The sequence below is a fragment of the Papio anubis genome, chromosome 3, assembly GCF_008728515.1.
Source record: "Papio anubis isolate 15944 chromosome 3, Panubis1.0, whole genome shotgun sequence".
Taxonomy (NCBI): Eukaryota; Metazoa; Chordata; class Mammalia; order Primates; family Cercopithecidae; genus Papio; species Papio anubis.
This window is the reverse complement of record NC_044978.1, coordinates 55,901,769-56,045,947: the sequence shown is the minus strand read 5'-3', so window position 1 is coordinate 56,045,947 and position 144,179 is coordinate 55,901,769. Positions and strand designations below refer to the sequence as shown.

Here is a 144,179-nt window from a genome sequence, read left to right as displayed (position 1 = left end):
GCTCATATCTTTTACTCTTTGTTTCGTAGTATTATTTGTTGTCTTATTTATTTATTTATTTATTTATTTATTTATTTATTGGAACAGGGTCTGGCTCTGTTGTGCAGGCAGCAGTGCAGTGGCACAACATGGCTCACCGCAGCCTCAACCTCCTGGGCTCAAGCAGTCCTTTGCCTCAGCCTCCTGAGTAGGTAGGACTACAGGTGGATGTCAACACAACTGGCTAATTTTTAAAATTTTTTGTAGGGATGAGTTTTGGCTATGCTACCCAGGCTGGTCTGAAACTCTTGAGCTCAAGGGATATTCCCACTTCAGCCTCCCAAAGTGATGGGATTATAGGAGTGAGTATAGACTATGTTTCCCCTTATTGTAGATTTCAAAAATACTTTGTATAGACACTCAAATATGTTATTGGAAAATATTTTTCCAAATCTTTAGCTTGCCCCTTTTATTTTGTTAGTTCTATCTTTCCCCAAACAAAAGGTTTTAAATTTGAAATTCAATTTATTATTTTAATAGACTATATTTTGGTACCATTTACAAATTTCTTATAACAAAATTTATTGGAGAATTTTTGGGAATGATTAGAAAAAATCCAAAGTCCAAAAGAAAGACACTGGTTAAAACGTAGTAGTTGCATATGGCAAGATTTTATGCAGCTATTTTAAACCACAATTTCAAAGAATACTAAAAACACAAAAATATTTATATATTAATTGAAATGTAGCAGAAGTCATCTAGTTGCACTTGTGGGTGTGTACATGTCTGTAGTATTTACATGTGAAAAAGTATTGAGAGAATAACAAATATTTTTTCTGAATTATCTTTTTTGTTTACCAAAAATATATTTGCTAAAATTAGTAAAAAATGATTACTTTTGCAGAAAATGAATATTTCATGAGTCCATATTTGTACTTCAAGAAATCAATACTTTAAATTTTACTTGAATATGGAATAAATCTTGTCATTACAATTATTTTAAACTTCATAATTTTTGACACTTTTGATAGCTCTCTGTAGGCTAAAAGTAAGTACATTAGAATCACTTAAAAATGTAGAACAGACATCATTACCCATTTTTGTATATTATTATTTCCAATATTCTTAGGTTTAATATAAGACAAGATTTTTAATTTTTACCTTGAAATATTTCCTGATCTTTTATATATAAATTTTCCTGTAAATATGTTTTACTATATATTGCAAAATACATAGTTGATGAAAACAAAATAATTGATATTTTTAAAACGTGGATGTCTAGTAAGCGAGGAATCATATCTCATTTTTACCTAATATGCATATTAGCAATACATTACATTTTACCTTGGCTCATTTGAGATTAGTTTTAAGACACAACAAAAAAATGCCCCAGGCAAGATGATAAGGAGATGGATAATGAAGTGATGTGTAACTAACAAATACATCTCTGTTTTTAAGCCTCTCATTTTTTGTGTGAAATGTGTATCACAATTAATTTGAAATAATTCTAACCTTCCCTAATGTTCTACATTGGTGGTAAGCAGTTGTTTGTGTCCAAATGCATCAATGCTCTGCTTATAACATATACATTTATTACATAAGTTTATATCACAACCTTTGCCCCAGGAAACTAGCATGTACCAATACCTCTTCATCTAAACTGTTGTTGCAGCCACACCAATTATGTAATTGTCATGGCAGCCACTAGAGGGAAGAGTGATAAAGTGCTACAGCTGAGATACCCAGAGACGTTTTATTCCAGATGAGGCCCTGGCACGCAGTGATTTCTATCTCAGTGTCCTATTCCCTTTAAACTATAAATAATCAATATCATTAGAATGAACCTCTTCTACACAATTAAGTATTCTTAAAATGCTTAATTTAATGTTTTACTTCAGTATCAACATATTAGAGCTCCTCTAACTGCAGTCTGAAAGCTAGATATTTAAATACTCTTATATATCCTCCCAAATTTTAGTGTCCAGAAAATTATCATCTATCCCTAGGTTTTAGACTTCCTTACTTGTCTGTACATCTGAAACATGCTTTTTTTTTTTTTTTTAAAAAAAATCTAATTTATGAAAAGAAAAATCCCATACTTAGATGCTTAAATTATATAATTGAGAAATACAGACACATAGAATCAACTAATTAACAATAATTTGTATTGATGTCAGTGCTGTAGATGATTTACACACATAACTTTATTTAAAACCTCACAAATTAGTTTTTATTTCCAGATTTAGATGAGAAAACGGAAGTGCACATCGTGCCTAAGCTTACACAGGAGTTGAAAATGTTAAGTGATAATGTCTGTCGTTAAAGATGGGCCATTTGGACTGAAATAAGGACCAGCAGAGTTGCATGCTTATGTAACACATTCTCATGAAAACTCTTCTAAGTGTATATATATTTAGTCAAGTTTTCAAAGTACATGATCTTTCTCATTAGAACATTTGCAATGTTCTTGAGCCTTCTATTACTAGGCTGGTAGAAGTCCTTTTTTAAATGACTATATGTTGAGTTTTAATACTCATAATTGGCTAGTAACATATAAAACATAAGCACTATCTAAAATATTGAGAAGCTGATTTCATATAGGTTTTTTTTTATTTCTATCATAATACTTTATCATAACGAGCCAGAGTAGGGGTATAACTGAAAAGATTAATAAAATCCAGAGATATTTTGTTTATTGTTTATTTAACTGAGGTTTGTAAGCTTGTAAGATATCAAGTATGCTCTTCTTTACTTTTTTTTTTTTTTTTTTTTTTTTTTTTTTTTGCTCTTTTTTTTTTTTTTTTTTTTTTTTTTTGAGACAGTTTTGCTCTTGTCGTCCAGCCTGGAGTGCAGTGGCGCGATCTTGGCTAATTGCAACCTCTGTCTCCCGGGTTCAAGCAACTCAGCCTCCCCAAGTAATTGGGATTACAGGCACCCACCACCACACCCAGCTAATTTTGTATTTTTATAGCAGAAACGGGATTTCACCATGTTGCCCAGGCTAGTCACGAACTCCTGACCTCAGGTGATCTACTTGCCTCGGGCTCCCAAAGTGCTGGGATTACAGGTGTGAGCCACAGCACCCAGCCACATGTCATTATTTTTCATAAGAAAATGGAAAGCACAACAAGAAAGAGATTAGAAGATGATTTGGGACAGCTGTTTACTTATGAAACAAAAGTCTGAATAAAGGAGGAGGTGATAAATCTGGATGAATTAGGATAGGACACTTGGACAACATTCGAGGTGAAGAGTGTTGAAGGTGTGCCAATGCTTGGGGATAGTAAGCAGCTTCTCCTCTCCTTCTCTGGATTTTGAAAAGGGGGAGATTCCGGGCAGGTCAAATTTTGTTAAGAAATGTTTCTCAGTTTAGAAGACCATGGAGAAGGTGACATTATTGGGTAATAAATCTGGTACTGGTGTTCAATTACGTATTGAACAAATATTTGCTAAGTACATGTCATGTGTATACACTGGTGAATTAAACATATATGCTTTCAAGAGGTCCATGAGACAATACAAGAAGTTCAGGAAGTACTCAATAATACAGAATGACTTAATTTTTACTCATTTGTTTTAAATTCAGATGTCATCCTAGCGTATGCTGTCATTCAAGATTTAGGCTGGTTCACCTAGGTCATGTGGGTAATCCAGGGTAAATATTCCGTAACTTCCTGAGGGATTTCATTCTCTGGGGTTCAAAGTCTCAGGGCTTGATGCACTCTTTTTCCCAAACATATCTCATTCACTTGTCTGTTAAATTTTCTTAGTACTGAATCAACCTAGACAAGGAACTCAACAGAATCCTCGATTTTTATTTTCTAAAATACTTACATAAGACATTTGTACTTCTGGAAAATTAACTGAACTGTTATGAAACTGGAGAGCATTTACCAAGTAGCAATGCAAAGTAAAAATAAAAAAGCATGTTTTCTTTCAAAGTCAGTTTCCTATCTTAACCAAATTTCCCTGCAGATTCTGACTCCTGTCTTATTGCTATGTAACATCATTCTCACTTCTCCAATTCCTCCTCTAACCTTATCCATTACATTCCCTTCCTTAGTCTCAAATCCTATTCATCTTTATGAATATCTTTGTTCCTACATTTCCAACAGGCAGAATATGCTGGAAAATGTGGTAAGGATAGGAAACTGACTTTACCTTCAACGGTACAGGGTGAGAGATGATGGTGGTAGTGACTTATAATTTATTTTATTTTATTTATTTTTTTGAGACGGAGTCTCGCTCTGTCATCCAGGCTGGAGTGCAGTGGCCCGATCTTGGCTCACTGCAAGCTCCGCATCCCTGGTTCACGCCATTCTCCTGCCTCAGTCTCCCAAGTAGCTAGGACTACAGGTGCCCACCACCCTGCCCAGCTACATTTTTTTATTTTTTATTTATTTTTATTTTTAGTAGAGACAGGGTTTCACCATGTTAGCCAAGATGGTCTCCATCTCCTGACTTTGTGATCCCCCTGCCTTGGCCTCCCAAGTTATAATTTTTTTGTCTCCCAGTTCTACATAACGACTCTGTTAGTCCTATAAATATAGCCAATGGAGATCTTTTCTTTCATTGAAACCATGACATATTTTCTGCAGTATCACTCTTGACATTTGATATTAGATATTTACAGGAAAGAGACACTATTTTTTATTTCTATCATCAGTTCGTATCTTCATCAGCGTTTGGCTAAGAAACAAATGGCACCTTCCCAAGGAGTTGATTGATCCAGAACTTTTCAATGCTTTCTGTTTTTCGTTGAGTGACAGTACAATTCTTAATAATGACCTGCAAGACCTGGGATGATCTTTCATGATTGAAGCTCTTAAACTCTAGTCTTGTAGTTTTGGGAAAGCACCAAGTTGTTTTGGTTTGGTTTGGTTTGTTCCCATCCTTCTGAATGTTCACAAATCCTGCTCTCTTTGTCTTAAATATTATCATCATGCTTTTTTCTTTTATTTTATTATTTTAAAAATAATTTTAAATGTAGAAAACACATATAACATAATATTTAGCATCTTAACCATTAAGTGTACCGTTCAGCAGTATTAACTCAGGTTGCTATGCAACAGATGTACAAAGCTTTTATATCCAGCAAAATTGAAACTCTATACCCATTAAACATCTCCTCATTTATCCCTCACCCAGCGCCTGGCAACCACTATTCTATTTTCTATTTTTGCAAGTTTGACTACTCTAGATACCTTGTGTAAATGGAATCAGACAGTATTTGTCTTTTTGTTACGGGCTTATTTCACTTAGCATAATGTCCTCAAGGCTCATACATGTTGTAACATGCCAGAATTTCTTTCTTTTAAAAATATTCCATTATATGTATATATTATATTTTGTTTATCCATTCATCCATCCATAGATAATTGGGTTGCTTTCCCCTTTTCACTGACTATCGTTAATGTACAAATATTTATTTGAGACCCTAGTTCAATTCTTTTGTTTGTTTGTTTTAGATGAAGTCTCGCTCTGTCACCAGGCTGGAGTAAAGTGGCACAGTCTTGGCTCACTGCAACCTCTACCTCCTGAGTGCAAGCAATTATTTTGCCTCCATTTCCCGAGTAGCTGGGACTACAGGGGGACGCCACCACGCCTGGCTAATAGTTTTTGTATTTTTAGTAGAGACGGGGTTTCACCATATTGGCCAGTATGGTCCCGATCTTTTGACCTCATGGTCCTCCCATCTTGGCCTCCCAAAGGCTGTTTCCCACTCTGCCCAATGGTGTCCATAAGGCTGGCTTGCTTGTTACATGCTTAACACTTAGAATCGGTGCTAAGTATGTAGGTTTTTTTTTTTTTTTTTAATGTATCTCTTGTTTGTTTTACCCTATAGATTATTAGCTCCATGAATATATAAAGGTGGGAACTATAATTATTTTTCCTTTTGCCACTCTGAGACATGGTAATTCTTTAAGGATTTACTGATGAATGCTACTTGTATACTGTTCATAGTATATACCCTTAGAAAACATCAACAGCAAAATTAAGAGTTGTGTTTTTTTTTTTTTTGGTAAACACGTACTACTGACTTAAGTATTTTATTGCAATGTTGTAATCTCTGTAATATTGAAAGTTATAGATCTAATCCCCACTTAATTGTTGAAACTAGGTTTTTAATTATCAAGTCACATGGGTAGTCAGTGGCAAAATCCATATTGAGAACAATGCCTAGTTGATCAAGGCGTTGAAACAAACGTAGTCCTCAAAGGGTAAAAATTTAACTTTAACTGTAATACTGCGTATTTCTTCTGTATCATACTGGAGAAATAATTTCCAAGCAAAGTAAGTTTTTACATGCTCTACAGGATCATTCTTTCTATAATAGCTTTTATTATATAAATTTATTTTTTTCCTCCATAGGCATTTTCATCACAGCATTGCAGTAAATAACTATTATAATATTAAGTGACCTGTGTGCGTATGTGTGTGTGTGTATGTATATATATGATACGTAATTTAAGATATAGAGATATAGATATGGATATAGAGATATAAACCTTATGCAAATTTAAATTGTGTTTAACTAGTCAATGAATCAGTGGACTTAGCTACTACAATGTTCGCTGAGCTGGTCAAGAAAAAAATCAGTATTAGACAATAAACATTTATACTTACTATTCTATTAAAAAGAGTGCTCATAGGAGCACCTGTAGAATAGAACTAATGATTTCACACATATTTTATGAGGAAAAAAATTTTTCTGTCTGATCATGCTAGTGAACTGACCAACATGAAAATTATTTAACAGAATGAGATACATTTACAATATAATTTATATCTGTTATATTTTATTTTATTGTATTTTATTCATTTTTATCTTTTTTTTTTTTTTTTGGAGGTGGAGTCTCACTCTGTCACCCAGGCCAGAGGGCAGTGGTGTGAGCTCGGCTCACTGCAACCTCTACCTTCTGGGTTCAAGCAATTCTCCTGCCTCAGCCCCTAAAGAGCTGGTATCATAGGCAAACACCACCATGCCCAGCTAAAAATCTCTTTTATTTTAATTAATTTTAAATAAAAAGACCTCAGGATCTCAAGATGTATACAGCATGAGTTCCTTCTTTTAAGCATGTAATTACAGGAGTATATAGTATGTGTGTGTGTGTATATATTTGTATATCACAATATTTCTGAGTAATAGCATATTGCCATTAAATATTATATATAAAAAACGTATGACTTATATTGACAAGATGTTTTTCTTTAACACAATTAGGAAATTTATATGAGGCTGCATAGGTCAAATTACACACATTTGAGTTTTTCATGAGAAAGCTTTTTATTTATGGCATGTATTTAAGTCATCAGAATCAGGGCTGACTATGTTCATATTTCTACCACATGTTATACCTGTATTTATTTAATATTTTTTGTCTGAGCATTTTTTACATGACTTTTTAACATGAAAATGAGGAGTATATACCTAAGAATAGGAAATGGCCCTCTGAGATCCCAAAATAGGATAGAGACCTGCAACAAAGCACTCAAACTATGTAACTCTCCAGAGATTTTACCATTTGAAAGCTGAGGTAATGACATGCAAATTTCACTGCCAGTGACAGTTTTCACTTGAGAATTAACGTATAAAAGTCAGCTATTTTGTTATATGAAAGAAATAAACTTCTACACCTACTACTATACCAACTTTCCATCACAGCGTTACCATTTCTGTTAATACTGAGTTTATATTGCATTTTACTAAGAAAGAAGTGTTTTTTAATGAAATGTTTATTGACATATAATAAGCATGCAGAAAATTGTATAAATCTTAAATACATTGAATCATTCTGATTTTTGGTATGTGGAACTGCATATATTTAAATATTTCATGCAGCTTGTAAAGTTGTCTAATTCTTTTATAATATGATAAACATGTCAGATAAACACTCTAAAATGGTATTGCATAACAAACTTATTGATCAGGACAGCCACATTAAACGTAACAAGAATACTTAATATTCTTATTTCAGTTACTATAAATAAGAAAACAGTATCTTTATAGATCAGAAGACAGCTTTTGCTTTGTGGTTAACAGAGTTATAATCTGCCAGTTTTAAGAATAAATAAAACCTCTTAAAATAGTAGAATTTTGATCATACGGAGGGGAACATCACACACTGGGGCCTGTCGGGGGTTGGGGGGCAAGGGGAGGGAGAGCATTAGAACAAATACCCAATGCATGAGGGGCTTAAAACCTAGATGACGGATTGATAGGTGCAGCAAACCACCATGGTGCATGTATACCTGTGTAACAACCCTGCACGTTCTGTACATGTATCCCAAAAGTATTTTTTAAAGTAGAATTTTGAAAAGATTTTTTAATGCTTTTCTTTACTTTGATATTGATAGAAATAATAATACTACTAGCAAGCATTTCTTTATGCTATTTTATACTCTGTTCATCATAGGGTTGCTATATTGCATATATTGTTAATATACGCAGAGGACATATATTAACTCATCAAGCAATATAGCAACCCTATGTTGTAGCTATTGACATTATCTTGGTCATAGTAGCTAATACATGGATAAATCTAACTCTAATATAATACTAAAAGTATTCTTTTTTACCTATATTATTATACCACCTGGGGCCTTAAAAAGCTCAGGTCTTACGTGTAGATTTACTGTTTGGTCCAGCAATCCCAATACTGCGTATCTACTCAAAGGAAAATAAGTCATTACATGAAAAAGTCGGATGTACATGCATGTTTATAGCAGCACAATTTGCAATTGCAAAGATATGGAACCATCGTAAGTGCCTATCCACCAATGAGTGGATAAATAAAATGTTATATATATATATATACACACACACACATATGTATATATGTATACCATGAATACTACTCAGCCATTAAAAGGAGCAAAATAATGTCTTTTGCAGCAACTTAAATGGAGCTGGAGGTATTAGTGAAGTAACTCAGGAATGGTAAATCAAATACTGTATATTCTCACTTGTAAGTGAGAGCTGAGCCAAGAGGACACAAAAACATACAGAGTGATATAATGGACTTTAGAGACCAGCGGTTGGGGGGAAGTTGGGAGGAGGGTGACGTATAAAAGTCCACATACTGGGTACAGTGTACACAACTCAGGTGATGAGTGCACTAAAATATCAGAATTCACTACCAAAGAACATATCCATGTAACCAAAAACCACCTGTACCCCAAAAACTATTGAAATAAAAACAAAGGTCAGTTCTTCCTGACAACTGTAATTTTTGATATTCTAATTAAAATCATAAAAGATACATCAAAACTTTTAGATGTACATCTAATATTTTGGCCATTTCATTTCATTCTTGTATGTATTTATACATACACACTGGCATACACACATATATAATTAAATAATTCTATACTTTAAGTCAAATATCACTTTAGAGATTTGCTAACCAGTCATTTCATTCTGTAGATTGTAACCTAAGGCCCATAATGGCATACATTTTTAGCTGACTTAGTGGCAGGGTCAGGAGTAGAACTGTTTTTCTCATATTAGTTACAGCACATTTTTGCATTATGGTGACCGTTAAATCATTGTAATTGTATTTATTTTTATGTGATATATAACAAAAGCAAAACTTTAGATCCACATTGTATTAGTCTGTTCTCACACTGCTAATAAAGACAGACCCGAGACAGAGTAATTTATAAAGAGAAAAGAGGTTTAATTGATTCACAGTTCCACATGGCTGGGGAGGCCTCACAATCATGGTGAAAGGTAAAAGGCACATCTTACATGGCAACAGGCAAGACAGAGAGTGAGAGCCAAGCAAAAGGGGAAACCCTTTATGAAAACATCAGCTCTTGTGAGACTTATTCACTACCACAAAAACAATATGGGTGAAACTGCCTCCATGGTTCAATTATCTCCAACTGGGTCCCTCCCATTACATGTGGGAATCACGGGAACTACAAATTCAAGATGAGATTTGGGTGGGGACACAACCAAACCATATCACACATGAAAAAGTTCTCTAATGAGTATGAAGAGCTGATGAAATATAATTTTATTACATATTAGTCTGTTTAAGTTACTCTAAAGGAATATATGAGACTGTGTCATTATAAAGAAAAGAGATTTAATTGACTCATGGTCCTGCAGGCTGCATAGGAAGCATGGTGCTGGCATCTGCCTCTGGTGAAGATATGGGAAGCACACAATTGTGGTGGAAGGCAAAGGAGGAGTGGGCATATGTCAGGAGGTGGGGAGCAAGGGAGCACAAGGGGAGATTCCACGCCCTTTTAAAGAACCAGATCTCACATTAACTCAGAATGAGAACTCACTCATCACCAATTAGATGGCACTAAGTCATTCACGAGAGATCCACCCCCATGATCCAAACACCTCCCACAAGATCCCACCTCCAACTGGGGATAACATTTCAACATGAGATTTGAAGGGACAAAGACCAAAAGTATATCAACTATTTTGGCAAAATATAGGGTCCTAAACACATTTAGGTGAATTTATGTATCATACAGTCAACCCCTGTACTGATATAACCATAATGAAGTGAGAATATTCTTGAGATTTTTAAGGTTATTTTTTAAAACCTTGTTTTTAATGACATCTATAGAAACTATAAACCTGGACTTAGTGATACCGATTTTTTTCTTTCTTCATTGTCAGAAGACTAGAAATGCTTTCCAGCTGAAATGGTATCTATGATTGTCAACCCTTCCTTTGCAAGGGTGAAAAAAATTAACCATGGATTTGTAACTGACCTATAACTTTTCCACATATCATAAGGCTAACTGGATGTTCATTATTTATCTCTGAAGTTATTTTCCAAAGAAGATTCCATTAAATGTTCCTTTAGCACATTATATTTGAGGTTTGGTTGGGGGAAACTTATTTCATAGTCATGTCCTATAAAAGGCTAAACTAACACAAAAATATACTTGGATTAAACTCTTATATCTCGTATAAGAAACACATCTTGGATTCATCAAATGAAGTAGCACATCCAAGGAAAGTTGAGTTTACTAGAATACTAAGATCAATGCTATTTTCACATACTGAGAAGTAAATATGCCTGCATTGTATACCTCAAGTGATAATTAATATCAGACAGATTAATTATTAGTATTAAGCTATAAGCAAAGTTTTAATTAGTGAGATCTCACAGAATTGCAAAATAACTACTTGTTAATTGGAATAAAGAAAAAATTATAGTCCATTAAAATATTTTAAATATAAAGCAGAAGTTTAATTGTGAACTTGATGTAAAATAGACCTTCACCTCTTTTGTTCACTACTCTATTGTAAACACTCAGAATGGGATTGGCAAAGAGTAGCTACTTGAATAATATTCATTGAATGAACGAATAAGATGAGTTTCTGTTGTATTACTATTTTTTAAAATTATACGTTAAGTTCTGTGGTACATGTGCACAACGTGCAGATTTGTTACATAGGTATACATGTGCTGTGTTGGTTTGCTGCATCCATTTACATTAGGTGTTTCTCCTCATATTATCCCTCCCTCAGCCCCCCACTCCCTGACAGGCCCTGGTGTGTGATGTTCCCCTCCTTTTGTCCATGTGTTCTCATTGTTCATGTCCCGCTTATGAGTGAGAACATGCAGTGTTTGATTTTCTCTTCTTGTATTACTTTGCTGAGAATGATGGTTTCCAGTTTCATCCATGTCCCTGCAAAGGACATGAACCATTCCTTTCTTATGGCTGAAAAGTATTCCATAGTGTATATGTGCCACATTTTCTTTATCCAGTCTATCATGGATGGGTATTTGGGTTGGTTCCAAGATTTTGCTATTGTGAACAGTGCTGCAATAAACGTACATGTGCATGTATCTTTATAGTAGAATGATTTATAATCTTTTGGGTATATACTCAGTAATAGGATTACTGGGTCAAATGGTATTTCTAGTTCTAGATCCTTGAGGAATCCCCACACTGTCTTCCACAATGGTTTTACTAATTTACATTCTCATCAACAGTGTAAAAGTGTTCCTGTTTCTCCACATCCTCTCCAGCATCTGTTGTTTCCTGACTTTTTTTTTTAAATTTTTTTTATTATACTTTAAGTTCTAGGGTACATGTGGATAATGTGCAGGTTTGTTACATATGTATACTTGTGCCATGTTGGCGTGCTGCACCCATCAACTCGTAAGCACCCATGTTTCCTGACTCTTTAATGATCGCCATTCTAACTGGTGTGAGATGGTATCTCATTGTGGTTTTGATTTGCATTTCTCTAATGACCAGTGAAGACGAGCATTTTTTTCTTAAGTTTGCTGGCCGCATAACTGTCTTCTTTGGGGAAGTGTCTGTTCATATCCTTTCCCCATTTTTTGATGGCGTTGTTTGTTTTATTCTTGTAAATTTGTTTACATTCTTTGTAGATTCTGGATATTAGCCCTTTGTCAGATGGATAGATTGCAAATTTTTCACCCAATCTGTTGCCTGTTTACTCTGCTGATAGTTTCTTTCTTTCTTTTTCTTTTTTTTTTTTTTTTTTTGAGACGGAGTCTGGCTCAGGCTGGAGTGCAGTGGCCGGATCTCAGCTCACTGTAAGCTCCGCCTCCCTGGTTTACGCCATTCTCCTGCCTCAGCCTCCCGAGTAGCTGGGACTACAGGCGCCGGCCACCTCGCCCGGCTAGTTTTTTGTATTTTTTAGTAGAGATGGGGTTCACCATGTTAGCCAGGATGGTCTCGATCTCCTGACCTCGTGATCCGCCCGTCTCGGCTTCCCAAAGTGCTGGGATTACAGGCTTGAGCCCTGATAGTTTCTTTTGCTGTGCAGAAGCTCTTAGGTTTAATTAGATCCCGTTTGTCTATTTTGGTTTTTGTTGCCTTTGCTTTTGGTATTTTAGTCATGAAGTATTTGCCCATGCCTATGTCCTGAATAATATTGCCTAGGTTTTCTTCTAGGGTTTTTATAGTTTTAGGTCTTACATTTAAGTCTTCAATCCATCTTGAGTTAATTTTTTAGAAGGTGTAAAGAAGGGATCCAGTTTCAGCTTTCTGAATATGGCTAGCCAGTTTTCCCCAAACCATTTATTAAATAGGGAATCCTTTCCCCATTGCCTGTTTTTGTCAGGTTTGTCAAAGATCAGATGGTTGTAGATGTGTGGTGCTATTTCTGAGGCCGCTGTTCTGTTCCATTCATCTATACATCTGTTTTGGTACCAGTAGCATGTTGGTATACTTGTAGTATACTTTGAAGTCAGGTAGCGTGATGCATCCAACTTTGTTCTTTTTGCTTGGGATTGTCTTGGCTATGCGGGTTCTATTTTTGGATCATCTGAAATTTAAAGTAGTTTTTTTTTTTTTTTTTTTTTTTCCAATTCTGTGAAAAACGTCAGTGGTAGATTTATGAGGATAGCATTGAATCTATACATTACTTTGAGCACCATGACCATTTTCACAATGTTGATTCTTGCTATTCATGAGCATGGAATGTTCTTCCATTTGTTTGTGTCCTCTTTTATTTCCTTGAACAGTGGTTTGTAGTTCTCCTTGAAGAGATACTTCACATACCTTGTAATTTGGATTTCTAGGTATTTTATTCTCTTTGTAGCAATTGTGAATGGGAGTTCACTCATGATTTGGCTCTCTGTGTTTGTTATTGCAGTATAGGAATGATTCTGATTTTTGCACATTGATTTTGTATCCTGAAGTTTGCTGAAGCTGCTTATCAGCTTAAGGAGATTTGGGGCTGAGACAGGCGTTTTCTTTTCTTTTTTTTTTTTTTTTTTTTTGAGACGGAGTGTCGCTCTGTCTCCCAGGCTGGAGTGCAGTGGCCGGATCTCAGCTCACTGCAAGCTCCGCCTCCCGGGTTCACGCCATTCTCCTGCCTCAGCCTCCCCAGTAGCTGGGACTACAGGCGCCGCCACCTCGCCCGGCTAATTTTTTGTATTTTTAGTAGAGATGGGGTTTCACCGTGTTCGCCAGGATGGTCTTGATCTCCTGACCTCGTGATCCGCCCGTCTCGGCCTCCCAAAGTGCTGGGATTACAGGCTTGAGCCACCGCGCCTGGCCGAGACAGGCGTTTTCTAAATATACAATCATGTTATCTGCAAACAGGGATAATTTGACTTCCTCTTTTCCTGATTGAATACGCTTTATTTCTTTCTTTTGCCTGATTGCCCTGGTCAGAAATTCCAATACTATACTGCATGGAAGTGGTGAGAGAGGGCATCCTTGTCTTGTGCTGATTTTCAAAGGCAATGCTTCCAATTTTTGCCCATTGAGTATGATATTGGCTGTGGGTTTGTCATAAATAGCTCATATTATTTTTAAATACATTTCATTAATACCTAGTTTATTGGGAGATTTTAGCGTAAAGGGCTGTTGAATTTTGTCGAAGGCCTGTTCTTCATCTATTGAGACAATCATGTGGTTTTTGCCATTGGTTCTGTTTATGTGATGCATTACATTTATTGATTTGCGTATGTTGAACCAGGCTTGCATCGCAGGGATGAAGCTGGCTTGATCATAGTGGAAAAGCTTTTTGATGTGCTGCTGGATTTGGTTTGCCAGTATTTTATTGAGGATTTTCCCATTGGTGTTCATCAGGGATATTGGCCTAAAATTCTCTTGTTTTGTTGTGTGTCTCTGCCAGGTTTTGGTATCAGAATGATGCTGGCCTCATTAAATGAGTTACGGAGGGTTTTCTCTTTTTCTGTTGATTGGAATAGTTTCAGAAGGAATGGTATGAGGTCTTCTTTATACCTCTGGTAGAATTTGGCTGTGAATCCTTCTGGTCCTGCACTTTTTTTGGTTGGTAGGCTATTAATTATTGCCTCAATTTCAGAACCTGTTATTGGCCTATTCAGAGATTCAACTTATTTCTAGTTTAGCCTTGGGTGGGTATATGTGTCCAGGAATTTATTTATTTCTTCTAGATTTTCTAGTTTATTTGCATAGAGGTGTTTGTAGTTTTCTCTGATGGTAGTTTGTATTTCTGTGGGATCAGTGGTTATATATCCTTTATATTTTTTTGCATCTATTTAATTCTCCCCTTTTTTCTTCTTTATTAGTCTGTCTAGCGGTCTCTTTATTTTGTTGATCTTTTCAAAAAAACAGCTCCTGGGTTCATTAATTTTTTGAAGGGTTTTTTTGTGTGTGTGTGTCTCTATCTCCTTCAGTTCTGCTCTAATCTTAGTTATTTCTTGTTTTCTGCTAGCTTTTGAATTTGTTTGCTCTTGCTTCTTTAGTTGTTTTAATTATGATGTTAGGGTGTAAATGTTAGATCTTTCCTGCTTTCTCTTGTGGGCATTTAGTGTTATAAATTTCCCTCTTAATACTGCTTTAGCTGTGTCCCAGAGATTCTGGTATGTTTTGTATTTGTTCTCATTGGTTTCAAAGAACATTTTTATTTCTGCCTTCATTTAGTTATATACCCAGTAGTCATTCAGGAGCAGGTTGTTCAGTTTCCATGCAGTTGTGCAGTTTTGAGTGAATTTCTTAATGCTGAGTTATAATTTGATTGGAATGTGGTCTGAGAGACAGTTTGTTGTGATTTCTGCTCTTTTACATTTGCTGAGGAGTATTTTACTTCCATTTATGTGGTCAATTTTATAATAAGTGTGATGCGGTGCTGAGAAGAATGTATATTCTGTTTATTTGGGGTGGAGGGTTCTGTAGATGTCTATTAGGTCTGCTTGGTGCAGAGCTGAGTTCAAGTCCTGGATATCCTTGGTAATTTTCTGTCTCATTGATCTGTCTAATATTGACAGTGGGGGTTAAAGTCTCCCACTATTATTGTGTGGGAGTCTAAGTCTCTCTGTAGGTCTCTAAGAACTTACTTTATAAATCTGGGTGCTCCTGTATTGGGTGCATATGTATTTAGGATAGTTAGCTCTTCTTGTTGCATTGATCCCTTTACCATTATGTAATGCCCTTCTTTGTCTGTTTTGATCTTTGTTGGTTTAAACTCTGTTTTACCAGAGACTAGGATTGCAACCCCTGCTTTTTTTTTTTCTTTCCATTTGGTTGGTAGATCTTCCTCCATCCCTTTCTTTTGACTTTATGTGTGTCTTCTCATGTGAGATGTGTCTCCTGAATACAGCACACTGATGGGGCTTGACTGTATCCAATTTGCCAGTCGGTTTCTTTTAATTGGGGCATTTAGCCCATTTACATTTAAGGTTCATATTTTTATGTGTGAATTTGATTGTATCATTATGATGCTAGCTGATTATTTTGCCCATTAGTTGATGCAGTTTCTTTGTAGTGTTGATGATCTTTACAATTTGGCATGTTTTTGCAGTGGCTGGTACTGGTTGTTCCTTTCTATGTTTAGTGCTTCCTTCAGGAGCTTTTGTAAGCCTGGCCTGGTGGTGACAAAATCTCTCAGCATTTGCTTGTCTGTAAAGGCTTTTATTTCCCCTTCACTTATGAAGCTTAATTGGGCTGGTGTGAATTTCTGGGTTGAAAATTCTTTTCTTTAAGAATGTTGAATATTGGCCGGGCGCGGTGGCTCAAGCCTGTAATCCCAGCACTTTGGGAGGCCGAGACGGGCGGATCACAAGGTCAGGAGATCGAGACCATCCTGGCTAACACGGCGAAACCCCGTCTCTACTAAAAACACAAAAAATTAGCCGGGCGAGGTGGCGGCGCCTGTGGTCCCAGCTACTCGGGAGGCTGAGGCAGGAGAATGGCGGGAACCCGGGAAGCGGAGCTTGCAGTGAGCTGAGATCTGGCCACTGCACTCCAGCCGGGGGGAAAGGGCGAGACTCCGTCTAAAAAAAAAAAAAAAAAAAAAAAAAAGAATGTTGAATATTGGTACCCATTCTCTTCTGGCTGGTAGGGTTTCTGCCGAGAGATTAATTGTTAGTCTGATGGGCTTCCCTTTTTGGATAACCCGACCTTTCTCTCTGGCTGCCCTCAACATTTTTTCCTTCATTTCAACCTTTGTGGAACTGACAATTATGTGTCTTGGGGTCGCTCTTCTTGAGGAATATCTTTGTGGTGTTCTCTGTATTTCCTGAATTTGAATGTTGGCCTGCCTTGCTAGGTTAGCGAATTTTTCCTGGATAATATCCTGGAGAGCGTTTTCCAACTTGGTTCCATTCTCCTCGTCACTTTCACTTACACCAATCAAACGTGGATTTGGTCTTTTCACATAGTCCCATATTTCTTGGAGGCTTTGTTTCTTTTCACTCTTTTTTCTCTGATCTTGTCTTCTTGCTTTATTTCATTAAGTTGATCTTCAGTCACTGATATCCTTTGTTCTGCATGATTGATTCAGCTATTGAAGCTTGTGTGTGCTTCATGAAGTTCTCGTGCTGTGTTTTTCAGTTCCCTCAGGTCATTTATGTTGTTTTTACACTGGTTATTCTAATTAGCTATTTGTCTAACCTTTTTTCAAGGTTTTTAGCTTCCTTGCGTTGGGTTAGAACATACTTCTTTAGCTTGGAGGACTTTGTTATTACCCACCTTCTGAAGCCTACTTCTGTCAATTTGTCAAACTCATTCTCCATCCAGTTTTGTTCCCTTGCTGGTGAGGAGTTGTGATCCTTTGGAGGAGAAGAGGCATTCCGGTTTTTGGAATTTTCAGCTTTTCTGTTCTGGTTTTTCCCCATCTTTGTGAATTTATCTACCTTTGGTCTTTGATGTTGGTGACCTACAGATGGCGTTCTGGTGTGGACGGGACGTCCTTTTTGTTGATATTGATGATATTCCTTTCTGTTTGTTAGTTTTTCTTCTAACAGGTCCCTTAGTTGCAGGTCTGTTGGAGTTTGCTGGAGGTCCACTCCAGACTTTGTTTGCCTAGGATCACCAGTGGAGGCTGCAGAACAGCAAATATTGCTGCTTGATCCTTCCTCTGGGAAGTCTCGTCCCAGATGGACATCTGCCAGATGCCAGCCAGAGCTCTCCTGTATGAGGTGTCTGTCGGCCCCTACTGGGAGGTGTCTCCCAGTCAGGCTACACGGGAGTCAGTGACCCACTTGAGGTGGTAGTCTGTTTGTTATCAGAGCTTGAACGCTGTGCTGGGTTAACCACTGCTCTCTTCAGAGCTGTCAGGCAGGGACATTTAATTCTGCCGAAGCTATGCCCACAGCTGCCCCTTTCCCCAGGTGGTCTGTCCCAGGGGGATGGGGGTTTTATCTATAAGTCCCTGACTGGGGCTGCTGCCTTTTTTTTTTCAGAGATGCCCTGCCCACACAGGTGGAATCTAGAGAGGCAGTCAGTCTGGCTGAGCTTCAGTGAGTTCTGCCCAGTTTGATCTTCCCCGCGGCTTTGTTTACACTGTGAGCATAAAACCACCTACTCAAGCCTCAGCAATGGTGGACACCCCTCCACCAGCCAAGTTCCAGTGTCCCAGGTCAATCTCAGACTGCTGCACTAGCAGCGAGAATTTCAAGCCAAGGGACCTTAGCTTGTTGGGATCCATGGGCATGGGACGCCCCAAGCCTGGCACCGGAGAGAATCTTCTGGTCTGCTGATTGTGAAGACTGTGGGAAAAGTGCAATATCTGGGCAGCAGTGTACCATTCCTCCTGGTCAGTCTCTCAGGACTTCCCTTGGCTAGGAACAGGAAATCCCCTGACCCCTTGCATTTCCTGGTTGAGGTGATGCCCTGCCCTGCTTTGGCTCTCCCTCTGTGGGCTGCACACTCTGTCCAACCAGTCTCATTGAGATGAACCATGTACATCAGTTGGAAATGCGGAAATCACTTTTCTTCTGCATCGATCCCACCAGGAGCTGCAAACCAGAGACATTCCTATTTGGCCATCTTGCCAGAAATCCCTGTATTACTATTTTTTTTTTAAGTAATGAATTCTGTGGAATATTTGACAATTTACCTAAGAGACATTTTTCTTAAAACTTTAAAACATAAAAATTTTGTTGTAAAAGTAATCCTATATATTAGAAAAAATAATGTATTAGTAAAATATTAGGAAATTAGATAAATATATTAATGTAACTAGGGCATAAAAAGACTTTCTAACAAAGGAAAAATATAATTTATCATAAATATGTAAACAGGTATAATCTTAAAAATAATAAAATAAAATGAGAAAATAAATAAAGAAAAACATAACTTTATGACATGTATTTTTTTAACTTTTAAGTTCAGGGTACAAATGCAGGGTTTATTACACAGGTAAATGTGTGTAATGGGGGTTTATTTTGCTGATTATTTCATTACTCAGATACTAAGCCTAGTGTTTTTTTTTAGTCTTTTTTTTTTCTGATCCTCTCCCTCTTCCCACCCTTCACCCTCTGAAAGACCCCAGTGTTTGTTGTTCCCTTCTATGTGTCCACATGTTCTCATCATTTGACTCCCTCTTGTGAGTGAGAACCTACCATATTTGGTTTTATATTCCTATGTTAGTTTGGTAAGAATAATTTCCTCCAGCTGCATCCATATCCTTGCAAAGGACATCATCTTGTTCTTTTTTATGGCTGTCTAGTGTTCCATGGTGTATATGTACCACATTTTCTTTATGCAGTCTACCATTGATGAACATTTAGGTTAATTTCGTGTCTATGCTATTGTGAATAGTGCTGTAATGAACATATGTGTGCATGTGTCTTTATAATATAATGATTTATACTCCTTTGGGTATATACCCAATTATGGGATTGCTGGGTCTGATAGTATTTCTGTCTTTAGGTCTTTGAGGAATCATCATACTGTCTTCCACAATGGCTGAACTAATACATATTCCCACCAAGAGTGCATAAGAGTTCCTTTTTCTCCACAACCTCACCAGCATTTATTATTTTTTGACTTTTTAATATTCATGATAGCCATTTTGAGTGTTGTTAGATAGTATCTCATTGTGGTTTTGATTTGTGTTTCTCTAATGATCAGCAATGTTGAGTTTTTCTCATATAATTGTTAGCTGCAAGTATTTCTTCTTTTGAGAAGTATTTGTTGATGTTCTTAGTCCACTTTTTTTTATGGAGTTGCTTGCTTTTTTCTTGTAAATTTAAGTTTCTTAAAGATGCTGAATATTAAACTTTTAATGGATACATATTTTACAAATATTTTCTCCCATTCTGTAGTTTGTCTGTTGATAGTTTCTTTTGCTGTACAGAAACTCTTTTAATTAGATCCATTGTCAATTTTTCCTTTTGTTGTAATTACTTTTGGTGTCTTTTTCATGAAAGCTTTGCTTGTGCCTATGTCCAGAATGATATTGCCTAGGTTGTCTTCCAGGATTTTTATAGTTTTTTATTTTACATTTAAGTCTTTATTTAATCTTGAGTTAATTTTTGTATACGGTGTAAGGAAGGGGTCCAGTTTCAATCTTCTGCATATGGCTGGCCAGTATTACCAGCACCATTTATTGAATAGGAAATCCTTTTCCCATTTCTTGTGCTTGTTATGTTTGTTGAAGATCAGGCAGTTGTAGGTGTGCAGACTTATTTCTGGGTTCTCCATTCTGTTTCATTGGTCCATGTGTCTGTTTTTGTACAAGTACCTTACTGTTTTGGCTACCATAGCCCTGTGGTATAATTTGAAGTTGGGTAGTGTGATGCCTCCAGCTTTGTTCTTTTTGCTTAGGATTGCCTTGGCTATTATGGTTCTTTTTTGGTTCCATATGAATTATAAAATAGTTTTCTCTAGCTCTGTGAATAATGCCAATTGTACTTTAATAGTAATAGCATTGAATCTATAAATTGTTTTGGACAGTATAGCCATTTTAAAGATATTGATTATTACTATCCATGAGCATGGAATGCTTTTCCATTTGTGTCATCTCTGATTCTTTTGAGCAGTGGTTTGTAGTTCTTGTATAAGTGTTTCACCTCCTTAGTTAGCTGTATTCCTAGGTATTTTATTATTTTCCTGGCAATTGTGAATGGGAGTACATTTCTGATTTAGTTCTTGGCTTGACTGTTGTTGGTTTATAAGAATGTTAGTGATTTTTGCACATTGGTTTTGTATCCTGAGACTTTGCTAAAGTTGTTTATCAGCTTAATAAGCTTTTGGGCTAAAACCTTGGGGTTTTCTAGATATAGAATCATGTCATCTGCAAACCAAGATAGTCTGACTTCCTTTCTTCCTATTTGAATGCCTTTATTTCTCTTGCCTCATTGCCCTGGCCAAAATTTCCAATACTATGTTGAATAGGAGTGGTGAGAGAAGGCATCCTTGTCTTGTGTCGGTGTTCAAGGGGAATGCTTCCAGCTTTTGTCTATTCAGTATAATGTTGACTGTGGGTTTGTCAGAGATGGTCCTTATTATTTTGAGGTATGTTCCTTTTTTGAGAGTTTTTAACTTGAAGGGATGTTGAATTTTATCAAAAGTCTTTTCTGCATCTATTTAGATAATCAGGTGGTTTTTGTCTTTAGTTCTGTTTATATTATGAATCATATTTATTGATTTGTGTATGTTGAACCTAACTTGCATCCCAGGGATGAAGCCTACTTGATCACGGTGGATAAGCTTTTTGATGTTCTGCTGGATTTGGTTTGATAGTATTTTGTTGAGGAATTTTGCATTCATGTTCATCAAGGATATTAACCTAATGTTTTCTTTTCTTCTTGTATCTCTGCCAGGTTTTGATATCAGAATTATGCTGTCCTCACAGAATGAGTTAGGGAGGAGTCTCTTCTCAACATTTTGAAATAGTTTCAGTAGGAATGGTACGAGCTTTTTTTTTGTACACCTGGTAGAATTCAGCTGTGAATCTATTTGGTACCATGTTTTTTGTTGTTGTTGCTGTTGTTTGCTTTTGTTTGTTTGTTTTGGTAGACTATTTATTACTGCCTTAATTTTAGAACTCATTATTGGTCTGTTTAGGAATTCAATTTCTTCCTGGTGCAGTCTTTGAAAAGTGTATGTGTCCAGGAATGTATCCATTTCTTCTAGTTTCTAGTTTGTATGCATGGTTGTGTTCATAATATACTCTGATGGTTTGTTTGTATTACTGAGGGCTCAATGGTAATATCTCTCTTGTCATTTCTGATTGTGTTTATTTGACTCTTCTCTCTTTTCATCTTTATTAGCCTAACTAGTGGTCCATCTCTTTTATTAATTTTATTAACAAACAGCTCCCGGATTCATTAATCTTTTGAATGAATTTTTATGTCTCTATCTCCTTCAGTTTAGCTCTAATTTTTGTTATTGTCTTCTGCTAGCTTTGGGATTTGTTTACTCTTGATCCTCCAGTTCTATAAGGTGTGATGTTCGGTTGTTAACTTGAGATATTTCTAGTTTTTTGATGTGCACATTTAGTGCTATAAATTTCCCTGTTAACACTGCCATAGCTGCGTTCCAGAGATTATGGTATGTTGTATTTTTGTTCTCATTATTTTCAAAGAACTTGATTTTTGCCTTAATTTCATTATTTACCTAAAAATCATTCTGTAGCAGGTTGTTTAATTTCCGTGTACTTGTATAGTTCTGTGTATATTTTTTAGTCTTATTTTTAATTCGGTTGTGCTGTGGTCTGATAAATTGTTTGCTATCATTCATGTTCTTTTGCATTTACTGAGAAGTCTTTTACTTCCAATTATTTGTTTGATTTTAGAGTAAGGGCCATGTGGCGATGAGAAAAGTGTATATTCTGTGGGCTTTGAGTCGAGAGTTCTGTAGATATCTATCAGATCCATTTGATTCAGAGCTGAGTTCATGTTCTGAATATCTTTGTTGATTTTCTGTCTCATTGATCAGTCTAATAGTTTTAGTAGAGTGTTAAAGTCTCCCACAATTAGTGTGTGGGAATTTAAATCTCTTTGAAGGTCTCTGAGATCTTGCTTTATAAATCTGGTTGCTCCTGTGTTGGATTCATGTATATTTAGATCTTATTGAATTGAACCCTTTATCTTGATATATAGTTAATACTAAAAAGTGCAAATAAGTCCTACATAAGTGAAATTATAGTACCTATAAGCTAACATACTAAACTATGGCTTTATTTTGATTAAAAAGCAATTGGTATTACTGTAATATATTCTTTGTACAAAACAATAACATTTTATTTGAATATTTTATATCTGCTTTTTAATTTGTTTTATTTCATTTATTTTTCTTATTCATTATGGGCAAGTATAAAACCAATAGGAATTATGAAAAAGAGAGTCCCAAAACATTTTTCAAAAACTGATTTATATGGACAAAGAAATATAAAATTGGGAAAAATAATAAAATAGCTTTGGAAATTAAAAAAAAATAAATTTGAAATGACGTGCAATTAAAGGAGTTACATTGGATAAATTGCAAAAGGGGGCAAATAAAGAGTGACATTGAGAGATGGTTTATACATTTTCTTCTTAAGAATCAAAGTAGAAAATAGCTAGGAGAAGTCCTAGAAGAAATCTACTTGCTCATGAAAAGTAATGGGGAAAATGAACTAGAGTCAAGAAAAGGCCTTTGGCAAGATAGGCCTTAGTTCGTCAGCTGCATGTTATTTTCCTAGCTAAGATCTGTAATAATTGGTATAAGCAGTGCCAGACATTACAAAAGAACTAAAGAGCAAGCCTGTATGGTATAACCACATTAGGAATATTTTAGACACTATCACTTTATCAGTTGTAATGAATATTGACTTTTCCAAATGCTTTATTCCTTACTTCTATATATTAAAAAAATATATATATATTTCATTGAGGTAAGAACACTTATCATGAATATACCCACCAGACAAATTTCTGTGTGCACAATACGGTATTGTTAACTATAGGAAAAATGGTGTACAGCATATCTCTAGAACATAGTCATCTTGCATAATTTAAAATTTATGCTCATATAATCGCAATTTCCCATTTCTGTCTTTCCCCCAGAATATTATCCCTGATAACTATCATTCCAATCTCTTATTCTATATGTTTGACTATTTTAGTTACCTCATATAAGAGTGATCATTCAGTATTTGTCCTGTGACTAATTTTGCTTAGCATGATGTCCTCACAGTTCATCAAGTTGTCACATATTGCAGAATTTCCTTGTTTTTAAAGACTGAATAATATTCCATTATATATATTATATATAAAGAAGCAAATAAAGAAGCAAATATATATATGTACACACAGACACACACACACACACACACACACACACACATTTTCTTTATCCATTAATCCTTCAGTTGACATTTACGTTGCTTTCGCGTTTTCCCTATTGTGAATTGTGCTGCAATGAGTATTGGGATACTAATATCTCTTTGAGATTCTTGTCTCAGTTGTTGTAGATAAATAACCAGAAGTGGGATTGCTGATTTATATGACAGTATTATTTAAATTTTTTTGAGAAACCTCCATACTGTTTTCCATAACAACGACACCATTTTTCATTCCCATCAACAGTGTACAAAAGTTTCAATTTCTCCAAATGCTCACCAAAACTTGTTTTATTTATTTAATTTTTTTGGTTAATTTTTATGACAGCCTTTCTAACAGATGTGAGGTGATATCACAGTATGGTTTTCATTTGCATTTCCCTGATGATTAGTGACATTTGGCATATCCTTTGTGGCCATTTGTATGTATTTGGATAAATAATTATTAAAATTTTTAGCATATTTTTAAATCAGATTTTTTTGGTATTTAATTACTTATATAGGTTGGAAACTAATCTCTTATCAGATATATGGTTTGCAAATATTTTTCCCATTCTTTAGGTTGTATTTTTACTCCTTTGAGTGTTTCCTCTGTGTGAAGAAACTTTTTAGTTTAATGTGATCCCACTTATTTATTTTTGCTTTTGCTGCCTGTACTTTTGTTGTCATACATAGAAAATTATTGCTTAGAACAATGTCATAAAGCATTTCCTGCTTATTTTCTACAAGGAGTTTTATATATTCAGGTTTTCATTTAAGTTTTCAATCCATTTTGAGTTGATTTTTGTGTACGGCCTAAGTTATCAGTTCAAATTTATTCTTTTACATGTGAAATTTCTGTTCTCCCAACATGACTTATTACAGATACTATATTTTCCCCATCATGTATTGTTAGTATCCTTTTCAAAGATTACCTGACTGTATATGTGTGGATTTACTTCCTAACTGTCTATTCTGACCCATTGATCTGTCTGTCCTTTTGCCCATTCCATACTGTTTTAATTACTATTGCTTTGTGATATATTACAAACTTTCAGGAATTGTGATTCCTCCATATTTATTCTTTCTTAAGATTGTTTTGGCTATTTAGGGTCTTCTGTGATTCCATATGAATTTTGGAATTTTTATATATATTTCTGTAAATAATGCCATTGAGATTTTAAATAGGAATCACACTGAATCTGTATATTGCTTTGGGTAGTATAGACATTTTAATAATGTTAATTCTCTCAATTAATGAACATAGAATATCTTTCCGTTTGTTTGTATCCTTAATTTCTTTCATTAATATTTTATAGTTTTCAGGGCACTGGCCTTAACTTAGTCCTTAGTTGGGTTTATTCCTAAGATTTTTTTACTTTTTAATACTATAATAAATGGGATTATTTTCCTTTTTGGAGAGTATATTGTTAGTGTATAAAAACATGACTGAGTTTTGTAAGGTGAATTTGTATCTTACCACTTAACTGAATTGCCAATTAGTTCTACCAGTTGTTTTTTGGTGTATGTGCATGAAGATTTTAGGGTTTTTACATACTAGATTGTGTCATCTGCAAACCGAGATATTTTTCTTTTTACTTTCCAATTTAGATGCTTTTAATTTTTTTCTGCTGCCTAATTGTTTTGCATAGATCTTCTAGTATTATGTTAAATAGTGTGCTGAAAGTAAACATCTTTGACTTGTTCCTGTTCTTAGAGAAAAAGTTTTGATAGGGTCACCATTAAGTGCGATGTTGGCTGTGGACTTGTCATGTATGGCTTGTATTATGTTCAGGTACACTTCTTCTATACCTAGTTTATTGAGAGTTATAATCACAAAAGAGTCTTATCACAAATTTTAGATCTTTTTTCTACATTTATTTAGATAACGGTGTCTTCATTATTTTAATATATTACATTAATTGATTTTCATATGTTGAACCAATCTTGCATCCCAGAGATAAACTGATCATAGTGTACTATTTTGTTAATATGATGTTAAATTTTTTGTGATATTTTATTGACGATTTTTGTATCTGTATTTTTTCAGGGCTTTTGCCCTATGGTTTTATTTTCATATGGTATCTTTGAGTTTAGTATCAAGGTAATTCTGTCCTTATAAAATGTGTTTGGAGTTATGCTCTCCTTTTCAATTCTTATGGATGACATTGAAAATTGGAATTAATTATTCTGTAAATGTTTGGTGGAATTCTTCAATGGAGCATTCCGGTCCTGGATTTTTCTATTGGAGGCTTTTTATTATTGAGTCAATTTCCTTACTAGTTATTATGATGTTCAGATTTTTTTTTCTTCATGATTCGGTGTCAGCAGAATTCATGTTTCTAGAAATTTATTTATTTCTCCTGTTATTCAGTTTGTTGGTTTATAGTTGTTCATTGTAATCTCTTATGATTTTTAATGTTTCTGTGGCAGCAGTGATGATGTCTACTCTTTCATTTTTAATTTTATTTATTTGAATCTTCTTTTTTTTTCCTTAGATAATCTAGCTAATTATTTCCCAATATTGTGAATCTTTTTTAAAAAAACAACTCTTAGTTTTGTTGATTTCTCTGTTTTTCTATTCTATATTTTATTTATTTCTGCTCTGATCTTTGTTATTTCCTTTCTTCACCTAACTTGAACTTAGTTTATTATTTTTGTTTTAGTTCCTTGAGGTTTAAAGGTAGGATTCTTACTTAAGCTATTTCTTGTTTTTTATATAAGTGTTTATCCCGGAAAACTTCCCTCTTAATACTGCCCTTGCTGCATTTCATTAGTTTGGTATGTTGTGTTTTCATTTTCATTTGTTTCAAGACATTTTCTGATTTCTCTTTTGATCTACTGGATGTTCAAAAGTTTTTGTTTAATTTCCTCATATTTGTAAACTTTGAAGTTTTCCCTGTAATATTTGTTTTTGATTTCATTCTATTGTGTTTTAAAAAGATACTTGGTATAATTTAAATCATCTTAAATTTACTATTTGTTGTGACCTAACATGTGATCTATCCTGGAAGTTATTTCATGTGTACTTGAAAATAACGTACATTCTACTGTTATTGAGAGGAATATTTCATTTACCTGTTAAGTCAGTTTTTTTCTTTCATGTTAGCCAAGTCTCCTGTTTTTTGTTGATTTTCTGTCTTTCCTCTGTCAACTACTGAGAGTGAGATTTTGAAGTCACTTCTTATTGTATTACTATTTCTCCCTTCAGTTCTATCAGTGTTTTCTTTATGTATTTAGGTACTCTAATGTTAGGTCCAATATATTTGTAATTATTATGCTGTCTTCTTGAATTTAGTCTTTCATTATTATAGAATTTCCTTCTTTATATCTTGTCACAATTTTAGACTTAAAGCCTATCTGATCTGATATAAGTACGGTCATTCTTGTTTTCTTTTGGTTACCGTTCACATATGTATCCTTTCTATCATTTAATTTTTAGTCTATATGTTGCATTAAATCTAAAGTTCAATTAATTCAGCCACTTCATTTTTTTATTAGGGAGTTAAATCAGTTTACATTTAAAGTAATTATCAATATGGTTGGATTTACTATTATTATTTTGTTAATTGTTTACTTTGTCCTGTCGCTCATTTGCTCCTTCATTCCTCTTTTGTTGATTTTTTAGCATTTATATGCTTTGAACATTATATCTGTATTTGTCTATATATTTACTTTTTATCAATGGGTTTTAAACTTTCTTCAACTATTGTTTGCTCTTTAGTATACTTTCTTTTCAACTTGAAGAACTACTTTTAATATTTGAGGGTATAGTATTCTTGATAGACAGGGTTTTTCTTTTTTCTTTCAGTGCTTTGAATATATCATCTTGTTTCTTTATGGCCTACATGGTTTCTGCAGAAAAGTCCACTGAGAGTATTATGAGAATGCTCTGTTATGTGACAAGTTGCCTTTCAGTTGTTGCTTTCAAAACTTTTTGCCTTTCACTTTTGACAATTTGATTTCATGTTTCTCATTTTGAACTCTTTTACATTCCTTATTAGGGGTCTTTCAGGCTTGCTAAATTTAAATATCTATTCTGTTCTCCCAAATGTGGTACATTTTCAGATATTATTTATTAGAATATTCCTTCTGGTTCTTTCTCTTTAGTTTATACTTTTGGAACAGGCATAATGCACACATTGATCCACTTGATCATGTCCCATAAGTACTTTAGACTTTCTTCACTTCTTCTTATTTCTGCTTCTCTACATGAATAATGTTCAGTGACCTGTCATCAAGTTTGCTGATTCTTTCTTTTGCTTTCTTAATATAGTCTGTTGTTGAATCTTTCTAGTTAAATTTTCAGTTATTGTATTCTTCAGCTCTGTGTTCTCTCTGTTTAGTACTTTCATAAAGTTTTCCATCTCTTTTTTAAAATCCTCACTTTTTTTATTCATTGATCTACTGAACTTAGTGAGCATCTTTTAGTGGTTTGAATTCTTGCTCAGGTATATTATTTATCTCCATTTCATTCAGGACAGTTTTTAGATAGTTGTCTTGTTCCTTTATTTGGAAAATATTTTCCTGGTATTTTTTTTTCATTTTTTTGAACTTCCTGTGTTGCTGTTTGTACATTAGACAAAATATAATCTCTTCTATGCATTACAGATTGTACTTGTATTGGTAAAGACGTCACCAGTCACCCTGGCTAGAGATTCTGAAAGTTTCTCAAACTTTTGCTAGTGTTACCAACTTTCTTTGCTTTTAGTGGCCCACAGGCATCTAGAGTTGTCCTGAGTCTCAACAGTGCTCAGAGACAAGCAAGACTGAAATCAATTCCTCAGGCAGCCTCCAGAAAATCTGGGTTATTAGATTTGTGGTGAACCTTATTTTCTTCCCAGGTAGGCACTGAGATCTGGGGTTTTTCATTTTTCTGATGTATGCTGAACCTGGGGGAGTGGCCATGGTGACTGCCAGCCCCAAACCACCATCTCTGTTCTCACTGGCCCTGAGTTCCTAGAGTATGTAGTGTGTGTGTACTGTCAGTCCTAGATAGAAACCAGTTCTCTGAGTAGCCCCTGGAATATTTGGGGTGTTGAACTTTCTTCGTACCTCTTTCTTTCTCCCAAAAGCAGTTGAGAGGTGACAGGATTTGTCTCTGTTTTATGGAACTGTGTTAATGGTAGAGATTATGGCAAGAAAGTAATATGAATTTTCCTACCAGCTTCAATGTGGCTGGTTTCACAGTCATCCAGGGTACAGGAGCCTCTTAACTAGTTTCTAGATTTCTTAAAAAAGAAATATGTCCATGTATGATTGTGCAATTTGTATGTAGAGGGAAGGAGGGTCCAGGTATTCCTATTCTGACCTGCTGCTGATGGCATTCCTTTTTGCACACATTTTTTACAACTTGAATAATATTTGTAAAATAAAAGAACATTCTTTAAACAGTTACATTCCTATTTTAAAACAATAAACAATCTGGTGTTTATTGAATTTTAAGTTTTATTTAAATTTTATCAAAATACATTTAGATTAAAATTAAAATTGCACTACAATGCTTATAGGAGGAAACTATATTCTCTGCTCTGCCTCTTATTTCCTGAAGTTAACTACTTTTAATTTGTTCAGCTTTTTCTTATAATACTTTTTTTTTCCTCAGTACTTATTTATTGCATTTCCTTCCCTGAATTGTTAATTTACTTGTTGGTCTTCCTGGAATTAAAGCCACCTTGCTCTCACATTTGTTTAATTTCCTGTATGTATGTAATCAGTTCAGCCTCAAACACTCTGATGGACTATGAAGAACTTCACTTAACAGTCAAATGGATGAGATAATTTATTTGATCAGATTTTTTTTCTTGCATGTAAGTGGTGTGCTGAAGCTGGCTTTAACTATAGGGAGCTGATTGTGTGTATTTCTTCCAAAATCAGCAGTTCTATATGTTTTCTTCCCTGCTGGAAATATTTACAGCATAGAAATTAGAAAATGTTCCAAAATGAGTCATTCATTTTAGGGATTTCCCCCCCTGGATTGTAAGTTAATAAGCATTCACCAGTCCACGACTAAATATAACTTTCCTGGAACTCACCATCTTCCTGGTCAAGTATGACTTATTGCACCTGCTACAGAAATGTCATCTTAACATTATTGCCACCCTCATTCCAGCAAATAGTTTTACCTCTCACTTCTGTGATTGAATTTCTGCTTTCTGACCTCATATCTTCCTGTTTTTCTTAGTTTAATCTCTTTTTTTGCTCAAAATTATCTTACAGTTGTTTCACAAGAAAGCATAAAAATAGATAAATGTTATAAAAGCATGTATTTCACAAAATTTCATTTTTTAGCTTCTAAAATTACTTTTTTCAAACAGAAGGCTATTTCAGAAATTATTTTTCAGCAAACGAATGAGGAAACTTCACTATCTCTGTTGTTTCAGTTGTAAGAAAGATAATTGTTACCTTATTTTCCTGGATGATTTATTCTCTTTTTCATTACATGTTTAGCAAATTTAGTTGTTTTTTAAGATAGTACCTTTTTTTCTTATGTTTACCTTAAATAATAAAAAAAGTTTCATTACATATTCTCATTCTGCATATACTTTCAGTAACACTTGACATTCACCAAATAAAGTATGTGATGCTAAACTCAAAGACATAGTGATTTTTTTTTTTACAGATCTGCTCTTAAGTTCCTTTAAATTAAGTGTCATATCTAGTGTTTCTTCATGAAATAAAATATTGTGTCTACCATTATATTTTTGACATTAAGTATTTAATAGTACTTGAAAAATTAAAATTTCAAACAGTAATCTATGAAAAGAGTAGTGATGTTAATAGTAATTGGCAGAGATTTCGAATTTTAACCCATTTAATCATATTGTACCCTATACATCTTCATCAGAAATGTACTTAATAAATATTATTGTTCATTATCATATTCCTTCTCTGACTTATATGTTATTACCTAGTAAAAAGTAGGAGTGTTAATTTTCTAAATAACAACAGGAAAGCTAAGTGCCTCATAATGAGTTACAGAAATATAATACCTATAGTTAATATTTTCTAGTTCCTGAACTGTAGAACTTATTCCCACTGCCAACCTCAACCCAGGACCTGTCCCCTATTTAGCCATCAGAAAAATGTTAGCCAAGCAGATATTCATCCCAGTTAAATTTGATTATTTTTCACTAAGGAAATGAATTGTCTCAAGAAAACACTTCTTTTAAAAGTGGACTTTGGGGCATAATAATGATACAGTGGGCTTTGGGGACTCAGGGGAAAGGGTAGGAGGGGGGTGAGGGATAAAAGATTACACATTGTGTATAGTGTACACTGCTCGAGTGATGGGTGCACCAAAATGTCAGAAACCACCACTAAAGAACTTATTCATGTAACCAAACACCACCTATTCCCCAAAAAACTATTGAAATTTTGAAAAAGTATCTTTTGGGAGACTCCAAATGTAATTTCACTTTATGCTTGATCTTCTTTTTTAGAATGCATTGTGTTCTGTCAAAATTTAGACATTGAAGCCCTCATTTCTAATGTGGCTGTTTTTGAAATGGGGCCTCTAAAGAAGTAATTAAGGTTCAATGACATCACAGTGGTGAAGCTCTGATCCAATAGGATTAGTTTTCTTATAAAGACATAAGAGCACTCTCTCTCTCTCCCACTGTACATACCAAGAAAAGGCTGTTTGAGGCATAGTGAGAAGGTGGCTGCCTGCCTGCATGCCAGGAAGAGAGCTCTCACTGGAAACCTTGATCTTGGACGTGTGGTTTTCAGAACTGTGAGGAAATACATTTCTGTTGTTGAAGCCTATCAGTCTGTTTTTTGTTATGGCAGCCCAAGCTGACTAATGCAGTCTCTAACTGTGTATCTCTCATTGGGAATCTCTGTTACATGGAAGAACTTCCAACTGCTTTTAAGGTGTCATTCTTAAATGCAAATAGTAAATAAATATTCCACAGACATGTGAAAGGATCTGCTAAATGGAACTGAAGAAAGCTATGAAAGAGATTTTAAAGAAAGAGAGCAATATAAGGGAGACAACAAAAACAATATTACAATTAAACAATAATTATTATTTTCAGAGTGATTTAAAAAGAGAGAAGGTACAATCCATGCTACAGAAAAGGAACATTAAATGAATACAAGAAATAATTTGGAAATTAAAAATGTAATAAAATTGATTTTAAAATAGAAATATTAAAAAATAAAATTTAGCAAATACCAAAAAGGAAAATAAGTAATAATTAAAAAGTAGAAAGTATAAGAATGTTTTTAAATAATCATCTAACAAAATTGTAAAAGAAGAATTAGGAGGAAAAAGATGAGGAGTAGAACCTAACACCATGTATTTTGGGATTTATGCCTCATGTATAAGCATAAATTATCAATGAGTAGAGCAAAAAAAGTCAAGAATATTGATAATACCCCAAGTTGATATCTATAGAGAAAATTAAAATAATTGCAAAGGTATATGGTTTTACCTTATTATTGTACACAAATTCATGGGTTTTGTTTGTTTGCTTTCTACTGAGAACATCAATTTCCTGACAAATATTTTTCTGTTCTCAGCAGTTAGATGTTCTGCCTTGATCAACATTGTGAGGTGAATACTATTTATCAAAAATTGGTTTTCTGAGGTGATACTCAGGTAAAATTTTATTTCATTTTGAAGTGAATTTAATTAATTTTTTTTATCAAACTGACAGCAATAATACCAAAGCAATAATAGAAGAGAGATTGAAACTCAATTTAGCATATTTTAGGGACAGTTAATTTAGGTTAACTTAAATACTAGAAACTTTAGGCAGTAGAACAAACAAAGCAAATAGATTCAAAACAAATAAAAACATAAGCTAAATTAGAAAACCCAATTTCAAAGACTTAGATGTAATTAAATAAAAACAAGACTGGACCTGGCGGCTCATTCCTATAATCCCAGCATTTTGGGAAGCTGACGTGGGTGGATAGTTTGAGTCCAGGAGTTCAAGACCAGCCTGGGCAACATGGCAAAACCCTCTCTCTACAAAGAAAATATACAAAAATTATTAATAGCTGGGTGTGGTGATGTGTACCTGTAGTCCCAGCCACCCGGGAGGCTAAGATGGGAGGGCTGCTTGAGCCTGGGAGGCCAAGATCACACCGCTGCACTCCAGACTGAGTGACAGAGTGAAATCTAACCTCAAATAATAATAATAATAATAATTATTATTATTATTAAATAAAAATATTAAGTTGCACAGAAAAGGAAAACTGCTTTATACCAAAAAAAGGACATTTCTGACCTAATATTTCTTTAATTATCTATTTGGAAAGACTTTTTTTTAATAAAACATATGACTCAAAGATGATTTTTGAATGTTGTTTTCAACACTATACACACTTGCACATTTTGAAAAAATGTGCATACCTCCAAAAACTTGCTCTTTTATTTACTTTGTTCTTGTCTAACATCTTTTATTCTCAAAATAAAGAGAATGATTAGCTCTCCTTTCTTCAAACCTTAATTGATTTTCCCCTTTGGGAAAAAAAAAATCTTTTACTGTGCATGTTTTACCTTCACCTATATGCTAAAATGTTTCAAATTTGTTACTGTATGGCATACTGTAGGCAATTTTAACACAATGCTATTTCTGTAATCTAAGCATATCTGAATATAGAAAAGATAATGTGTTGTGCTTTGACGTTATAATAGCTATGTCACTAGGTGAGGGGAATTTTTCTACATTATTATTATCTTATGAAACCACCATGGTATATACAGTGCATTCTTGACTGAAGTGTTGTTATGTGGTGCGTGACTGTACTTAAACATGTACCTTCCAAGTTTCTTCTGCCTAGTGTAGTATACTTTTTCTTCATATAGAAACCTTACCAATTATTCAAGAGCCTATATAATTCTTATTTTCCATTCAGACTTTACTGCTATTCAATCCCACATTGATCTCCACATTTACTGAAATTGGTAGCTCATTGAATATGTTTGTCCTATGATCCTTGTTATGTACCTAACTAGAGGACTTTTGTCTTATAATGTGTTTTTATATTTTTCCTTATGTTTAAGTATGCTATTACCTCACCAAAGCAAGACTGTGCCATCTATTTTGTTTACATATTCAAGAGCATTCTAAATTTTATATTCAGTATGTATGTGATGAAATGAGTGATGGAAGGAAGGCAAGGAAGAAAGGAAGGACTGGATAAGACTTTCTTAGACTTTAAAAAAATAATTAGTTGATATTCTGCCAGTCATTGAAAGTCATTTAACTATGATTTTATGCAATATAGTAAAGTTGATGCAATAGCAACAATTTAAGTATTTTTCCCAAAAAATAAAAAAGTAATATTAGAAAATATTGGTGGTCACTGTGTGTAATAAATCACTGACACTTTTTCCTGGTAAATTATTTTATGTGTTTGTAGAACATGGCATATAAAAATGTTTTAAAAGGAAATAACTCATCTCAGGTCCTTGCAATGCTATTATATCCGTCTACAGTTTTGAATATATCAAAATGTATTGTCAAATACTTTATAGTACTCATAGCTCTTGTCAAATAAATTGATTGTTTTGGTCTCTTCAAATAGTCCCCACCATGGTTAATCAGCAGCAATTTGAAAACAATATCCTCAGTTAGAATAAAGTTATTGTTTATGCCATTATTTTTCAAATGATAAATTTTATTTTGTCATTTAAAAATGACCTGATGAAAATAGCTTTGCAGTAAAGACTTTCTTTGACATAGACTGATGTTATTGTGTCTTATATTGAATCAGTTTATTCATTTGAGTCTATGTTCCTTTTAATTCTTGATATTTAGAAAAATGTAGTTCACTATACCAATCATTCCTGATATATTGCATCTGTTATCAGGTAGTTCTTCTAGCATAAGCACAGTCCCAGATTACTTTTGCTGGTTCACTACCCAAAGAGATAATAAAATCTTTGTATATAAATTCAATAAAATGTACACATTCCTAGTCATAGATATTTATGATATTTGCTATTACATCATGTGACAAAAAATAAGCAGATATATTTATAACCAGTTTCTGCCCAATTTTAATTTGATTACTAATAAATACTCCAATAATGTAATGTTTTCTTATTAACCATTATTTTATTCAGTCTGTGTCTAGTATATTATGTATACTATTTTGGATGCTCAAGATACAGACTTAAATCAATATGGAATTTATATTAAATAAATTCTTAGGACAATGGCAATATAGACATGTAATTTTTCACTAAGATACTACCTGTAATTATTATTAAAATTGGAGAACTTAAGAACAAATTTATTTACTGATGTCAGGGAAATCTACCAAAAAGTGGTGACACTTGAATCATGAATGAAGAGTTTATCATTGAATCATCTCTTAGCAAGGACATTCCAAGATAAAACAGTATGTGTAGAAATAGAAATATGAGATGTTTAGTAACTTTTGGGTGAGGGGAAGTGTGATATGACTGAAGTACAGGTGAATGGTATGGGAACAGAAGGATAAGGAGAGACATTAGATTAACACGGCTTGGAATTGTAAGCATCTTAGGCATCAAGGTTAAATTTTGTACTTTTTTTCTTGTTCTCTCTTAGTAGGGTATGTACAATAACATTTGTGTTGTACAAAAATGATTATAATTATTGTAGAGAGATTAGAGTAGATGTGATAGGGATTAAAGTCATGAAGAATTAGGAGATGTTTTACAGTTTGAATGAGAAATAATGAGAGCATGTCCCAGTCTCAGGTTTTGATTGTCTTCTCTATCTTTTCTGTTTATACTCATAACATGACCTCTTCTGATCTCATAGAATTATATCACATGCATTCAGACATTTATGCTGAACTTCAGACTCCTATATGTAATTGCCTCATCTGTGCTTCCTCATGGTTATATGATAGCTATTTCATACCATGTCAAAAACTGAACTCTGCTGTCTTCTCCCCATACTCTAGCTAAATTACCTCCTCCAGATGCAGTTTTCTGTCTCAGTTGATTCTAAATCCCTCATTTTTATCAGAAAAATATTAATTTGGAATTGATCTATAATATTTCTCACATTTGCATATCCTTTGATTCTCTAATCACAGTACACCCAGAATCTGATGACATCTCACATACCACTGCTATCAGCCTCTTCTGAGCAGCAACATTTCATTTTGATTACTTGAAGAGCCCCTTTGTTGTATCTCTGCCTCCATCCTTGCCCCTCTACATTGTATTCTCAACACAGTAGCCAGAATCATTCATTTAAAATGTTAATTATACATCCTCAAAAACATTCTAAGACCTTTTATTTCACTTAGAATAAAATTGTAAGTTTTGCAATGGCCTCCTAGGTCCTATATAATTAGCCCCCAAACTGTGAATTATTCTTGCTCATTCTGTTTCAAACACACTGACTTCCATGCTATTTCTTAAATGCATCAGGGGTTCTTGGTCTTCGAGCTTTTGACCAGCTCTTTCTAATTCCTGGAATGTTTTTCCATTAGATGTGTTCATTAACTTTCTCTTATCCTGTAAGTCTTTTTTCAGGAGTCAATCATCTCAAGGGGGCCTCCCCCTGATCACTAAGAATGGTAACTTCTTCATCAATCACTCTTCTTGTCAGTTTGTGTTTTTCCCACAGCAGAAACCATCTCTTCCATGCAACATACGTTATCTATTACTATGTTTATTATTCATTGTCTTTCTAATTGCTGGAATATAAATTCCAGGAATCCAAGGACTTTTGTTTGCAGAGTTAACTGATATATGTGTAATACCTAGAACAATATCAGTTGCATAATAGGTCTGCAGTGTCCACTAGTTAAATAAATAAATAAATGGCCTGCATTAATGTGATGACATCTATGACACAGAGAAAGAAATAGAAACAATAGCTGTTTATCATGCCAATTTAGACCGGGGGAAAATTATGGGTTTGGAATTTATAATACTAAGTTGTAGCCTCCTTCTTTCATTTATTAACCATGTGATTCCAGGTGACAATGGAAAGAAAATTGTGAAGCAACTCAAAATAATTGTTAGAAGGATAGAACAACTAGGGATAAAGATATATCAGAAGCTATGGGAAACTTTTTAAGAAATTCCCATAACCAATATTGAGATATGTTATAAATAAATTCAGTAATAGTTAATTTTATTTAAAAATTAGGGTATCATTGATGATAGAAGAATATGTTCAGTGGAGTGGTAGAGACAAAAAGTCATTTTATAGAAGAATTTCCTAATGAATTGCTGATAAAATTTTGAATTTGGTGAATATATAGGTAAGATTTTCTTTTTAAGTCCTTCATCTTATAATTTTTAATTATCATTTGCAACTATGCCTTAATATTTATTTTTGTTAGATTTAGGTCCAATGACTGCATTTCTTTCATGTTAAGATTATGCTAATTTATGCAAAAATTATTTGCAATTTTGTACATTTGTAATACAGAAAATAATTTGCAAAACTAGATACAATTCTAAATTTATAAAAAAATTATCTTCTTAATTTTGAGTGTACCGATTTGTCTTTAGTTTCATAAAACAGTTTCCAATGTACAATATTGTATGAAAAGAAATGTTGCTGTTTTTCTTATAATACGATTTCCCCAAATTGAAGACAAGACAATTGATAAAACTCAGAGTTTTACAAGTCTAGTCTGCCCCGAATAAATAAGATTTTCTTTTAAAATGAGGTTATCTCAGCTCCTTGTTTTATACTCAGTTTTTTTCTCCTTATATAATTTAATAGTAAGTTTCTCATAAACATATAATAATTTAATAATGATTTAGCAGACAATGTGAAGGACAGATAAAAATAATTTAGGTAGTAAGCACATCTATAATAATCTAGGCATATTTTAATATTTTAAAAATGAATTTGTTTAAACATATTAAGAGCAAAAAGCAAACCAGAACATTTTTTCTCAAAATCACATACACTTTATACTTTTTAAAGTGAATAATGACTAAACTAGTTTATCATTTATTAGTTTCTGTACTTCTGTGTCTTAAATTGAACTAAATATCTATGGTTCTCTATTTATAAATAATATGTGTGATTGCGTTTAGGTTTTACATGTATTTTTATTATTCTCAGAGAGTAATAATAAATAATAATAATAACAGATGAAAAAGCAGACAACAGAATGGATTCGGCACATAACTACATAAGAAGGGAGCTTTAAAAACAACTTTATGACAAAATTTTAAAATTTAACATATTTTCAAAGGCCACTGTGCTTCTAGTACAAGTGATGCTAGTAATAATAGTGATTACTAAGAAATTACAGCCACGTATTATACATCTAGGTATAGTACTGATGCTAGATATGAACAAGTAAGAAGACTCACATAAATATTTACTTTTAGAAAGGTAGTTTTTATTCATTCTCCTCTTTTTCCAAATTAATGAACAACATTTTTCCAACTTTTCTCTAAATTCATGAACTGTGAAAGGAACATACATTAGGAAAATATGGGATATTTATTGTGATTATACAACTATGTAACTGACGTAATAAATGAATTAAAACTTCAAATGTTCTAAAATCTATTCAATTTTATCATAAATATGTAGGTTACTGTTTATCTAGTGTATATTTTACAAGGTGGAAAATAATCTCTAAATATAAGTTTAAAGGTATAAAATAGAAAAGTAAATAATATTGAAATATTAGATTACTTATTTTTTTAATTTGATGTATAAAAATATCATAAATAATAAAATATAAATGGCTAACTGGAAGAACATATATGTAATTTATATGAAGAAGAATATTCTCTATCAGTAAAAATGCCTTCCAAAGCAATGAAATTAATGAACAATTCAAAGGATAACAGTGAAAAGGAAAAATAAATAATTTATAAAATGATATAAAATTGCCATAACATAATAAATATTGCCCCTCAGATACAATTAAATACATTAAAAATATAACTTCATTGACATTTATCATAACTGGCAAATAAAAATTTTTATTTTTTCAATAAAGATTTGCACAGTATTTTTGAGATATAGAAAAACCAATGTCACTTCTGCAGGACAATTTAAGAATATATTCACATTATGTCAAAATGCACAAAGGCATACCTTTTGACAAAATAGCTTACATCTATAAATTTATCTTAAACAAGAAATCTTAAAGGCCCACATAGTTATTTCTTGTAAAAAATTTATTGAAAATTAGATATTTTTCTCAAGAAATTAGAAACAGTTCAGCAAACTTTACATTATTAGAAAGAAGAAAATAAAGGAAAAAATTGCATAGTGAATAAATAATATAAAATAGAGAACTAACTAATTATTAATTCTTTCAAAAAACAAGTGAAATTGATATATCCATCATGTAGTTGAGCCAGGAAAGCATAGAAAAGGAGCACAAATTTTCTATATCTTAGATAAAATAGCAGACAACAAAATGGCTTCTACATATAACTAAATAACAAGGGAGCTTTAAGAACAACTTTATGACAACATTTTAAAAATTTATCATATTTTCAGAGGCCACTGTGCTTCTAGGTTTGGCTATTTTTAATGGCTCCTTAGTAAAAGGAGTTTTAGCAAACCCATCATGCCTTTTTTGATATTCAATTTGTCCACTCACTGCCATCATCTTAAACTCAAATTCATCATTTTCAACAACAAAAAACAAGTGAAATTGATATATCCATCATGGAGTTGAGCCAGGAAAGCATAGAAAAGGAGCACAAATTTTCTATATCTTAGATAAAATAGCAGACAACAAAATGGCTTCTACATATAACTAAATAACAAGGGAGCTTTAAGAACAACTTTATGACAACATTTTAAAAATTTATCATATTTTCAGAGGCCACTGTGCTTCTAGGTTTGGCTATTTTTAATGGCTCCTTAGTAAAAGGAGTTTTAGCAAACCCATCATGCCTTTTTTGATATTCAATTTGTCCACTCACTGCCATCATCTTAAACTCAAATTCATCATTTTCAACAACAACCTTTCCATCATTTCAGTATCAAACATCTCAGACTCTCACCATTACCACCAATCATTTCAGCTCATTTGCTGTAGTATTCTAACAGTAAGAGATTTGAAAGATTGCTAAAGATTAAAATAACACTTCAATCTCACCAGCACCTTCAATCCGCTGATCCTGCCACTTCTCATTGTTCATCACTCCCTATATGTTCTCCTTTTCTATTTACACACCTTAAATTTCTAGGAAAACCATTAGCTCTTCCTTGCATTTACCATCATTTTTCTTGACTTTCTATACTTTTTATTTCCTTGAATACATCATATCTCTGGTTCGAAGGAGCTCTTCATCTACTTGCAAGACAGTTCTCCAAGTGGCTTTGGCCCATCCAGTTCTCCCTTGCTTCCTGGCTTGTGGGTCTCAAAAATAACTACAGACTGCTGGGAGTACAACATCCTGAGATAAGAGGAACTGTCCAGAACAGCCTAGGCTGTGTTCCAGTCCCTTCCTCCACCCCTTCCAGAAACACAATGTCCTTCAACCCTGTAGTTCAGAGAATTGCATGACCCAGGGCCGGCTGCTTTCTGGAATCTGCTGTGTGACACGCGGGGCATGCTCATTTGCAACTCCATCTGTGCTGAGTATTTTCCAGAGCTTTGGGGAACAAGTTTTCCCTGAATCTTAGGCTTCTGTTGTCTCATGCTGCCTACATGTAAGTAATATTATAAATCAGTTTCATGTAATTTGTTGTATATGACTGCATTTTGTCTGACTGTTCAAAGACATGTTGGTAACTAGTGCACAGTGAACCTGCTTCACACTACTTCTTCTCAGTACCTAGTAGAGGGAGGTGGCTAGATAAAGCTCAAAGCAACAGCAAAAATGCCACTTTAATATTTTTTGAAAATAAATATCATCTTACTAAAATCTAAATAACTAAAATTGCCCAGAAATGTTACTGTATTTCCCTATGCTCTTATTACTCTACTGTTATCAATGACCAGTTCATAACTTCCCATCTCTATTCTAACATTGCTCATCTCTTCTCTATCTTCCCACTGGGCTAATGATCTTGCTTCTTACTTAATGGGAAAGCCAAACCCAAGGAATACAGCTTACTCCATCATATTTTCCACCCGTTGTGCCAATATAGTATATCTTCAATATTTTGTTGTGTATGAGCCATTTCTTCTCCTAGCTAAAGCCAGATCCTCCATTTATAGGTCTCAACTTTCTCACCCACTCAGTAGGGCATGACCTCAGTAGGGTATTGCTGTTTTTTGCATCATCCATATATGTTCTTCCCAAGATTTTTCCCAACAATGAAAAAATACTTTCCACATCTTAAAAAACAAAAATGAAACAACAACAAAAAAACAAAATTCAAGCTCATAAAAATGCTTATATTTTCTTTTGTAAACCCACTTACACTGCTAGCAACTCCATTTGTCTCCTTGAGTAAATCTCCTAAAGCCTTCATCTATATTCACTGCCTCTATTTTCACTCCTATCATTTCCTCTTAAAGCCACTCCACTCAGGCTTTCACTCCATTATGCTACCAGAACTGTTTTTGCTCTGACATCAATGATCTTCACAACAACAAATCCAATGATTTTGGATCTTTTCTCTTTAATGGATGTATTAACAATATTTAAAAGTAGGGATGACTCTTTCACGTAGAAGACATTTTCTTCCTCTGGCTTCTAATACACCCCACTCTCTTGCGTTATCTTCTATCGATGCTATTCCTTCTATATTAGTCAGCTTTCATGCTGCTGATAAAGACATACCCAAGACTGGGAAGAAAAAGAATTTAATTGGACTTACAGTTCCACCTGGCCGGGGAGGCCACAGAATCATGGCAGGAGGTGAAAGGCACTTCTTACATGGTGGTGGCAAGAAAAAAATAAGGAAGAAGCAAAAGTAGAAACCACTCATAAACCCATCAGATCCTGTGATACTTATCCACTATCACAAGAAGAGCACAGGAAAGACCGGCCCCCATGATTCAATTACCTCCTCCTGGGTCTCTCCCACGACACATGGGAATTCTGGGAGATACAATTCAAGTTGAGATTTGGGTGGGGACACAGCCAAACCATATCACCTTCTTATTTGCCTTTGTTGGTTCTTCCTCATCTCTCTGATTGTTAACCATTCAGAGTATCCAGGACTCAGCTCTTGCATCTTTTATATTTTCTCCATGAACAAATTCAGTAGGTGATCTTATCTAATGTCATGGTTTAAAATATCCTTCCACATACCAGTAACTTTAAATTGTAACTGCCCACTTAATCTAGATTTACATATCCAGTTTTCTGTTAGACATTCCATTTTGTATGGCTAATAATTGTATCAAGTTTTATATGTTTAAATTGATTTGATATTTACCACAATGCCATCTACCTTCACAGTATTCCAATTTTAATAAATTGCAACTTTATTTTTCCAATTGTATGGCATAAAACTCAGAGTTATCAATGATTTCTTTTTCATATTTTGTCCTTTCCCAGATCACATTGCAATTGACTTAAAAATATATGCAGAATTTAGCATTTCTCTTTATCTCTATTTTTATTATTCCTATTCAGACCATCAATATCTTTGTTCTCTCTGCTTCCAATCCTGCCCTCTTTAGTCTATTCTTACCAAAGCAGCCAGGGTGGTCCTGGTAAAAACCTAAATCAGACTACATCAGCCCACTGTTCCATGCGCTAACAAGGATTCTTGACTCATTAAAACAAAGCAAAACAAAAAGTCTTAAAACAGCTAATAAAGCATTATACAAACACCACTTGTTCTTCTGCCCAACATTACCTAAAGAGCCTCATTTTCTACCATTCTATCCCTCACTCATTCTGCCTCCTTGTTAATCCTCCAACATGCCAAGAAATCTCACTGTTTAGGAATGCCTTCTTCCTAAAGCCATTGCCCCCTAAATATTCACACTGCTTGCTACCTCACTTCTTCAGGTCTTACCCAAATAGTTCTTTCACAGAGGCCTTTCTTGGCCATTCACATCCTATCTATAGTTTCAAAACAGCTGGTCTCACCTACATTTCCTATCCTACTTCTCTACTTAACTTTTGAAATAGATAATATCCCCATTTATGAATGGCAATTACGAAGATACTTGTTTGTCCTGTTTATTGCTTTCTTTCCTAACTAAAATACAGTAAGGACAGGGATAGAATGAGGGCAGCGATGTTTGTTGTATCCCAAGCCAAACACATAGTCAAGTGTATAATAAATACTTGTTGAATGAATTGCTGAATCAATCTGGATATTTCTGTACAAAATAATGGAAGATAGTTAGCTCAGATAAATACCCACTATTATAGATGTAGAGATACTGCATGATTCCTACCCTAAACTTGGATCTTTTCTTTCCAGGGAAAAGAAAAGTAACAGGACTGGGTACATTTAAACAGCTAACACTATCTTCCAGGCACATATTGATTAAAATACCTAAAGACTTATTTTGCTACTCTTAAAATTAGCCATATCTACTTTTAAAATTAACCATATGGAAATCATGGTGATCACAGTAATTAGAAGTAAATTAATATCTTTAGAGCATAATTTATAGCTCCCATAAATGAAAGTCGGAGATTTGTGCATTTTATTAAAATCTCCAATTAGCATTTTAAAGCATACTAGAAAACATTTTAAACAAGTATATATTTTAAGAAGACAGTAATAAACAACTTTATATAAATAGTGGCATAATTTTCTATGATGAAATTGAGTTTTAAATGAAAAGGGAGATCTGGTATGGTTGCAGCAAATTTATTATATAAATACATTATATATTTTATATATATATAATGGTAATACATTCTACTAAGGTCAATAAAATATATAAAAATATAATTACACATAGTATATGCCCTCTGCTATTCACAAATTTCTGGGGAGAAAAGACATGGAAGAATGACTAATGTCAATAACAATGAGTTCTATTAGAAAAGCACAAACACTAGAGGGAAAAGAATGGAAAAAAATTTAGAAGAATTCGATGGGAGCTCTGATATTTGATCTGTCCTTCAAAAGATAGAGAGAAATTTATAAGATGGGGCTCAAAAAATGCTATGTGATATAATTTATAATTAAATTTTCACTATCTGATACAATAAATATCTCACTATTTTGTATTTTAATATGCTTTCTCTGTATTCGTTTTCTAGGGCTTCAATAACAAACATAAACTGGGCATAATGTATACAATAGAAACATATTGTCTCACAGTTTTGGAAGCTAGAAGTCTGAAATCAAGGAATTGCCAGGTTTGGAGTTTTTGAAGGTTGTTGGGGAAGAATTTATTCCAAGACTGTCTTGTTGGCTTGTAGATGGCCAGCTTCACGTTCACACGATGTTTTCCTTGTATGTGCATGTTGCTGTCTAAATTTCTCCTGTCTAATAAAGACAAGTCATATTGGATTAGGGTTCATCCTAACAACCTCACTTAAATTTGATTATCTCTGTAAAGACCTTATCTACAAATAAGGTCACATTTTGAGTTCATGGGGGTTAGGACTTCAACATATGAATTTTATGGGGACACAGTTTAACCCGTGACACTCTACATTAGTCAGCGAGTGCCATTAGGAGCTCTATTAGAAACTCTAGGGCAGGTTTTTTTTTTTCTTTTTTTTTTTTTATTCATTTGTTTTTGCATATTTCGCAGGAGCATTATAGGTGTTTAAAAATGCTTATGAGAGGTTATTTGGAGTTTGTTGCAAGCTTGTTCAAGAAACACAAACTTTATTTTCAAGCAAGAAGTTTGACCTTTATAGCATCAAGTTAAGTGGAATTGTTCAGAATTCTAGAGTTAGGAATCATTGATGCCACTCATTTTTCTCTTTTGTTTATTTTAATATTTTAAGCAAATAATAAGCATTCTTTTTACCCAGTTCCCGTGAACTAGAATTATAGTACTTGTGATTTCCTTTGACATGCTCACTTATAATTTACTTTCCATACTTACCAATTTATAGTTATATAAAATAGATTTAGCACCCAGCTGTGTATAGGTATACTACATTTATGGTTGTGCCAACTGTGTTTGATATTTCTTTTAATCTCTTCACAGCTGTGTGTGACTTTTAAACCAGGTTTCAATCTTAGTTCTTTAACAGCAGCACATTTTTCTTGATGGGATAGAGATCTGCCTCAAACTCTAGCCTAGTTTGCAGAAGATGGCTCTGAAAACTTTCCAGTTCAGTGATTCCTATGAGATAAACTACCTTCTGTATCCCTTCAAATGCTGTATGTAAACATTTAAAAAGACAGTCTTTTGGAGAAACTGAGAAGCATTTTCCTAAAACAACTTCTTTAGCAGGTGGTAAAATGAAACAATTAACATTGATTGACTACCTCAGAGAAAGATGGGAAACTGAAGACAGCTTCATTTATCTGGTGGCAATACATGTGGGGAATGTTACCCCCTCTGATTTGCTTCCTGAGTAATTAGTCTCAAACACCTCATTTCTAACCTTCAAATGACCTATGAGTTTCACAATTATTATTAAAATCTCTTGTTACGCTTACTCAAAAGTCAATTAAAATCTTTAATAAAAATATTCAAAATGGAAAAATACAGTTCAAAATTTTTCTGACATTATATCTGTATATATATAATATATATATGTACTGTGAATGATTTTCAGTTCACTGGTTAGAAAGCATGAAATAAATTAAACTCTATCTGTATAAAGATTCTTTTTTCCTGACAGATTAAAACATTTGCAAGATAATTGATAAGGCAGTATAAAATGCATTAGATTTATTATTTGAGAGAGATTATATTTTTAACTAACATACATGATGACCATATTAAACAAACCTATGGAAAAGTAAGTGTCTTACTGGAAAATGATTTTCCAATACAGTAGAGTGCAAAGTCATCCCTATTTCCTTCTTCTGAGATTACATCTACATGTCAGCCTCAGTAATCTTTATTAACTGGAAATGAAAGAATACTGGATTCAGATGCCTAAATTCAGTCAAAATAGCTCTCACCAATTCTTATGCACAAGTATATTAAACATGCATTGCAAAGTAATTTTTAAAATAATTAGTAGGTGTAAATAATAGCAACTTCAAAACAGTTTTGAAAATATTTTGTTGAGAAATACATGGAGAAAGTAACATATTTGCATGTAATGGGGAAAACATGCCAATATGGTATAATTTTAGATTTTAAACATGTGCACTGCCTTGTTTTTTATACATCAAACATAAACAAATTATGGTAGAGTATCAACAGCAATCAAAATAATTTATTTATTGATGATTAAAAAATGTAAATAAGAAGTCTAAAAGTTAAATCTACCACTGTGAGATGTATTATTATTATTGTGGGATACATTTTTATGGGATTAAAAAAGAGAAGCAAATGTAGCTTCATTTTATACTTGTTAGTAAGAAAATAATCTGGAATTTAATTAATAATGTAGTGCCACTTTGAATTCAATTGACTTAATTTTCAAAGGGGTCTCAACCTCTTTTTATTAGCCAGCATGCTGACATGGTTTGGTACCTTCAATTAGCTTTGTTCAATTTTATGAACTTGTGATTAGCAGAGGTTGTCAGCCAATGTTGTAATTAGATCTTCTAAAAATAAGAAATAAAAAGCCAGTTGCATCTGTTAGTGTCAGTGCATGCCTGTGATGATAATTTTTATGTATAAATAAGTGGACATAGGTATTTCAAATGAAAGTTATTTGAAAATAGAATTAGCAGGTCAGCTAAACATAGCATTTCACTTTTCCTAAATATTCAAGTCTGAATTGCTCCAAAGATGCTTTTGCTTTAATTTTTGCAGAATATATTCAAAATGTATCAGTTTATATAAATGATTTTTAATATAATGTGCCTTTCTTTCATGCTGTTTTGCTCATATTAGTACAAGTTTTTAATCTTTTTTCCATGATATGTGTATTATACTTGGAAGAGTATTCTTTTTTAGTGCCATATTTAAGAAGAAATTATAACCGTGGAACTGCTGTTTCAATGGGAAAGATATAATTTTCCCAAAATTATTTTAATGCTAACACCATTTACTCATTTTACAGTGTCACATCCATGACTATACACACACACACGTATATATGTATACATATAAAACATATGTAAAATATACATACAAAGGAAGATATATAGGATGATATATATGTGTGTATGTGATATGATTTGGCTCTGTATCCCCACCCAAATCTCACCTTAAATTGTAATAATCCCCACGTGTTATGGGAGTGACTCAGTGGGAAGTAACTGAATCATGGGGGTGGGTTTTTCTTGTGCTGTTCTCGTGATAGTGAATAAGTCTCACGAGATCTGATGGTTTTATATAGGGGATATCCCCTGCACATGCCCTCTTGCCTGTCACTATGTAAGATGTGACTTTGCTCCTAATTTACATTCCGCCATGATTGTGAGGACTCTCCAGGTATGTGGAATTGTGAGTCAATTAAAGCTCTTTCCTTTATAAATTACCTAGTCTCGGGTATGTCTTTAATAGCAGCGTGAGAACAGATTAATATGGTATGCATGTGTAAATATGTAGATAAATATGATTTGTGCTTAACTTAGTGCCAGCCAATATATATTTTACCTCATTTAGTTCCTTGAGCTTTAGATTTTTAGATAAAGTATTTTAGTGATAAAGTATTTTCAAATTAAGGTATAAACATTGTACATTGTATTTTTAGACATGTGCTATTGTACACTTAATGAACTACAGTATAGTGTAAACACAACTTTTATATTCATTTGGAAACCAAAATATTAATGTGACTAGCTTTGTTGCAATACTTCCTTCATTGCACTGGTCTGAAAGTGAACCTGCAATATCTCTGAGGTATTTCTTTATTTCCGTAAGTTCACACAGGATTTAGCGAGCATAAACCAGTAATTTGCTTTCATTTCTCTTGCCCGATTTATTAAAATTAGTGCCTGATAATACCATAAAACTTTATGCAGTGAATTATTTTAAATAAGTGTATATTAAGTTTCAGCTTTGAAAATGTGCTTAATTATGTTAAATATTAAAACAAAAAATACATTTTGCATATTAATTATTTATCTCTATTATATATTTACATATTCATTACGACAATTAAATTTAATCACATTTGTTATTTTCATGTTCACTATTAGCCTTGAATACATGACTTTTAAAAATGTGGACTCAGTAGACTGCAGAGAACACTTTTTTTATGTTGTTGAATAGGCAATATTTGGCAATTTAATGTATGAGTAGTTAATTTTGTGATGTGTCTATATTTCTATATCAAACATTATCTTAATCTATTTCTATTTAAATAGATATGAATACATGATAGAGATAACTTAGTTTAAAATATGTTATTTATTTTAATTCATGTTTATATATGTCTATTGAATAAGTAATTTATACTATTTGAGATATAACAGGTAAAAAGTAGTATATTGTAAAGGGCTTTTCTCCTACTTCTGTAGTTCTTATAGATAACACATTAAAATTGTTTATGATTTTTCCATTGATACTTTAATAATATACAAGGCAATACATACTGTAAATATATATTACATATTTGTTACTTGATATGCTTATTTATATTTATGTGCATACAAACAATAGGGGTGAGAAGAAATATTTTTATCAATTCTCTTGTTTTACATAAATATCAGAATGGTAATATGCTATACACCCAGTTCTGTGCCTTACCTAGTAATATATGATGGGAATTATTTCTAATTAGTTTTCTTTAATCTTCCTCATTTTATTAAATTTGAAAAAATATCCCATGGCATAGATATGTCATCATTTATGTAAATAGACTTTCACTGATGGTTATTTGGCTTTCATTAATTTTCTCTTACAAACAATGCAAAATGAATAAATTGAAGGTGGAGTATTTTTCAAAAGTGCAATATATTGTCAGAAAAATTTCATAGAAGAGGAAGTCCTAGAATGAGGGATATTTTGATTTTTACTTTTGCTCATATTATTCAAAATAATATGGAATTTAATGTGAAATATTTAATTTAAAATTTGTTATGTCAAATATGCTACTTAGTTGTACTATTTAGATATGTCAGAATATTGCTCTGAAATAATTGCTCTTGAAATTTTACTTTGGATTATAAGTTACTAGGTATTGCAAGAAAAATTTGTTTTGCTAATGTTGCAAATGCATTGTAAAAATCATTTGAAATACTAAATATACATATGTTTGAATATGTATTCATAAACATACAAAAATATTGCTAAACAGTAGCTTAATAAAAATAATATAATTAAAAATAATTATTTAAATACATTTACAAAGAGTTTGAAGTACTCTAAAATATTTAGTCTCATGCCAAACTGCATATTCTGAAGGGGAGGAAATGACATTTTTTCCCAGTAACTTCTGAAATAGAACCTTATAGCAAAATCTGCTCCTTATTTCAGTATCTATAGTGACTTTATGAAGATCTAGTGATAATAAGGCTATTTAGGATTTTTATCCAAATAAAGTCATGTGGTCTAGTTTATCATGCTGCAGCTGCAGCATATCAAATAACTTTAATGTTCCCTCAAGGCCAAATAGGCAGTGAATATGAAGTGATAATTCACCTTTGCAAAAAAAAATATTTCTTTGGAGGATGTTTTTGAAAGAATCAGAGGAAACAGCAATGGGAAAAGATTCAGATAAATATCTGAGAGCTCTGTTAGGTGGAATAACTATGCAAAACACTTATGCTAATCATTTCAGAAAGGTATTACAGAAAGCAAATATTCAGAGACTTCTCCATCATGCCTATGCCTGTGAAATGTGGTTCATTTCATTCACTTTCCTCTAAAAAGAAAATGCAGCTTAAGACTGTAAAGGACAAATCACTGTTAGGTCTGGAATTAAGTTGCCAGTGTTCTACAATTTGCCTTTGCTTCCGCTTTAATTTCTTGTTAAAAAACAGTTTCATTGGTATAAATTGCTTTCATTGATACATTTGGATGTAGTAGTAAGTACGAAATGTAGATTACTTAATAGTCATAAAAAAGAAACTGATCTAAATTTTGCTATGGATCATACAATGCAATACGTTTAATAGTAACTTTAGCTTTATTTTTAATTTTTAGACTACTGAACATTGTTGAATATGTGGAATAATTATATATATATAGTCCATAGATACAGAAATGTGAATGAAAATATTGCAAGTAATGTTCATTTTTATTTAATTTTTATGTTAAAATAATTTCAAATATACAGAACTTAAAAACTCCCATATATATTTCAGTCATACTCACCCATTGTTAACACCTTCTCCCATACATATGTCTGTTCTCGCTCCCTTCTTCCTCTCATATGCATATGTCTGAGGGCATTATGTATACACACATATATATACATTTAAAACTTACTATACATAATATTTTGCTTCATAAATAATTTGACAGTAAGTTGCAGACAGAATATTCTATTGACTTATATTTTCACAGATAGCTCAAACAATATTTGGTGTGGTGGTTGGTCACATGTAAATATAAACAGCATAAAAACCACAGATAATTGAAAGGTATGCATTTGGGAGATACTATGTTCTGCGCCATGCTTTCAGTCCCTGGCAATTTTTGCCATTGGCATGCACCTGGGCTGCAGTTTTTGTGGCTATTTCCTTTTTTCAGTGGTATTTTGAACAAATGTTAACTTAGCCATAGGCCAAACACTTGAAAAAAGGCAGACTTGATTAATAGTGAATCAAAGAGAGTCTGATGTTAGATTTATTACTGAAATATGAGCAAATTAGAATTAAATCAGTTTTAAGAATAAAAAACCTGAAACAACATAAATTGAACAAAAGAGAAATGCTATGCACAAGTATGAAAACAGAAATACAGTTTTGGAAACTTAGAATGATGCTTTCTATAAAGATACAGACAGGTGCTTCTTAGTTATTAATTTTGGTCATTTAGATTTCTTTCTCTCTGAACTAGATTTTCATACCTTTTACTCATTTCCATTTGAATTACATACTGTTTTCTTGTTAACTTGGCAGAGTTATTTGTGTGACGTATATATTATTAGCCAAGTGTATTGGAAATTTCCTGGATCTACCATTTAGTGACTTAAGGTATCTTTTGACAAGACTGTTTCTAAGTCAAATAATCATTTATTAAAGAATATTATTTGTACATTTCCATTCTTGATTAAGAAGCTACTTTGTTTACTTATTTCTGTAGGGTTTTCGATTTTTTAATGCTTTTTCCATTTTAATCTTTTAATCCATAGAGAACAATTTTGAGTATGATGCAAGAGAGATATAACTTTTAGGTAGTAGCCAGTTATTTCGGCACTATTAAAAATACATTATTTTCTATATCAACCATCTGAATAACTGATAGAGACAGGAGGCAGCCAAGGGTCCTGCAAGAAACCCCGCCTTCAAGCCTAAAACAGCCTGAAGGCAGAAAAGCTGGACTGCTGATCTCAGATGAAGCCCACTCTTTCCCAACTGATTCTTTCTGAATAATGCCCATCTGTACACTGGCAGGACAGGGTGGAGCCTCGGGAAGCTCCTGCCATTTGCAGAGGGGAGGAGACAGGCCTCTCCTGTTCCTATATGGTGACCTGGGATTCAACCCATGAGAAAGGAAACTTGGAAGCAGGACTCTCTCTTGCTTTGCTGAGAGCTATTTTTCCTTTTTCCTTTCAACCAATAAATTCCGTTTTCCTCACCCTTCTATGTGTCTGTGAGCCTAATTTTTCCTAGTTGTGTGACAAGATCCCAGTTTCAGTAGAACCAAGGAGAAAGTTCTGCAACATATTCTTTGAAATGTGTTAAATTTATAATAATCTTTCATAAATTTGAATTCTATTAAAACAAGCTTCCCTAAACCATTCTTCTCTCCTTCAACTTTTAATATATTTAAATATATAGTCCTTAATATTTTTAAGTATATAATCTCCCATTTAACATTAATATTATTTTACTCAATTTTAAAGTAATTCTGTTGCAATTACAATTGACTTTATTAATAATACTGTCTTCTCATGCAAGAATAACATGTTTTTTACATTTATTGAAACATTCTTTTATAAATTTAATTTGAAATACATACTTTTATTTCTCTATTTTGTTAAATTTATTCCCAAGCATTTTATATTTTTGTTGGAATTTAGAATTCAATATTTTTTATTTTTAATTTAGATGTTTCTTATAAAGTTCTGATTTTAAAGGCTCTTTTGTATCTAATAATCCCACCAAATTTTCCTATTACTTTGAGTTTTTTTTTTTTTTTTTTTTTAATTTTAAAGTGTATAATTAAATCATGGGCAAAATTATCTTTTAAAAAAATATCTATACACATTGTTTGATTTAATTTTCTCATTACATTAAGTATCTTCTATATTAAATAACAATGTTGGACTCAAACTGTGGATCATACTGAATAGCAACATTTGATCTCCAATACCATGTTAAATGTCAATATCATAAAAGACAACAAAAAAGCTGGGTAATTCAAACAGATTAAAATGATGAATGCATTATCCTGAATTGAATCAATGGGCTATGTAGTATATAATAATATTGTATTAACTTTCCTGTATTTAACGCCCTGAATTTGATAATTGTCCTATGGTTATGTAATAGAATATCCTTCTAGTTTGGAGTTTTGGTAACTTATTTCTAAATGTACCAATCAATAGTAATAAATACATGAATACATAGAAAATAATAAAGCCAATGTAGCAAAATGTTAACAATTGGTGAATTTAGAAAAACATTATTAAGTTCTTTTTAATAATCTTGCTATTTTTCTGTAAGTATGAAATTATTTTTAAAACAAAAAGGTAAAAATCCACATGCACACATAGGTTCATTGCAGCATTATTCAAAATAGTAAAGACAGAATCAATCTAAATGCCCATCAGTGGAAGACTGGATAAAGAAAATGTGGTACATATACACTGTGGAATACTATGCAGCTATAAAAAATGTGATCATGTTCTTTACAGGAACATAGATAGAGCTGGAGGTCAATATTTTTAGAAAACTAACACAAGCACAGAAAACCAAATACTGTATATTCTCATGTATAAGTAAAGATAAATAATAAGAACCAATGGGCACAAAGAGGGGAACAACAGACACTGGTGCTTACTTCAGGAAGGAGTGGGGGAAGAGGGAGAAGATCAGGAAAAATAACTATCAGGTATTATGCTTAGTACCTGGGTGATATAATGGTCTGTGCACCAAAAACCCATGACATGAGTTTTCCTGTATCAACAAAGTTGCACATGTACTCCTGATACTAATAGTTTTTCTTTTTAAAAAGTAAAAATAATGGTCAAAGCTAGTAATCTGTGTTTACTTCCTGATGTTAATGAAATTCATTTTAATCTTTTCACATTTAATGAAATATTTGCTGTCGAATTTTTGTTAAATAAAAAAGTTTTATAAAGAATTATATATGCTGAAATTGATAAAGTATTTCAACAACCATTACTGAATAACCATTAAAATGTGTTGGCATCTGTTAATAGACTTTCTGGGATAAATCCACCCTTGCATTTCTGAAATACTTTAATTTTCAGTGTATTTTATATATGCATAAGGAACAAGGTGAAAATCTGAATAGATTTAATGCCTTAGAATAATCTTATAAAACAATTTAAAATGTCACATTAAGTATTAGATTAGGACTAAATGGCTTCGCTGATCGTTTAACTTTAAAAACTATATTATTACGTGTTATTAAAACTATGTTTTGCAATTACAAAAGAGGACAGTGCCCTGGTTCATTTTAAAAACTAAATACGAACAAGTAATCAAGTAAGTAAATATATCAGAAATAAATGTATATGTAAGAAATATATCAAAATCTTCATAGATACAAGTGTATTACCAAAATATTTGGAGAGTGCAGTCACCTTGTCTACTGGCTTCTGTGAGCAGCACGGGGCTTGTGCAGTGGAGACCACGGCAGCTGAGAAAGAGGAGAAGTAATCAGGGGAAGAGGAGAAAGGTTAGCTCCCCCAGCTATCTGGTTGGCTTCTTATATGTTGCCCTCTGTAAACACATACATCCGACTAGAAAAGTTAAATGCCCTCATTTGGCAGATATGGAGTAAATTTCATGGCATGACTTTCCAAAAGACCCTTCCATGGTAGGTACTTGAGGCTGTTCTGAGGTGTTCCTTGCTTAAAAAAGAAAAAAAAAAAAAAAAAAAAAAAAGCCTTCCTGCCTATCTGATATAAATAAAATATATGTTTATACATGCTGACGTTTTCTCACTTCTTTTTGTTTTTGTTTGTTTGTTTGTTCCTTTGAGACGGAGTCTCGTTCTGTCCGCCAGGCTGGAGTGCAGTGGTGCGATCTCGGCTCACTGCAAGCTCCACCTCCCGGGTTCACGCCGTTCTCCTGCCTCAGCCTCCAGAGTAGCTGGGACTACAGGGGCCCGCAACCATGCCCAACTAATTTTTTTGTCTTTTTAGTAGAGACGGGGTTTTCACCGTGTTAGCCAGGATGGTCTCTATCTTCTGACCTGTTGACCCGCCTGCCACTGCCTCCCAAAGTGCTGGGATTACAGGCGTGAGCCACCGCGCCTGGCCTCAAAATTTTTAAAATAAGAAAAAAATATCCTTCATCACTTCCTTCAGAGTATTGGAGAAAGTGTTGGGCTTTAGGACTGAATTTTAAAGATCTTTGCACTAATAGGCATGTCTATGTTTTTGATGTGTTGGATTTTGTAGTAGTAAATTCAGGTACAACAGTAACATAGAAGTGGGGAATTAGTTTATAGAATTCATTAAGAGTGGACATGTACTCTAAGTTTGTCCACAATGATCTTTCCTTAATACAACCTGGATGGATACTTGGCTGCTGGTTACTCACTGTGGCATCCAGGGTAGCCACATGGCACTAAAGAGTGTCTTCACCTTGAGTCTTCAAGGCATTCAAGAGTTGGACAAAGCACAGTCATTCACATAGGTTACATCATAAATGTGCCTCCTGGAAGAATAAACCACATAGGTCCTGCCTTCAACATAGACAATCTATAACTTTTGTCTTCCAGTCAAATAGTTCTAATTATAGTATCAAATTATAAAACATCTACTTTATCTTTATTTGGATTTTCTCAAAATAATCATTTCTATATATAAATATAAATGTACTAATACTTCTTATATTCATTTTGTTACATTATCATGTAATTTATATTTTTCCATTAAATTTGTAGGTGGCTACATTTTATCATATATTTTATTCATTATTTTGTAAATTATATATAAATATTAAAAGTTTAAACATAGAATATACTTGCTTTTATTTATTCTAATTTCTTGACTTAGAAAAAATGTATTTTTCTTCTAATTTGATATCAATAATGTTTAAAGTTTTAAATTGTGTTAAATTTTAAGCTTATGTACAATGTCGTGAATATGGATTTTGACTTATTTCTTAAGTAGTTTAGAAAATTATTCTATTTCGACCATTATTACATTGTGATACAAATATGGTTGATATTATATCTTCCTTAAAAAAATGTAAATTTTTTTCTGGTGTTATTAGTATATCACAACCAATGAAAATGGTGTATATCCATTCTAATCATTAAATTTCCCAAATAATCTCTATTCATATGTTTGCAAAAACTTTATATTATTTTTAATATTTGCTCTATCCAAGACTTAAAACTATGCTTATATGCTATGACTACTATTTCTTCAGTTCTTTCCTCTTTTTTAATCAAAAAAAGTTTTGCATATTTTGATGTTCTAGAATTTAGTTGATAAAGTTGTTTATATTATTATGTATTTGCTGATCCCATGACCTTTCACCATCTTACATTATTTTATTTTAGGATTGTGCCTTGTATATAACATGGAGTTGTGCTGAACTTTTAGTCCTAAGGTTCTACTTATCCCTTTCTATGTTTAGGGTACTTTAAGAACTGCTCTCATCTTTTGCACGTGGCATTTCTGTGCATGCTTTGGGTTGAGAACCCCTCTGGTTTTGAATCCATTTGCCTCTGCCGTTCAAATGTTTCCCTATAAGTCCTGGTCACCCACAACCCCCCTTCTTATTTTCATCACTTTTTTTTTTTTTTTTTTGATTCACTGTTAAATCATCCCTCTTATTTCTTGAAAGACAGCAAGTATATGCCCATTATTTTGAGCCAGTACAGATTTGTATTTCTTTCTTTACAAGTACTTGAGCTGTCTTTGAGAAAATTGAATTCAATTAACTTTTTCTTTCAGCTGTGAGGACTTCAACTTTAAGCTGGAAGTATACTTGGAAAAATCTTCTGTAGCTTGCTAGACAGTAGAGATTATGTTAAGATTATAAACTAGTTTGCCTTCTTTTCTGTGGACACAATTAGATTTGTTTTTAATACAAATGAACTTATTTTACTGCATTCAATTCTGCTCTGAGCAAATTGTATTTTGTGTTTTCAAAGAGTTTCACAATATATAAAGGATGCTTAAGAATATTATCATATCCTGAAAACTAATGTCTTAAAATCAATTTGAGATTTTAATCGTATAGGGAAGATTCAGTGAGTGCAGAAACTCAACATCAGCAGTAAATGTACTTATATGGGGATAATACTAATATTTGGTACTTAATGTGTTGAATCCAACTATTCAGAATGAGAAATTGAATAATCAGAAAAGAATGTGAGTATAAATAACTAGTAATACTGAAATGGAGCATACTAGTTGAATACTAACTACTTACTTTAAAATATTTATAATAATTCTGGACTTAAGGAATACAAATTTTATGAAAAAGAATTGGCATTGTCTGAAAACCATTATTTTTAACAAAGTGTTCTAGAACAAGTGGCAAAACTTAAAAACAAGCATTCAGTTCTGTATTTAGACACTGGGCCAAAGCCAAGACAATTTTAAGTAAAAAGTCAAGCCAGAATTCAATGTCTTTTAATTAAGCCACACAGGCAACATTTATTTATAAAATCAAGAAAAATGGAAGAAAAACAGTGGTCCCGCACAAAGTAAGTTGCTGCTTTAAAAGATATTCTAGTCTGAGTTGAATATAGAACTACTATTTACTTTAAAAATCAATCACAATTCCACTTGATATCATAAAGTAAACTGTTTTGCAGAATTTAATAGGATTATGCTATCGATTCCATCTACACAATGCTTGCTCGTATTGCATACCTATGAACTATGGCCTATTATGTTACTGAGCACAGGAGAAAAGGGATTAGTCTGTGAAAGAACAAGCTGATTTCATGCCTCCACACAATGTTCACAAACTTGTTAACTCAATAGTCATTATATGTTAGTAAATGTCAACCAATAAAATAAAACAAAATTAAAAAATAGTCTGCTCTAATCCTTGAAGCATCTGACTAAGCTTATTTGAAAAACTCAGTTTGGGGACCTATTCAAAACCCAGACACTAGAAATGAAAGATTAACGTCTTGTTTGCTTGTTTTTTCTGTTTATTTTTTTTCACGTAGATGAAATAAATAGAATCATTTACTTCATACGATCCCCATAACTCTCAAATCCTTCTGCAGAGTCGTTGAATCAGACCAGATACTAATATTTAACTATTGTAGCAGATTTTCAATCCAAGTCGGGGGGAAAAAGTAATATTATGGGGATGTGAGATGGGAAGGGATGAGGTTATATTTATTACTCCAAATGCCCTCTGCTTTCAATAATTTTCTATACATAAAAGAAATTTATTAGAGATACATATATATATATATAAAAAATCTGATGAAAAAGAAAATTTTTAAATCGTTCATTCCTAAAATCATTTTTTTCTTAAGTGCTTATTACCTGAATTCTCAATATCATGAACTTTCATTTGCTTTATTTTTATTTTGTAGGCATTTCCACTAAGAAAAAGCTGATCTTACACAGAATTTCAGCTTAAATACACTTATTTGTAAATATGCTCATATGGCATTAGGTAGGTGGCAAAGAACCTTATATTCACTTTCTAAAGAAATTTGCATAATTTTTAGTTAAACATTACGTTTTCAAAATAATCAGAAAAAAAAGTAAAACTTACACCAGTTGCCAATGTTTTTCAAATGTATAGTTGTTATATTATATTAACATTAACATCTACTGCCTCTGTATTGCTTTTCTTCCTCCATTTTGAGACTTAACACTGCAAATGTGCTTCAGTTTCTCACCTCATCCATGGATACCCATTGTCACAGCAAGAACCTGTGAAGTTTGAATTATCTTCATTTTGGGTTTGATCCAGATCCTTGAAGTTTCCCAAACTACATATTCTTAGTAAAATAATATGTCTGGTGGGGTAAGCTGAATAATGCTTCCCCACCTTTTACCCAACATGTTTACATCCTAATCTCATACACCTTATATGGCATAAGGAACTTCACAGTTGTGATTAAGTTAAGGATCTTTAGATGAGTATGCTATGCTTGATTATCTAAGTTGGCTCTAACTGTAATCACAAATGTCCTTAAAAATTGAGTTAAGAGAAAAAGGCAATGTAATGGCAGAAGCAGAAATTGGAGTGATGCAGTTTGAAGATGGAGGCAGGGTCTATAAGCCAAGGAATGCAGGGGCCCACTAGAAGCTGAACAGGAAAAGGAAATGGATTCTTCTCTGGAGCCTCCAGAAGGAAACAGTGCTGCCAACACCTCAATTTTAGCCTCATAAAACTTATTTTGAACTTTTGATTTTTAGAATTTTAAGAGAATACATGTGTATTTTTTAAGCAATTAAGTTTTTTTTTAATAATTTGTTATAGCAGCAATAGAAATCTAATACATTTATTTTTCACTTCACTCATGTTCTTTATATTTTTCTTTAATAATTTATAAACAGAAAAGACTGTATTTTGAATACTGTTGACATTTGTTACATATACAGTGGGAGTCCATGTTTTACTGGGAAGCAGATACTCAATCTAAGTTGAAAGTGAAAGAGATTTGGGGGAATAAAAATCTGCTAAAGTCAAAGGAGAGTGGGAGTAGTAGTAGGGAGGGTTTTAAACATGTAATGCAAGTTTGACACCTGTGAAAAGACAGGGATAAAGAAGAAGCATTGGATAGGAAGAGCTTCAGTCTCTGATTCAGTTGTGAGAAAATCCCTTCCATGCCAATAGAGAGCTCTAGAGCAAAAACTACCTGTTTAAGAAACCTCATATTGGGCAGAAATAACCTAGCACATTTCCTAGCTGTCATTAGCCAGAGCAGCCCAGGAAGAATGTATTTTTGACTAGAATACTGTGGCCGATTCTAAAGGTGTTGTAATTAGTGACTATCAACTCACTGCTGTAATCATAGCATGTTTTTTTCTTGCAAGGTTATCTTTTGCACCTACAAGGCTGCCACAGTCAATTCAGTATAACTTGAAGTTCATTACTATCGCCTCTTTAGTGAGAAAGTTTAGGTCATGTAGGTCATAGAGGATGAAGGGAGGGGTGAACCTAAAAGTTCCCAGGGGAGATACATATTTATTCAGGATAATGACTATTTTTTGATATTTGTAGGAAGTAATTTTTCAAATGTTGCTCCAAATATGCAAATTCTTATGCATATGGCAGTCACTTCTGTTGGTATCCAATAGTATGCAAAGTTGTTTTAATGTCAACCACATAATAATAATAATATTTATTACTCCTTCATTGATTTTCTTCGTTCATTCTGAGATCTTAACTAATGTAGCCATGTCTTATCCATGGATGTCCATTGTGACAGGCAAGAACTTCCGAGATTTGAGTTATCTTCAACTGGGTCTGATCCAGAGCCTTCAAGTTTCCCAGCATGTTTTAGAAGATACCTCGGCATACCCTATCTCAGTAATAGAAACACTCTAAAAAGATGGCTGTATATGCTACAATCACATTTAAATGATAAATGTCCAAGCAAGGCATGGTGGCTCATATCTGTAATCCCAGCACTTTAGGAGGCTGAGGTGGGTGGATCAACTGAGGTTAGGAGTTCGAGACCACCCTGGCCAACATGGTGAAATGGTGAACCCCATCTCAACAACAAAAAAAAAAGTGAAAATTACCTGGATGTGTTCCTCAGCTGAGCAGTGGGATTGCTTGAGCCCGGGAGGTGGAGGTTGTAGTGAGCTTAGAGTGAACCAAAGCACTCCAGCCTAAGTGACAGGTGAGAAATGTTGTCTCAAAAATAAATAAATAAATAAATAAATATAAAATAAAACATTAAAAATTATGCATGTCTCATATGAATTTCTTGACCTAGTGTTAAGGTTCAGGGGAAATTTATTTTCCCTAAGATTTCCTAGATGAATTTCAACTAAAAGAAAACCATGTTAGAACAGGTGAACTATTTCTGAACCAATACTCAAATTTCACGCTTCCCTTTTCCATGTGGCCCTCTCTTTCACTACAGAACACAAAGAAAATTCTCAACCAGCAATGCCACAACAGTGTACCTATTATGTTGCTAAATATTGATGACTAATGGCTGTCGGAAATAATTTATTGTTAAAATCAAATAAAATATAGAGACAAATCTCTAAATTTCAAACCTTTCATTTGGGACGCAAGAGTTGCAATCCAGGGCATATGCACAGATCAGGTGGCCTCTGGTATGTCCAAAAAACAAAGAGAAGGTTGGAAGTTTTACAAAAAGGAGAAATATTACATAGTGTTTAGCAAGCTCACTAGTGTTTTGCAAGAAAATTCATTGGCACCCATAAAGTTTTTGGGAGTTGACGATATGGCTCCAATGAGTGGAGGAACACCATGGCTCTTGTCTCTGGCGAGTTGGATAAACTGACACGGACACATGTGGAGTGGTTTTAAGGAGCAGAGAGTTTAATAGGCAAGAAAGAAGGAAGAAGAAAGAAGAAAGAAGCTCCCTGTACAGGGATAGAGGAAAGGGGGCTCCCAAGTCCAGAGAGGAGATCCTGTGTGCCATGGAAAAGTCGCTGCTTATATGAGTAGGGTAGAGGAAGCGGTGTCTGATTTGCATAGGGCTCAGGGGATTGATTTGACCAGGCATGTCATTCATGTAGCCCTGAAAAAACTGGCCCTCCCACCCTAGTCCTTTAATATGCAAATTCAGGGTGCCATGATGTTCTACACACATGGGGCTACGTAGAGGCAGCCATGTTGTCAGGCACATGTCAGGGCAAGGGCAAGAGGACAATGGTAGAAATTGCCATGTTTGGGCAGACCCAATGTCTTTTTTTTTCTTTTTCTTTTTTTATTTTTATTTATTTATTTATTTTTGAGATAGATTCTTGCTCTGTCACCCAGGATGGGGTGCAGTGGCGCCATCTTGGCTTACTGCAAACTCCACCTCCCAGTTCAAGCGATTCTCCTGCCCCAGCCTCTGTAGTAGCTGGGATTGCAGGCGTGCAGTCACCACACAAGGCTAATTTTTGTATTTTTAGTAGAGCCGAGGTTTCACCATTTTGGTCAGGCTGTTCTCAAACTCCTGACCTCATGATCCTCCGGACTCAGCATCCCAAAGTGTTGAGATTACAGGCATGAACCAAAGCCAGTGGACCCAGTTTCTTATAGCTGGCATTTGCATATCAAAGGTTGCCGGCCCTCTCTAAGTGCCTGGGCTTTCCTGCTAGTCAGGAAACGTTTCTGGAGCTACTTTAAAAGCAATGAAAACTTTTCAAGGACCCCTTTTCCTCTCTATCTGCCTAAAATAATTTCTTAATAACTGCTACTACACTGGTAAGTGCTAACTGGTAAGTGACGGTGGTGATGGTTAAAACTAGTCTTAGAATTGTAGCAGGTTATTTCATTAACTGTTAGATAATACTGGTTTCTGGTTATAGCAGGCAATTTCAGCAGTCACATTTGCAGAAAAATTGCATTCTTGGAACAATGGTTTGCTCTTTGAGTGCATTTTGCCGTTGGCTGTCACTCTGTTTTGGTTGGATGACAAGAATTACGTAATTAATATCATCTACTTTCACATTATAAGCTTTACAAATTTATCATATGAGAAAGTTATCCCAAATCTTAATCACTATGCATAGCACTATTAAATGTCCAAAAACCTTATAACAAATAGCCAACACAAATCATTCATTGAGAAATTTGAAGTTATTCAGTACATTGGTTCTCAAAAAATTTCTACCTAATTTCAGATTTCTTTACATTATCATCCATCTTTATGGTCTTTTCTCCATTTTTAAATAAGATCATCTTTCTTTTTCTCAAGGTCAATGAATCCAATTGTGCCATAATCTTCTTTCTCTTTCAGTTATATTCTCTTACATATGCCTTCACTCTGAACAAACAAATTAAATTGTCTATGAAAAGAGTCAAACTCTAAAATATTTGATGAGATTTATTCTAAGTCGATTATCAGTGACCATGGCCCATGACACAGCCGTCAGTAGACTCTGAGAATATGTGCTCAAGATGTTCAGGCTGCAGTTTGGTTTTATACATATTGGGGAGACATGAGACTTTAATCAAATACATTTAAGACATACATTGGTTTGGTTCAGAAAGGCTGGACAACTTGAAGCAGGGCTTCCAGGATACATGTAGATTTAATTTTTTTCTGATTGGCAATTGGTTGGAGGAGTTATTATCAATCAAAAGGAATGTCTGGGTTATGATAAGCATTATGAAGACCAAAGTCTTATCATGCAGATGAATCCTCCAGGTATCGTGCTTCAGAGAGAATAGATTATAAATGTTTCTTATCAAACTTAAGGTCTGTGTTGCTGTTAATGCTGAAGGGTATAATGAGGCATGTCTGACACCCCACTTCCCATCATGGCCTGAGCCAGTCTTTCAGGTTAAATTGTAGTGTGCCCTGGCCAAGGAGGAAGTCCATTCAGATGGTTGGGGGGCATTAGGATTTTTTTTTTTTTTTTGGTTAACAAATAAAAAGACTTATTTAATTACATTATCCCTACAACTATTCTTCTCTCTTCTCTTCTATCGCTACTAAATTTCACAAAAGAGTTTTCTAAAATCACTTCTCAAATACATGGGCTAGGTTTTCTATTGTAAAGATCCTACTTTGACTTTTTTTCTCTGAGGTCTCTTCCTGTTGCCACACATTCTCTGTACCACACTCCTTTTCTTGCCAGCAGGATCACTCTGGTTACTCCCCTGTCTTCTTTTCTACTCCCAAACCCTCTTTTTAGTGTGTGTGGTACTTCTTGAATTCCATTTTCAGGCCACTATTCTTGTCCTCAGGAAGTTTTGTTCAATTTCATGGTCCCAAGAATGACTGATAAATGAAAGACTGGAAGATTCATATTCTGTAGTCCAAATTTCTTTCTGACAGATATCTATCTTATTGAAAAATGTTCCAAAGAAACTTCAAATTAAAAATATTTGCATTTGAACTTATCACCTCCTGTAAAATCCATTCCTTCATTTGTATTCCTTATCTAACTTGATAGCACCAGCAGCTACCCAAGCAATCTTGGATAGCTCTAACTTGCCTCTCTCTAATCGCATAAGCCAGTTACTTGCTGAATCTTGGTGCTATAATCTTTTACATATTTACCCTCTTTGTGTTTTATTCTCTGCCTTCCAAATGGCACTTTAAACACACAATCTGAAATTAAGTTCTGATTTTCTTTCTTAAATTTTTTTTTTCTTGTATTTGGAAACATATTGTCCAATCCAGTGCCGGTGACACAGACAGGAAACAGGGAAATACTGAGTAGAAGAGTGATGTCCCCTGGCAAAGGCCCCACCCTCAAGTTGGATACCCACAGCCCTAAATGAGAACAGGTATTTCTGTTCTTGAACCCAAAAAGTTGCCTTTGGGACTGCCACACCCACCATCCTGCACCCATATAAACCCTGAATCCCACGCTCTAGAAGAGACCAGCAGACCAGCGAGAGCGGAATGACATGGCAGAGAAAGAGAAAAGAGGAGGGACGTCTACACCCCGAGGGTAGTTTGGCCAGGGGCATTCAGAGAAGAGTCTGAATGCTGCTGAGCATCCTGACTTGAGGGGAAGACCACCTTCCCACTCCATCCCCCCTTCCGGCTTCCCATCCATCTTGCTGAGCCACTTCCACCACTCAGTAAAACCTTGCACTCATCCTTTGAGCCTGCCTGTGGTCCAATTCTTTCAGGACACTGGGCAAGAGCTCAGGATACAGAAGGCTGTCACACTCGCCCCTTGCCCTTGTGATAAGGCACAGGGTTCATTAAGCTGATTAACATACAAGCGGTCTGCAGACAGCTAAGCTAAAGGAGCACACTGTAACACACGCCCAGCTGGGCTTCCGGAGTCACAGACACTCACCCCTAGACGCTATGGTGGAGCCACAGCTCAAAAGTGCTTGCCCCCGTTCCTACACCTTCCCCTCTGTGAGCTCCTCCTCCAGTTAGGGGTTTGAGCTGCCAGGTGAGCAAACAAGTGAGCCACACCCCTGTCACACAACCTGAGGGGAATCAGGGAACTCTCCCATTTCACCAGTGCTAGAATGGAACAATTATTCTTTCTGTTTCACTTACTGTATCTCTAAGTTACCAATTCTGTCAATTTTTTATTTAAGTATGTCTCATTTGAATGTCCTCCTTTCTGTCTTTATTGTCACTGATTTACCACACCCCTTGTTAACACTGCTTTCAAAGGTATTTTAAATAGTTACCTTTTTCAAAGTCGTATCTTTGTAGAAGAACTAGACTTATTTTTTACTCTTTATGGAAGAACTAGACTTATCTTGTTAAATGCAAACCCACTTGTTTAAAATCCATCCATGAATCCCTTTTGCCTAAAGGATGATGTCCAAGCTCCTCCATTTGATGTAAAAGATGTTTCAAAATCTAGTATTTTCTTATTGCTCCATCCTCCACTTACCCTTGTACAATCAATGCATTTTATTCCTTACATTTTTTTCTATATCCTGTTATGATGTATTAGTCAGTGTTCTCCAGAAGAACCAATAGGACATATAACCTCACATTTTCTATTGCTTATAATTTTATTTTATTTTATTTTTTTCTTCTCTCACTAGCCAACAAGCTTCTTAAAAACCTAGAATCTTTTACCCTTTTCTTTCCTGTAACGTTATTCAGGTAATAATAGGCATGCTATAAATAAATTTTAAATAAAAAAGAGTATCTCATCAAAATATTAAGAGAGTCTAAAATTCCAGCCACAGTAGTGGTTTTTCCCTAATGCTCTATCACTCTCACTTTATATTTGTGATGTCCTTTTGTTAAATAATATTGAACTAACATATTGTCTATTTTCCAGATCTTTACATATGCTGTACTTACTATTTGACTTTAGAAGAACAATTTCTTCTTATATTTTGAATGTTTGTCTATAAATTTCTTAGTGTGATGGCTAATTTTCTGTGTCAATTTGACTTGGCTAAGGGATATACAGATAGCTGGTAAAACATTATTTCTGAGTATTCCTGCGAGGGTGCTTCTGGAAGAGGTTAGCTTTGGAACTTACTAGTTCCAAAGTGGAAAAGATGGGCCCTTACTAATGTGGGCAAGCATCATTCAATCTACTGAGCGTCCAAATAGAATAAAAAGTCAGAGAAGGGGTAATTCATTCTGTTTGCTTGAGCTGAGATATCGCCTTCTGACTTCAGCGCTCCTGGTTTCTTGGCTTTTTGACTCAGACCTGGGGGAACTTTTACTACTAACTCAGAGGCTCAGGTCTTTGAAACTCAAACTGAACTATACCACTGGCTTTCCTGATTTTCCAACTGGCAGATCTCTGTATTGTGGAACTTCTGGTCCTCCATAACCATGTAAGCCAGTTCCAGTTCCTCTAGTACATCTTCTCTTACTATATATATATATATCCTATTGATGCTGTTGTCTGGAGAGCCCTAATATACATAAGTTTAGATTAGTTGTGATTCATAGATTTAGACATGGATAATCATCTAGACTTTATGGTTAACGGTGATCTCCTAAATAGAACTTTGGAATTCTCTGGTCATACTTTTTAAAGTTATTACCTTGGATGAAGTGCTGTGTCAATAGCTGACCTCACTCATCGTAGGTGAGTATTTTAACTAAACCTCAGAATCCAGTGGTTCCTTTTTTCTGGCTTTCCATGATTAAAATCTGCATATTCAGTATTAGATTCTTTCTATCTTTATGAAGATCAGAACACTAATGATTTTGAAGACAAAATAATGATAGTTTTTTTAAAGGAAACTCTTGTCAGAGAATGTCACCACAGAGTATTTTATAGATTTGAGTTCCGCGTAGTTCTACTATAAAGGACCATATACTAAACAAGACTTGGCAAGCCACATAGTGTCTTTGCCATGAATTCTCTTTCTTTTTTGTTTTCTACAATGCTTTAAAATATAAACACCATTCTTAGCTCATGGATCATGAAAAAATAGGCCTCTGTCAGATTTATCTTTAACATGAAGTTCTTATGTAATTAGATAATTCCCTAAAAGATGCACAATGACAAGATACCTATCCTCACCCTTTAAAGTATAATGATCTGTTTATTCATTCGCATAGAAAGTAACCTTTTGTTTGGCTACAGAAATAATAGAAAAAACTAAATAATATTATTTCGAAAAACTGAAATAAAAGTGGCATAACTAGGCCGGGCGCGGTGGCTCAAGCCTGTAATCCCAGCACTTTGGGAGGCCGAGACGGGCGGATCACGAGGTCAGGAGATCGAGACTATCCTGGCTAACACGGTGAAACCCCGTCTCTACTAAAAATACAAGAAAATTAGCCGGGCGAGGTGGCGGGCGCCTGTAGTCCCAGCTACTCGGGAGGCTGAGGCAGGAGAATGGCGTGAACCCGGTGGGGCGGAGCTTGCAGTGAGCCGAGATCGCGCCACTGCACTCCAGCCTGGGGCACAGAGCAAGACTCCGTCTCAAAAAAAAAAAAAAAAAAAAGTGGCATAACTAAGATAGAAATGTATTTCCTGTAGGTAATTTTACAGAGGGATAAAATTTTAGTCTGGTCCACAAATTCCTTAAGGATTCAGGCTCTTTAAAGTTTAAAAGTCCACTCTTTATTCTCTCGGTTCTAGTTAAAATCTATGTTTCAAGTTAGGTGAAAGAGAAACAAAGTAGAAAAGTGGCAGCATCAAGTCTATATAAAGAAATATTGAACAAAGCTTCTGTGAGAACTTAGGTTCATATTCTTTTATCCTGAATTTATTCATGTGGGCATATCTAGCTGCAAGGAAAGTTCATCAACTTGCTGTCTTTATACTATTAATAGGTGGCAATTTTCCTAGGTGAATTTTCTATTTCTATGATAGAAGTGGAGAACAGGTTTTAGGGGATATCTGCCAGTTCCTGCCATAATTCTTTTTTTATTTAAATATGGAAGCCCAATTATCAATATTAATATTAATTCCCATGACAAAAGCATAACAGATGCAGAAATATTATTAATTTTTTAAAGTTTTATTCAAATATCAATGTATTTTAATATTTTCACTAAATCGTCTAAAGAAATATTTGCTAGTCTATTAAAAAAAAACTTATTCCAAAAGTAGATTTTTCTGAGAAATATCTATATACAACTAATAAATATATATATGTTTGCTCATAACATACTCATCTTAGAGCTTAAATGACTTTAGCAATGAGTATTAATGTACCTCATTCTGCAAAATATTTTTAACTTTCTGATTTCTCGTATTCTGACATGATACGTGGAGAGCTATTAAGAATAAAAATATATGAAAAGAATGTTTTAAAATAATTGTTTTAAAGAAGAGTTCATTAAGATACATTACTCCAAAATAGTCTCCCAAGAAAATAACTTTACTATGTATTACTTCAACTACAACAACGAAAAGGTAGCAAGAATATAAGTTTCCACACAGTTATAGCTTCTTCATCTGCATTTTAAAGTAAGGGAATCCTGGAATTATAAAGGAGATGTTGGAATGCGAATCATGTGATATCTAATTTACCCTTCTATTTTTACCTATATACAATGTTTAGGTTTTCCATATCTTACATTTTCCACCAAAAAAGAAAAAAAATATATTTACAGTATTTATTCCTATCTTACCTGGGAAATACATATTAATTATACACATACTCATATGAATTTTTGTGTGATCAAAATAAAAATATAACAAAGAATAAAATAAAGGGATTGAAAATATTAACTTTGAAAATATATATGATCTTTTTCATAAACTCATGAACAGATTGAAATTATTCTAGGATTATTTCACTAAAATAATAACCTGTATACATTATATGAAGAATTTCTACAGTGATTATTTCCAGATATATTATTTGAATATTTCTTTCTTTGACAACGTAAGTACAACTGGTACAGAAAAGTTTTTTCTATTATTTCTATGTATTTACTAAACTATATTATACTGAATTTGATATCAATGTATTTGAAATAAATTACATAAAATAACTTTTTCATCAAAATTATATCTACTGACAATTATGTAGATGTAAATTGATCTATTTTGAGGTCATTAGATATGATTTTTTTTTCCACTTTTATTTCAATCTCAGTAGGTACATGAGCAGATTTGTTACACCAGTATATTGTGTGACAGCAAAGACACTGAATCAACCTAAATGCCCATCAATGACAGAAGGAAAATGTGGTACGTACATATGCACCGTGGAATACTATGCAGCCACAAAAAGAATGAGATCATGTCTTGTCCAGGAACATAGATGAAGACGGAGTTCATTATCTTCAGCAAACTAATGCTGGAAGAGAAAAACTAACACTACATGCTCTCTGATGATTTGTGATGTTGTGCATTTTTTCATATAATGTGATTATTTTAAAGGCATATAGAAAGTCAACCCTGTGCAGAGGCTACTTTCCTTTGATGTAAGTTATTTTATTTCAGTAGCAAATTAATGAGTAATAATTCTCACATATTTTTAGAAATTTGAGAGTTCAAGAAAGACAAGAATGATAAGTACTGTGTGAATATTTAGTTTAGCATGACAGGCAAAACCAAAGCTTGTCAGTACCAAATAATATGCCATAAAACCACTAATTTGTTTCATTTTGTGAATTCTGCATTGGATTCTATGTAGTTGTAAACTATTGAAAAGAAGGCTTCAAATTCAACAAATGTATAAAAAATTCAAATAATCCATTTATCTAAATAAAAGCTAATATGCTTCCAAATATTTCTGAAAAATGGTAAAGGAACAGGAGAAAGAGAATGAAAACTAGCAAATCAATTTGCCTGAAATATTAGATACCTATGTCATGATTATTCTATCATAGTTGTTGCTGCCAACTACAAACACATTGATATGGCTTGGCTGTTTCCCCACCCAAATCTCATCTTGAACTGTAGCTCCCATAATTCCCACATGTCATGGGAAGGACCTGGTAAGGTAATTGAATCATGAAGGTGGGTCTTTCCCATACTGTTCTTGTGATAGTGAATAAGTCTCATGAGATCTGATGGTTTTATAAAGGGGACTTCCCATGCACATGCTTTTGCCTGCCGCCATGTAAGATGTGACTTTGTTCCTCCTTCAACTTCCACCATGATTGAGAGGCCTCCCCAGCCATGTGGAAATGTGAGTTCATTAAATCTCTGTCCTTATAAATTTCCCTGTCATGGGTATGTCTTTATTAACAGCTTGAGAACACTCATACGTCTTCATAGGAAGTGGTGTATAGGTTATTACAGTAGGTATAACAACTTTTGAGGTAAGATCTTGAATTCAGCATTTAAAAGTACTAATGTAATTACTCCCCTGTAGAAGTCTCATAAATATCTGAATCAGTATTTTTTTATGTTTTGTATTTTTAAAATAAGAGGTCATACTTTTATGTCGTGAAGTATATTGTTTTAACATTATGCGGTAATATAAAATAGCTTAAATAATTTCTACAATGAAAACAATTATTATTTATAAAACTGCATACATATATTACAATATAATATGTTTTCATACAATTAACGCCAAAAAAAGGAAATAATATTAATTGGTTGTGTTCATTGGCCACAAACAAGTATTCATTCTCATTCCATACCAGAGGAACACAAGTAATTGCAATTTAAGCTAAATGAAGTCATTTACACCATTTTACTCTCTTACTGGTGCTTTTGGGGTTCAAATTATAATTCCTTCTGGTATCAAAGAGCTGATATTTATGTAATGCTCTGCTTTTCATTAAGTATTTGATAAACATAGTATTCTATTAACAAATATAATATTTTTAAATATAATTATTGCTTCAGAGTCTGATTTGACACACTACTCAAAGTCATTATGAAATATGCTGCTGTATGGGTTTTTTTAACTGCAAGTTGAATTTGCTAATAGTTTTTTTACTAAATAAAAGACATTCACAGGATTTATAGCAGAAATGATAGCAGTAAACGTTCAACTGTGTTGTATTAGTAGTAGAAGTTTGCTGAGTTCATGGCATCCTTTGATAAACTACTATTGGAGACATATTTTGCAACAAGGCTGTGTCATGGCTCCATGTCACCATGTTTCTTGAAGTTACTGGTAGGCCTTTTGGGAGGGTAGGTGTATAAACATTCACTTCACAACACTTCACAACAGATGTATGGACAAGTTGTGAAAGTAACGACTAATTGACTGCCATTCTGGATTTATTTGGAAATCTTTTCACTCCACCTCCACATAATGATGAATGATGCCTCTTTCTCTAATACAGGGAAACAGCAAACTTGGGCCCAGAGCAGGCACTCTGAGATGTGACTACAAGTCAGAGTGTTTCAGTCTGTGGAGATGAACAAATAGAAACAATGAATCTAAGGTTTCACACTTTTTTGATATTGAAAATAACAAATATAAGGTTTCCCACCTTTTTGATATTGAAAATAACAAATTAGTTATATAAAACACAGTAAGTGATTGCTTTGCATACTTAAAATAAATCAAATGGAAGCAAATATGGTTGAATGTTAAACATTCTAATTCTATAGTGCTTATTATTGGTTGTAGAAACAAAGTGTAATTTCTGTTTTCTGTGGGGCATAGTCTATATTTTATTATTTCTGCTAAAGTGTAGAATGGCCAAAGGTACAAATCTTCTTGCTAATTTGCATGGTCTTACTATAAAGGACTATATGTGACTACAATTAATTTTCTCAGTAACCACACTTATTCCATCAAGAAGCAATTTCTTTTCCCTTATGTCATGGTTACCTCTAATTTGTTGAAAGAAGATGCAGAACAATTGGAGAGAAGAAGAAAGAATATTAAGCAGGCATTGTTGGGATTAGTAATTGAAACTTTTTATTTGCCTCAAAAAATAAAATCGATTTATTTATTTATTTATTTAGACTTTGCTTTTTTAAAATATAAAGCTATCACAGGGTACCAAACTTTTAGTTTATGTTTAACGTTATAAGGACTCCATCTTATTAGATTCAGGTAAAAATGTCAGTAATTGGGAATAAATGGAGCTGATACCCTAAAGGACTTAAAAGTTTTCTTTATGGTCTTATCTTTATTCATTGCTCTAGATTCTTGAATATATTTTGGATCGAAATACATGAAAAAATGCAATTTTCAAACATTTGTCTGCTTAAGTATATTATATCACCTTCATGACTTAAGTGAGGCTGTCATTCAGGAATATAAGTAGGTAGGAGGAAGTATATTCCAGTACTTACTAGGCTAAATAAGGAATATTGGTTTATAATCTACTCTCCACTCACTCCTTCTGTTTCATTAACTTAAATAATTCAGTAGTACATTTTCCAGCACCCACAGCTTGTAATTCCCCACAATCATCCTCATGCTATTTGTGGCTTCAGGTACATCATCCATTTGTTCTTCACCAGTGTCACATAGGCCTACCTAGTCATATTTGGAAAAAAAGTAGAGCTAGTGAAAATTTAGCATATTTAATCATAGATCTTAGACTAATACAAAGATGGGGTAATGATAGAAGATTGCCATAAAATATAATATGCACTGACAAAAAATAACAAGGTCATCAATTTCCTGTAAGAATTAGGTGGGAGGAAAAAAAAAAATTTGTGAAGTGACAAACTGAACAGAGGTAGCCTGGGTAATGTAAAGGTGGACAAAAGGAAATTTTAAAAAGCATTAATGTTAAGAACTTATAGAACATGAAATCTTATCTTACTTGCAAGCTGAGACAATGGGCTGCCAGTTTCATACACACTGGCACGAGACTCCTGAGTGAGAGATGCAGGCATTATTATGGCACAGCAGGCAGGGTGAACTTCTTGTTCCTGTAACTTCTCTTTCCCATGTCCCAAGGGGGTAATGTTGAGCAGGACACAAGCGGATGCTGCACATATAATTGGTTCATGTCACAGCTGAAAATCTTCAAGTTTAGAAAACTTCAGTCTTTTAATGTGGGCTGGTAGAAAACTTGCCCAAATTTTCACATGGATGAAGACATTATCTTTAATATCCTAGTCTGGGAACAAACATGCACTCTGTCCTGGAGGAAGCCACAATCTCAATCTTTCAAGGCTGTTTGCATACAAATGTCCCAAACTTGTACTTTAGAACAGTAGCTGATAGAAGGCATCAGGAAACACCATGGAGGATTGCTTCTGAACGATTAGGAGAAGAGTAGCTAATAGAGAAGAATTATAAATCTTCCAAAATACAAAAAAATGACAAAATTTGAAAAATTTTAAAAAAGACCACTATGTGAAAAATTCTGAGTAAATGTAACACAAAATGATAGTGAAAGGAGACAGACAAATTACTGAGCAGACAAGGATGCGTCCCTGGTGAAACCCGACCTTCAACCCAAAGACAGCCTAAAGGCTGAAAACCAAACTGCCAGTTCTGGATGGAGTCCACGACTGGAGTGAAAATTTCCTCAATGCCATTTAACCAATTAAATGGTGCTTTTTCCAAGACCACCCATAGACGAATCAGCATGTACTTGCCCATTCAGAGCCCATAAAAACACTGGACTCAGCCACACAGAGGGCTACCCACTCTTGGGTCCCCTCTCTTCTGAGAGTTTTCCTTCTGTCACTGGATAAAATTCTTCTCTGCCCTACTCACTCTCTGGTGTGTGCGTACCTTATTCCTCTTGGTCCCAAAACAAGAATACGGAACTTCCTGAGCTGTGGGCAGTAAAAATAAGCAGGGACAAGCTGTAACATGTCACTGTTTGCTGAGCTTTGGGCAGTGGGAAAGAGAGAGAACTGTAATATTTCCTGGGAGCTCAGACTTTGGAACTTTCCACGAATAAGCTATAACACCACTTAGGGCTCCACAGTTGCTGGCATCTCTGAGTTTTCAGGCACCACCACATTCCCCTTGTCTTGTCTAGACACTGGTGCCCAATACAGAAGTCACTTGCAGCATTGCCAGTCCAGCTGTGGGCTGAGTGCAGAGCTGTGGTGGGTGTGGGATCCATGCAGATAGCATGAGCCAAGCGCAGCCTACTAGGCTGAGTGTGCGAAACAAACTCCACGGGCCACAGCAAAGCCCTGGGCAGAGGTCACAGTGGCTGTGGAGATTTCTGACTGGTGAAGCAGCATTGAAGGAATCCTGTAACTCTGTAATCCCCACTCCCACTTGCTGAGCAACAGGGGAGAAAAAGCCACTGGGCACCATTCCCTCCCACTCGCTGAACTATAAAAGCTGCAACAAAAATATGTTTAAAATAAAATGATAGCAAGTCTCATACCAAACATATACATTATACAATTAGATGTAAATAAGATTATTCATCTTTTAAAAGACAGGTAGTTTTAGGATGGCTTGCCAAAAAAATTCCTTTTGTATGTTTTACACAAGAGGTATACCTAAAAGAAAGAGATAACACAATAAAGGGTAGATAAAGGTATATCAGGCAAATACAAGCAAAAGAGAAATAGAGATTAATCTTTGAAAAGGTAAAACTCACATGAAAAATCAACAAGAGAAAAGATACTTTCTATTATCTTAAAAAAAAATTTCCATAGTAAAGATATAGGAGTTATAAAAACCTACCACCAAATAAGACAGCAACTGTCTTCAGAAAACACTGTCAACAGGAAGACAAGAATAAGTTAACAAAAGCACAATGAAAATAGGTGATTTGAACATATCACTCATGACCTAAGCTAAGTCAAATGATTAAAATGTCGGGACTTACAATGGGTGAATGCTGTAATAAATAAGGTTAATTCTATGGATATATAGTGAACTTTACATCCAGATAATAATACAGCTTCTTATCAAATGCACACAGATAATTCAAAAGACATAGTGGTATAGGGATATAGTAATTGTTTTATTTAGGTTTATAAAATAAAATAAAATATTCGCATTTAAATGAAACATCTAAGAAACAATTTATGACCTAAATTTCTAACAAATCATAATAAAGCTCCCTCTTCTTGTCAGGCAACCTGTCAGGCAATATCCTAGGTTCTGCTGCAGACACATTACAAAGTTCATGTACTTTTCTATTCTACTTTATATAACCTGGTATCTCTGTGTTTTTTCAGTTTTAGCCTTTCACATTCTTTGACAGAATAATTGTATATAGTTTTTATTCAATTGCTAGACCCCCTTGTATAATGTTAAAACACACATACTCGTACAGACCAAAACGTTGATATAAAGGTCTATTTTTAAAACTGTCTTCATTTATAGCAGCTGAAACAAAAAAAAAAATTAAAAATTAAGTTGCTGAAGGATTGCTTTATATATTTTTATAATTGCAAATAACCTCAGAAAAACTGTGGATATGAGATATAAGATAAAAAATATTAAAGTAAAATATGGGCTAAAAATGAAATAAATGGCTGAATAAATAAAAGAAAATGAAAGCACTGTTTATTGTGCATAAAAGAGAAAAATGAGAAGGTAATGAATGTTCATCACCAGTTCTTCTGTTTCCTGTGTGTTGCCTTCTGTAATGCATCTGCATGTCTTTTTATGCTTTTGTGATTTTAATTTCATTTCTATGCAGTATTGCTGAAGCAGAAGAGATATCAATATCAATGAACTATTAGTATGCTCTTTTGAATTATATTTTTTCATCAACTCTTTTCTAAATAGGAACAAACTGAGTGTTTTGAATGTTCCAAAAGAAATCTTAAGCAATTACCACGAAGCTGTACTTATGCAGACTTTCCAAATAAAGAACAAAGAATATTATAATTAAATAAACATTTTTTCTATTCAAATAATTTATAGGATAAGGAACTAACAAGGCAAAAAGCAACTGAAAGACATTCAGAAATAAAGCTATCTATATTCATAAAGGTTTTATGTATTTGCGAGAGAAGAAAATACTTTGCCCGCTAATTTATAAATTATTAGAAAAAAAATAACAAAAAGCAGTATATTCAATTAGTCTAACAAAGTATTGAAATAAAAGTTCAAATCAATATAACCTTATGCAACACTAACTACATTCATAGAAAATAAGAGAGAGCACTGAATCTTAACACTAGACTTCCAGGGAACATCAGTTGACAGAAAATAATAATGAAGCACGTTACCTCTTTATCAGTAGAATTTTAGCTTTGATTTTTCATTTTAAATTACTCAGAATAGCGTTTTACTTATTGACATAAGCGTGTGCATCTTGCACTTTTATTCTCTCTGTATTCATATATTTTATGCAATAGAAATATCAAAATATCATGTTATTCTATAAAATAGGAAATAATGTCATATTCACTTGAAATTTGATTATGCAAGACACAGATGTTTGGAGATCTAGTTTATATATATGTTCCATCCATTATCAGTAAAGTTGATTCAAATTACGTGGCTTACCTCCCCCATTACAGCTTATGCCCTTTTGTGCTTATCCTGTGTCCTTAGTTTGAAGACTACTGACCTTCATTTGAAATATCACACACACAAAGAAGTCAATATACAGATAAGTTGATTTTATCTAGAAACATTTTCATTGTATTCCCTTCTGAGTGTATACTGCAAAGGACATATGCTTTGGGGAAAGTAGATGGGTCATATGTATACCAAAAAAAAAAAAAAAAATCTGTATTTATGTGTGTAGTGAGTTATTTCTACATATGGAATCCTACTTAGAAGTTTGTTATGTGTTTGTCAGTCCAACCCCATTAAATTAATGTCTTCTCTTCCCTTTATAGTACATTTGTCTTAACAAAGGAAGATAATTGTGAATTGTATCTTATATTCACAGAATGAAAGCTGGACAGAAAACTCTAGCACTCATTAACATTGGTCACCTAATCTGTAGGCTCCTGACTATCCGTATCACCCAATACATTTCCAGAGAGCAAAATAAAACTTCTAACAAACCATCAAAACCTTTCTGATTTGTTTATGAGTGGGCAATCAGGTGTGCTGATGAAATTTATATATATGCTAGAATATTATGTTTTATTTATTTATGATTTTACTATTTTGCTGTTTATTTTCTCAGTTTTTTTAAAAAATGCTAATCAATAAGAATGGGGCCCCAGAAAATTATTATTATCTATGTTATACTGATAGTTAAATGAGAGTGAACATACATATAACTTTGTCCAGTATCTTAAGAACAAGATAATTATCTGAATTATCTATTAGTATGAATCTTTCTTAGTAAAATACATCAGATTGTATCAAGTCATAATGGAATAGTGCTGTTTCTTATTCTCTAGTCAAATCTTCTCCTCCCATTCTCCAAACAAGTGTTTAATATTCATCACTCAAAATGATGCAATTATTATGTGTAAACCTTAACAAGGGTCATAATACATGAATTTAACAGCTAGAATACATCTAAAAAAGAAATTTTTTACATGTTTAATATGAATTAAATGCCTCTATTTCAGAGTTAATATACAAATTGTAGAATATTTTACCCATATAGTCAAACTGTTCTATTTGGGGCAAAAAATACTTAAAATTACATATGTCATCCTCTAAAAATTCAAACAAATATTTTACAATAGGTCGTAAACATTTTTGACTATGTTAAATATGGTTTTAGTAGGTAAAATGTTCTCTAGCAACATGCTATGAAAGTTTCACCCCCATTGTCTAAAGAAAGATGATGGCTACAGCACCATCCCTAAACTATTATCTTTTTTTAGGAGAAAAGGGTACTTCAGGAAAGCAATCTAAACTAGAACTATTTTAAAATGTAGCTCCTTGGATTTTAAGACCAAAGTTTTCCATATAGTGTATCTAAAATTGGATGTAGTACTCTGTACTTTTAAAAACATCCATGTGATACTAACAAAAATGGTTTGTGAACTGTTTTGTGAAGCATTATAATTTTTTTTTTTTTTTGCAATTTTTTTTCGGTTTGGGGAAGGTGTCTGGGTTGTCAAAACTCAGACTTCTAGTGTTCAATGCTGTTAGTGATAGCAGCAGTAAGCAGACAAATCCTAGGTAGATATGGGGGATCTTGGGTGAAACCCCACCTTCAAGCCAGAGACAGTTTAAAGCCTGAAAGCCAAGCTACAAGTCAAATCAATGGACTGTATTGAGAACTTGTCTTCCTGTTCGGTGCATTTTCCTCTTATTGATCCCCACACTTCACCTATTTTACATATACCTACACTTCCCTAATTGGCTTTTCACATTGTCACGCCCACCTTTGTGTGGTGACTGTGTTCTAACCTATTTTGCATACTCACAAACCAATCAGCATGCACTCCCAATTCCAAGCCCATAAAAGCCCCAAACTCAGCCACATTGGGAGAGAAATCACCAGACTATAGGTGGGGGACCACCTTCATGATGAGAGATGGTTTGTCACTCAATAACATTCTTCCCAGCTCTTCTCACCCTTTGACTGTCAGCATATCTTCATTCTTCTTGGATGTGAGACATTAGCTCAGGGCCTAGCAAACGTGTGTACAGAGAAGGCTAAAACACCATGGCCTTCTGCCCTCCACTGATTGGGGGCAGCCACGCCATGAGATGGAAGCAGCAGTAGGGCCAAGCTATCCCTGGAGCCATGGGCCAGAGAGGGCAAGGGACTGATGAAGCTGTTAATGTGCTGCTGTCAGTGGGGGTGTGAATGACAAGACTAAAAGAGCTAATTAGCATGCTGTAACACCAGCTCTGGGGCTTCAGGGCCATCGGGACCCTTGTCCGGGTGTCACCCTGTTCCCCTTGTCTGAACACTGGAGTCCACCGTGGGAGTGGCTTGTGACATGCCTGGTCCAGCTGCAAGCACTGCATAGAGCCTGCTTCTGTGCCAGCACTTGGAATGGCTGGCTGGACCCCACACTTCCTTACTCACATACACACTCCCACAGGGGGCTGAGCACACAGTCACAGCAGACACAGGATTCAAGCCAGAGCACAGGCCAGGTATGGTCCATTGGGCCTAGTGGACAGAGTGTCCCCTGCAGTGAACCTGGGCCTGAGCAAGGCCTGGGTCAGGGCATTGCTAGCTGGGGGTCTCCAGCTGACAAGTGACTGAGAAAAATCCTGCATCATTAGTTATAGCTGAAGGTTGTAGCAGGAGAGAAGGAGGGTAACTGATTAAGTGTCCTTTATTCTATGGTATCAAGTTATATCTTCCCTCATTTCCTACTGACACCAATATTTGCCATTCAAAAATGCATACATATGTTAATTAATCATTTGAGCAAATTCAAGTCAAAATTCTGTCCTTTTAAGTTGGTTAGCATAGGTGAGATGCACTGGAACTTTCGGAAAAGAGTTTAAACATATCAGAGGACTAAGAAAAAAAATATGTATAATTTAAAGTCTGTCTTGTGAAGTACAGATTTTCAGTCAAATCTCAGTTATCTTTTATTTTAGATATCACAAGTTTATTTCTCTTTTCCCTCTGGACCATCACATCTCAAAAAGACTTCTAATTTTAGATGTGCCAATGAAAAATACCCAAGTTTCAGATTATATTTTGTCTCTTACACACAGATGTCTGAATTTATTTTGTTGTCCTATCAATACAGGCTCATCATAATGCATAATATTGTAGTATCTACTTAAAAAAGGAACACCAATATTGTGTAATAGGGTATATATTAGGGTATACAATTATCTACTATGCTTTAATTCACTCTTTTAACAATAAGCAAAATAAGGCCCAAAGAGGTTAAGTAGCTTGCATAAATTATTAAAGGGGATTTAATTACAAAGCCTATCTTGTATCATTATTGTGTAGATTAAATTTAATGAAGATGTTTGTAATCAATAAAATGCCTTATTAATATAATATTAACATGCAGTTATATATAAATATGCTGCATAGTGTTATATATAATTTATAATATACAACATATGATAATGTTTTACTGTAATTTATTAGCATGAAGTCTAACTTCTTTAATATTCACCATTTGGAATGAGGATTAGAAAGAATTATCACATGTGAGTTGACAGAATTTCAGTTTATATTCCTTTTATTCCTTACTGTTTGCTTCGTACCTCTGCTCTGAAATTTTTGCTAGTGTTTTGAGTGTTTCTTGGTAGGAATTTTGAGTATAGAATACTATCTGATAATTTTAAACAATAATAATAAAAAGAATACATTATTGGCCAGGCACAGTGACTCATGCCTGTAATCCCAGCACTTTGGGAGGCCGAGGAGGGTGGATCACAAGGTCAGGATTCAAGACGCCTGGCCAAGATGATGAAACCCTGTCTCTACTAAAAATACAAAAATTAGCCAGGCATGGTGGTGGGTGCCTGTAATCCCAGCCACTACTCAAGAGGCTGAGGCTACAATGAGCTCAGATTACACCACTGAACTCCAGCCTGAGTGAGAGAGAGACTCCATCTCAAAAATTAAAAAAATAAATAATAATAATAATAATAATAAAAATACATTGTCTTAAGGTTTAAAATGATATAAAAAATCAAAATCAATAGAGAATATATTAGTCTAGGGTTGGTTCTCATATGAATCAGAACACTACTAGCACAGTTCATTCTTAATCTTTCCTTAAGATTTTTGCTTATATTATTTAAAATATTCAAAGGTGTTAATTCAAATAGAATACACATTTTTAATCTAACATTCAAAGGACTATCTTATCTCAAACAACAAATGACTCCAAAGGGGAAACTTGGAGTACTAAAAAAAATCACAAAAATTAAAATTCCTTTTTTTTTTTTTTTTTGAGATAAAGTCTTGCTCTGTCATCCAGGATGAAGTACAGCAGTGCAATTTTGGCTCACTGTAGCCTCAGCCTCCTCAGTAGCTGGGACTACAAGTGTGCACCACCATGCCCAGCTAATTTTTGTATTTTTAGTAGAAACGGGGTTTCACCATGTTGGCCAGGCTGGTCTCAAACTCCTGACCTCAAGTGATCTGCTCCCTCTCAGTCTCCCAAAGTGCTAGGATTACAGGTGTAAGCCACTGTGCCTGACCTGAAATTCTACAAATGTACAAAATACGCTTCTCTATATTCAAGTGTTTCTTTGGCCATAATAAGCACTTTCCCTGGGAAGTTTTTTTTTTTTTTTTCCCCCCTCAATTTTGTGCTATTTAACTAGGGAAATGTCTGGAAAATATTATAGATATTGACATGCCCCTGTTCATATCACTTTTTGAGCACTCACAAAAAGATACGTTAATTTAATCCATCTCCGTGATTTTTCTATATTAAGAAAAAGGAATTGTCTAGATGGTAGAAACCCGGCCACACCTATCTATGCCACTTTTAGAAAGATCATTAGGCAATTTATTTTCAAATTTCATGTCTCATAATTATCAAGGAGGTAGTCTTAACTAGCTTGGGATCTTCAGTTACCTTTCTTTTTTTTTTTTTTTTTTTCTGGGAATAATTACTGTACCTATACCACAACATTGCAGGACTGCTTGACTGAAGTGTCAGACCAGATTTTTTAAAATTGTTAAATTTTCTTTTTTCTTGGAAAAACACATAATACTTCATTGTTTTGTTTTTTAAGTCTTTAGAATCTGTAGTGATGCCTACTCTCATTCCTGATGACCATTTGTCTTCTTGTATTTTTTTTTCCTTTTTTTTTATTATTATACTTTGAGTTCTAGGGTACATGTGCATAACGTGCAGGTTTGTTACATATGTATACTTGTGCCATGTTGGTGTGCTGCATTTTTTTAAACAGTTTGGCCAGATGCTAAAGAATAACATCAATGGTTTCTGTTTGAATCCTCCAAAAGGCAAACATCAAAATAGAATTTTTTTCTGCAAAGGATAAATGAAGAAGGAAATTAGGAGAAAACCTTCAGACCACAATGCAGTTCTGACAGCTGTGAAAAGAGAAAGGGAAGGAAGAATTGAATGGGAGGACTTTCAGACCACAGCATAGTTCTGAGAAATCTTTGGCTGTGGCAACGGGTTTACCATTAAAGAAGTCCTTTCTGTATTAGGTAGAAAAGGGCCAGGACTGGTACCCTGGCTCTGCCTTGTCTTTGACAAAGAGCAGTTCCAGGTTACTGTTGCCTGGATGAATGCCAGTGCAGCTAATTTTATCAGTCAATTCTCCACATCAATTTGCCTTAAGAGAGATTTGAGAAAAACACTTCCATGGGTGCTGTAGTCTATAGCTTGCCCCAAAGAGGACTTACACATGAAACTTTAGGGAGATCTCTTTCATAAATCCTGTGAGTCTCTCTTGCTGAGGGGAAACTGACAAAAGTGAGGTTAGTAGGATAAACTGCAGTCCCTGTTGCTGCAGTTGGTCTTGAGGACACAACTGTTACCTCATTCTCTTCTCCTTACTCTATTCTTATCTCTTCCTACTCATGCTATGACCTTGGAAGGTCTTTGTGGTTTCCTTAGATCCCCATTTCTACATGATCTGAACCTTTGGTCGTCATACCCCTTCTCAGGTCAGTTACTGCTAAGGTCCATTCACAATTGTAAACAGTTAAGGGAGAATCAAGAGGTGCCCAAGTAAATAATTTGTATTCCATACTTCTAGTCCCTATGGCTTAAAACTAGAGCAATCTCCTTTTTATTAGGTTCAATTACCCTTTAATGACAGTGGCTTTTTTCTGAGCTGTGGTTCCTTGGGAACTAGGAGTCCAAACAGTCTTGCAGTAGTAATATCTCTTAGCTCAGTAAAACCCTTGCTGTATTGCTTGGAAAGAGTGTGCTTCCTTTGTGAATTTAAATCTCCAACCTCCCAGCTCGGGGACAAGAAGCAAACAGTCCCCAGTAGAGACTAGAAGTGATGGCAAATGGGACCGCTTTTGTTTTAACCAGTTGACACATGATTCCAAGTTTTCTTCCCATTGGAGAAACAACATCATACATAAGTCTCTGATTTAATGTATATATTGTATCTTGAAAAATGGTTCCATATCTTTTCAGAGCATTGCTTCAAAATTGTTCCTTCAACTTTGCCTCCATTAAGCCATTTCAGAGCTCAGTGGAGCTGATTGTTTCTGTATGGTTGATAAGTGATACAACTAATGGACCTCATGGTCATGGACCTTCTTCCACAACTCTTTATCTATGACTTAGGTTACTGGTTGGGTGCTCTGTTATATGGGATTCCGTGACTGTGGATTAGATATTTTGTAAACACTGATGTGTTGATGCTTGCCAAGTTCTGTAAACAGTTAGGGAAACTCATGCCCCGAGTAAGTATTTTTCTTTATAAGGAAAAACTTGAAACTTTAGGGAGATCTCTTTCATAAAGAGATCACTGAGCCTTATATGATGGAAAGGTCTTAATTTAGTCAATTTTCCAACAATGAACTGACTCATTGGTCTCTTTGAGTAATAGAGGCATATCCCAGGACTCAAGACTGTCCTTGTCAATGTCCATTTGAAAATTCCAAGGCAGCAGTAACTAGATAGGTCTTGATAAGTGAGAGTCTACATTGTTCACTTTGTATGTAGCCTCCATTTTCACTACTGTGGCAGATCCTTTCATATGTGCATTATACCATCCTGTGGTGGCTAATAGCAAAAGATGATTAAGGTCTGTTGTGAGAGTCATTTTGGTTTCTCATTGTCTCTTCCTTGGAAGATGATTCCTGGGGGTGAATGTGTCTGTCCATGTGCCTATAACCCACACTTCCTTGTTTTTAATCTTATCCTGTTCCTTCTAAACTTCAGATGAGTCAGCCTGGTTATTTGGGATAATATTGTGAATAAATATATGTCTTAGTTTGTCCCTGATATTAGGACAAAATGCATTAGAATGGGTAACTTTTAAATATTAGAAATGTATCTCTTAAAGTTTTGGAGGCTGTGAAGTCCAAGATAGAGGTTCCAGAAGATTCAGTGTCTGGTGATGGCCTGCTCTCTGCTTCAAGGATGGCACCTTGTTGCTGCATCCTCACATGACAGAAGGAGTGAAAGGGACAAACAGCTCCCTTTTACCACTTTTATAAGATCACTAATCCCATTCATAAGTGTTCTGTCCTCGTGACTTAATCGACTTCTAGAGACCCCATCTTTTAATACTATCGCATTGGCAATTAGGCTTCTATATGTGAATTTTGGTGGAGACAAATTCAGAAAAAAAACAATATTGACAGTTCCAATGAAAACTTTGTGACCTTATTTTTATATGAATATAAAAGGACAAACACATTAAGATATGAGCACTTGCATGTAAGATACTAAGAATTTACTAATCTGCTCCAGCAATTATACAACTTTCAGTGCAGGAGCTACAATTGAGGCCACAGTTTGGTTGAGTTTTCAGTTGTCTCCAGTGTTCCCTAGGATTCACTGGGTTCTCTTTGGGGAGGGAATGTAATTTTAAGTGTAAAAATAACAGGGACCACCAACGTTTCATTCTTTATGTCTTTAATGGTATCACTAGTCCCTGACATTCTTTCCATCTATATGATTTATTGTGGCTAGGAAGCGAATTGGAGACACTTCCATTTGTCATTTTCACCTGATGCTAGCTTTTATCTAACAGGCAAAGGGCCCAATGTGGTTGTTATGCCTATGACAATCAATCCCAATTATAAATTCTGGGACTGGGGAAATGGTGATTGGATGGGTTTGCAAACTCAGTGGACCCATTGTATGTTATTCATTATCCAAGAGTTCATTTATTACATGGCCCCCTGAGCCTACACTCTAAAAGTGGGATCATAGTGACTCTTTTGGTCCTCTAACTTCAATGCCAACTTATATACTGCGTCCCTTAGCCCTCAAAATGTTTGAGTATTTCTTTCTCCAGTGTGTAATCACCTAAGTAAATGATCACCAGTTGCTTTGAAGAAGAATTGGGAAAACAATATAGTGCACAATACACTATATATGCATAATACCTCTAGGACTATACAACCACTGCAGTCAATAGGTTCTAGCTCAGATAATTGAGTAAAATCCAGAAATTCAGCAAGGCGTGGTGACTTTTAACAGGTCAGCCACTGTCAATATCCTGCTCTGCCATTCTTTCCTTGTGATTGAAAATTTCAGCATGTTCCTTTTTTAGCTTCTTTATTCGTTCCTCCATGTCAGGCAAAGAAACGGAAATATTGCCACATCATTCAGCATGAACCATTGCTTTTCCCTAATTTCTAAGAGACACCTTAGCGGAAAGTATAACCCATTCCTCAGATCTCCTGCCAGCATGTTAAATCTTGTGACCTGAGAAAGGACTCTCAAGTTATCAATGTCTTAATTATCTAGTCTTATTGTCTGGCTCCCTGTATCAATCACCCTCATATCCACTTCCAAGAATATAGTGCAAATTCTTGCAGCCCTTTACCGTGTAATTTCTTCCCTTTTCAATCTCAGCATGACCCAGTGGGTTGTGATTGGATTTAATTATTGTTATTGGCAAGAAAGACAGGAAAGGAGTTAGGTTTCCTGAGGAGCACCTGTTTCTGTGTAGAGGAAGTGAAGGAGTACTAACTCTTTCTCTGGAGGAAAGGGCCACTTGTTTGATAGCCTGAGGATTCTGAGGGGTTTTAAAACAGAACCAAAATTCTCATAGGAATCCATGTAGGTGTCCTCACCATATATTTCAGGGTATCCAAGTTTCCCAGTCAGGGCCCTGATAGTAACATAAAAGATCAGACTAATCTTAGGATTTTACTGTTTTTGAAATGTTTGCATTTCTAACTATCAGATCTTCAGTTGTCTATTCAGCCATATCTTCTTCTCTTCCTGCAGGAGATAAAAACTTCTTTACATGCTGCCAAAGAGATTCTCTGGCTTTCACACTTAGTCTTTGCTTATTTGTTTAGTGCACTTTATTTCTCATTATCCTTCTGCAGTGTGCCGATTATAACCCTACTGTTCTTGCAAGAACTGTTTTCCTCATATTTTAAAAAATCCAAAGCACTACATCACCAAGGGCATTTCACTGCATCCATATAGTTTCAGAATTGATAGCCATGATATCCTCGACAATTGGGTCATCAGTACCAGAGACTGTCAATGCTGCCTAAAATTTTATATGAGGTTCTTCCTGGCAGCTAGACAAAGAAAGAGCCAGTTCCAAAATCTTATTTTATTTCCTGTTTTCTTGCAGGACTTAGGGTATTACCTGTGTTGGATGCAAAGGATTTATTGTGGGGAATTATTGTGAAGGATAAAAGGGTGAAGGAACAGGAGAAGATAAGGTAAGGAAAGACTTCTGACTGTGATGCAGTTTGAGATCTGTAAAATAGAGTGAAATAAAAAGATTGAGTTAGAAGATCCTCATACAACAGCACAGTTCTGAAAAAGTTTGAGCGAGTCTGATGATGAGTCATGAGCAAAAGTTTTCTGTTATATAACTACTCTGTTGGGCAGGGATGGGTCAGCACAAGTACCCATGCTGTACTCAGATATTGGCTGAAAAAAACCCAGGGGTTGCATTGTGAAAAATCAGTGAGGATCTAGAAGACAAGTAGGTCAGTCAAGCAGGCTATTTACAACAAATGTGAGTGGCTTACTTTATAACTGCCATATTTTTTCCTTGAAAACACACACACACACACACACACTTTGGCATCATTAATTTTCTTTATATTTTCTGAATTTCTATTTAATTGATTTTTAAAAGAATTTATTATATCCTTCTACTTACTTTGCATTTAATTTTCACTTTTTAAAACACTTTTTTAAGCCTGGAACTCATAATGATTTGAGATTCTATTATTTTCTAATAATATAAGCCTTTAAATTTATAAGCTTCCCTCTAAGTGCTGCTTTAGGCTCACCCTACAAATTTCAACATGCTTTATTTTGATCATTTGGCCTGAAATGTTTTGTACCTCCTCTTGTGATTTCTTATTTGATCCATAAATATTTTTAGAGGTAAGTTTGGATTTCCAAATATTTGGGGCTGTCTTGTTATTTTATTTGTTATTGACCTCTAACTTATAAGGATTGTATTCAGATTATTTACTACATATTATTTTAATATTTTAAAATGAATTAAGACTAGTTATATGGCCCTTCATATGATGCATCATAGTGATATAGTATTTGCTCTTAAATAGTAAATATTATTCCCTTGTTAGATATAGTGTTCTGTAAATATCAATGAAATCAAGGTGCTTGATATTTTATAGATCTTATAAGTATTACCACTTTTATTCTTCTTGTTCTCATAAATTGCTTAGAGGCATTTTAAAATACTATCTACTATTGAGAATTTTTCATTTCTCCCTTTAAATGTGTTAATTTTTTCTTCATGTATTTTGAAGCTCCATTATTAAAAACATACACACTTATATTTGTTATCTGAGGAGATAATGCTTTATCATCATAAACTAGTCTTCTTCATGTGTGGTAATACTTTTTGTTTTGGATCTATTTTATCTTATTTATTAGTCTGTTCTCACACTGCTATAAAGAACTACCTGTTAATTTATGAAGAAAAGAGGTTGAATTAACTTAGTGTCACAGGCTGTACAGGAAGCATGGCTGGGAGTCCTCAGGAAACATACAATCATGGTAGAAAGGTGAAGGGGAAGCAAGCACCTTGTTGACATGGCAGATCAGGAGAGAGAAAGAGCAAAGCGGGAAGTGCTACACACTCGTAAACAACCAGATTTTGTGAGAACTCACTATCATGAGGACATCAAGAGGGAAACTCACCCCTGTGATCCAATCACCTCCCACCAGACCCCACCTCCAACAGCCTACCAGTGACCAGAAGCCTTACTGATAACACAGTCTCAACATATGGTTGGCATGCTATTTGTATTATATACTGTATTCTTACAATAAAATAAGCTAGAGAAAATAAAATGCTATCAATAGAAGATTAAGGATGAGAAAATATATCTGCTCGATTAAGTGGAAGTGGGTCAACATGAAGACCTTTATCCTCATTAGTTTCCCATTGACTAGACTGAGGAGGTGGAAGAAGAAGAGGGGTTGGTCTTGCTGTCTCAGTGGTGGTGGAGGCTGAAAAGGTGGAGGAGGTAAAAGAAGAGGTAGGAGTGGAAGGTACACTTGGTATACATTTATGGAAATACATCGTAATTTCTGTCTGACGCCTTTGCTTTTTTATTTCTCTCAAAATGTTTCCATCGAATATAAATTCTTCTTTCACCAATTGGTTTAGTTTCAGTACCTGCATTATAAAAGGGTCCATGCCATGAAAGAAATTGAAAGCACTCTTGAATAATTGGAGCTCTTCAGTCAGACTCTCTAATGCAATTTGTTTTGTAGCACTGCTTCTTCTATGTCTTCTCCTTCATTGTTTGGCACTGGTGTAGGAATGCTTATTTCCATGAAATTTTCTGTTAATTCCTCTGGTGGGTGCCTGTTAGCTCTTGAATTTCTCCAAGATCCACATCGTGAAATGCTTCACTCCCCTATTATTATTTTTTGCCATATTTACAATCTCTTTCATGATTTTCTTGAACAACTCTGTTTTAAATCCTGTGCAGTCATGCACAACATCTCGACACTTTTAATCAACAGAAATTGATCATTTCAGGCTTGATGACTCCACATATTGGTCCATTACAACAGTGGCATCTTCAATAGTGTAGTGCTTCCAGACTTCCATGATGTTCTCTCTATTGGGATTCTCTTCTATTGATAATACTTTCCATAGAGTATTGTCTGTGATCAGCCTTAAAGTTCCTTGTGATCCCCTGATCTAAAGGCTAAATTAGAGATATTGTATTGAACTCATGGAGCTCTGGGTGGTCAGGGGCAGTGTCCAATATCAAAATAACTTTAAAAGGCAATCCCTTACTGCCAAGACACTTCTTTACTTCAAGGATAAAGCATTGATGAAACCAAATCAGAAAAGGTATCCTTTTTGTCTATGTCTTCTTGCTGTGCAACCAAAAGACTGGCAGCTAGTGTTTATCTTTTCCTTTCAAGGCTTGGGGGTTAGCAAATGTATACATAAGGGTAGTCCTGATCATAAACCCAGTTGCATCTTCACAAAACAGTAGAGTTAGCGTATCCCTCCCTGACTTAAATCCTGGTGTTCATTTCTCTTCCTTATTAATAGATGTCTTTTCTGTCTTTCCCATTCCCTCCCCAAGCCCCGAATAGGGCACTTTTATTTGCGTTAAAAACTTGTTCAGGTGGATATCCTTTCTCAATGATTTTCTTAATGGCTTCTGGGAAGTCTTCTCCTGCATCTAGGTCAGCAAAAGCCATCCCTCCTGTTGACATTTTTAAAGTCAACCTTCTTTCTAAAATATTAAACCATCCTTTGCTAGCATGAAATTCTCTAGCTTTTGATTGTTCACTTTCATTTTTATTTGTCATATGATTTTGTTTTTTCTGGAATCATATCAGAGTCTATCGGTATACCTTCTTATGACAATTCTGCATCTACATAAAAGCTACATTTTCAATATGAGATAAAAAGGCACATCTTTTGCAAAAAGTTCAAGGTTTCTGTGCCTGCTGCTGTAGCTACAGCAACACCTTCAGAAATTTCTTTCTTTTTATTCTTCTTCTTCTTTTTTTTAAATGGTTTTCATACTGAATTCATTTATCTTAAAATGGTGGACAATCACAGCTGCATGCCTCAATTGCATACCAGGCAATTCAACTTTTTCTCATACTGTCATGACTTTTCTCTGCTTCTTGGGAGGACTTCCAGTTTCACTAGTGGCACTTCATGAGTCAAGGTTTACATTGTTTCAGTAAACATGATGAAAATTACACAAAAACTACCAGAGATGACTTTCTACTACAATATACAATATATTAAATATATTGGAGAAACAAACTTTTCACATGGAAATGATAAGCATCACATGACTTTTTAAGCGAATAGGATACTCACAATACTTTGGCTCACAGCAATGACTGCAAAATTTTCATGGTAGTGCCGTAGGTACTACTGTAAATTTTATATAATTATGATTTAATACTGCATCTCTAGATTTGTTTACATTTCTCTAGTCTCAAATGACACCACAGTCTGTAAGTTTTTGTGTGTGTAAGTTTTGATGTTTTAAGTTTTTGTAATAGATTTGTGCATATTTTTGGTAGGAGATAGCAAGATAGACTAATATCTACATATATTGTATGCATTTATGACACATCTAACTTTTTCTTAAATTTTTTGATGTTTCTAGGCTACATGGTTCATTTTTTTCCAAATTGTTGCAAATCTCCAATTTTCCAATATGTTTATTTTTAAAAATCTATATAAGTGGACCTACACTTGAAACTCATGTTTTCTTTTTTTGTTTCGTTTTGATTTTGTTTATTTATTTATTTATTTATATTATACTTTATGTTCTAGGGTACATGTGCACAACCTGCAGGTTTGTTACATATGTATACCCGTGCCGTGTTGGTGTGCTGCACCCATTAACTCATCATTTACATTAGGTATATCTCCTAACGCTATCCCTCCCGCCTCCCCCTACCCCACAACAGGCCCCAGTGTGTGATGTTCCCCTTCCTGTGTCCAAGTGTTCTCATTGTTCAATTCCCACTTATGAGTGAGAACATGCGGTGTTTGGTTTTCTGTCCTTGCATTAGTTTGCTGAGAATGATGGTTTCCAGTTTCATCCATGTCCCTACAAAGGACATGAACTCATCTTTTTTTATGGCTGCATAGTATTCCATGGTGTATATGTACCACATTTTCTTAATCCAGTGTGTCATTGATGGACATTTGAAAACCCATGTTTGCAAAGTTCAATTGTATTAACTTTTTAGAGTGTGCCATATTTAAAATTACTTAATGCATACACAAATATTTCCATGAAAATGAATCAAAATAGTTATTTCTAATTCATATGTGGCCTAACAGATCACATCAGTCTGAAACTACAATAGTCTTAAGACATAGATAATGCTTGAAATTGTACTTTCTTATTATATCAAAAAATATATTTAGTGGTTTACATTACTATTGTCAAAGCAGTTAGACACTGACTTATTTTATTGCTTTCAGAGAGGAGGAGATTTCCTGTCTAGAGCACAATGTCTGATTTTTAATATATTATTCCTGTGAAGTATCAACTTTACTATTGTAACATTTACAAATCTTATATTTTTGACCTTATAAGCCAACTTAGATTCCTGTCTAGGGGCCTATAGAATAAATGTTAACTACAGATTTATGCAAATATACACATTAGTTGGCAAGTTAAATGTTAAAGTGATGCTTTGAGGCTGAAAAAAATGACAAAGTTAAGGAAAATATGATAAAAATTAATGAAGCCTATAAAGTTGAACATATTTACTTTAGTTTTTTTATTATTGCAGTGTTAACCTAAGAATTATTATCATGTGTATAAATAGAGATAACTAATACAGTATTCTATATTATCAGCAAATGTTAATATTTCAGAATATTTTATTAAATTTGTGCTCAGATATTAAATGAAGGAAGTCTGTTCTTCAATACCCACATTAACTTTTGTTTAATCTCTAAAGAAATAAAGCAATAAGATAGTATTTCAGAATGTTCACTTATTTGCAATAATTCAATGTATCAAGTAAATAGCAAAATTGAGGTCTTTTTTATTCCATAGCAACATTCTACACTGAAACAGGAAGAGAAGAAAATGTTTTAAAAACATATATATATATTTCCTAATTATTAGCTTCATAGAAGAGTAATATCAAAATAATTGAGGAATTACATATCAAAACCAGAGAAAACTAAAAGCTTACTTATTTGCATTCCTACACTTATTTTAGAATTATGAGTATGTAATGATGCCTATAAAATATTTCAAACTTTTAAAATCTTTGTTGCCCAAAGAGAAGTTGTATTTTTTCAGTTTTAACATTTTTCTTAGTTTTTCCTGGTGAACACTTATAGATGTTTGGATGTTTCATTATAGGGCAACTTCAAATAGAACAAACAGTATAATAATATTTGACTATACTCTAAACATATTTTAGGTAAGCAGAAATACAAATTTTTAGATGTCGTTGTTACTATCTCCTCCTAAAGAAACTTAAATTCCAGTTTTGTCGAAAAGTTTCACAGCTCTTAATTGAAAATCAATAATAGTCAACTGAATTTTTCATTGTATGATAATGAAAAATCATACACCCATATGAAATTACCACCGGTAGGAACAGGGAAAACATTATGTTAGTACAAGGATATCATTTTTCATAATCAGAGGTCTAGAGTAGAATACCGGCTTCAGGTGGAATACAGGTAAAATGATCAGGACAAAGTATAATTTATCCTATGAATTAGAAGGTAAGAGACCTTTTGTATCCAAACTAAAAATGAACCTAAAATTCTTGACAGATAACCTGGTGGGTAATTTGTTTTGCACAAAAGTTGCATTCATTTGGCATTTGAATGAATGCCAAATTTCCTAAATTTATGATTTTTGTTCAGGTATAAAAATAACAGATACGTTTTTTATAATACCCTGAGAGTATATGAAATCTGGTAACATTTAATTTCCTTCATAACTAAATTGTCAATGGAGTGTTTCTGATGGTTAATATTGTCCACTTAATTGGATTGAAGTAGGCAAGGAAGGTATTGTTCCTGGATATGTCTGTGAGAGTGCTGCCAAAGGAGGTGAACATTTGAGTAAATGGACTGGGAGAGGCAGGCCCACCCTCAATCTGGGTGGTCATCAGCTAGTCAGTTGCCAGTGCAGCTAGGATAAAAGCAGGCAGAGAAACGTGAAAGGAGTAGCTGAGTCTTCCTGCCTTCATCTTTCTCCCTTACTGGGTGTTTCTTGCCTTCAAACACTGTACTCCAAGTTCTTCAGTTTGTGGACTCTTGGACCTACACCAGAGGTTTGCCAGGGCCCTTTGGGCCTTCGGTCACAGACTGAAGGCTACAACGTAGCCTTTTATATTTTATATTTGTTTATGTATGAAGGTCTAAAACTTTTGAGGTTTTGTGTCTCTGACTGGTTTTCTTGCTCCTCAGCTTGCAGATGGTCTATTGTGGGACTTCACCTTGTGATTGTTTGGGTCAATACCCCTTAATAAACACCCTTTCATATATACATATGTCCTATTAGTCCTTTTCCTCTACAGAACCCTAATACAGTATTGTACATTGAAATAAATATAGTTATTCTGGTTTGGGTTGAATGGTTGAGAGGTACTAAAGTTGAGTTTTCTTGAAAACTAAATTTAAAGTATTGAAAATTTGGGGGAAAATGTTTTCTTTAAAAAAAATGCTATTTATCCCAAGTTATTATTTCTTTAACTATATTCTGTAGTGAATTTCTCCAATTCTTAATTTCAGCACAAATTAGCCACTGTTTGAATTAGGAATGCTGAATCGTCTCCATTGTAGTGCAGTTAATAAGTCATTTCTTGATGAAGTAGTCTATCTAGGGCTGGATACATTATCATAAGGTCATATTCCCTTTTTGAAAAGATTGATGATACTATTCTGAAAGACACTAGTAGAGTTAGGCTTGGTTTTATGGCCAAACATTCTGATATGACTTTCACCAAATCAAATACATATACATAGAGAAATGAGTTAGAGATGATATAATAGAAAGATATTTCAAATTTTTCACTTAAAACAGTCACCATGATGCTACTTATATTATATTTCATGTAGAAGCGATATATGTAAAATTAGTTGGCCCTACAAAAATCATAAATATATCAAGAATATAATATTCTGATCTATGTTATGTAATTAAGCTTAGAAAGGACAATCTTTCTGTTTTCATGATAAAATAAATCAAATAAATGGTTTTCAGGAGTACCCCCTTGGTCAGTCTCCTGGTATAAGTTTATTTGAATCACTATTAGTTTTAGAGAGCTCTTTTAGTTGAAAAAATGCTTTTCATAGTTGTGAATTAATCAGCATCCTTATTTCTATAATTTTAACTTTTGAAAGAAATTATCCAGAAAAAATAAATATCACTTTCAATAATCATGATAGAAATTCCATTATGCAAAGATATTAATATGTTAAAACACTGAAATAGCATCTTGCTATTAAAATAGCTCACTCTTTCTGCAATTTTAACATACTGTTTTTCTTCTTACCCTGATTGAAGTTGGCAGTATTAAGACCAACTGCACATGGGGCCAGTTGAATTAGCGACAGGAGGCAATTAGATTTGACCAGATCAACAGAGAATTTTCATAGATTTTTGTCAGCTTATAATAATGATTAAACCTGTGTGAGCATTCAAAGAAAAATGTTGACATAAGGAAAATATTTACATTTTAATATGCTAGAAATTCCCAGTGAAATTGTTCAAGCTTTGTCTCATCTTTTATATTTGTTTATGTATGAAGGTCTGAAAAAGCTTCACAAATTCAAAATGCCTGTTGGGATCTCATGAAATGGGACAACAGTGATTCTAAACTCTGCTGTGTCATTGTTGTGCTTTCTTTGGGGAGACTTTTTCCTGTTGCTTTCTTCGAGGTGAAGTGATTTTTGACTCAAGTAGAATTTATTTTACAAATGCAAGAATTAAATGTTGAAGAAATGCAAATATTATAAATATTTGAATTGTCTTATTCTATATACTTTTCCAAACTCCATAATTCTTTATACATGTAGGGGAAAAAAACAATGTTTTTAACATAAACTTTTTACGTCAGCAAATTTAAAAAATATTTTGCTCCTCTTTTTCTTTTAAACTATAATATATGCCCAATCCATCAGCTAATTCTGTTGTTCTAATTTTAAAATGTATTTCAAAAAAACTATTAGTGTTCCATCTCCTGTCACTAACACCAAATTAAGTCACCATCAACAACTGCCAAAACAGCCTACTGCTAACCAACTAGTCTTCTGGTTTCCTCTTTAACAAACTCATCTTAAATGGATTCATATTAGATATCTATGTTTTTCATTCTTCGGTGGCACTTTTTGGATGGCGTTCAAAGTCCTTACTCTCTCCTACAAATCTGATAATTGAATCTGGATAATATTGGACCTTCTTTTTTTATCAACCTCCCTCCTCACCATCTTGCTTTCTGGTCACAATGGCGTCCTTTGTTTCTTGAACACATAAATCACAGTTCTGCACCTAGGCCTCCACATTTTTCACCCCCTTTATCTGCTTCTTTCTTCATGTTGGTCTCAGCTTAATAAGCCAGACACAGAAAAAAATATATATTGCATGATTTCACTTATATGTGGAATCTAAAAAATAAAACTCATGGAAGCAGAGAGTTGAATGGTGGTCACCAGTGGGTGGAACTGGGGTGGTGGATGAAACATTGGGGAGATATTGATTAAAGGATACAAAATTTTGGTTACACAGAAGAATGAATTCAAGAGAACTATTGGATAGCATGGTGACTATAGTTAATAATGATGTAACAATACATCATTATTGAATATTGCTGAGAATAGATTTCATTGTTCTCACCACAAAAAAAGTGAGATAACGCATATATTTGTTTGATCTAGTCATTTCATAGTGTATACATATTTCAAAACATCATATTGTACACCATAAATGTGTATAATTTTTATTTACTGACTAAAAAACAAATACTAAGAAAAAATGACAATTTTTTTTGTATGTATGTATTTATGTGTGTATACATTTATGCATGTGTGTGTAGGCACACACAAACACATATACATTGTCTTACTTTTTTTTTCTTTTTGTAAATTATACTTTAAGTTCTGGGATACATGTGCAGAACATGCAGGTTTGTTTCATTGGTATACATGTGCCATGGTGGTTTGCTGCACCCATCAACCCATCATCTAGGTTTTAAGCCCCACATGCATTGGGTATTAAAAATGACAATTTTTTTTAAGATCACTAGAGTACAATGAGGATTTTGCTTTAGTCACTTTTGTGTTGCTATAACAGAATAGCTGAGATGGGTAATTTATAATGAACAAAAATGTATTGACTCAGTTCTGAAAGCTGGGAAGTCCAACATGAAGTTCCTGGCATCTTGCAAAGATTTTCTTGCTACGTCGTCACATGGTGAAAGACTAAAGGGCGAGGCAGGGCAAGAGAGAGCTACATTGCCCTTTTATAACAGCACAAATCCTATCTCTTAGGGAAGAGCTCACATGATCTCTCTAATTCTTAAATGTCCCACTACCTAGTACTGTTAAAATGGCAGTTAAATTACAACATAAGTTTTAGAGTGGACAAACATTCAAACTCTAGCAGATTTTTTTAGAGTGATTAATTTCATTTGTGAAAATCCGGAAAAGGATTTACAGAGAAACTGAAATTTTTAATTTGTCCTTTAACTATGAGTGGAAATATTGAGCCATTGAAGTTGTTAGGTAGAAGAGTAACATAACCCAAACCCATATTTTAGAAAAAAAGGTTAATCTGCCATTGTCACAGCATTGATTAAAATTTAAAAATTTCCGTATTTCAGGCATTCTTGAAATTTTTCTTATGCTTTCATTACTAATGGAATTATCAAAAACATTTTAAATATTGCCTCAATTTTATGGAAAACAGTATACATTCCTAACATCTTTAATATGTATTATATTAACTGATTGTGAAAGACAAACTTTAAAGAGTCCAAGCATTATAACAATATTATCTTTGAATTATTAGTCATAGGTCCATTTTGGGGAGTAGATTCTCTAGAGTTTATGCTATACATATTTAATTGATCACAAATAATATTAAACCACTTTATGTATAATGTAAAAACCTTATATATATAAAAATATGTATACAAACACACATATACATACACACATTTTTCTGATCTTTAAGCTATTGTTATATACTTTACAACTAAATATTCTATATAACCCAGCATATATTATTATTATATTTGTTTTAGTGGTTAACTTTTCAAAAATTAAAAATTAGATTAAAACATTAAAAACATGTATATTGTATTTATCCACCTGTCATCGTTTTCAGAAATCTTGATTATTTCTGTAGATTCAGATTTTAATCTGGTAGCATACTCTTTCTGCATGAAAGATTTAACTTCAATATTTCTTGCAGTGTTGATATACTGTTGATAATTTTTTTCAGCTTTCATATGTCCAAAACACTCTTTATTTCACCTGCATTTTTGAAAGACGTTTTTGATGGCTATTGATTGAAGCCTTGGTAGATAACTTGATTTTATTCACTTTTGTTTTCAATACTGTGAAGTCGATGCTCTGTTTTCCACTGGCTTGGATCATTTTTTGATGAGAAATCTGCTATCATTCTTATTTTTGTTCCTCGTTAAATAATGTGTATTTTTTTTTCCTTTGCTTTAAATACTTTCTCTTTACTGCCTATGGTTAGCATTTTGATAATGCTGCAACTAAGTGTGGTGTTCTTCATATTTCTTCTGCTTGGGGTTGATTGAGTTTCTTCTATCTGTGGGTTTATAATTTTTGTTAAAATTGAAATTTTGTCTACAATTTCTTCGAATATTTTTCTATGCTCTCTTCTTTTCCTCTCTTCTGGGATTCTGGCTGTGGAAGTGATGAGCCACTTGACGTTATTCCACAGCTCACTGAATTTTTTTTTTTTTCATTTTATTGAGATGGAGTTTCACTCTACTGCTCAAACTGGAGTGCAGTAGCATGATCTTGGCTCACTGCAACCTCTGTTGCCCGGGTTCAAGTGATTCTCATGCTTCAGCTTCCTGAGTAGCTGGGATTACAGCTGCCTGTCACCACATCTGGCTAAATTTTTTGTATTTTTAGTAGAGACAGGTTTTCGCCATGTTGGCCAGGCTGTTCTCGAGCTCCTGACCTCAGTTCATACAACTGCCTCAGCCTCCCTAAGTGCTAGGATTACAGGCATGAGCCACTGCATCCGTCCTGATGTTCACTTTTTAGACTTTTTTTCTGTGTGCGTGTGTGTGTGTGTGTGTGCGTGTATTTAACTTGGTTGGTTCCTATTGCTATGCATTCCAGTTCTAAATTTTTCCTGCAATATCTATTTGCTATTAATGTCATTCAGCATATTTGAGCTTATTTATATCTTACATTTATTTCTACATGATTTTCATACTCTCCTCCCCCTTCTTGAACATGTCAACTTTATAATAACTCTTTTAATATTTTTACTAATTCTAAAATGTGTCAATTATTGGTCTATTTCCATTTATTGATTATTCCCACTGGTTATAGCTATATGGATGTTATGGTCTGAAATTTGGGTCCTCCCAAAATTTACATGTTGAAATCCTAACCCTTCAAAATGATGATATTGGGAAGCAGGACCTTTGAGAGGTTATTAGCTCATGAAGGGTTATTGGATGATTATTTCATAAGTGGTATTAATACTCTTAAGAATGGGATTCCAAACAGCTGTCTTGTCCTTTCCACCATGCAAGGACACAGCTAGAAGACTTTATCTATAAACCAGCAGAACCCTGTCAGATACTGAATCTGATGGCACTCTGATTTTGAACTTCTCTGTCTCCAGAACCTTAAGAAGTAAATTTCTATTGTTTATAAGCTACTCTTATGATATTTTATTATAAAAGCTTGAATGGACTAAGACAATGATTCTTTAAATTTCTCTTTACACATCTCCTAAATTTTTTATTGGATGTTAGAAGAGAATTTTTGTGTTTAAATGGTAGATTCGTTTTGTATTTTTATATATTGGGTATTTGTTTTGGGATGTAGGTCAGTTATGTGAAATAAGCTTGATTTCTTTGAATCTTGCTTTTAGGCTTTACTAGAGGTTTCCAGAGCATTCTTGACTTTAAGGCTAATTTGGGATCCCAACTAAGGCAATATGATTATCAGGCTTATACTAGATATTTGATGTATTAGGAGATCTTTCCACTCTTGAGATTGTTCAGCTAATGGCATCTTCCTATGTGTTAGTAGTTTCCTCAATAGCATGAATGGATGCTTTCAATGAAAGCCTTGAAGGGGACACCATACAGATTCTGCAAATTTCTGTGTACTATCCCTTCATTCTGATACTACATTCTACAAATCCTATCGACTTTTGCTTCTCTGGACTTTGAACTCAGTCTATCCAACTATAGAGATTACTCAGCTATGTTTGGACACTCTTTCTCTGCTAGGCCTGAAAACTTTCCACAGGTAGTACATTTGGGAACTCCTAGCACTTATGATCATTAATTCTCTTTTCTCAGAGGTCCTGTTTTTACTGCTGGCTGTCCAATATCTGACAACCTTTGATTTATGTATTTTATGTGATTTCTTGGCATTGAAGGTAGGAATTTAAATACATTTCTGTTACTTCCTTATAGGCAGTGGTAGAAATTCACAACAATTATTATATTTTTAATCAAAATCTGAGACGCCAAGTAAATATGCTAATGAGAGCATGAACAATTTGGATGCTCCCTGGACTGTAGCTTTAGTACTACCATGCTCAAACAACACAATTTCCTAAAGGCCCACACGTGGAGAAATGTATTTAGTATTACTTCATGACCAGCTATGGGATCAGAGGTGTTAATAGATTTGACTTATTATCGTTACTAATTACTACATGATTTGTATTATATATATTTGGATTTCCAAGGTTAAACAATATAACAATAGAGATAATGGAATATTGTCTTTTGATAGACACTCCAAATATAGTCTCAACATCACACTTAATAAGTTAATGTTAGGTAATAAAAATTAACTCAGGCATATTGTATTCTACCACATCTAGTAAATATGGGACCAGTCAAGATTTGAATGAAAATTCACACTTAATAAGTTAATGTTAGGTAATGAAAATTAACCCAGGCATATTATATTCTACCGTATCTAGTAAATATGGGGCCAGTCAAGATTTGAATGAAAATATGCATTATTTTCTGTGGACTTTTATTTTAATTACAAAATAGATGAAAAGGAACAAATTCTTTCTTATAAAAAATTTTCTTTTTTCTGCTTACCCATTTTATTTAATAAACGTAATATTTAAAACTGTGAAATGTCTCCAAATAAGAAAAGCTAGGAAAATCAGACACATTTTTTTCAAAGTTTGTATTCTATTCAGTTCAGGCTCAGTTGCCTAATTACTTTTAGGTTCAATATATAAAAAGTATAAAAATATAAAAAGAAAAAATATTCAATATATGAAAACTTTTAGGTTCAATATACTCAATATATAATCTTGCTTTTTTAATAAAAATAATACATGTGTAAAATTTTCAAATAAATATTTTAAGCATCTGTGGAGACCCAAACTTAATATTGAAATAACTTGAATATTTACTCAAAATCGAAAGGCTTTTTAAAAATTACAGTATATTATTCCTATCTTAAGTGTTTGAAGGAACATTCGTTCATTTATAATCAAATAGTTAAGGGTCTATATGCCCTAAGCTGTGTTCTAAGCACCATAGAGTCCATGTTTAATCAGATGTACACGTCCTCTGACCACAAGGAGCTTGCAAATTGATGAGAAAAAAAAAGACAAAAACTGTTAAAAATATGATGAGAAAGAGGGCAAATTATTCTCTATGATGCAAAAACAGAAATGCTGTAAAACACTATGATAGCAGTCCTAATTTTAAATTGAGTCAAGGAAGGCATTTTCAAAGACGTGCCACTGAATTTCAGACTGGAAGGCCAGAGAGAATGCCAGGACGGAGCAAATACCAGGGAAGAGCATAAGTGAGAGTTCTAAGTGTGGCCAGGGAAGCACAGCAGAGAGAGAAAAAAACCTTGGAAGTAAAGGACAGAAGGTCAGTGGGACTGGAGTGTTAGCATTAAAATCAAGGAAAGAATGGCAAACTGCACAATAAAGCTGAAGAGACGAAAAGCGTCAGATGATGCAAAATTTGTAGTTGAAAATACTCTAGTGTGGGAGTAGCCTGTCAGGTGTTTTAAGCAGGAGACACAGAATTACTTGCATTAGAAGTAAACAATGATGAATGGAGGGATCATTCAGGTAGTTATAGGGTATGGCAAATCCCAGGAGCAATGGTGAGGACTTGCACTAGAGTGTCTGTAGAGATCATGAAAAAAGCAAAAGTAGATAAGGGTATGTATGTGTGTGTGTGTGTGTGTGTTTATACACATAATTTCTTTTTTTAATGTATATTGCATACTGATTATGATAGGTAAGAAAAGAAAAAATGTCATTTTAAAGTGAATTTGGGAATGGTATTAAGGCACATACCTGCTTTAGATGGGCCACAAATTTGATGATGAGCTTTCTGAAGTCCATTTGTTAAGTAAATATGTAATCAGTTATAACATTCACTCTGTCTATGGAGTAAAACCACACTACCAAACTGCTTTTACAGGTATATGACTAAAAGCATTAAGATCTAGTAAGATCTAATGGGAATTTATGCTAACATATTCCAATGGTTAGAATAGATATATTGAAAAATGGAAACATAACTAAAACCAAAGTTTCATATACAGGTATGTGTGTAAGTGTGTGTGTGTGTGCACGTGTGTGTGCGCACACAGAGAGAAAATCAATAATACCTTCTTATCACAGAAATGAGTCATGTAAATATTAAAGGGATTTTATAACATGCCCAATGGTATATAGTACCTTTTACTGTTATAAAGAATTCTGAAGGTCAAAACAAGGAGTAATATTTAATGTTGTTTTAAATGTGAAATAATGTTATATGCCTTGCAAGTGCAAAGTAACATGAATGATGTTAAACATCACCTGTAGACTTTAAAAGATTTTCTTTTGCAAGATTAAGTCAATTAGCTCATCAATAAATTATAAATAGAGTTAACTGGATTACCTTTAAGGAACAAACAAAGAGATAAACACTTTAGAATCAATACATACAATTAAACCTGTTACATGTTACAGTCACTAGTTTCATAGTTAATAAATGACAGAAACTTTTATTGGAACAGAATTGAATATGCCTGTTAGTAACAATGGGTAATAATAAAGTACAAGGCTATGTAACAGAAACAAATGAAGTGTAAAGTAAAATAATAAAAGAACATGACAACTTAAATGCTTTTTTATTTGTCTGTTCAGTGTTGTCAGAAGAGAATACATCATAAGCAAAAAGTTCACTTTGATATCTGCTAATTTCATGGATAGAAACATAAGCGATTGATCAGATAACCTGCTTTACTAAAGTTTGTCAAAGGACTCTGTAGCCTTAATGTAACAAACATGTGATTTGTAATATATGATATAATTAGTAAAATTACAAATTATCTATTTCACACCAAATATTTATTGTAAATCTCATTTACATCTCCTCCTCCATGTAATAAAATTATTATTTATTTTATTCTTTATCTTATTAAAATGTGGAAATCTTCTTGAAAACATGCCTGACTCTTTTCAATTTCTAAACTCCTTGTAACTGGCATACTTGAAGCAACTTTAACTATTTATTTATTTATGATTTATTTAACTATTTATCATTTATTTAACTAAATTGAACAAACCAACACTACCTAGAATAGAAAATTAAAAAATCAGCAAGTATTTGAAGGACAGACAGTAAATGCAATAGCGGAATCTGGTATCCAAAAAGCAGGATAAATTTAAAAATAACAGAGTAATACTTTGATACTAATATAACAAATATTATTAGAAATAGTGGAAACAGAATAATATCTATTAAACATAAACAGATGTGAAAATAGATCATCCCTGTTCTTTTAAAATCAAAAGATAATCCTCTCCCTTATAATATCAAACCAAACAAGAAAAAAGACTGTAATTAAGATCAGAGTTGTGTGCTGGAAGATAGAGTTTAGGAATTTTTATAGTGCATAAAGGGGAGATAGGCAAGAAGTGTGAATGATAAGCTGAGGAATATTGGAACTATCTAGCAATTTCATTATTCAGTGTTTCAAGAGGAGGTCCAGAGGGAAATAGAGTGGAACTAGAAATGACATTAATCAATGAGTCAGTTTACAAATATTTGTTCTGTCTCCTTTCTTCCAGTCATTGAATTATGCACTAGTGTTACAGTGACAACAAGGAAATGTCTTGCCTAGGAGAAGGAGGTTGACAATAATCATAGAAAAAATAAATTAGATAAGGTAAATCTAAGTATTAAATTAGAAGATAAAATCCACAATGTGATAAAGAACAAAGATGGTTGGATGACGGGGGCTGGGATTGCTTTAATAAGATAGTCAGCGTTGTGAGTAAGATGACATTCGAGTTCAAGAAAAAAAAAAATTGGAGAGAGATGGTCTCGTTCAGTCTACAGGCAGATGACATCAGCAAGTACAAGACGCTCTGCTAAAGGAATGAGGTTGGCAAGTTTGACAGAATGAGAAACAGTGGGTGGGCACAAGCAGTAGTTCTAGAATGGGATGAAGTCAGAAATGATGTGGGAAGTTTTGGGCCTGGCCTACAGAGTTAGGATTTTATTTGGGTTACAATGAGAAGTCTTTGGAGGATTTTGATTTTATATCTTAAAAAATAACACATTTTCCTTTACACAAAATCATTTTCTCTGGTGGGTAGAGATGCTGTTATAGATGTAAAGGGGAAAAACTGAAAAAGTAAAATCAGAAAGCTGTTGAACTAGTGTGGGTAAAGGAAGATGATGGCTGGTGTGTACAGGGTCAAAGGCAGCAGTGTCTGTGGGCCACATGGAGAAGATTTTCTCAAGGTGGTACATGCTCAGCTTTGTTCCCACTGTTTGTCATCACAGAGGTCAGGTTAGTGGAGACACACCATTCTTCAGGTAGTCTTAATAGCTATAACTGATTATCAGGCCACACTAATTGTTTTCATTGTGTAGACTTCATTTTAGTTTGCATTTGCAAATTACCATTTTTTTCTAGGACATGTCTATAGATATGTGATCTGAATTGTACACAGCAAAAAAGATTTTAGTGTGAAAGTTTAAAAGTCAATTTTCTCTTTCAATTTTTGTTCAGAAACAGAAGTTAGAAAATACAAAGTGACACTTGGAATATAACATGGTTCATCAGCAGTAAAACATTTTTAAACTGATAATTTTACCACCATTTTAGAGCTCTATATTTCACAAATAACTTTAGATTAACCAAAATTTTAAATTTTGGCTAATGTCACATTTGTCATTAAAATGGACAAAAAAAGCATTGAATTTTGTATAAAAGCTTAATACTTTATATTACTCTGAAATATCATGATTGGAGAACCTGAGAAAAATATGCATTTCTTCAGAGCCCATGCATGACCAGTTGCTAATTTTTCAAGTTTATTGTGTCACGGTTGTGCTTTCTGAACTGCAAAAGCAATTAGATCAAATTAAATGTTTGCTGAATTGCATTAAATTGGGGGGAAAGTTTTTAAAGAATTTGTGGAAGATCAAAGTACAAGGAGAAATTTAGCTACTCAGTGAATGTGTACAATTAAGGAAGAACATTAAAATGTTAGTAAAAAATGCCCTTTACTTCTGAATTATTAATGTTTAGGACTTAGTCAAGGGAGTGTCCATCCTTTTTCACTTTCAGTTAGCACTGAAAAGTATGTCTTCGTTTAAGGATTTATTAGTTAAATTTCAGGATAATCTGGTCTAAGAAAGAGGTCCAAAATATAATGCCCCAAATAACACAAAAATGTATTTTATCATTATTCCGAGTCCAGAGGGAAGTCGACCAGTGCTGGTACAATGACTGCCTTGCTCAATACATGACTTTCTTTCGTGAAACTCAGTACCTGTTTTACTCTGAATATATTTTGCATATCTATTTCATTTTAAAAATTTAAATTGATTCTCACCTTCTGTCCATAGATTTTAGAGATAATATTGCAGGCTGAATAGACAAGTACTAAAATAAATTAAAAATTTAATATTTTTCAGCTATGGTAATCTATTGTGCTATAAATTTCAGTGAAGAACAATTACTTTCACAAATATGTAAAATTCCCAAATTGTTACTAATTGATACTGTTTTTTAATACAAGTTAGATGTCTGAATATTTTGTATAAATTATTTGGAAATGGTTAATTATACTTACATTGCCCATAAGTTATTCTATTAAAATAGTTATAATACAATATATCTTTTTTATAAATGAATCAAACACTGATTTATAAATTAAGCAGTAAAATTGCAACTTGTTTAACTTCTTAACTCAAAGTTAAATGTTATTAAAATGTCGTATGTCATACAGATGTAAATGTCATATATAAAATGGCATATATATATATAAAATTCCAGTTGTTCATACATGTGTAAATATAGTGATATCTTTTCCATTACTTTTATAGAAGTAATATGTTCTCATTAAATAACAATTAAATTACAGAAGCAAATAAGACTAAAGGCTAATGTTCTTTTTCATACATCTTTTTTTCTGACCCTAATTCTGATTCTAAAGTCCTTCTCATGATATTTCAGCCAACAGTTGCATATATATACTAGTATTTTCAAATACTTTAAATTACATTTTGCTTATATATGTATAAACTACATACTTTTCTTTTGTGATCTAATGCAATTGAAATGGTATCTCATATTTTTAAGAAACTTTATAAAAATGTAAGGTTTCTTGGATGTCTTTTAGTTTAGTCTGCATAATTTTACTTATTTTTCATTAGTTATTTAAAATGTGTTAACACTAATAACTGCACATAATATAGATAATAATCTGTTTAAAACCTACATAATAGGTTTTATTATTGAACACCATTATTAACATTGTTTTGTGTATTTCCAATATAAGATGATATTGCATTTTAACTTGATTTTTGTTTTATTCAACTTGATTTTGTTTTCTTAGAGTGAAATGCTTTTCATCCTTTATATGGCTACTTAATATACCGTTGACTTAAAAAATGTAATTCTTTAAACAATTTCCTATTGATGGGAGTGTTTATTATTTTAAATTCAATGAACATATTTAGATACAGGTAGCCATATTTTAAATATATTTTACATGTTTTAACTTAAATGATTTTTAAAATTTGAATGTTTTGCAATATCACAGAATTTTTGGATGGATGGTACTTGAGAAAGTATTTAAATCTTTCTTTATAGATAAGGAAACCCTAGTATCAACCCTAGTATATTATTTCCTCTTGGAAAACAATGTAATATACCTTTTGAGAAACAATAAATATTGTTTTAATAATATTGTCTAGTAATATAATATTACTATAAATCTAACAATATTTATTATAGTAATAATTATAGTAATAAATATTGTTAGAAATTACTTCTATATTTATGCACTCCTGTTGACAGGAATATGAACTTTGGATGTCTGACAATCCAACGTTATGCTAAGTTTTAGTTTGTTTACACTTGGAACATTAACTTTGCTCTCTAGATTTTTTTTAAGTCACCAAATGGTAAAATTGCAAACTTTCCTGTATTTCACCTTTATCAATTGTTATCCTCCTGAACAAACAGATTTATTTTCTTGATGATATTTATTACCTTAGATTACTTATTTATTTTATTACTTCTTTTCCATCACTTAGAATACAAGCTTCATGAAGAACCTGATATTTGTCTTTTCTGCATAGCTAGAGCTTCAACACTTAGAATGATGCCTAACTCACAGCAAAACTCAAGTATTTGTTGAACTTGTTATTTTATGCCTTTTTGCTGATACAAGAAGCATTTTACTTTCACCTACCGCAAATGTTATTATAAACTGTGTTTTGGGCCAGGCGCGGTGACTCACACCTGTAATCTCAACACTTTGGGAGGCCGAGGCGGGCAGATCACTTGAGGTCAGGAATTTGAGACCAACCTGGCCAATATGACCAAACCCCATCTCTACTAAAAATACAAAAACTAGGCAGGCATGTGGCACATGCCTTTAGTCCCAGCTACTTGGGAGGCTGAGGCAGGAGACTCATTTGAACCCTTGAGGCAGAGATTGCAGTGACCTGAGATTGTACCACTGCACTCCAGCCTGGGCAACAGAGCAAGACTCCATCTAAAAAACAGCAACAACAACAAAATAACAGTGTTGTGGTGTTCCCGTTGTTACTATTTTTAAAGATGTTCTTCTCAGAGTCCTATAGCTACTTATTTTTAAATGAATAGGTTTTGTGTAGAGGTGCTCTTCACTGTTTTGCTTCTTTCATTGTTCTCTGCTTGGCAATGAGAAAGTGGTCTCAGTTTAAAAATGTTTTATTTTCAGACTTGGAGTATTTTATTGTGTTTATGAGTAATTCTTCCCATTGTATATTTCCTTTTTTTCTATTTATTTACTCTATACTAGACCAATGTTTTTTGTCTTTTGGATTTATACTGCCTCCCCTACCTTTTCTTGTTCATTCTATCCCTTCATTTTTTGACTTGGTGATCTGGAAGATTTTTTCACTGTTGTATTTTTATTATTTTTGCTATTATTGAATTTTAATTACCAAGAATGTTTATTTTGTATTTTAAATTTTTTTAAATGTTACTGCTTTTTTAAATGGTTTTGATAGAATATCTTCTCTAATCAATCTAAAATTACTGAGTAGAATTATCTTCAATTTCACTAGTATTTTCTGAATTGTCACGGTTTCTTCTTTGTTTAATTTCTTTATTCTTTGTATTTTGTTCCCTCTCTTTGGTTATTTGGAGATCATTGGTGGTTAGTTTATATTTGTGAATGAAAGAGAAGATTGGCTAATATAGGTATTGGAAGGGATTTCCTTTCTTTGGAATGGGTTTGTTTCCCTTCCAGAATCTTCCGACTGGGAGGGCTGACTGGGAGGACTCAGTGAATAAGTGAGGTGTGTCAGCAGGCAGGATTCACCTCAGTGCACAAACTCTTATACCCCAAGATACATGTACTCTCTTCATAAAGCCTTTATCTTATACCCTAACATTCTCACTAGGAATTTATCTAAATTATGGAAGTCTTCTAAAATGCAAAATCTGTCTTTTCTTGGAGAGACAGCAGCACTTCTGTTATTCTCCCTGACTGTGTGGTGATGGTGGAGGTGGTAGTAGGCTGCATGGTCCAGGTGTTCCAAATATGGTTACTGCAGTTACTGTTCTGCCTCTCACTCCCATTCTCTAAATGTGTAACTATCCAAGTTTGGAGCCTTTCTGAAGCTCCACAACAGGGAAGATTTTTTTTTCCCCTCAGGCTTGTATTTTTATCAAACTGTTCTCAGCCTCTTTAGATGCTTTAACTTCAGAAATATTGTGGTGATATCTGGGCTCTAACTACTCAATTTTGAACATCTGCTTCAATTCCAAGGTTATTTTTGGAGAAAGAGGTGAACATACATGTACCAAGGCATTATTTTGGATGTAACACAAGGAATATATAAATATTTACTGGCCTTTTGAATATGTTTTATACCATGACATTTTATGTAAAATAATTTAGATTTATTTGCATGTGTAATAGTAAAGATGGCGGTTTCTTCATTCGTAGACTATGGGGTCATATTATTACAAAAATAGATTCTTGGAGTGACATGAGAGTAGTAATCTGTTATCACCAAAGGAGACCTTTAACAAATGTTATAGCAAATTACAAGTGAGGTTATCTCATATTTTTCATTCTTAGCATTTTACCAAACATGTTTTTGGCTGCTCATATCTATGAAAGGGTTTGGTTGTGCTTCTTCTTTATTGATCTAAGATTTAGTGTTAATTCATTTTCTGAAGTCAATTGTCTCAGATTTCTTGTGATTTTCTGTTATCCTGGCTACTAGAAATTGCTGGGAATTAGGTGGAAAACATTGTGTTTGATACTGTTTCCACGAATTGCATGCTTCATTTGGTCTGTTGAAAAATGAACACAAGCTTTTCAAATAACCGTATATTTCTGAAACATGTTTTTATGGCCTAACTCTAAAGTTCTAACTAAACTCTAAACCTCTCCAGTACTTTGGCTCACCATCAAGAGTAGCGCTGTGAGCAGCAATTCCATAATATAGTATTGCTCTTGTTATTTTATGACAATCTGCGGGCACTCAGGAGAACTGGATGGGCAATTCATATAATTCTACCGCATAATGCAAATTTCTTTGAACTACAAGCTAGCATTTGTCTTAGTAGTAACATGAAGGTGAACACTGAGTACTGTAGAAGAGCAAGTGATTTATGATCCATGGGAAATGATTCTGCCCCACCGGCTGGTTAAGTGTGGGGCTTTAACAGCTATAAAACATAAATCTACTGTCTATGAGGCTGCTCGGGTTTATTACTATTTTTCTAACTTGAGAATTTTCCTGTTGGGGATAGAACCACCTTGTCTCGTCATTTATTACTCATGCTTAAAGCTTCAGCTATATCGTGAGTCTTTGCATATGCAGTGTTAGAATTTCCTAGTTATATGTGGGATAACTTTAGTCAATTATCACAGGCGCGCGTGCTCTCTCTCTCTCTCTTTTATAATTTAAAGAGGGGAGTTAGCGGTAAAAAGAAATGCATCAGTACGAGATTCAGGGCTATAAAGAGTTCAATTCTGAGAAGCCAGGGAAATAATGCAAAGTAAAACCGAGGTACCTTTGGTAAGGAGAGAAAACAAACCTTCCAAAGGTGGCAGAAGAAAAGCAAAGAGCAAGAAATCAGTGTTAATATAATTTCTCTGAAAAGTAGAAAAAGAGAGCACAAAGAGAAGTGAGGTGGAGGCCTGTGAAATACAGAATGGGTGTTGAATCTAGTTGTGTACACAGATAATGTATTTGACTATGCAATCATTATTCACTACTGACTATTTTTTCTTCCACTTAGGGTCTATTCCTGACTTTTTTTTTTTTTTTATCCTGGCCGTGCATCCTTTCCCCTACCCCTTTTCATCAAAAAGGAAAATACATTTATAACTTCTTAAATTTTTGAGTAATGTTAAATTATAATAAATTGGGCCTAAACCTGCCTCCCTTTGAACTTAACCCAACCCAATATGTAAACAACCTGCAACCTAATGAGACTATATTCTTACAACAAATAACTGAGTCTCAGCCAATCATAGTAGCTGAGCTTTCAGCCAGTCACAGGATGCAAACCACTCAAACATGTCCAAATAAAGCAAAGGCTGCCAATCAGGCTACTTTTGTAACGTCAGTTCCTTTTTCTCTATATAAATACTGCCTGCCCACTTGCTAGCTTTCTGAACCTTTACTGATTCAGGGTGCTCCCCGATTTATGAGTGCTCTTTTGCTCAAAAAAACTCTGATAAATTTAATTTGTCTAAAGACTTTAACACTATCAAGTGAGTGATGTGTGTGTGCATGTGTTTGTGTGTGTCACATAGGTACTGACACTTTTCAAATTGACATTTTCAATTTTGTAGAGTCCCCCATAGACATGTTATATCTTAGAGAGTGCTGTACATATTCTCACTGAAATTGTTAGCTTTAACTAGAACTAACGCCAATGAGTAAATCGTAAGGTGGTTGTCAATGGTTAACACCAAAGTTAAATGAATGCGCCATTTCCAGGGTGACAGAAAAAAATCAAATATGAGAAGGGGTTTTTAAGATTTTCAAGTAGTTAAAGACTTCATTTCTTGTATTCATTCATAAGCTTTAAAGGAATTCAGAGTTAAGTTAATCCTTTGCACCATTAGACAAGTTTTCACAGCAGGTCTAGCAGTTTTCTATGCATGAATGCTGGGACGGCAGCAGTCTTTCGTACAAAAAAAAAATCCTTTTCAGGAGTCTGATAGTCCATGTTCTACCCTAGCTTTATAACTCCTTACTTCTGTGACTTTGAGCACATCTCCTTATTATGTTAGATCATTTTTTCCCAAATCTGAAAAAGAAGACAAATAATGCCTTCCCAATTGCCACTTACATTGCTACTCTAAGTTCAAATTGATACCATACTGTGGAGACAAAAATGACTCCATCCTGGACGCTAATCTGCCATGATAACTTCTGATAGGCCCCAGTCCCATGAATGCCTCCTGGTTTCAATTTTATTTACTGTTCCTAGTATAAGTACAAAGAAGACTGGGCGCGGTGGCTCACGCCTGTGATCCCAGCACTTTGGGAGGCTGAGGTGGGCAGATCACCAGAGGTCAGGAGTTCGAGACCAGACTGACCAACATGGAGAAACCCCATCTCTACTAAAAATACAAAATCAGCCGGGCCTGGTGGTATATGCCGGTAGTCCCAGCTACTTGGGAGGCTGAGGCAGGAGAATCACTTGAACCCGGGAGACGGAGGTTGCCGTGAGCCAAGAGCGTGCCATTGCACTCTAACCTGGGCAACATAAGCGAAACTCCATCTCAAAAAAAAAAAAAAAAAAGGAACAAAGAAACCTGATGGTATCACACAAATTACAGGCTATGATGCATTCAGCATTCTTTAATTGTCTTGCTGGAGCACATACATATTGTTTCCCTATGGTATAGAAGCCTTAGGTCTAAGGAATAATGGTGCAGAGATCCACACTGCCTAAGACCACGCTTCTGCCTGTAAGTTTCCTCAATACATCACTGAATACTGACAAACTGGATTTGTCTGTCTCCTTTTTGGTTTCCTGGCTCCTTCAGCATTTGGGGGTCATTTTACATATAAGGCCCTTTCATGAAACACATAGCAGAAAGCATGTGTAGACTATTCAATGCCAGAAAATCATACAGAGTCAACCTCAGAGTGTGAAAGAATGTATTGCACATATGTATATTATTACATTTTTTAAGATTTTATATAATACACAAGAAATTTCTATTGGTTATCGTATACTATGATATGACTTTCTCTTAGGTTCTTGTGAAGCTCCATAATAATGTTTCAGAAAAGGCTTAATTTTTAGCAAACCCTTAATTTTTATCAAAGTATTTTAGTATATTTTACAAACACATTTTCATAGGAAAAAGTAAAATATGTGTCACCTAGTAAATAGCCCAGGGAATAAACAACTTGAGTAATTATTTACCATATTGTTAAAATTTTTATTTCTTAGCAATAATGAGTTACCTACTCACATTGGGATTTTCTTTACTAAAAAACTGATACAAAAATGTCCATGTGTTATTTTGTGCTTTGTGTATTGAACGTTTCTCTGTGTGTGTGGTAAGAGGAGGTGATGAATATGTTTAATGTCTTGATTGTGGTGATGGTATCACAGGTGTATGCATATGTCAAAATGTATAAATTGTACAATTTGAATTTATGCTACTTTTTATATATCAATAATAACTCATAAAGGTTTAAAAAGAAAAGTGGTACAAATATGAAATACAAGTTTGATAGACTTAATTTTTGATAGAGTCTGCAAGACTCCACTACACAGCATTTTGATTAAACTATATGCAATGAAATTAAGTGATAGTAAAATAAAGTTTGGATTATATTTATTGATTTTAAATCATGTTTCAGTTTTTAATTTAGAATAATTAAAATAAGTTATTCTGTCAACCTAGCCAAAGCCAGTGATATGAGTAACATGTTACTTTAATTTTATATATACATTGCCACTGTGTTTGAAATCATAGAAAAATAAGTTTAGATGTTTGAGAGAAAAGATTTCTCAACAAAGTGAAATTTTGGGATAAGTTATATTTTACATGTTTAGAAGTTTAATAAGGAAAGATTTGATGATGAAAATTTTTCAATATAATTAGGTTTTGAGAAAAAATGGAACAATTATCAATTGCTTAAGGTGTGCAACTATAAGGATTTTAAGATTTCTTAATGCTATTAATGGATAATATTTTTCAATAGTAATTAAGAATCTAAAAATACATAAGTCACACGAATTATTTACATTATGTAAGCAAGAATATTAGTGAGGCACTCATATAATTGAGATCAGTGTGAATCTCCATTTTACTGAATTTGCTTCAGTTTTATTAGCAAGATGGTATTATTTTTCAACATGGATCTATATTCCATTGATTAGTAGATTAAAGAAAAAAGGTTGTTGCTTTTCCCAAATGGGTCCATGCTGAGACATGGTAAGCAAGATGATTAGACATAACCCTGTGTACGAAACATGCATCCTGGGGAACTGCTATCACATGCAGCCATCACTGAACGATGAAAAGGTCACTTGCTTCGTTATGTGCTTTAGTGCCTGGCTAACATTCAAAGTTCACACATCAGAGATTGAGTTGAAGTATTTATTTTCTCTGCAAAACAACAAAAAGTTTTTGGAACTAGGGCTGAATGAGCAAAGCTCAAAATTGAAACAATTTTCTAGACTTTATTTTTTATAGGCTATTAGTAATCATCTAACATAATTAACTACAACTCTCGAAGCATGGCCACAACAAAAATGTAGAATTACTTTATTATTATCATGTGGAGGGGCATTTTCAGGTCAACAATCTAAATGCCTTGGAAAACTGTAGAAGTGTTGTTTTATGAGAGATGAGAATATAATGTGATGTAAACAAGTTTTAACATGTTGAAAGTGGAATACCTGCATCTGAGGGGCAGAATTTACTAATGGAATGTTTTTTCACTAATAGTATCTCCAGAGCCTGAATATTTCTGGGTGGTATGTAAGATGATCTTTCCAAAATAATGTAGTTAAATAATGTGTCAGGAAGAAGGGCAGGATTGTTCAAGATGAACTAGTTATAGCTTTCATAATTCAGTACATGAAGAAAAAACATGTTATTTACAAAGACAGATGTGAATACACATTTCACTGAATGCACTGGAAGTTTTAAATAATTTACCATAACGTATTGTGCTACAGTTTAGAGTCTAAATTTGTATTGGATTGCAGAGAATTGTTCTCCAAGCAATCTTGCAACCATAAGACTCAGGTGGAGGGGAAAATTGCTGCATGCAATTCCTGTGTTACTATGTTAAAAGCATATTTAAAGGATTCTTTGCCATGCCAAGGATTCTTCAAGATATAAAACGGGGCTCATTACAAAACATGTCTACATTTGTATGTTCAATTGATATATTATTGTCCTACACAATTTGTGACATATTTTAGTGTAAATGTACTATCAGCTATCCTTGTGTCTTTACTGTTTTCCATCTGAACTGAAAGTGGAGCAGATTTATTAGTAAAGCTACAGACCTCTCATTGCAGCCGCTGATTCTATTTATAATGAGGTTCAACACAGTTTTAGAAATGTAGCTGTAAGTGCACTTGTTGTTCTAATTCTTTATAATTTAATCTATCATTTCAGATTCATAATACTCTCTCTCTCTTTTTTCTTACCAGTGGTAATAACATTTATTTTACCAGTAGCAATAACATTTATTTTACCAGTAGCTTTATTTAGTAATAATCACTCAAAGTTAAATAGCGTTATTATGCCTTGCCTCATGCTGTACTTTTGGAATCTGCTACTCAGATAGAAATTAAGAAAGTTTTCATTCACTTGAGTGCAAGATTAGATCAATGGATAGAATGACATTACTTTTCTGTTCCATGATTTTTACCAATAAAAATCTCTGTCTCTCACTCTTAAAGTGTTTTTGGGATTCTTATGCTAAGAGCCACTATTCTGGGGCAGAAAACTTTTGTAGAAGTAAAATGAAGTTCTTGCGGTAATTGGTGGCTCTTTTAGAAAACAAAAATTGGGTGACAATGAGTAAAAATAACTGAGTCCTCAAAAAAATTCCAAATGGAAGCTCATAGTAGCAGCTTCACTCTGCTGTTATATGATCATTCAAACATGATTTTCCTAAATGCAAATGATATTTTGTTGCTTTGTTTTCTCATCCTTTCTTAAGGCTAAAAAAGGATTTGGCTACGGTATCATTCAGTAACAGAGTCAGCGAAGAGTGAGACATCAGACAGTTGGGAACTATTAATGGAAAAAGATGAGAGTTTGATAATGCTCAAACAGTAGAAGTAGTTTTATGGACTGACATGTAATGTGGGGGGTAAGAAAAGCTCAACCTCTCACTCTAAAAGAATGAAAGTCATTAGCATTTTCACTGACCCACTACGTAACTACCAGTCCATCCATCCATTTATCCTTATATCAAGCGATAGTGATTTTTGTTATACTGTTTTCTTGCTCTTTACATGCTTAAAGAGCAATTTACTCTTTAAATGCTTAAATATCTTTTCTATTATGTTGATGAATGTTATTGGAATATGAGGACTTTTTAAAACTTTCCAAGACTTTCCGTTAAGACACAGACTATTATAATTTAAAATTATAATTAAATTATTTTTAAATATAAATTATAATTAAATATAAATTAAAACTACATCAACTAAAATACTTTGACATTATTTTATATTTAAAGCTTCATTTTATTACCCAGAACAAAATAAGAAAAGACATAAATTATGTTTTTTTAATGTTTATTTTTAAGGTTTAGTTTTTTAAGGTGTATTTTCGTAATAATAACTAGTAATTTTAAACACGTTATGATATCTTTATTGATTCCATGCTTTGGTGTTGATCTCAGATTACTTGATCAGTTTTATCTGTAGGAAAAAAATCTTTAATAATTAAAGGCAAATGAATTGGCCAGAGAAAGACCTGAATTTGAGCATTGCTGTTTCAATGTGTTGTCTTTATTTGGGATGCAATGTTCACAAACATAACCAATCTAATACATATCAGTGTTTCTGTCAACTGTGTTACAATTGCCACCCTGCAATAATATCTACATTTTATATTAGAGAGAAAATAATGCATTACCATCTTTTTTGCACATTGCCATATTCTTTCTTCCAGTACATTTTTATTCCAGAAATCCTTAAAGGTGAGTTTTCTTATTCTATCTTTTGACTCTCATTATGCCTAAAAATCAAAAAAATTTGAATTGCTACATCGATTTTTTTAACCGTACTTGTCTATAGCCATTCTGACAACACTGTGTAACTATTGTTGTTCTAAGGATCCTGAAAAAGCCTAAAGCAAGCTCGTCTTTCAGTTGGACACAACCAGAAGTTAGAAAGGGGGCATTTCAAAGGCATAAACTATATACCTTTGTGGAATACGTAACTGATATACAAAAGTTTGAGTTTATACCCCAGGAACTAAGATAGTTTATTCTACCAGCTGTGGTAATTTTTCCTAGTCAGATTGGAGGTTCCTTGCTATTACTTGCCACAATTGTAACTATATAGAAATGGTGTGTTATTTGCTAATTGTCTGTTTTCCTGACAAGAAAAGGTACTGGATCTGCTTTGTTCAGAAACTATCCTTAGTATCTAGAAGAGTAGCCGGCAATTAGCAGCAGCTTTAAGAATTTTTGAATTAATGATTGTATCTTTGACACCTGACTTTATAATGAGCTCATGGTGGCCTTCCAGGGTAAATATGATAGAGTGCTGAATTTTTAATTATGGAATTAAAACTACATTAACTAAAACACTTTGACACTATTTAATATTTAAAGCTTCATTTTACTATCCAGAACAAAATAATAAAAGACATAAATTAATAGTGTTTAACGTGTATTTTTAAGGTTTAGTTTTTAAAGGTGTATTTATATAATAATAACTAATGATTTTAAACAGGTTATGGTAACTTTATTGATTATATACTTTGGTGTTGATCTGCTTTTACTCTGCATTTCTTACTATTGAGTTAATTAATTTATTATTTAGCTATATGAAAAATTTAAATATCAATGCATTTAATAAGAAAAGGAAATACGTTCTACTTTTATATTATTTTATTTCTGAGATTTTAATTATGTTTAAAACAGGTTAACTTGTTTCAACCTGGAGTCTAAATGTATACCTTAAGATGTGAGCATGTTTAATACTAGTTTAATGATATTCTATAATTTTCATGGTAACTATTTTAATTTTGAAATAAATATATAAATTTATATTTACAATTAAGACAATTTAGTTTCCGGAATGTGTTTTCTATTGTCTTCCGTTCTTTGCCTTTGACATATTTAATATATTTCACTTAATATTTAGCAATAAAATAATTATGCCGGTTTGATGAAAGACACATAAGTTGCAAAATCAAACTATTAAGAAGAGCTTTATTGTGTCCTATAATGCATAACATCAATGGGATAGATATAATGGTTAATTTTCTGGGTCAACTTGGCTGGACAATGGTACCCAGATTTTTCGTCAAACATTATTCTGGATGCTTCTATGAGGGTGCTTTTTGGATAAGATTAACATTTAATTCAGAGGATTTTGAGTAGAGCAGATTTCCATCCATCATATGAGTAGACCTCATCCAATAAGTTGAAGGCCTTTATAGAGCAAAGACTAATCTCTCTTCCTTTCCCCCAACTCGAAGCCAGAAAGAACTCTCAAAAAATCTCTCTTTCTCTGTCTCTCCTTTATATGCTGTTGGTTCTGTGTCCCTGGAGAACTCTGACTACCACAACACACTTTATTCATATAATATGTCAAGCAGGTATATCTAGCAGTTTGATAGTTGAATACTGTGTTTGGCTCTGTGGTCTACTCTATTGTTATTTTATTCCACCACTGTCAATTTTCTATTCCTATTTTGTATTTTTATATGACCTATAATTAACAATATTCTTTTGTTTTGTTTTGCTTTGTGTTGAGACAGGGTCTTGCTCTGTCATCCAGACTGGAAAGCAATCATAGCTCACTGCAGCCTTGATCTCCCGGGCTCCAGGGATCCTACTGCCTTAGCCTCCTGAGTAGCTTCAACTACAGGCATTTGCAAGCATGCCTGGCTAATTATTTTATTTTTTGTAAAGATGGGGTCCCACTTTCTTGCCTAAATTGGTCTCGAACATTTGGGCTCAAGCAATCCTCCCACCTCAGCCTCCCAAAGTGCTGAGATTACAGGCATGAGCCACCATGCCAGCCCCAAATTAACCATATTGGAAAATTCTAGTGGGTTGTCGAGGACACAAAATATATAAATCTATGAATCACTTACATATAACAATCTCAGGATGTTTGAACTAACACTATGTAGGTTACCAGTATCTTATTATAATCCCTTGTTTTTATATTTCTTTTTAAAGAAGTGTACTGTACTGTTTAAAGGAGTGCCATAATGATTATGTAATTGCATAAGGGAGTGCCATAATGATTATGTAATTGCAATGACTTATTACATACTTATTACATAATGCTGTATCCTTCCTGCCTATCTTCTAACCCTGGTAGTTCCCAAGGCATCTTTATTGAACCCTCTTGATTCCAGCACCGTAGTCTAAAAAGCATTCACTAGGGAATGGTTCTATTTTTTCTCTTATTTCTGTGTTGTAACTGCAGCTGCTATTGCTTTTAGGATGTCAAGTGTAATATTATATTTGCTGTTTTAAGTGTCTTACATATAAGCCTTGCAATAACAAGTTCTCAACAAACATTTTTATAAGCTGTTCGAGTTCAGCTATAATTTCAAATAATATAGTCTGTCTGCTAGTCATGTGACCACCCATAAAAGACAAGTATATTGATCTAACTTAAAGTGGAAACAATCACAAGTAGAATTTTTAAAAAAAGAAAATAGTAAATTAATGGAGGAAAAGGGCCTCGGAAAAGTGAAGAGGGCTAGAATTGTCTAAAATTTTAATTTAAATACACAAGAAGTGTTAGGTAAGTTGGGCTATAATATAGCACAGTTATTTAAACTAGTATAAATTATATATGTTTTTCTAACATATCTGCCTTATAAGTCTGTAGTTTTTAACTCCAAAGGTCATTTTTATTTTACTTTATTTATATATTCATTCAGCTATACCCATTTTCCAAGCTGTTTCAGAATGAGAATGTATCTGTTTGCACTGGTGTGAATTTTATGATAATATGTTCCTCAGTGTACTATATAAGGGAGTTTGGATTCTTCAATAATTTAGAAGACTGTAGTTAGGATTCATTTGTATTTGATATGAACGCCAATTTTTAATTGAAATAATCTAATATCCTATCATTGATGATGTAGAGACCAATATAAGCAGCAGTGGATGATTTTTCAATTGTAAAATTTTTATCATGCTTCAAAGATTAGATTCTCATAATAAGTAATAACAGGATGACAGGATATATTGGCATATTTTTATCCATAGGAAGATACATATTTTCTTGATGTAAGCATTGATTCTCAATTTAGCCTTTGCCACTATGTATACTTGAGTCAATGAATCTTAATATTGACCTTAATAGTAATCAATTTCTACTTCACATTGGCAGAGTCATAAATCATAGCTATATGATATTCTGGTGTTACTGTTTTCTAATTTCCCATGACATTTTCAGATCAATACCTCACTATTTACTAAATGAAGAAAACAGTTTATTCTGATAACTGATTTGTAGAACATAGCATTTTAAAATTAGCAAGCTGATATTTTAACTTTTATAATTTCTAAAAGGCATCGCAAGATAGAGAATGATCAAGGGAACTCACACTCCTGACACCTTTGAATCTTAAATAACTTGATTTATAATTGATGATTGATGCACATTTTTATTTCTGTGTGAAAGCTACATAAACAAATAGGTAGTTACATTATTTTATTCAGAGACATGCCACTTAAAGCAATATTAGAAATGCAAAATACTTGAAATTGAATTAAGCAATTTAACCTGAGCCATAAAATTAGTTGCTGAAATGCAGAGTTAGAAGATAATTGCCAGATTTCAGAATCAGTATGTACCATTCTCTAAAACTTTAGAAGTGTTATGACAGTATTTAAAATATAAAAAGCTGCACCTAGATAAAATTGACTCATCAAAAGAAACATACAGCAAAGAGACTACAGAATGCGCCTGGAAAATTAACAAGGCCTGGTGCTCTCCGCCTAAATCATTGTTACACACTAATTAGTGCTGTACTCTGATTTGAGGCTTTAAATTTGTTCCTTTGAAGATTTTCTTAAAATTGTATTCAAAGGAAAGGCTCTTCTTTAATAAAACTGTATAATTCTTCATTCACTTGGGAAACATAACTTCCCAGCATAATGCTGCTGAAAATCAGGCGCTGACTTCTAACAGAGGTGCTAATTATTAACATTCTGGCATCAGCAAAATGCTGCATTCTGTAAGACTGAAATAAATAATAGTGCACAAATATTTCTCCTCTATTCCAATAAGTACTTGAAAAATTCAATAATGTTCATTAAATACATAAATGTGAGAATATTAAAAATAAAGATTTTTCCCCTGTGATTTATTATGTACTGTCTGAAATGCAAAGCTGAAAGAAGGTATCATATGGCATAAAAATAAATTCTTTGGCTGTTAATTATAATGTGAATTTGTCATTACAGGAAGGGAAAAGAGTGACATCATATTTAAAATCATCAGGCATAGCTTGATCACTCAAAGCACAGGTGCATTAACCTTCAGTGATTTTTACAGTACAATATGGACAGGGATAATATAAAATGATGAGATGTCTTAAAATGACTTAAAAGAAAATTCTTGTAATGATCTGTTATAAATGGAAGCTTGACAGAAGAAAAAAGGTATTTTGCATTGTTTCTGGAAGATATAGTAGTTAGTAGGAAAATGTATGCAGACTTTAGCATCCCACAATCTGCAAAGTGCCTTATTTTGTACTGTCTTTTTCTCTATCAGTTTTACAGTGACACTGAATTCATCTAGAGTCCCATTCCTAAGTGCAGAAAGTTAACGTTGTGTTTGTAAAGAAGACCTTGAGCTGAGATTTAAAGTGATAAAGTTGTTTAAGCATCAACTCCCTCAGTGCGTCCTTGGGAAATTAACTGATCCTCTCTGCCGTTCTGTTTCCTCATCTGTGCAGAGAGTTGTTTAAGCTAAATGATCACAAGGTAGATTTCACCTTGAAAAGATGGGCAGCTTCAGGTTTGGTGGGTAATTTTGTATTTCATCAGTTTAGGCTGAAAATATCTGATACTTCCCAGAGTCTCCTTCCTTCTATGGTTTTATGTAAAAATTGGCCATAAGAGATATTCTTCTGAGACAGAGGAGAAAATGAAACAAAAACCACCTCATTTTGAAAGTACTTACCGTCTAAGGCAGTGAGAAGAAACAGGTGCAGTTGCAATTTGTTCTCTTTTCTCTGCTCCATGACCAGTTCTCCTCAGCTCTTTCTGGCCCTGTGAACCAACTAGATACTTAGCTATAAACTCAGAGACAGTAGCAACAAAGAACTAACAATACTCACCTGCTTTGTAGTTCTGCTCTAGCAGCTTCCTGCAAGCTCTGACTTTTACATCCACACAGGGATGTTTAATGATCCTTTTTCCTCATTTCCTTATTTTCCAATTCTTCAGTTCCTCCTTAAATGGTGTAAGACTTAATTTCTGTAATAGTGATTTTTACCCATAGTGGTCTTGCTTTCCTAATGGAACCCTAGCTGACATGACTGGCAAATACATGCATTGGGGCTACCATATTTAATATGTTTCACAGATCATGTATATGCAGCCTTTGAGAAGAAAATAAAGGACTGAGTGTTGTTTTTTAATTTTGTAAATACCAGATAGTTATTTTTAAAATATGGAATTCTTAGGTATATTTAATCTTCAAAGTAGTATTAAATCCATCTACTCTAGGTTTTACATTATTTCAGTTTTCTGGACTTTGCCTTGTCTTTGAAATTCTATTCAAATTTTACTGGTCAATATCTTAAAGAAAACTTTGAAATAAACTTGAATTTGATATTTACATAAACTCACTACAGATACAGAAAAAACTTTGAATAAAAATAAATATAGTGAAAATGTATTAATCCTGAAATGACTATATTTAGGATAGTATCATCGTTTCTATGTTATGAAATCATTGAGGAATTAAAGATTCTCTTGGTTTATAAACTCCAGGTGGGCATTTTTTTTTATTATGTTCAACATGATTTCCCAAAAGCATCATTTCCTGTTTCTTTTCAAGAACTCCAGTTGATTGTTTTAGAAGCATTCATTGAAACCTTCCCAAATTTTACTTCCTATTTCGTTGCTTCAACGTGTCTGTGTGCAAGTCATTCACGAGAAAAACGTGATGGGATTCACTAATCTATTTCCCAGGAATATTCCTAACCATCAAAAGTTGGAGACTTGTAGAAGCTAAGATAAGTGGCAGGATTATACACACACATCAGTTTTTGTGCTTGCTTTAACCGTGTATTTCCATTTATGCTTTTTGAAAAATTTAAAATTGTTATATATTTAGGAATTGTGACTTTCAGAGTAACTCAAGCTCATGAAGGAAAATTTCTCAGAGATAGTGTGGATAAACATAAATCCTGAAATGTCTGAAAATTGAGTTCACAGTTAAGGTCCTGGAAAATGTGAGGAAGTCAAAAAAAAATACAACCAGCAGACCGTCCACGAAGGCAATGGGGCAAGATGAGAAAGGGAGGCTGTTCATCATGTACCACCATAAATTACATGAAATGTATGGAAAAATATATATATATAGGTGATTAAGACATTCTCAGTTTTATCCTATCTCCTACAATGTTTATATTTTTGTTTCACTTTTTCTCAATTAAACAGCAGATTATTCCAGGAGTACTAAAAAAAAATGAGATAAACTAGAACTCCTCCCTCAGAATAATATGCTAAATTCATGTCCTGCATTTATTGTTGCCAATAATCTTGTTTTTTATTAAGGGGAGTTAAAGTGAGAGGAAAACAAGCTGAAGGGAGAGGGGGAAAACATAATGCAAATGTTTTCCCCAGGTATTTATGGCCAAAAAAAAAAAAAAAAAAAAAGTCAATTTTATGACTTTGAGCCAAGTCAGAGAAAGTTATAAAATATTTTAATAAAGCTAATTCTAAGCTAGCAATTAGTTTCACAGACAAGAGAAGAAAATTTTACATATAAGTTTTCCAACTCAGTTGTGTTATCCAACAAATAGCTAACAAAGTCACAGGAAAGGAGATGTCATTTTTGGGAGAAAATGAGGAGCCCGAAGTGAGCAGCTATGTGGTGTTGCTGTTTGTTTTCTTAAAAGGGTTGGGAAAATAAGCATTGTATCAGTGAGAATTAGCGTTGACTACAAGTGGTCAAAACACAATAGCAGCAGTATAAGGAAAATATAAATATTTCTTTCTTGTATAAAAGAAAACCAAATTTCAGCAGTCCATCGCTGGTCCCATAACTTATTTTGTGGTTTCATAAATTTGTCAGTGTGGTAGGAAGAATTCTACTTTGAGATTCCTGCTACCTAGTGTACATGCCATGTATAATCCTGTTATCTAGGCAAAAATGGTGATGTCCTTGCAGCTTATAGAATAAGCAAAGGAAAAGGGATTTTGCAGATGTAATTTGGGTCTCTAATCTCTTGATTTCAAGTTATCAAAAGAGAACATAGCCTTTGTAGGTCTTAATTAGCCTAGCTATTTTTAAAAAGATTCTAGGCTTTCCCTTAGTTAGACACCTGAAATGGCAGAGACTTTTCCTGGCTTTTTGGCCATGAAAGAGTAAACTGCCGTGTTGTGGAGAAGGGTACAAGACAACGTGCAGTTTCCAGCAGCAGAGCACTTCAGTCTTGCAACTACTAGGAACTGAATTCTGTCTACAACCACATGAGCTTGGAAAAGACCCTGAGCATTAGATGAGACCATAGCTATAGTCAATATCTTGATTAGTTTCATGAGAACCTCAACATAGGCCCAGCCTAAACCATTTCCTAACTCCCAACCTCAGAAACTGTGAGATAATAAATGGTTTCCACTTCATGATCCCAGACAATTCCTTGAACACCCCCGACCCCATATCTATTACGTAAAATGTAAGAGGAAGGAAGGATTAAATAAGAAGGAGATGGAAAAGAAGGAGAAGGGAAACAAAAAGCAGTGCCTCCTTTTAAGAACACTTCCTAAGTTTTATACACAATAACTGCTTTATATTACTAGCTAGAACATGGCCACATGACCATTGAGCTTCAGGTTGCCTTGCTCTGGGTAGTTATTGAGAGCTCTATTGCTGAGAAAGAATGTGAGAAAAGATATCAGGAGAAAGCGAGACTCTACCACAGATTTGAAGTAGTTCAGTATGTTAATGTGAAGCAGGCAGCAGGATGGGTGTGCTGGCAGAAGAGAGAGTCATCTCTTCTATGAGCGATCTACAATCAATCTTGTCATAAAATAATAAGACAGTGCAATCAAGTCTCTTAGAAAATCATGTTTTTAACTTAAAAATATACATAAATTCTAGGTAATAAAATGTTTTATGCCTACTATTATTTCTGGAACATAGCAATACTTCTATTCTAAATATACTTTTGTTATTGTAATTTAAGGAAAGAATCATTCTAACAAAGTTTTTGTTCAATCCACATTTACGTTTTATGCTTTAAGTACATTAAACACTTGTTGTGATGGGTAATTTTACGTGTCAACTTGACTGCCCTAAATGATGCCCAAATAATTTGTTAAGACATTATTTCTGGTGTGTTTGGGAAATAGCTTATGTACAGTCTGTGTCTGTCAGGCAAAGTTAACCATCATAGATGAGGTGAATCAGTGTAGAAGCTCCAAATACCACAGATAACAAAGAACTGATGACTAGACTATTTTGATTTTGTTTGACAAGGTAACTCTTCAGGGATTCACCTTTAAACCCCCAACAAGAAGGAATATAGACCAGGAAGATAGAGTTATTGACAACCAGCCTGGGGAGCCTTAAGGTAGAGTGGGCATTGGATGGGCACAGTGGCTTGAACCTGTAATCCTAGCACTTTGGGAGGCCAAGGCAGGAGGATCACTTGAGCTCAGGAGTTTAAGATCAGCTGGGCAACATAGTGGGACCTCGTCTCTTAAAAAAAAAAAAAAAAAAAAAAAAAAAAAAGAGTTTTTTTTAAAGTAAAGTGGGTAGAGGAATGATGTTGAGGATTTGATGATCCCATCTGATCCTATGTTATTCAAATTCTTACTCCCACCAAAGATTATACACTGCTAGATATTTCTTCACAAACACTGCTGCTTGGGCTATAGCTGCAGATATAGGGGGTAAGTAAACAGGCCATAATTGTCTTCTGTAATGCTGGAAACATGCCAAAGCAACCACTGGCTTCTATCATTGAACCACCCTTTAACTGTTGCTTCTGGATTCACTAAGCCCCAGGCTGTCTCCTATCCCACAGCCCACCCCTACAACACACAGGCCAACTCAGAACAGCCATGTGTATTCTCAGGGGAGTGTGTGTGTTTGCATCTGTGTATGTGTGTTGTGATTTATTCAGATATAAGCTTATATTTAGATATAAGCTTCTTTTTGACTTCTATAGTTTCTCCAGAGTAAATATATATATATATATATAAAATGATTTAACAGCCTAACTGATTGAATGCTATTGAGAGGTGACAATGTGCTAACAGCCCTCACTCTCCGCACCTCCTCGGTCTGGGCATCCACTCTGGTGGTGCTTGAGGAGCCCTTCAGGCCACCACTGCACTGTGGGAGCCCCTCTCTGGGCTGGCCAAGACTGGAGCCGCTCCCTCTGCTAGCTGGGGAGGTGTGGAGGGAGAAGCGTGGGTGGGAACTGGGGCCTCATGTTCAGGCCAGCACATGTTCCAGTGGGGGTGGGCATGGGCTAGGTGGCCCCGGGCAGTGAGGGGCTTAGCACCTGGGACAGCAGCTGCAGAAGTTGCAGCTAGGTTCCCCCGGCATTGCCGGGCCACATGCACAGCTCTCAAATTCTGGCCAGGCTTCAGCCGCCTCCCCGTGGGGCAAAGCTTGGGACCTGCAGCCTGCCATGTGTGAGCGCCCCTTCCACAGTGGGCTCCCACGGGCCGAGTCTCCCTGATGGGCGCTGCCCCCTGCTCCGTAGTGCCTGTCCCATCGACTGTCCAAGGGCTGAGGAGTGCAGGCATGGCTGGGGACTGGCAGGCAACTCAGCCTGCAGCCCTGGTGCAGAATCCACTAGGTGAAGCCAGCTGGGCTACTGAGTCCAGTGAGGACTTGGAGAACCTTTATGCCTAGCTAAGGGATTGTAAATACACCAATCAGCACACTGTGTCTAGCTTAGGGTTTCTAAATACACCAATCAGCACTCTGTGTCTAGCTCACGGTTTGGTACTCTGTATCTAGCTAACCTAGTGGGGACTTGGAGAACTTTTCCATCTAGCACTCTGTGTCTAGCTCAAGGATTGTAAACACACCAATCAGCACTCTGTCAAAATGGATAAATCAGCTCTCTGTAAAATGAACGAATTAGCTCTCTGTAAAATAGACCAATTAGCTCTCTGTAAAATGGACCAATCAGCAGGATGTGGGTGGGGTCAGATAAGGGAATAAAAGCAGGCTGCCTGCCCCAGCAGTGGCAACCCAATGGGGTCCCCTTCTACAGTGCGGAGGCTTTGTTCTTTTGCTCTTTGCAATAAATCTTGCTGCTGCTCACTTTTGGGTGCACGCTGACTTTTAAGAGCTGTAACACTTACTGCAAAGGTTTGCAGCTTCACTCCTGTCAGCGAGACCACGAACCCACCAGAAGGAAGAAGCTCCAGATACATCTGAGCGTCTGAAGGAACGAACTCTAGACATACCATCTTTTTAAGAACTGTAACACTCGCTGTGAGAGTCCGCAACTTCATTCTTGAAGTCAGCGAGACCAAGAACCCATCAATTCTGGACACACTATTATGTAATACCAGCTCTTTTTAATAATCTTTGTCAAGCATATCTTTCCATTTCCAACTTTCCTATATCCTTGCATGTAATGTATACTGCATTTCCTATGTACACATAAAGCTGGAATTTTTTTTCTTAATTTAATGATTTTTTTCCACTATGTGACTGTGTTTTTTTTTTTTAATTTCTAATCTCTTTACAATTATCTTTATTGCATCTATATTTGAATTTATATAATTTATTTATTTTTGAGACAGTCTCACTGTGTCACTCAGGCTGGAGTGCAGTGATGCCATCTCATCTCACTGCAACCTTTGCCTACCTGGTGCAGGCAAACCTTGTGCCTCAGCGTCCCAAGTAGCTGGAATTACAGGTGTGTGCCACCATTCCCAGCTAGTTTTTGTATTTTTAAAAGAGACAGGGTTGCCCAGGCTGGTCTTGAACTCCTGACCTTAACTGATCAGCTCACCTCAGCCTCAAAAATTGCTTGGATTACAGGCATGAGCCGCCACGGACAGCTGTATTTGAATTTGTTTCTACAATGTGTGGAATTTTTTTTTTTAATTTGCCAATGTTTATCTTTGCTCTGTAGTTGTTATTACTGTTGGTATTATTACTTGCAACATGTTGTTAAAGTAATTACTGGGAAAATTTTGTGCAATAAGAAGGAAAACAAACAATGAAAGAGCAGAGGAGACATTAAGTAGCACTAAGTCACTTAATCATTTGTTCTTCAGTTAACTTCTGGGAAATAAGGAGTTAAAGCCAAGCAATGTCAAAATTAATGTCTGTTTCTCAAAGGCAATTATTTATCTAATAAAAGGCTAAAATTTGGAAACTAATATAGTTTATCAAAGAAATTGAAATTTGTCTAACAGGCATAAGAAATTTAAACTCGGATGTAATGCCAACTGTAACACTTAGTAATCATGCGTTTTTAGCAAATTATTTTCTCTTTCTGTTTCTTTCTAGTTTCGAGTGTAAAATACTAATGATCATACTCCTGTGAGGGTTTATAAAGCTGTAAGTGATATTTTAATGTAAGAAAAACAGATTGAAAAGATTGGGAACATGATGCAAGTAGATTCCAGATGTTTAGGATGGAATAATATTATATGGGATTATGAATGTTAAAACTGTGTGTCACAGAGATAGCAAGGCGTTGGAAAATGTTCCTGTCTGTGACAATTTTACTTAGAATTTCCAGCAATTAATTAATTGAAAAAAGAGCAGAATCCTTTACCAGTATTGATAGTGTTGAGGTTTTTCTTTCTTTCTTTCTTTCTTTTTTAAGACGGAGTCTCGCTCTGTCACCCAGGCTGGAGTGCAGTGGTGCGATCTTGGCTCACTGCAATCTCTGCCTCCCAGATTGACGCTATTCTCCTGCCTCAGCCTCCTGAGTAGGCACCCACCACCACGCAAAGCTAATTTTTGGTATTTTTAGTAGAGATTGGGTTTCACCATGTTGGCCAGGATGGTTTCGATCTCCTGACCTCGTGATCTGCCCACCTCGGCCTCCCAAAGTGCTGGGATTACAGGCGTGAGCCACCGTGCCAGCCTTGTTAAAGTTTTTCTGTAGTGATTATATGCATTGGGCTGTTAATAAAACTTTTAAATATATAATGTTATTTAGAGTTTCTTTAGTCTTAATAGTCTTAATATTGTTTCAAAATCTGACTTGTGTAGAACAATAAAATCACTTTTTGAATCTGTTAAATTTTGTCACTGTAGCTTCTATCAGGACTCTACTTCTTATGCTCTTACTATAGTCAAATGTTAAAAGCAACCAATTACATAATAAATTATGTAATTTATTAAAATAATAAAATTAACATTTTAAAAGATTTTAATGTATTGCATATATTACACATTAGTGCAACTTTATGAGATAAGATGGGATGTTGTATCGACTAAATATCTTTCACTTTCCAAATAAAAATCAATAGACCTTGTAATTAAGCATAGTATCAATAGTTGTCATTAAACTGATATCACATTCTTGCCATTGATGTGGTGCTTTTCAGTTACAAATAATTGGTTTCATATCTTTCCCTTTTCATTTTGATTATAAAAACACTTTTTAATGTTCTTGGACTTGAGACTTAAAGTCTTATTTGTAACAAGTTTTTTCTGAACTCTCCAAGAAAGCCACATTACAATTCTATTTCATATATATTAGCTATCTCAGCTGTGAAGATATGCATAGGCTTTTAAATTTCGTTTAAATACAATAAAAAACCTTTATAAAGCTATCAGTTTAGCTCTGACAGTATACTGATTCAATGAGTAGAGGGGTCTGTTATTTCTGTGATGCTAAGTTTCTCTGAAGTTTCTCTGATCTAAATGAACTCCATTCTCCTTGTTAAATCTGAAGGACAAAGGGTCACAAAGATTTAACTCAATTGGAAAAAAAATTAAATTGATTTTGCTTTCAGTTAATACAATGTGGCATGGAGCTGGCATTTAATTCCCATTTGTTTACAAACACCAGACAATATACAGCTTCTGAAACATCAGGAGGGACTCCTCTTAGAAAAGGGAGATATATAAAAAGGAAAGTAAAAGTCTCTTTCATCCTTTTCCATTTCTTTACTCAAATTGTAACATCTAACTCATTTTACCAAACTCAAATTATCTGTGTTGAAAAGAAATTTGAAAGCAAACATTTATTTCATAAAATTAAGGGACTGTCTAAATGGATAGTGTAGTATTAATCTATAAATATTAGACAATGTCAGAAATTACATTATTCGTATTTATTTTAGAAATGAGGTAATTGTTTTTCCTGCAAAAATGCTAGAAGCTAGCATTCTCTGTGGAGAAATTAGGGAATAGGGGAGAAGTGAATGAAACCCCCAAAACGAAAAGTAGATAAACCTTTCAGTTCTTCACTGGTGTGGCGGAAATAGTTGGTCACAACAAATTAAAAAGGAATAAGACTACTGTACTCTATCAGTAGCCTCTTGCTACTTCTTTGCTACCCTACAATATCCTTCAAGTCACTCTTTTCAATATAGAAGTGAAAAAAGTTTATGCAATTTCCTAGATAGAACTTTTAGCTTCAAATGTTCTAGGTTGGAAAATGGATTAAAGCCCAGTGATGAAAGAAAATATTTCCTAGGGCACTGAACAATGTTCTGAGATTACTTTGTAAAGTATCCTATCTCCTCATCTCTTATACTTCAATTTGTCTCAAATATCCTCTAGGATTTTTTCATAATGAGTGCACTGATAGATCATAGGATATAATCCCAACTGATAAAGTGAAAAATAAAAATCTGTCAACTTATTGAAAAAAAAAATAAAGCATATTTGGTTAGTCATGTCATGTAATCTTAATTTTAGCAATGAGGCAGATTTATTTTTAGATGTTTAATTCTTATAAGTTTTGTTTTAAAATTTTCTTTTTGAAAATTGTTCTCTGTGAGATCACACAAATCTTAATTAAATCAACATTTTTTTTTTACATCCTGATCTCAGAAGGGTTGAAGTAATTTTGAAACTTCATGAGAGATTTTTAAGAAAATAAAAATACATTAAAATAAAGAAATTATTGATGTTATTTATGTAATCCAAATAAAATATATTGTAGAGATAACTTTTATTACTAAAACTTCCTATGCTATAATTCTAGATGTAGAAAATATACCAAATCACTGAGTGCCACCCATTTCATCTTGTTAACAACATGTGCAAAAGTACATTTGAGTCTTGAAATGAAGAAAGATGTCATAATTTTTAAGGATCTTCTTTTGACTTCACATTTCAAATAATCTTTATATTTATGTTATGTGTTAAATTCAAAGTGTTTTGAAATTCAATTTACTTCCAACAATAACACTTTATTATGATCATTATTATTCCCACTCTACCAAGGAGGAATCTGAGTCTCTATCAGGGTAGCTGATTGAACCTAGGCCCTGCAGCTTAAACGTGGTAATCGGTGCTCCAACATGTAGCCCCATTTATTTCCCTGGGACCAAGGGTTTGGAAGTCAAGTCAAATAAATTGGTCCTTCTTTCTGACAAAAGATATAAGACAGATAAATGATGATAAAGAATGATCTATCCTCCAGAATCTATAATTTGTTGTTGCCTCACTGCACTGTGGAACATCCTTTCTAAAGAGTCCTGACATGACCTTTAAAGCTCCATTTCATTTCCTAATTTGCAACTTTGTACCATGTTCCAAGGTTAGAGCAATTTTAGTTCACCTTTATATACTTAACCTTATTCCTCAAAGCAGGGCATTTTGCCAGGTAATTAAACCTGGGGCTGCATCCAGACTTGTCCCCTATTTTGTGTCTGAGATTGGAATCCCCTCAAAACCCTACACCCTTGACATGATTGCAGATCACCAACCCAGATCACAGCTTCCTTTAGGGAAAATTTTTTAGGACCCTTGATATATTTTTGTGCTAGGAGATGACTTTCAATTAGAATCATCTCTAACTTTCAAAAGATTCTGATAAATTGTCAAGGAGAAAAAGATCATAATTGTATTCACTTCTTTCAATAAGATCCTCCTAATACATATTCTAATATATTATCCCTTCCCATATACTAATGCATACCAATAGTTAAGAGGGGTGATACAACTTTCAACAAGCCGGGAAAGATTCTCCTATTCAGGATAGTAAGTTTCTACTGACTTTATATTTTTTCAAATGAGACTTCATGCTGTGTTTCCTGTCATACAAAGAAAAATAAGTCCTGGTACAAGATGTCTTGCTTGAACAATTGCACAGTAGGCAATAACAATTGATACTATTGTTATTAATTCAGCACTACTGCCAAACCCAAGCTAATAATTGTTGAAAAAGGACAAAATTCCAGGTTATGAGAACAAACTGAAATCACAAACTTGCTCATTAATTTAATAATTTATTGTATTTCATTATTTTATTATACACATTTTCAAAGTTGGAAACGTTTTCTAGACATTCTGTATACCTATCATCTAAATCCTATCATCATTGTACTATGTTTGATTTATCATATATTTATCCGTGTATTCATCCATTGACCAAACTTAAGATTTTTTATACATTTCAAAAGACATTTTTAAGAAAAGACATGGCCATTTTTTCTTAAGAGTCCAGAATGTATATCATTAAATAGGCTTTAATATTTGTTGAGGTTTTTATGTTAATTTATGTAAAATGGAATACACATATTTCAATATATATTCTCTGTGTTTTGGCACACACCTACACGACAGAAAATCTTACCAATTAGTAGGACATCATCATCAACCCCACAAAGCTGTCTCTTTCCCTTGCCTCATCAATTTCTGCCATCCTGCCAGGCAAACATTGTTAATGGTTATTTTTCACCATGTATTCAATTAGTTTATTCTAGAAGTTTATAAATATGAAATGATCATCCAATAGGTACATTTGCACATAGGCTTCTTTTATTCAATGTAACATTCTTGAAATTCTTCCATTTTGTTGAGTGCATGAGAATTCTGTTTCTTTTTCACTGCTGAATAAAAACTCTAGCTTTAGGAGCCAGGCACAATGGCTCACACCTCTAATCCCAGATATTTGGGAGACTAAGGCAGAAGGATCACTTGAACCCAGGAGTTGGAGAATGTAGTGGGCTAGGATCCTGCCACTGCACTCCTGCCTGGGCCACACAGGGAGATTCCATCTCATACACACATAATTGTATAAATGTAACATGGTTTGTTGATGTTCCTATTAATGGACATTGTGGTTGTTTCCGGTTCTTGGCTAATATAAACAAACTGCTACAAACATTCTTGTACAACTTTTTTGTGACATTTGTTTTCATTTCTCTTGAGCAAATACCTAGTATTAGAATTGCTGAATCATAGGGTAGGTATATGTGCAGGTTTATAAACAATGGTCAAATTGTTTACAAAGTAGTTTTAGTATTTTGCAAACCCATCAAGAATATATGGAAGTTCTGTTTGTTCTACATATTTGCGAAGACTTGATGTAAATCTTTTTAATTTTAGTCATTCTGGTGGATATTTAGTGGTAGCTCATTATGCTTTTAATTTGCATTTCTCTGAAATCTTATGATATTGAACTCTTGATACTTTTTCTGGTGCTTATTAGCCGTTTGTTTTTCTACTTTTGTGAAGCATCTGGCTAAAGTTTTTGCCTCTTTCTATTATTGGAATGTTTGTCTTTTCTAGTATTGAGTTGTCGGAATCTTCATAGTACCTTATTATACTTAGATATCAGTACCTCCTCAAAGATATGCTTTTGCAAATACTTTCACATGGACTGTGGCTTCATTACTTACTCTTTTAACATTTTAGATCTATGAGCAAAAGTTTTTAATTTTGACGAAGACTATTTATCTTATTTTAAATATTCTGTGACTTGTCTAAGATATATTTACTGAACTCTTCAAGTCCAGAAAATAAACTTTTTGTGGTTTATGTATAAGCACATGTTTCTTCTCCATTAAAATTTTTCATAGAATGTGAGGTAGGCATTAAGGTAATTATTATTTTTATATACATTTCCAGTAACTCCAGCACCATTTATTGAAAAGACTTTTCTTGCCCCACCAGCTTTCTTTGGTCCCTATATTGAAACTAAATGGCCAAGTAATTATAGGTTTATTACTGGATTGTTTTATTCTATTAATATGTAGATTGATTCTTATGCCAAAAACATATTCTTTTGATTACTGTAGCTTTGTAATAATGCTAGAAAACAGCTAGTCTAAATCCTCCAGGTTTGTTGTTTCAAGATCACTTTGAATATTCTATGGTTTTTGTATTTCTATGTATATTTTAGAATCAGATTGTCAATTTCTACAAAAAATGCTAAGATTTTGACTTGGTATTATTTTGAAGCTATAGACCAATTTGAGAGGAACTAACATTTTAAAAATATGGAGTCTTACAATTCATGGTGATAGTTTTTCCTCACTATTTAGGTCTTCATTAATTTCAGCTATGTTTTTTGTAAATTAAGCATAGATGTCATGGCACTTATTTTGTTAAATTTATTCTTCTATTATAAGATCATGATACTAATGGAAATTGTTAAAGTTCATTTTAAAAATTTTTGTTGATAATACGTTAAAATACAAGTGGCTTCTTAGTATTAATCTTGTATCCTGATATCTCACTCAGTTCACTGGTTAGTTATAATCATTGTGCTGTAGAGTCCTAAGAATTTTATGTGGAAATAGTCCAGCCATGTGAAAATAAGTTTACTTCTTCCTCTCTTAGCTTTTGTTTTTATTTCTATTTCACACCTTTTTGCAATGTCTAAGACATTCATAGAATTAGTGAAAATGGACATTTTTTTCTTGTTAGGCACAGGGGAGAAAGCATTCAAGTTTTCAATGCTGAATTTGCTGTTAGCCCTAGGTTTTTCATAAATGTCATTTCCTTTACCAGACTGAGAAAATTTCCTTATGTTACTAATTTGTCATATATTTTTAATTTTGAAAAAGTGTAAAATGTTGTCAAATGTTCTTTCATACTTATTAAAATAAATTTGTACTTTTTCTTTTTTTTTTTCTGTTAATACAGTGAATTACATTAATTGATTTGGAAATTTAACACAATCTTGTATTCCTGTAACAAAACCTCTCAACTACAAGCACTACCCCATTTATGTATTGCTGGATTTGATTTTCTAAAGTATTGTTAATAAATGTTGAATCTTAGCTCATGGGTGCCTATTAGTTTCTAGCATTATTTTATTTAATATATTTTTCTATGAATTCAGGAGTATTCCCTCATTTTCTGTATTGTAACAGAGTTTATGTAAATTTGATGTTATTTCTTCTTTAAATATTGAAAGAATTTACTAGGGATATCATCTGGTCCTGGAGTTTTCTTCTTTGAAAGGTTTATGAAAACGGGTTCAATTTATTTACTAGACAGGGTTATTTGAATTTTGTCCTTTGTTTCATTTCAGTTTTGGTAAATTGCTCTTTTCAAGAAATTTGTCCATTTAATCTAAGTTGTTGATGGAAAATTGTTCATAATATGGTCTTATTAGTCTGTGCATGCCCCTAGTACTTTTAGTGATAACCATTCTTTTATTATTGATACAAGTAATTTGTTTTCTTGCTCAATCTTCTTGATCAATCTAGTTAGTGGCTTGTAAATTTGTTGATCTTTACAACAAAACAAATTTTCTTTGTTGAGTCTTTTTTTTTTTATTATTTTGTTTATTTCTACATTTATCTTAGTTATTTTCTTTTACTTGAGATTTGATTTTGTGTTGCTGTTGGGGAAATGTTGTGTACACATCAAATAGGTCGAATTGATTAATGTTATTCACATCTTTCATATTTTACTGATATTTTGTTTTTGTTTTGTAAATTAATTATTATTTTTGTGGAATATATCATACATTCCCAGCTCCTTGTATGTGGAACAATTGTATTACATCTTGAAAATTGTGAATATGATGTTACTCCACAAATTATTGATTTTTTGCTTTGTGTGTTTAGCAGACATTTAGCTTTGTCTTATAGGCAGTTGCACAAATACCGGGATAGTTATTTTATCCATAACTGGAAGTTGTCTCTTGTATCCATGGTTCCCAAGTAAGTCAGAAATTCAACATAGATTATATACAGAATTTGAGGCTTCCTCACCTTGGCTCATGCCTCTCTCAGATTCACCCTTCATTTTATAGTAGAAATGATTGCCTAAACTCTATCCTCTGTTTCTTTAGGCTGGAAAGGCCTCATTTTCTATCATTACTTTGGCCATCATTTTTGTACCACAAAGGTCTTCCTTAAAGACTAAAGCCAGTGAGCAATAGCAAACCTATGCCTAGCCTTTTTCTCCTCTGAATATTTTACTTCCCTCTGTAATCTACTACCTTTGTTCACTCTCCAGTGCCTTTGTGTTTTGTTCAGAATGGTCTGTGTGAGGTTGGGTCTAGTAGGAACTTACTCAACCATACCAGAAGTGGAACCCTCAATATTTTAGATTTAAAAACAGATGCATATGTAACTCATTGTACCGATATGCTTATTGTTTATGGAAGTTTAGTTGTATTTAGAGAAGAATAGAATACATATGGGAGATTTATTCTTAATGAAAGTTTTAATAGTGAAACATTTCAAGATTCTAAAAGAAAGCAGATGTTGTCATTTGACTAATTATTGTATATGTGACTCAATTACTAATTTCCATCCATGTAACTGGTGTTGGGAGATTTTTACTTCTTATTTTCAGCAATATTGTGTAGATTACTCCAGCAGAGGAATTGGCAAGCTGTGGTTTTCAGATTAAATCTGTCCCACTAGGCGGTTTTGCAAACAAAGTTTAATTTAAACACAGCTACATTTATATATTGTCTTTGAATGCCTTTGCTCTATATTAGCAGAGTTGAATAGCTGTGACAGAGATCATAGAACTTGAAAAATTTAAAATATCTGTTCTTCATAGAAAGCCAAAAATAATTACTCTTTTTTATAAACGTTATGTGATACAGGTTTTCCGTGCACTGGTTACCACTTCAGCTCATTTTCTTCTTGGACTTCAGCTCACTGCACATTTACTACTAGCTCAAGTCCAATGAGACAGAATACTCACTCATACCACAAGTTACATGAAGTTGGTTTATTACTTCCAGATAGGCAGCAAGGGACAACAGAAGCCCAGGATTCATGATAAGCTGGTTCCCCACCACTCCATCTGCTAAAGGCAGATAGAGCCTTACTGCTGTGCCCCACTTGCACCACACCTGAGGGACCCCAGAAAGTGACCTGTCTTGGGTTTTATACCTTGGCGGGGGGGGGGGGGGTCTCATGGCATAATAGGCCAAAGCATTGAAGAACATTCTGTTTCTAGGAAAGAAGGCAACAGAATGAGGCTGCTCCAGTGAGTTCCTCCATATCTCAGGATGTTGCATTCCAGCACATTCTTCAGTGATTTTGGAAGACTACAAGTGAGCAGGTGGGGAGAAATGGGTGAGTCCAAGGCCATCAAGAGAATTATCCTGCATATTATGGAAAACGTTTGCTAAATGCAGTCTAGAATGTAGTGTAAACTTCCTAAGTGATTTTTGTGCTAACTTGAAGAGTCCAGAGCATGTGCAAATGGTTGCAGCTTTCAGAGTGGTGGCAGGCAATGTTTCTCTCTAATTAGAAAGCTATCATGTAACAGTTTATTTAGCTTTGCTAGTCTCTCCCCAGCCATTAAATTGCTAATCAGAAGATTGTTTTATTTTACCATAACTATTGTCCAATTTTATTGTAATTATTTCCAGTGTTTATAAAATGGGATTAATAATGATATGGAAGGGGGGCAGGGAAGTGCTGGGAAGGGAAGGGCGTGGTCCCTGGTTAGGGCTCCACATCTAGGCTTATGCCCATGGACCTAGGTGAGGACAGGCACTCCTGCCTTTGTGCCCAAATGTTGCACATCCCAAGACCACCCTGACCCACCACACCCCCATCCTGTGCCTATAAAAACCCCGAGACCCTAGAGGGCATGCACACAAACATCTGGACGTTGACAGGAACACACTGGCAGAAGAACATACAAGTGGCTGGACGTCGAGAGGACTCCAAGAGCACACCGACAGGCACCGGCAGGCCAGCAGACCGTTGACCAGCACAACTACATGGAGTTTGGCCTGGGCGATTAGAGGGGAGCCTGGCCACTGAGTGGCCTGACTCTAGGGGAAAACCACGTTCCCACTCCATCTCCCTTCTGGCTCCCCCATCTGCTGAGAGCTACTTCCACTCAATAAAACCTTGCACTCATTCTCCAAGCCCACGTGTGATCTTATTCTTCCCTCACACCAAGGCGAGAAATCCCTGGATACAGAAAGCCCTCTGTCCTTGTGATAAGGAAGGGGGCTGTGATAGAGCTAACACAAGCTGCCTACGGATGGCAAAACTAAAAGAGCACGTGGTAACACACCCACTGGGGCTTCAGAAGCTGTAAGCATTCATGCCTAGGTGCATCCATAAGTTTGGAGCCCCACAATCTGCCCGTCTGCATGCTCCCTGTAGAGGCTGGAGCAGCGGGGTGCCACAGAAACAAGCCACAACCCCATCACACACCCTGTGAGAGGGATAAGGGAACCTTTCCTATTTCAGTAATACTCTCACTGTCATAATATATGTATGTTAAGGTATTCATGATGCAATTTTAATTTACTTTATGATATGAAGTTTGTCTATATAGCACTGGAAGGGGTCCTCTTTTTCAGTAGTTCTGTATTCCTCTAGGTTCATCGTGTCTCCTATTTGCTGGTATTTCAATATTGTACATCTCAAAGCACACCACCTATGGATATAAAAAATCTAGTAATGATTTATTTCTGATAGTGGATGATTGGACATTTGATAGTAATATATTTCTAAAGAGCAAACTTCTATTACAATTTTCATTAGCGATTGATCAGATAGACATTTTTCAGTATGGAGGTTTTCTCTAATATGCTCCCTACTTGTTTTTTCCTGATGAATTTCAGCATTGGGAAGAGTTGAGGATTTAAATAGTAAAAAGCAAATTAAAAGTAGAATGAGAGAATAAAACATATCTTAAATGTTCATCATCATTAGAGTGAATTTTTGAGGTAGACCAGGAAGAAGAAGAATGTTTTTAACATTTTGCATAAGTCTTAAAGGTGTAGTAGTATCTTTTGAGGATGGGCATGAGCACAGGCTTTATAAGACACATGCAGATTGTGGTGAGTGTTATCGTTGCTCACATATGAAACTCAGCACAGATCATTTTTGTTTTAGGCTTTTTATTGAGTTTGTCTATCTTCCTTTGAGCAGGACGTGAGGGAATGGTGTGAAAAAAGGCTATCTGTTCACCCAGTATTCCTATTCATCATATTTTATCCCACATTTAACTTCTAATCCTAAAATATATACAAATATTAGCATTTTTACAGTTATTTTCCTGCATATCTATTTCTTCCAACCAATTTACTTTCTGAAAAGTATTGAATTACTTTTTACTGGGTCAGCCTAAAAACATCACAGAATACAATAAATCCTTTTAATCTGACTATGTCCACACTTGACCTTAATCTCTTTGTTCATTTTTGGACACAAATATCCAGAACAAAATTTTATTTTCCTCAGAGCAAAGAAGCACTTTCTCTGGCTTTCATGTTTAACAACTCAACAACCTTTGGCTCAAGATTAAATACTTTATTGTGTCTACAGGCAGTTGCATATTTATTACTCCCGAGGCAGTGGTATTTGAAATAAATGGAATTGAATGACTCAGTGAAATAGTTTCTGAAATTCATGTATCTTGAGTTGCTCTATCTCAAAGGAAACAAAAATACTTCATATCCCTACTATGAGAAGAATAGCTCATATGAGAAACACCAGGGCTATAAAACTGAAGTAAATATTTTCTTGTGGCTCAGTTTTTGTTTGTTTTACTGTAAGTCTGAATTCTTAAAATCATTATTTTCCATATTTTTTCTTTTCTTAAAACAGACAAGACTTATGTTTTTGAATTTTTCCAAGTTCATGTATTAGAATTACACATTCTTCAAATATACTAGGCATTCGTCATTGTCATATGACTTTCAATAAAATAAGTTTGAATATTAAATATATGCAAGTTATATAATAAATATTTGTATATAATATACATATAGCATGTATATATAATATATGTAGGTATGTATGTATATACATTTGATGTATACATACTATTAATTTCAATCATTAATCCAACCATACTGGTCTCTACACTGTTTTGAGATGGACTAGTCACTGTTTTGAGGTGGGCTACACCTAGTCCTTTTCTTTTAGTTTTCCCTCTCCCTAGAATTTTTTTTTTTTTACCAAAATATATCTGCATGATTTATTCTCTCCCTCTGAAAAACTCTACTAAAAATTCCATCATCAGAAAGCTCATCTATGACTCATATACTCTATTCTTATTGCCTTCCTTCATTATGTTTTTATAGCCTTATTACCGCCTACATTGTCTTCTCTCACTAGAAGGTTAGCTCCATTAGAGAAGGGACCATACACGCACACATGTGCGCGCGCACACACACACAGGCACATAAAATCTCTGCAGGCTTACAACAATATGTGGAACAAAGCAAGTGGTTTGATTGGATGGTCAAATAAATCTTGTTTCATATTGAATCTCAATACAACACCCTTAAATTATTTAATTCTATATTGTACAAAATTCATGCTTTTAAAAAACTACCAAAAGATAATAACTGGAAGCTTAAAATTATTCAGTGTAAATAATTGTCTTTAAAACTACCTTTTCATGAGATTTTAAAGTATTGAATCATTATGATGCTTATACTGGAATAGTGCATTAATCAGATAGCAACCTTTGGTCACAACACTACATATCAACATAGTGTGCTAATATTACATATGACATTGAGTTTATAAAAAAGTTAAATAAAACTATGATTTAATAAAAAAATTAGAAAATGTGTGATACATTTAAGTGAATAGAATAAATGAATAAAATAAATGTTTTATTGCTGGAGAGGTGAATTGCCATTTAATTTAGCCAATATAAAAATTTAATTTCTTAACAATAGAGTTAATTTAGTTACTATTTTGTCTCATTAGTTAGTTATAATCTTAAAGTATGTGGATATCTAGGATAATGCTTGACTCTGCTTGACTTCCTGATTCTTTTTTTTAAATTTCTGTGAGTACATAATAGGTGTCCTCTTATCCATCAGTAATACTTACCAACCACTTGCATATCTGTCTTTTCCTGCTATTTTTAAAAACATGATTATTTCTGATTCTTATCAACCATCAATTCTTCAAGCAATTTAAAAATGTTTAAATTTTTCATCCATGAGGGAAATTTATAATATTATACTTCCAAAGGAAAAAGTTTTTTTATAACAGTAATTTGAATATACGATTTTTTGTATTTGTCTTTTTGAGTGTATGACTCTTTACAACAAATATAAAGTTTATTTAAATATATTGATTTTATATAACTAGGGCATATATAAATGTTTCTAAACTTTTTTTATTCTTTCTGCTAGAGTATAACATGAACTTCTAGAAAAAAATTATAGTAAATGAAAATGGACATTTAGCAGAGCATTTTCTCATTGTGTAAATCCTCATTATTATCTTAAGAATAAAATAAAATGTCTTCTATAGTCTATTAAGATTCCTCTATTACTCATACCATAATTGGTTTTCAATTTCACCTGACCTCCAATCTATAGATATCTTCTTCATCTCAATCCATTAGGGCTTTGTTTTATGATTTGTTTTAGTTTTCACCTTTTAAACCATAATGGATATTGTGACGTGCTCTTCAGATCGTTTTGTACAGAAGAAGGATTTATTCCTCAAGCAGCTGTGAGTGCTGTGGGGGAAAAACAAAAAGCCCATAACTGTCACAGTTGTGGAGCTACCTATAATAAAGAAAGCCACATCATCCACAGTCACACCAGCTCCCAGGGAAGTCCATATGTATTGACTGATCAACATGCAGTTACAAAGGCAAAGTTCCCAGCTTGAATCAACTCTGAAAGGTCATCCCAGATACTGAACTCAGAGCTTTGTCTAAATGTCCATGGAGACTGAAAGGTCATCCCAGATACTAAACTCATAGAGTTGGCTAAATGTCCATGGAGGCTGCATCACAGCTCAACTTCTCCTCTCTGATTTCTCTTCCTTCTATTTCTTTATACAAATATCAATCTCAAGAATGCTTCATATAAAACCTCTATACATTGATATGTATTCATATATATAAATCATATAACATATATATGGTTTATATATTGCACATATATGTTATATATATTACATATATATTATATATACAAAACACATATATAATACATATATGTGTTATATAAATATGTGCTATATATATCACATATATGTGAGAGATATATATATATAACAGATATATATGTGATATATGTTAGAGTTGGCTATGCAGGGAATTCAACATGCCAAATTTGTGCCAAGGGTCTGAGAATACACATATAAACCCGAGATTTTAGAGGTGGATCACCCATTGTCAGCTGTCCACAAGTACATTAACACTAATGCTTGTGTAGCAAAGAAAACTCTGGCACAAGATGTGAGTGTAACTGTTAAGATTCTCACTATGAGTAAGTTGGAATGGATTACAAGTGAAGAAGAATGCATTAACTGGTGCGTATACCTGGTATTTGAGAAATATGAAGGAAATGTGGAGAAATGGTACTTTAAATGCAATTGTGTATCTATTGCTAACCTGTGTTTTAAAAAAAGAAGAAATCTGAGTGATTAGTTAGAAATTAAAAGTTAAGCCGGGCGCGGTGGCTCACGCCTGTAATCCCAGCACTTTGGGAGGCCAAGACGGGCGGATCACGAGGTCAGAAGATCGAGACCATCCTGGCTAACACAGTGAAACCTCATCTCTACTAAAAATACAAAAAAAAATTAGCCGAGCGTGGCGGCAGGCGCCTGTAGTCCCAGCTACTCGGGAGGCTGAGGCAGGAGAATGGCGTGAACCCGGGAGGCGGAGCTTGCAGTGAGCCGAGACAGCGCCACTGCACTGCAGCCTGGGCGACAGAGCGAGACTCCGTCTCAAAAAATTAAAAAAAAAAAAATTAAATTAAATTTAAAAAATAAAAGTTAAGTGTGAGATCCAGAGCAGTGCTTCAGTAGTATATAATGAAGTTGTTCTAAGAGCATAGAGAACTGAGGTTCAGGTCCAATATTCAATTATAAGAATTGCTGAACCCCAAAGAAGTTTAAGTTTTAAAACTAGGCAGATCAGCTCTGTCAAGTTCAGAACCCTGTTTCAGACGAAAACACCAATATGCAAATAAATATCTTGAATTCTAAATATGCAAATAAATATCTTGAATTCTAAGATTCTTCTGAATTGTCTGTGATTGCAGATAAGCTGTCTCTTACTTTCTTGAATTAGTATCCCCCCATTGCTAGAAAGCAATCGAGAAGCCTCTCCTCTACTAGACAATATCTGCCTCCTTTAGGATATGCTGCTGTTTTCTCTTCTTAATAGTTTAGGTCATAGCATAATCCATTGAGCGCCAAGGCTGGGCCTGATAAGAAAAGAAAGTAGGCTCCACTTCAAAGAAGCTGTAGGAACCACTCATCAGGTATGGTGTATACATGGGATTACACTCTGAAGGTGCTTGACCAAGGAAGAGAGCACATGGTAAAATAAGGACTTTTACTGACTTGAGATCGCTCTCTGGGGATAGAGAATTGAACACCCTGTTATAACACCAGAGGACAGTATGAAGGTGTTTCTACCATGATTCCTAGAAACATGGGTAAATGATGGCCTACACTGAATGAAGAAATGCCAGAATTTGAATGGCAGATATAAAAGGATTAAAAGATTCAGAGGTGTAGTTGTATTAGGATGGCTATTTAATACAGCTGGTAAAAACATCCAGAGGACTATATTACACTTGAGAACACAAAGGCAACGCTATTAACCAAATCTGTAAGAACACTGCTGGGGAGAAGGGAACTAACTTCACTAAGACATTCACAGGTTCCCTTTCTAGGCCAGGGCTTGCAGGAGAAGATATCTTTATAAAACTGTGTTCACTGATCCTAATGGGAATGACAGAACGTTAAAACCACAGAGGTCAGGTGGAAGTGCTAAACTGTTAAAAGACAGGCACACAATTATAAATAGTGTCAAGATCAGATGTGGGCCAGGGAGGACTGACTGACAGAGAGTTATAAAGATGATTCATAGAAACTGGTATTTCCAGAGTCAAAATAGATTAGCAGTCTATGCAAGTACTACTTTATGTATAACTCAAAATAAATAAAGGATGGATGAACAGGAGAATGAGCAATCTTACTAATAAGAAGTCATTGTTCCTTGCCCAGTTTTTGGTCATGAGCAAGTTTTCAGACCCAGGCACCTTCATTGAAGGCGAGGCCAGGTCCCAGGAAGAAAAACTATCTGTATTGCCATGAGAGGTGAACACGGTAATTATTCCCTCAGGTCTTCTTCAAAGCACCCGTGGCCATATGATTGAGTATTACTTTTTCTTCTTTTTTTGAGATGGAATCTCACTCTGTCCCCAGGTTGGAGCACAGTGGCACAATGTCAGCTCACTGCAACAATCTCCACCTCCCTGATTCAAGTGATTCTCCTGCCTCAGCCTCCTGAGTAGCGGGACTATAGGTATGTGATACCACGCCGAGCTCATTTTTTTGTACCTTTAGTAGAGACGGGGTTTCACCATGTTGGCCAGGATGATCTCAAACTCCAGACCTCGTGATCCACCTGCCTCGGCCTCCCAAAGTGCTCGGATTGCAGGTGTGAGCTACTGCACCTGGCCATTACTGAGTATTTTTTATTCTGGTAAAAACATTTCAAGGATTTGTGGCCACAGTGTCTGACTTGCATTGATACCTTAAGATCTCTAGTGTCATTGTGGCTCCTTATCAGAGTGATGGAATATGGAGGTCAGGTAACAAACACAGTCTTCAGATCCATGCTGATGATTTCTTCAGTCTCTGAAAGTATAATGAGAAATAAATACTTGGTGGTTGGCACAAACCACATGTTGATTTCCTGGTCTGCGAGTTAAAAGATAATTGGAAAAGGCCAAATAGAACCTTCAGACCTTGCCCTGCCCCCACCAGCCAAGATGGTAAATAAAACAATGTCACATCCTGGATATGATGTCAAAAGTGAGTGTCACACTTAAAGACCTAAGGAATTCAGAGGTTATGATCCTCATTGTGTCTCTTTTTAACATGCCAGTCTGGTTCTTGCAAACACCAGTGGGATCTTAAGAGTATTATAGTAGACTATTATAAAATCAGTGAAATAGTAGCTTCAATTGGAGTGATTTTGCCACATAGAGAATATTTGCTAAAGCAGATCAAAATGTCTTCAAGTGCTTAATGGGATCTTGTTGTGTTGCCCAGGCTGGCCTCGGGTGATCCTCCAACTACAGCTTCCCAAAGTACCGGGATTACAGGCATCTCAAAGTACTGGGATTACAGTACTTGATGTGCCTGGCAACTTCAAGTATATATTAAGTGATCACTGGTTAGGTGAAATTATAATTTTTAGAAACAGTTCACACTTAGTTGGACTGGACAACAGTGCCTAGTAATAGTCTTTTCCTAGGACTATGTTAACTCTTCTGTTCTCTGTCGTAATATATTTTGAGGGGACCTGACCCTGTTGGACATCTCAAAGAACATCTCATTGTTCCACTGTCTTTATGACATCATGTGATTGGACTGGATGAACAAGAAATGCCATGTATATTGGAGTCCTTGGGAAGAATATGTGCTCCAGAAAGAGGATGATAAACCCTATGCAAATTTAAAGATCTGCTACATAGTAAAATGTTTAAGTATATTCAGAGTTTTGAGGCATGTATGGGATCCATTCCAAAATAAATAATTTGTTGTTGTACTTGGTACTTCCAACCACAAAGAAGAAAGTACAATGCCTGGCAGGTCTCTCTGGGTTCTGGTCAACATATTCCACACTTGGAAATGTTATCCTGAGTTATATACTAGGTGAGGCAAGTGTATATCCACACTGTACTATAAGCAGCATTTCCTTTTATGCCACATGGCTCAGCAGACCCTATGGTATTAGAAGCATTAACGATGGGGGAAGATCCTGTGTGAAATTTCTCACAAGCTCAATAGAAATATCTAAATCAAGCTCCTAGACTTCTGGAGCAAAGCTATGACATCTACAGTGCAATATTTCCTTATAAAAACAAGATCCTGATGTTTTTCTAGGTCCTGAGAAATGGCTACTAATAAAATATCAAATTACTATGCAGTGAAAATGGCTTACCATGAGCTGGATTCTCTTATAAGGATGGTTCAGGACCAACAGCAATTATCTTGCAAACTAGAATTTCTACACACAGAATCAAGTGTAAACAGAGTATTGTAAATTTGTGCAAGATAGTTGCTGCCTTAGCATCTATTTTTAGGCCTCACATAAGTTGTTTGAAACCCAGTTATACCCCAACATCTTTGACCTAGTTAAAACTGTGCCTCCCTATGTTATTG

General features: G+C 34.1%; 1 long non-coding RNA gene across 2 annotated transcripts; it reads left to right on the top strand.

Annotated features, from left to right (window-relative positions):
• Window positions 1-76,771: 76,771 nt before the first annotated feature.
• On the top strand, window positions 76,772-137,696 carry LOC103884636. 2 transcript variants are annotated; one of them, XR_002522217.2, is made up of 3 exons: window positions 76,772-77,426; window positions 85,126-85,216; window positions 134,998-137,696. It is a non-coding gene; the product is annotated as an uncharacterized LOC103884636 (long non-coding RNA). The 2 variants fall into 2 exon arrangements; XR_004182680.1 differs by lacking the exon at window positions 76,772-77,426 and adding an exon at window positions 77,434-77,455.
• The last annotated feature ends 6,483 nt before the right edge of the window (window positions 137,697-144,179 follow it).